The 132151-nt window shown below is 38.6% G+C and overlaps 3 protein-coding genes across 3 annotated transcripts; all 3 read right to left on the bottom strand.

Moving 5' to 3' along the window:
* Positions 1-26466: 26466 nt before the first annotated feature.
* Positions 26467-97345, bottom strand: LOC128515911 (Fc receptor-like protein 3; the record flags this gene model as incomplete). The annotated part of the gene is made up of 10 exons (XM_053490200.1): positions 26467-26639; positions 26723-26971; positions 27303-27578; positions 27772-28089; positions 33954-34247; positions 41931-42038; positions 42304-42552; positions 42935-43210; positions 43473-43799; positions 97315-97345. Coding segments are annotated over 10 exons (2301 nt in total), but the record flags the coding sequence as incomplete, so codon positions are not given.
* On the bottom strand, positions 66224-93450 carry LOC128528240 (butyrophilin subfamily 1 member A1-like). Its single transcript, XM_053500998.1, has 10 exons — positions 93299-93450; positions 93160-93219; positions 88475-88822; positions 81765-82043; positions 81461-81562; positions 80564-80590; positions 78156-78182; positions 76908-76934; positions 75326-75349; positions 66224-68772 (listed from the first exon to the last, which is right to left on the bottom strand). The coding sequence occupies exons 1-10, from the start codon at positions 93312-93314 to the stop codon at positions 68249-68251; spliced, it is 1434 nt and encodes a 477-aa protein (XP_053356973.1). The 5' UTR covers positions 93315-93450; the 3' UTR covers positions 66224-68248.
* A 448-nt stretch (positions 97346-97793) lies between the features above and the next one.
* LOC128515831 (low affinity immunoglobulin gamma Fc region receptor II-like) lies at positions 97794-109553 on the bottom strand. The gene is made up of 6 exons (XM_053490084.1): positions 109433-109553; positions 104830-105147; positions 104258-104542; positions 100085-100333; positions 98298-98414; positions 97794-97840 (listed from the first exon to the last, which is right to left on the bottom strand). Exons 1-6 carry the CDS (start codon positions 109551-109553, stop codon positions 97794-97796), a joined length of 1137 nt encoding a protein of 378 aa, XP_053346059.1.
* Positions 109554-132151: the final 22598 nt, after the last annotated feature.

Below are 132151 nucleotides of genomic sequence, written 5' to 3'. Positions count from 1 at the left end.
TTCGCAATCTACGACTTCACTCTTACCATGAATTCTGTGCAGCGCATACCAGTCGTGCTGATCGGTTTCACGCTCTTCATCCTTTGTGCACGATCGCACTTCTACATTCCTTCCAATAAAGTAATTTAGCTGCCTTTTATATTCGCGGCGCTTAGTTTTAAAATCATTCAAATTACAAGCATTGTCCATAAACACCTCTAGTCCGTTGTATAATACAGTCAACTGACTCCACTTGCCTTCTCTGGCGTTCTTCAGTTTGTGAAGCTTTTGTGCAGAATCGTTTTTGTCGAGCACAGGGATAGGGATAGCTCAGTGGTTAAGGCATTGCACTACTGTTCAGAAGATTCCAGGTTCAAATCCCACAACCATCAAGTTGCCAATGTTGGGCCCTTGAGCAAGGCCCTTAACCCTTAACTGCTCAGATGTGTAATGAGATAAAAATGTAAGTCGCTCTGGATAAGAGCGTCTGCCAAATGCCTAAATGTAAGTCCTCTTATCGATGATAATAATAATAATGCATTGAAATATATATATATATATATATATTTTTTTTTCCCCAAGCTTTCAATGCATTATTATTATAATGCATGTACATGAAAAAGTACAGCAGGAAGTCAAAAGCTTTTTCCTCTGCAAAATGAAGATAAGTGAATTAAGAGTGTGAACGTGGAGTGAAGAGCGCGCGTGCGATCTAAAAAAACGCACATCGACAAGCAATCGAAACCGAAATCGATAAGAGGACTTACATTTAGGCATTTGGCAGACGCTCTTATCCAGAGCGACTTACATTTTTTATAAATATATATATATATTTTATATATATATATATATTTTTTTTTTTTCTCCCCAAGCTTTTAATGCATTATCCCCTGCAGGATGTCACCCTTCACCGTAAGTCTCAACCCCAATTCCTGTTCCCTATATATATGACTGTAGACTGATGACATAAATAATAAACTGATAATTTGCATATTCAGTTTTCTATCACTCATTCTCACGTCACATTATTTCTGTGACAGAGTGAGTCAATTATTCATATTTCTAGTTTGTGAGTCTCACAGGGTACAGACTGTAAAGGTCTCTTACTCAGAAGTATGATATGAGGAGGGAGCTAGTGGACATCACCTCAGGTCTTCCCAGCAGGAACAAATGTACACATCTAACTTTCTACAGAAATACAGTTCATTTATAGTACTGTGAATATGCACTGTATGTTTTATGTAAAATTGTTACAAATAATCTATAACCACCAAATTGTTGTTTAAGATAAAGTTTTAAGATGAATTAAAAGAGGAAGAATGATTACTTAATGCAGCTGACGCAAGGCAATATGCTTACTGAAATAAGGAAAAGGGACAGTTCTGTGTTTATTCAGTTGTTTTGGTCAGGTTTCCTGTGTCACATAAAAGAAAGAAGGAAAATCATTAATGTTCAAGTCATTTGGAGAACCAGAAACAAAGGATAGATGATTGGAAATGCATTAGGATTTTCTGGTTAGAGAAAAGCGTTTAGCGATGTAGGCTATAAGGAGTGTTACATAATAATGAAAGAGGACGTTCAATCAGGAGGTTGCTTAATGGACATAAAGTCATAGGAATGTTCACACAATATCAGAAAACCTTACATGGGATTTTTAAATGATGGTCTTAAAGTATTTAGTGATAGTTACCTCAAAGTTTTAAACGTGTGGTCTATGGATGCCATTGATTTACAAATTGTAGAATATTTTTATTTTATTATTGCTATTAATATTTTACCTTTCTTCATTCTTCATTTCTAATTTAACCACAAAACACTTCACGTAAAACATACTTTGCATAGCTAGTGTTAGCAGTTGGCTAATATTTCCAGCTAACACCGCTATCGGTACATCTTCCACCAGTATACCGTTCTCTGGCACACACCTGGTGCCATGTCGGGGAGACAGAGTCTTCACACCAGCCTTAGGGGACATGAATGTGACATGTGTGCGCGTGAGGAAGTGTGTGTGCGCATGAGGAGGAGAGAACAGAGCAGGAGCTCAGCTGTGCTGCTCCCCACCGAAACGATCTATTGTTTTACCCTTTTCTTTACTTTTACTGTATGTTTTGTATTATAATTTTGTGACGCTGAAAAGGCTAAAAAAGGTTTTGTGCTAACCGCTATTGTTGGCTCTGAGCTCTTTCTTCCCGGCTATCCAAAGCGGCAAAGTTTGTGTGCATGTAAATGTATTGTAATCCTATTTCATACATGTTCTGAAACCACGCCCCCTTTCAATTTAAATTAACAGAGGGAGAGATATGGATCATTTCTCGATACAGCAAAGAATGAATAATTGCTATGGATGAAAATGAAAAAAAAAAAGAAAAAGTGGAGCTGAAAATTTATGCCACAAGAAGAAAAGGCTTCAAAAGCAGATGCTGTGAAATTCTTTAAATTAACAGATTCTGCCTTTGGCGTGAGGGGAAATGACAGTTCCACAGGCTCTGACAGCTCTAACATTACGGTCAGGGACAGCGAGTCTGGATCCAGCAGCCTCAGGGTCAGTGATGATATTGACCAGCACCTCTCCCCTTCTGTACCCGAGCCAAGTGAAAATCAACTGAACAGATAAACTGGAATAAAATCAGAGGCAGCATTAGCTCGGGCTAGTAAACTTACCCATTTTAATTAATAATGTAGACAATATAAATTTAAAATAAGGCTGAGAAAATATTATTTTGAAATAATATTGACGACAATAATAATTTCTAGCATGAGCTGATGCTGCTACTGATTTAATTCGAGATGACCTGTTCAGTTTGATTGACATCATTTTCACTCTGGTAGAGAAGGAGAGAGGTGTAGGTCATCATCAGCAGGCACTGGTTCATCATCACTGACCTGCTGCACTTGCAGCTTACACTGATTGGTGTATACTTGCTTGCTGATACACTGGGTGGTGTATCTTACACTGACTGCATTAAGATGAGCCTCCTTGACCTGCTAAAATATTGTCCTTATAGTTTATGTTGTTTGTCCTAATGTTCTTTCCTATGTTTAACAAATATGACCCAATATACACTACCGTTCAAAAGTTTGGGGTCACTTGCAAATTTCTTTGTTTTTGTTTAGTGATTTTTCTACATTCTACAACAATACTGGGGATTTCAAAACTATAAAATAACACATATGGAATTAGGTAATTATGTAACAATAACAAAAACAACAGTTAGATGTTATTATAAGACACAGAGGTCAGCCTTTCTGGAATAGTTTTTGCAAGAACAGTATTGTCAAGGGCATTTGCAAAATCCGTCAAGCACCATAATGAAACTGGCTCTCATGAAGACCATCCCAGGAGGGCGAGACCAAAACCTACCTCTGTCTCAGACGAGAAGTTCATTTAGAGTTATCAGCCTGAAACATGACCAATTAACAGCACCTCAGATTAGAGGCGTTATGAAGTCTTTACAGAGAAGAAGTAGCAGAAACATCTCACCATTAACTGTTCAAAGGAGATTAATGCATTTTTGGACGCCTTTACAATGTAGAGAGAAATAAAAATCAAAAATAGTTATGGAGTAAGAAAGTGACCCCAAACTTTTAAATGGTTGTGTATGTTCAGTGATACTTTAAATAATATACTTAAAAAGCATTTATTTCTGTATTGCGTTATATTTTTATACTAGTAAGTTGTGTTGTGTCCTTGAGACTTTTGACTCAAGTCAAAAGTCACGGATGATGGCGGACTGGTGTGAACTTCAGGCAGTTTTGCTAATTTTAGCAGATCAGATAGAGAGGGATAATTTACCAGTAGTCACTGTACTGCCACCTACTGCATGGGACACGTATTGCATTAGACCTAACTCCATACTTCATGCGCTATTACTCACGTCTAAATAAAGGAGCAACCAATCACACAGCTGGGTCCGCCCTATCGCTCTCGATTGAAGTCACCTTATGAAATAAATAGGCCATCATGAAAAACAGGATTTTGAAATAAAAACTGACTTTAAAAAAATGACATTTTGAAATAAAAAAGCATGAATTAAATAAAATGCCTCTGCAATAATCTCTGTTATTAAGAAAAAATATTTGCAAAGGGCAATATATTTCATAATAATAAGCTTTTTTATTTCAAAATATGTTCCATTATTTCACAATATCATTCTCATATTACATTTATGTGTCTTATTTATTCATAGAGTTATTTATTTCATCACTTTGGAGTTCCATAATACATGAGGTGGTAGAATTACTTAACAAAGTATTATACAAGACAATATAATAAATGTACGATGAGGTTGTTTATCACAACCTGACATTTCAGGTGTATAAGCTCTCAGGCAATGTTTCAGTATGTTTTCTCATTTCTCATCGCTGTGTGTGTGTGTTGGGGGGTGGGTATTGATACTAATGACACCCTGTGTTAGATTGAGGCATGAGAAAAGAGGTGGGCGGTAATTTTTTTGTGGTTTTGCTTGTTTTTCTTGTTCAAGTGTCATGAACTGTAAATAAAAACTAAGTATGAATGTGTGGTTACTGACTGGAAACTGTTGTGGATAAATATAACTTTACTGGTACTCAATGTTTTGCTCATGTGGTACCTATTATTATATTTATGTAAATAGGTATTTATTCTTTATTTTCTTCTTTCCTTTGTTATGGAATGTGCTAATGTTTCAAGTTGTCCCAGCTCACTATAGGAGATGTATTGTGTGAAGCTAAAAATGTTTTAGATATTAAAGGAACGACGGAGTCCTAAGAAGATGCGCAAAGTTTTGGCGAGAGAAAGTGCTGCATCATCGGTGGAGAAAGAATCGGTTGACATTTGCAAGCCTGCAGGCAGCAATGCTGATGTTATCAGCGATGTTCTTCACACCTAAGATGTTCTATGTGATGTAATGTCCGGCAGTCAGCAAGACACAAGACAAGAATATGTATTCTGTTAAATCTATTTAGGAGCAGTAGAGAGCAGCTTACATCATCAGTGTTTGCCTTATAAGGTTAGAACCTGCTAAGTGGTTAATAAAGTAAGGCTGTTAGAACATGAGTCACAGGACCAGGGTATAAAGGAGTTCTGTTGTACTACTATAACGTTCTTAGGCAGTGGTACCATGCATTGTTAATTTAAGTTCACAAGACTTTGTGTTCTGTTATTTTCCTTTGAACCCTTTGCTTAGTTATTCTTATTTACCGTATATTGCTTTTCTTTGCTGAAGTTGTAGTTGATTGCAATATAAAATAATAAAAGGACTGCCTCCCATTGCGAGGTTAGTACCCCCAGTACTGTGCAGAAGCTGTGAGTTATTTGTGTTCGGGAACAGACGATTTCGGGAACTACATTTACAAGGACACTTTCTAAGGTGAGTCTTGTGCTGACCTTTACAGAATTTAACACCGGTAATGGTTCGTCCTGTGCAGATAGATATTTTCTATTTGGGAAAGTGATTAGGGAATGTTTATCAATGCGACAATACAATACCTTCAATGATGATTTTTCTTTTACTGCGCTTTCTGCATTCAAAAATGATAACGAAATCGGCCAAGTTTACTATTTATTGAAATATCAATTTCTAAACCAATAAGATCAAATAACACCAAGTTCAAAACAGATAAAATACACGTGCTTTTGTTATAACAGACTTACTTAGTCACTTATCTAGAGCTTTCCTTGCAAAGAAGTCGAGTGGCTTATTAACGTGACTGGGGTGTGTTGTCTCTAAGTGTCTTCCTACTTTGTTTGGTTTCATGCTGTCTGCTGCCAGCCGTTTAAGACAGAAAACACACACGGGTCTCTCATCTGCCCCCACCATCCCCACCATGAATCCAAGCGCAACATAGGCTTCATCATGTTTTCCTTTTGGCAGGCTTTTTGGTTGATTGGGCTGATAGTGCTAAATCACCTGATTTTTTTGTGGTCCATGTAACAAATGTATCCATTGACGTTATTATGCCCACTACATACAGTACGGTACTGACCCGGTTTGTGACGGTGGTAAAGTTAGTTTGATATTTGCATATTTGCATCTCCAAATTCAATAGCTGCGTAAATAAACCCAAAAATAAGATATATTTCCTTACATATATTTCCTCTCTACATTGTCTTTAAGCTACATCCGCCTTAAATTATACATGTTTAAAAGCATAAACACTATTATTCTCTACGGCGCGACGAATGATTTAGGGATCATCGCAAAATGCCGCACACCAACAAAAAGTGTAGAACGATATTGATCTTCCCTTCTGTTCAGCGCCTGAAGGATCAAAAAGCAACTTTGTTACCGCACTGAAAAGTAGAAATGCCAGACTAGTACTGCCTGATAAAATATAAATTTTTAACAAAAATACAGAAACATCAGCATACACAGTGGAATAAATGAAATGACATATATAATACAAAATGTTTCCTTATATATTGATCCTCTGCAATTAACAATGCCGACGTTAAACCGTTATTGTTGCACTATGGTTCCACTTATTCTCTAATGTTATTTTAATTTACTTGTATTAATTATCCATTTATTTGCATGTGATTGTTTGTTTTTGAGTGTCCGATCTTTATTGTCAATAAATCAGAATCAGAATTAGAATCAGAAAGAGTTTTATTGCCAAGTACGCTTGCACGTACAAGAAATTTGTTTTAGTGACAGAGCTTCCAGAACAGAAAACAAATGACAAGACAAAACAGCACGACACAAAAAAAAAAAAAAGTTTGACATCAAATGGAGTAGGGTGTGAGATACTTTTTTTAAAATAAGTTATATAAATATCTAAAATCTGTGGTATTATACAGTATATTGCACTGTGATACTGTACACAATATTGCACATATATTTATTGACAGTTGATGTTTAACTGTTCACGAGGGAGATTGCCTGGGGGAAAAAACTGTTTTTGTGCCTGACTGTCCTAGTGTTAGGTGCTCTGTAGCGTCGACCCGACGGCAAAAGTTCAAATAAAAGGTGGTCTGGATGTGAGGGGTCCAAAGTGATATTCCAAGCCCTTTTCCTCACTCTGGATGTATACGGTTCTTGTGGCGTGGGCAGGGCAGTGCCAATAATTCTTTCAGCAGTCCGAACCGTCCTTTGTAGTCTTCTGATGTCTGTTTTCATAGCTGAGCCAAACCAGACAGTTATTGAAGTGCACAGGACGGATTCAATGGCGGCTGAGTAGAACTGTGTGAGCAGCTCCTGTGGAAAAGCATGAATTAGTGTAAGGATTTCTTGAATTTTAGTAGACCCCGTTTGGTCTACTCAGTGCTCCGCCTGTATTCTGCTGTCCTGCCTGAGCTCAGGGAACCCCACAATGAAACACACAAGTCAGTGTTCAGTGAGACGTTCAAAGTTTATTGTGGAAGACAGGAGTATATATATATATATATATATATATATATATATATATATATATATACACACACACACACACACACACACACACACACACACACACACAAAAAAAACCCCAAAGAAAAGGTGGGTGCAGGAGTGTTTACATCTGGTCTGGAATGTTTATAAAACATTATAAACAGTGTTTGGGGCTTAGACACAGTTTCCCAGTTTAAAAGTAGACTCAAAACACATCTCTTTAATCTGGCATATGCGTAACTCATCCCATAACTTCATACTTCAGTACATCTATCCTGAATGGCAACTACGCTAATTCTCTCCATCTGTTCTGTATTTTTCTACCCATCCCGAGGCATCTGGAGATTGTACCAGCTTCAGTAAACAAAGGCCAACCCTGCGAGGTTCCTGAGGCATCCAGAGAAGGACCAGCTCCAGCTGGATTCTGCTTTATGATGGTTGGAGCTACACATTCTGCTCCTGTGCTCCCAGTGATCCAGACCCCATCTGCCCTCTGCACCTGCTGACTCCCTGTGCTGAACTGGACTTCATGTTAATTTAAAGAATTTCTGTTATATTATACTTTTAGCTGCATAACACACGATGTTATATCATCTCTATCTGTTATCACTCAAATGAGGATGGGATCTCCTTCATACATCTCTCACTTACCTGGATACTCGGAGGGGGAATTATGTGAAAATGCTCTTCATCGACTACAGCTCTGCATTTAATACCATAATTCCCTCCACACTCACCACCAAGCTGGAGCACCTGGGACTCAGCTCATCAGGGGCATCAGGTACAGCACATCAGGTGCATCAGGTGCAGCTCAAGCAGGTGAGGAACTACCAGACCCCCGTCATCAACAGGAGGCCAGTGGAGAGAGTGGAAAGCTTCAGATACCTCGGTGTTCACATCACGCAGGAACTGGCATGGTCCTGTCACATCAACACCGTGGTAAAAAAGGCCCGACAGCATCTGTACCACCTCAGATGCTTGAGAGACTTTAGACTGCCCTCCAAGGTGCTTAGGAATTTCTACTCCTGCACCATAGAGAGCATCCTGACGGGAAATATCACAACCTGGTTCAGGAACAGCACCATGCAGGACAGGCGAGCTCTACAGAGGGTGGTGCAATCAGCTGAGCGCATCATCTGCACCGAGCTCCCTGACCTGCACTCAATCTACACCAAGCGGTGCTGGACCAAGGCCAGGAAGATCGTGAAGCACCTCAGCCACCCCAACAATGGACTGTTCACTCTGTTGCAGTCTGGGAAGCGATTCCGCTCCCTGAAGGCCAACACAGAGAGACTGAGGAGGAGCTTCTTCCCGCAGGCGATAAGGTCTCTCAACCACACCACTATGCAGAACTAACACAATCTTTTCACAATCAATCAATCAATCTTTTTACATCCGTGGACACTATGGACAATTCCACGCACATCTACCTTCACATCTACACTACATGTTTACGTTTACATCTGGACCATTGCACAAAGACACTTTAATAACCATTGCACAAAGTCAGTTTTTTTTCTATGCATATTTGCACACTCCATCTTTCTCCCAAAAATATCAAAATTTCACAATTTTTTAAATGTTCTTGTACAGTATATTTCCATTTTTCGTACAGAATATACCTATTTCTATTTTTAGTTCTATTTTTCTTAGTTCAATTTTATTTTTATTTCTTATTCAATTTTTCTACCATATTTCTTTTATTCATATTTATTTTTTATTATAAGCTTTAATTCTCTTTTTAAGGTCACTGGCGGTCGTATAAGCATTACACTACATTTCGTACTGTGTATGACTGTGTATGTGACAAATAAAATTTGAATTTGAATTTGGTTCCCTGTTGGGTCTGGTTCCTCTCAAGGTTTATTCCTATTGCCATCTCAGGGAGTTTTTCCTTGCCACTATCGCCATTAGCCTCGGCTTGCTCATCAGAGACATTTCATTAATTCATCTCATTATTATCTAGACACATTTTTTTCACGCATACACAATTTATTATTATTATTATTATTATTTATAATTTTTTAATGAATTTCTTTCATTTTTGTGAAGCTGCTTTGAGACACTGACCATTGTTAAAAGTGCTATATAAATTAAATTAAAATTTAATTTAAAGATAAGGTGAAGAAGAACATTAATTTGGGAGTAGTGTCACGGGGGGGGGACTATTAAAACTCAGAGCTTTTAAGAAGTCGCCGGCAGATAATAGGTCATCGGACACGGCGCAGGAACATAACCTAAAACATACTCATACAAAAGATTTTGCACACAACAAAAAAAAAACACAGAAATATAACAGGTCGAGTGTAAACTCGTGTGTGTGAAAAATCTTGTTCACAATGTCAAACTAATAAATTACTACTAGTGGTAAACTATTGCCTTTCTTGACGCCCAATCTGCACTCGTTCCACCTCACGAGGCGCTAAGACACCACCAGGAATGGTACACTAATGGCAGAAGTGAAATCGTCGCGTGGCAATCCAAGGCGATACCTCTGTGTCAAGTCACTCCATCAAGGTCACGTCATGGGTTGGACATCACTGAAGCATGTCTTTAGTCTAGGAAACAAAAATTACAGAGACAGAAAAATAATAATACACACGCATTTATTCATCTTTTGGTCTCACGCCGACAGGACATCTCTTCAGCCTAGTAGCATGGATCCACTGTGGAAAAAGATCAGTTAGGACAGCAGTATGAGTAATTGAGATTATTTCTGCTGGTCCATCATATTTACAATCTCCCAGTTTTCTGGGGGTCAAAGATTTTACCAGAACAGTATCTCCCACATTAAAAGGATGTGTGGGTTTTGTTTAGGGGATTTGAAGTCATACCAGCAATTTGTTCATAATGTTTAGTTAGAGTATCTATTAGAGCAGCAAAATATTCAGCAATATGTACATCAAGATCAGTTGTTCCTATCGCGAGTTTACCTTTCCTCCATGGCACGGGAATGGGTCTGCCAAATATAATTTCATGTGGTGACATGTGCGCGCCTTTTCTTGGTGTCATTCTCATTTCAGCTAGAACAGCAGGTAACAGATCAACCCAGTTTTTACTTCCCATGGTTTGCATTGCTTTAGTCAAATTTTCTTTCATTGTCTTATTTGTTCTTTCTACTATACCTGATGACTGTGGATGATAAGGAATGTGAAACTACCAGGACAGTAAAAGATATTTCTCACTAAGTCAATAGCATGAGGCACGCCATAACGAGTTATTATTTCTTTCGCTAAGACTTGGGTCACCACCTTTGCATTCTCTCGAGCACACGGGAAAGCTTCCACCCACCTAGAAAACTTGTCAACCAAAACCATAAGATATTTGAACCTATTCTGTGCACACACTAAGCATCTAGATATTATTGAATCAATTGGTCCAAGCATGTTGGCTATGCAAAAGAGTTTTTAATATCTTCCTTAACCCCCCTTCGTGCGTGATGTGTAACACCATGAAACTCGCGCACGAGGAACGGAAGACAATAAGACGGCAGGCACAAACGACTATCAGCACACTACCATAAACCATCAGAAGCAATGTAGGCACGCTTCTTTAACAACAATCAGCTAGCAAATTTCCTCACACTTCCATAGAGTTGTTATTGATGAGGAGTGGACAAATTTTGAGCAGCAGTCATAATCTGTTTCTACTAGCGTGTCGTCCTGTGCATTGATCAAGCATGCCAGAGCATATCCAAGAGTGTCAAAAGAAGAGGTGGATTTTATCTCCAAGTTTCTTGTAGGACAAAGAATAATCTTATACCCAGACCTAAGCCTTCATATGTTGTGTTTGAAGGTTCTGTAGCACTTCTTTAACCTGATGTGGAGAATACAAAATTAAAGGATGAGAGATCAATCTTCTCAGCATCTTGTACCATCACCGCAGAGGTGGCCACAGCCCTGAGACAGGCGGGCAAATCTTGTGCCACAGCATCTAAAGTTTTAGATAAGAAAGCACATGGTCTCATCCCTCCCCCATGCTCCTGTGCCAATACAGCAGAAGCGGTGCCCCGTGCTCACACGCCTATAGATGGAAGTTCAGCGAGTCCATGTCAGAGGCTGTTGGAGCGGATCGTTGTGTGAGATGGCTCTCCTGATGCATTTATCGTAGAATGAGCAGTCAGGAATCCACTGACGACAGTAGTTGACCAGTGCCAGGAAAGCCTGTCAGAGGCTTTTGGAGCGGATCATTGTGTAAGATGGCTCTCCTGATGCATTTATCATAAAATGAGCAGTCAGGAATCCACTGACGACAGTAGTTGACCAGTGCCAGGAAAGCCATGTTTAGTGCTGGGATGTTAAGTGTCGAGGATAACCTGGATTCGTTCCTTTGAGAGCTTTCTTTGGCCTTGGGAGAGTTCAAAACCCAGGTATTTTACAGTGTCTCAGCAAAACTGTAATTTAGTCTTAGATACCTTAAAACCCTTCTGTGCCAGGTGTTTCAGGAGACAAGTGGTGGCTTCTTCGCAGACAGCAGGTGAAGCAGCGGACACCAGTAAAACATCTGCGTGCAATAGGACAACAGAATCAGTGGGGAGAGTTAGATCACCAAGTGCATCTCTTACTACAGCCGAAAAAACAGCAGATGAGTCAATAAACCCTGCAGAAGATGAGACCAGGTGAACTGACGCCCCCTGTGGGTGAAGGCGAACAATGGCTGTGTCTGCCCTTCCACAGGAACACTGAAGAAGGCAGAACAAAGGTCAATAACAGAAAAATGCGAATGATGACAAGGTATAATGAAAACAATAGACAGCACATCAGGCACAACAGGTGCAACAGGGATAATTTCATCATTTATTTTTCTCAGATCTTTTTGTAAATCCACGTACCATCAGGTTTCGGTACGGGATTAACAGGTCTGTTACTGTATACGAACTTACACATGTTTAACAACACCCTGCTCGAGCAGTGAGCTTAAAATTTCATCTATTCCTGAGGTGACTTGAAAGTACGAAGTAACATTGCGGGGCTGGAACTCTAAGGGCATCCCTATGCATCATATGCTCCTACCTGCATCCCTGAGAAGGAAAGTGGGTCTATATTGCTGTTGTTGTTGTTGTTGTACTTGCTGTGGCGGCTGCTGGGAAGGATTAGGAGAAAACATCTCATTAGCATCATGCCACTCATGCCACTTGATTATAATCATTTAATCGATTATACACATTTTGTCCACTACGTTCCTCATCTCGGTCCTTCGTGCGACATTCACAAGCCCAATGACCTTCTTTATGACAGTAATAACAATTACCAGACCTACGGGGTGCACTCTGACCCTGCAGACCTCCTCTACCTCTGTATCCTTCACTCTCCACAAACAAACATGCGACTTGTTTATTTTCTAAAATACCATCTCCTTCCAGTGTTCTCACATGCTCACCTAATTTTTAATAGATATTGTAGAATGATCTGACAATTGAAACTTAAAAATTTTCAAGATTTTTGGTCGACAATTATTCAAGAAGGTGGTAAGGAAAAGTGAGTTAGGGTTTGCTTCAGGTAGGGGCATACCACCCAAAAGGGTCCAGGTCTTTCGAAACCTCTCAAGAAACTTGGACGTAGTCACACTCTTGTCTTGTCTACAATTAGTTACCTGTGACAGATTTTGACTAGCTTGCTAACATGCAAGAAGATAAGTAGTTAGCTCATCTTTTTAAAGTTTCATAGCCTCATTAGAATTACCTCAAAGAAAGTCATATTCCTTCTTTTTCCACTACAGCCAATTTGTCTGTTTTAGAGTCTAAGCATTTTACCGTTTTTATCAATTCAGCCTCATCGTACCCATCTCCCAAAACCGATTGCAAAATAAAGTGATAATCCACACCCATGAGCTGACAGTAGAAGAAGGGAGCATCTTAACACTAGAAGCGCCGAGCAGCGGTCATTTGACCGCAAGGGGGTAAAAAAAAAATAATACTTCACACTCTATCAATTTCCAGGACCCTCCTTTCATGACTTTTCCTAGTTCTGTGAGCTTAATCACCCTGTATGCTTAAATTTTTAAAATCGCACCAGTAAAAGCCAGTATAAAGCTATTTTGCTCTTATTTACGTGAAATCGCTGACAGCTGCGCGGCGGCGTGACGTTTCCTGTCTTTTCCAACCTGCGATTCTCATTTCTCTCAGCAGATGGCGCAAGGAATCGCGCTTACTATCTATGCGTCATTCAGTGCGTATGTGTAACTATCACAGGTTTCATTCCATATATGCAGTTTATATATACACATATATATATATATATATATATATATATATATATATATATATATATATATGCTTCCGTAAAATATCAACAATTCGCCATTCGTTCTGGCGTTGATAATCAGCGATATTTTATAAGGACATTTAGGGAATTTCGCTTTACTTAATTTTATAAGGTTTTGAGAAAATTAATTAGTTTGTTCGTTCTGTTAGAAGCTTCCGTGAAATTATCTCTAAAACAATATTGTTTTACATATTACATATGTAATGACCCCTCCTGAGGATATAAAGCCTCATTATTGAATGTAAATAAATCAGATCTACCACAGCAGATAATAAACTATGCTATGTCATAACCGAAGCAAACACCACGATTATGCCTCGTTTCGTTCAATGTTGCTAGGTAACGGACCACGCGCCTAATCGGCGAGAACGTGGTTCACTTGGCCGCGGTGTATTATAAACCTGCGAATTGTTTCACTGCTTATGCATAAAAGCGAGGGAAATGTGAAAGTGATGTGTGGCCACTGAATGAGAACTAAATCAAAGATTTCGGTAACTACACTGAGTGTAACATCTGCATAGTGACACTAAACAGCTGAACAACTTCACTTTCCCGTTTACCTCTGAGAAAAAAAAGCTGTATGTTGTTTGTTTATATGTAGAATGTTTATAAAAGTACAAGAAGTAGGCGCGCGCGCGCGCACAGACACACACACACACACACACCTCCCCTGAGCCCTCGGTCAACATCTAATGACCGTCGATATGCAAATGAGTCAAGACGTAGCCTAACGTGGTGTCGTGTCGGATTTCAGCGGTCAAAGAAAGTGGAAAGACTTTGAAGCAGTTTCAGCGTTTTTTCAGTTACAACAAGCACAGCGATGAGTCCATGTTGTTTTACTGGTTATGACATAGTGACACTAAACAGCTGAACAACTTCACTTTTCCGTTTACCTCTGAGAAAAAAAAGCTGTATTTAGTTTGTTTATATTCAGAGTAACACCTTCCAACCACCTCTCATAGTCTATTGTTAGTTTTAATGATTTGGCTGAAACTAATTATCACTACATAAGTACCCCAACACCCCTGATCATGAGTTTCAGCTGAAACTAATTCTATACATGCAACAGAAAATGTAGATGCAGATTCCAAATGTATAAAGATACATGCTATATATATATATATATTCCGCTTCAGCGTGTTTCTTAATCTTTCCCTATATATATATATATATATACTTTTCAAATAAAATCGCTATTACTTGACCCTGAAGTTTAGTTTAGCACACAAAAACTGAAAAGTCCTTTCTGGTAAATCAACTGCATATGTAGTTTATTCACAGCAATTAATTAATAAAATGAATATATATTGTACAGTACAAGGTAAACACGAGAAAGATTACAAAATAAAAAACAAAGAGTGTCTTCTTTATAAACAGCTTCTACTGTGCGTCGAGATGCTGAAATCCCTTGCATGTTGCCCCTCAATTTTGTGCTTCCATTTCAAGTGGAGAGATATTTGACCGACAGCTTAGAACAAAAGAACTGTAGGTGTGATCACAACCCCCTCAGAACGACCGTGCCATCAATCACTGACCACCTCAGAAGTTCCCTCCAATGTATGCTGATGTTTTGCAAGTATTTTTGCAAAACTATGGCACTCTTTTGAGAGGTGGTTGGAATGTGTTATTCATTCATTTATTCTATTCTGTAGGGCACTAACTACACAGACCAAACTGATACCTTATTTTATTCTTATACTCATCGATGTGCTTGTTGTAACTGAAAAACGCCGCAACTGCTTCAGGGGAGGTGCGTGTGTGTGAGCGCGCGCGCGCGCTGCAGCCTGTGAATGAATACGCACAGCAGAGGGACAGAGACATGAGGGACATCTAATACCTTATTGTGTAGTGTCCCTTTTTCAGCGGATTTCTCTGCTACCGCGGATCAGTTTATCAACTTGTAATATATTAATTTTAGGAATATATTAACATGTGCAGACATTTAGTTGATGGGGCGCTGCCCCTATTGCCCCTGAATAGAGCCAGCCTCGATTACACACACATACACACATATATATAGCATGCATCGAATACACACACATATATATATATATATATATATATATATATATATATATATATATATATATATATATAGCATGTATCTTTATATATTTGGAATCTGCATCTACATTTTCTGTTGCATGTATAGAATTAGTTTCAGCTGAAACTCATGATCAGGGGTGTTGGGGTACTTATGTAGTGATAATTAGTTTCAGCCAAATCAATAAAACTAACAATAGACTATGAGAGGTGGTTGGAAGGTGTTACTCTGAATATAAACAAACTAAATACAGCTTTTTTTTCTCAGAGGTTAACAGAAAAGTGAAGTTGTTCAGCTGTTTAGTGTCACTATGTCATAACCAGTGAAACAATGTGGACTTATCGCTGTGCTTGTTGTAACTGAAAAAAACGCTGCAACTGTTTCAAAGTCTTTCCACTTTCTTTGACCGCTGAAATCCGACACGACACCACGTTAGGCTACGTCTTGACTCATTTGCATATCGACGGTCATTAGATGTTGACCGAGGGCTCAGGGGAGGTGTGTGTGTGTGTGTGTGTGTGCGCGCGCGTGCGCGCGCCTACTTCGTGTACTTTTATAAACAAACAACATACAGCTTTTTTTTCTCAGAGGTAAACGGGAAAGTGAATGTGTTCAGCTGTTTAGTGTCACTATGCAGATGTTACCGAAATCTTTGATTTAGTTCTCATTGAGTGGCCACACATCACTTCCACATTTCCCTCGCTTTTATTACATGAACATAAGCAGTGGAACATCCCGCAGGTTTATAATACACCGCGGCCAAGTGAACCGATTAGGCGCGTGGTCCGTTGCCTAGCAACACTGAACGAAACGAGGCATATTCGTTGTGACATAGCATAGTTTATTATTTGCTGTAGTAGATCAGATTTATTCAAATTTAATATTGTTTTAGCGATAATTTCACGGAAGCGAGTTCAGAACTAAATCGCTGCTCCGAGACGTTCAGAAGCTTCAAATAGAATGAACAAACTAATAACATTTTCTCCATACGATATAAAATTAAGTAGAGCTTTTCTTTTTGTTATAGTACAAAGCCCCTAGATGGACAAAAGAGGAGAAAAAACGGCAGAAAAAAGTCAAAAACTTTGGGTTATAATTCCAAACATGACTTGTTTTTTCCCTCTGACTTGTTTTTTCCCTCTTCCTTTGTCCCCTTAGAGACTCTGTAGTAGGTTTTCTCAGTTAAATATGAAAAAAAGATACCGCTTATTATCAACGCGGGAATGAATGGCGCATTGTCCAAGTGCAAGTTGATCTTGGAGCTAAACTATTTGCTTTGGGTAAAAGCGCCATCTAGCGATCATTGTGTGTCAGCAGCAGCTTCCCATTCAAAACAATAGGCGGTCAAATGACCGCTGAACCGCGCTTTTAGTAGGTGACACTGGCGCGGCGCTTCTAGTGTTAATAATATCCTTCAGCATGCTTACGGATGGTGGAAGGATTTTTGGACCCTTTGGTCCCATGGAGAAAACAAACGCAGTGCTTTGTTGTCGAAGTTTGGGGCGAGACCTCTCATCCGGACCTTCATCGTCCGAGTTATGATCATCCCCACCATTAGTATCCTCGGGATCATCCGAAAGAGGGCTGTCAGGAATTCGTCCCAACACATTCTTGTGAGTCTTTCCCTTTCCTGAGGCACACCCTTCCGGCGAAGGTTTTGTGGGTACGGGGGAGACAGGCACAGATGAGCAGCTCACAAAAGGATTTCGGATAAATACTTGTGGTCTTATTACCCATTTTATAAAAGTGAATTAACCCGCGACAGAAATAACCAATATCTTCAACAAACAAAACACAAAGACAAGTAGCGGGCAACAGAATACAGCTTTCACACTTATGCTTAAGTTTAAGGAAGCTTTCAGAAGCGAGCGCGCGCTAAACAGGCGTAAAAGCCATAAGACAATCCTCCCCCGTACTGTATATGGTCCAGATACCAAAAAACAGGAAGAGGGCTTGCTCTATCCTTATAGAGAAAAATAAAAAAGTAGGACTCACCTGATTAGAGGTATCCCGGGCGAGCCCCCAAATTGTAAGGATTTCTTGAATTTTGGTAGACCCTGTTTGGTCTATTCAGTGCTCTGTCTGTATTCTGCTGTCCTGCCTGAGCTCAGGGAACCCCTCAATGAAACACTCAAGTCAATGCTCAGTAAGACGTTCAAAGTTTATTGTGGGAGACAGGAGTATATATATATATACACACACACACAAAACCAAAGAAAAGGTTGGTGCAGGAGTGTTTACATCTGGTCTGGAATGTTTATAAAAGATAAGGTGAAGAAGAACATAAATTTGGGAGTAGCTCTGCATTTATGAGCGTTCAACAGTTTTATGACCTGTGTTTAGTGAAAGTGCAGCTTGTGTCATGGAAAAAGAAGGAAAAACACTCTGTTCTCACGGACACAGAATATCATGAAACACACAAAGTATTAAATATTCCCTACAATTAGAATAGGTACTTTCCTATTATTTTCCACTAATTCCCTCCCGTTCATTGCGCCCCACCTGTCATGTCCGTATTCCCCACTAGTGGGGCGCGCCCAACACTTTGAGAATTACGGAACTAGAGACACTTATCTGGTTTATCACAGGAATGTTTTGAGCATGTTCTTTAATTGTATTATTACCAGAAACCAGCAACCGAATGTAAGTTTAGTTTCTCTCACCAGCTGCATCAGTTACAGTAGAGGAGATAAGATACTGAATGAGGCTGTAATGCAACTTTTCACAACTTTAGTTTTATACTCCCTATCCAAATAGTTTACATCCACTTTAACACTATTAAACACAGAAACCATAATGAGTCTTACAAGGTCATTAAATAGATTTTGTTCAGAAAGTGTAAGCTTTGCAGTTTTTCATCACTTTTGGTTTTAAACAGTTATTACTGTCTTTCAGACGTGGGTTTTCAGTGTGCTCCAAAATTGAGAGCTCCCAACAAACAACCTAATATTTATCCACAAGTAACATATTTTAACTATAGGGCAACTGGACAATATTAATGATTTTACAAAATATACAGTTTTTGAACTACAGTCTTATGCTAAAGTTTAGGCACCCCATGATAAATAACATATTTTGATGATTTTTTTCAACAATCATTGATGCATAGTTACTTCTTATGCCCTAAATTGAGCAACCAAAAAAAAATAAATTAATAAAAACATTATTATGGCACTGTGCAGAGTTTCAGAGTCTCTTATTAACTTATAATTATTTTTACAAAGTTTCAGACCTTAATCATCTCGTTAGATCTGGGGGGTATTCCAAAAAGTTCGGTTAACTTACCATTTGGTTAATCATAACCTCTGGGTTGATTAACCCCAAACCTGCATACCGTAGGTATGTCGGTTCCAAAAACCCTGATAAGGATAAGTTTAATCAACCTCCTACTGGTTACACAGAGTTAATGCGCGTGCACGGTGCGTACATAAAGACATTTTCAATCGCGGATTTCATGAGTCAAAAGTGAAAAAAAGAGAGCGCATACTTCACAGAGATTTTAATGCATGCATATGAGGAATTTAAGCCAATAATACTAAAAAAAGCAATACGGCTGCACTGGCTAAAGAAAGACAGAGTAAATGCATGAGTGAAACATTGACTCCCCTGTTATTATAATGCAAAACAATTAAACATCGCTTCTGTGTCCTTTTGACTATAAAATGAAAGCATTTACTTTTCCTGCCATTAATTTCTTTAGGTTAAAATACAAATGTATACTGACTAGGAATATATGGTTTCTTATTTAATAAAGTGTAATCCATCTGGAGCCAGAAGCCAAGTGAATGAAACACAAAAACGTTCTGCAAAAAGGTAATATTTGATTTCACGATCACTGAACTATTTATTTAACACGGTTAAGTATATTCTATCTCTCATAGTAATAGAAAGAAGGCTGAAGCCCGTCTAACTGGCGGGGGCCCATCACCACCTCCCCTCACCCCATCTGAGGAGCTGGCTCTGTCCCTTAATAAAAGGCGACCAGTGACACTAACATGGTAAAATGTAAGTTTACCATTATGATTTTTTTTTTTAATTATACAACTTAATAAATGACTATCTCTGTCACTTAAAGGCTTTTGAACATGCTTTATGTTTTTTATGCAGGCTTACTTTATTTAACTGCATATGATGTATAGGCTACTGTGATCTTAGTTGTATTACTTTGACATGTTTTTTCCTGCATTATTGTTTTTTTCTTTGATAATATTGACAATTTAATGGGGGCATTTTCTTATAGATACTGATAGAGGGATTGTATTATTGGACCCTACAGAAAGAACACAGTCTGTTACAGTTGTAAGTGTCTTGTTATCAGGTACCTTTAGTTGCTTTTAGGTATTTTTTTCTTTTTGCCAGATAACGTATACTTGAATATTTCCACTGAAGGATGAAGATGTAGAGACCACATCTGCTGTGACAGAAGTGAACAATGCTGGGAGATCCACTGAGGTAGGATGCATACTATTATAATGCAGCGCCCCCTTTTTACATTGGAGTAACAAACTGTCATTGTTCTTTTACAGTACATACCTGGGGATTTCTCCACAGATGAAAGTCCATCAACCTCAATGCACAATCTAATCAATGTAAGAATTTGTGTGCAGTTGTCCATATTAAAATTTAATTGTCTGACAGAATCTCATTTATATAGTTATTTTTGATAATAATTCCTAGTTTTCTTCCTAGTTGCCAGCATAGGAGCTGTATAAGGTACATTTTTAAAAACAAATAAGAAAAAGTGACGTGGAGATGGACCTTATACAGCTTCAAATGGAAGAGAAAAGGCTATCCATTAAAAAAGCTACTCTAGAAATTGAATTACTGGAGCATCGCCTTAAGGTGAGAACGTGTGCGTATATTAATTTGTTGCATGTTAAAAGTGTTGTGTATATAAAGCAATGTCATTAAAAAAACATTTTATTTCATTTTACTCTAATTGTTTGTCAGGAAATAAAGAAATGAACTACACAGCAGACCAGTGCAAACTATTTAATGAAAGTACTTTTGACAAATCCTGTCTCTCAAAAGTCTTCCATCTCTGTTGTGTGCAAAAATCTGTAGAAGTTCCTCTGGGCCATCTTTTTCAATACAAGGAGGGTGGCTCTCTCCTCTTATAGTGCCAATGTTGTGAAGCACAACCCAAGCCACTTTGATGTTGCATGCCCTCTCTGGACTGACCCAGAGCCCACGCAGACACTGAAACCTAGACTTGAAGATCCCTATGGTCATCTCCACCTTGGCCAGTGTTCGGCTGTGAGCCAGGTTAAAGCATGTCTGTGGTCCAGGATCAGGTTCAGGGTAGGGTGTCATTAAATAGGGCAGACAAGGGTGTCCTCTGTCCCCCAGCAAATAACCATTGTATTGTCCTGTAATGATTCAAGTGTACAATACTAATATCATTAAAAAAAACATTGTATGAATCAAAACACACCCTGCTGAAATGTCTGGCATAATGATGACTCGTGGAAAATTCTGGCATCATGCACAGATCCTGGCCATTTTGCCTTATCATTAGTAATGATGTGAGTTACCTATAGTTAGTGGAAAAAAGTTATGAGTTTAATGATTTTAACAAGGCAAAAAATTAAGGACACAAAGTCCAGTTGTTACCTGTACATTGATGCTATGAATAGATTTCCTATTAACATAGTCTCCGTTTTTTATTGAAGGAGCTTTAAAAGGAATGTGGGTGCCATCAATGGACCCAATTACATTTGGAAACCTCGAAATAGCAAGTCATATATGAAAGGATCAAGTGTGCGTGTGCAGGATGAATACATGTATATAAATAGTATGACTACATATTAAATATGTGTCATCGATTTTACTACAAAGGACAAACCTGCCACTCCTGTAATAACATGCAGAGGTTTATGACCAGGGAAGTGTACACATGTGTGTGAGAAGTGTTTAAGTGCCAAACATACAGTTGCCTTTCCCCCATGCTCTACATTGTACAAAAAATGCCCTGATGCTAAAAAACAAAGTGCTACAGTATGTACAGAATGTTTTCTGTTCTAAGCACAGACCCTACCGAGCAGGTAATCTTCAGAGAGTAAGTTGCTATGGTTACATACATACCCAGAAAGTTACCTCCGTTTTTGGAACCAAAAAATAAGGGTATCCACTAACTTACTCTTAAACTTACTTGCGTATGTCACATAACCTGCTTTCTGGAATACGCCCCCTTGAACTGATACCTGTGTGTAGGCCAGTAACGTTCACTATCCAGTGTAGTAAGGGTGTGTTTTTTTGTCTCTTCTCCTTTCACATTTATTGAATAATTTCTCAGTTTTATACATAATAAAAATAAAAGAACATCTCCAAAGAACAACCACCTTTAAATTTATTATTATTTTTTACCTCCTTTTGTTTCTCTTTTGTTTTTTGAAAGTGTGCGCATACAACATTATGACCACTAGATGGCGATATAGGACCACATGTCAAGATTCCAAATTCATTATTTGAAGGTGCTTTATAGCTCTGTCTCTGTGTTATTGAGCATGCACGTCTGGCACAGTCTCTTCTCTCAGGGCAGCAGGTCAGTCTGTGTCTCCCCGTCTCTACGCCCAGACGCTGCTCACTGAGTCTGTACTCCTGAGGGTGTCTCTACGCTTTTGGTCCGTCACCGTGCTCAGATAGTCTGCCATGCTGTAGTGTGTGTTTAGGCCCATTTACTACTGTGTCTTACTCTGCAGTTTAGTCTGTGATTCCCAAACAATTATCAGTAACGAATATCAGCCTCATTCTGCCCTGCATGCATAATTCGTGGTGTTTCTGTGGTAAAGAGTACTGTATAATAAAAAAGAAAAAGACTTATGAATCATGAGTAACTTATATTCATTGTTTATTTTGAACAGGTCAAGGGCCCGACAGTGGCAGTTTGGCAAATAAGTAACTGGAAGCATTACCCATGTAAACCTCTACCCCCAAAGAAACACATCAAAACACACTGAAATTTTTAGTTCGGATTGTTTTATTCACAGGCCAGAGTCCTTACAGTTCCATTACACCCCAGGACCATTACATTACTTTACATTAGCAACATTTGCCAGCTTTAGCTAAACAAACTCATTCAGAAAAACAAAGCTGTCTATAAAAGACTATATTATTAACCCTCATGCTGTGTTCTGGTCAAATCTTCCGGTTTTCTCTCTAAAAAGTGCAGTAAATTTGATCAATTTCTCATGAGGTTCATTGACTTTGTTCGCACATGGCATTTAAACACATAAAATACAATTTTAATACATTTTTAAAATAAAACTTTTGTGTGTTTTATAGAGTGTTTATACACTCATTGTGTTAAGACCAAAAAAATGACCAGCTATTGGGAATGAACAGGTAAGACTACAAGTAGTGTAAAAAATATACTTCAAGCAAATTTCTACACTCCTATCCCACACCTTAGCATGAAGGTGTCTTTAAGAGCTGATACAAACACATGCATGGGTGCACACACACACACACACACAAGCATGGGCGCACACGCACACACACACACACACACACACATCACTGTTGATGGGCATCTCGTCGGTTTTAGGGGACAGTGCCCATTTAAGCAGTATATGCCAAACAAACCATCTAAGTATAGTATAAAGATATGGATAGCATGTGATGTGCAGACATGTTGTTATACCTGGAACATGCAAGTGTTCACAGGCAAACCGGCTGATGGTGAGAAAATCAGGGGAAGTGGGAGGGAAGTAGAAATGAGATGGGTCAATATAGTAATATAGTAATTTTATTTTAATTATATTATTAATATTCCCTCTGTATATTTGGGTTTTTCTTTTCAATAAATATACCAGTCAGTTTTGACCAGGAACACAAAAGTTATTTTTCTGCCACAGTTTAAAAAATTTTGCTTGTTTCAAAAAAGTGAACATTTCAGTGAAGTATTCCGTAATAAACAGAAAATAAGGTTTCATATAATGTTTTTTCCTCTCAAAAAAACGAGTGGTATGAGCGCATGAGGCCTGCAGGGTGTACACAGCAAAAACAAGTTCAAAACTTGTAATGATCACAAGAGCTAAAGTTGATAAAAAAAAGATAAAATACAACATTATATGAGAATATATGTAGTATTGAGGATTTATAATGAAATTAATTGCTCCTGTCAAAAGTGACTGGGAACATTATGAGTGTGAGCCCAAAACGAACACAACATGAGGGTTAAGAGCATGGTACGGTATTAAAACAATAAGTCAGTATTATTCCTCAATAATCCCACAAGTACTCTTAAAAAACAGATTGCATCCACTTTTTATTCAGGGATTTTGCTCAATCCTCTATAACTGCATCCTCAATTCTCTCTTAATTAGCATGAGCTGTTAAAGAGAGAGAGAGAGAGAGAGAGAGAGAGAGGTTATTTTAATTGCAAGTTTATTTCAGATGTTCATACCATAAAATAGCCACCTACAATTGATTTCATTCTTAACAAAAGGAAAACAATCTAATACTCATTAATATTATGGATAAGAATAATGATCATATGCACTGCCTGGCCAAAAATGTTACAATATGGATTCCAGTAAGCAAATACTTATAAGCCTCCCTTTAATTGGAACATTACTGCTGGTATTAATATGGTTAAGCTGAAAAAAGTTCCATCTAACTGCTTATTTGAAAACAAGTTGCGGGGTAGCAGTACTATCCGGGAAACCCCAAACTTCCCTTTCCCTGGGCATCTCAGCCAACTCTGACTTACATTTACATTTAGGCATTTGGCAGACGCTCTTATCCAGAGCGACTTACATTTTTTTTTTTTAATCTCATTACACATCTGAGCAGTTGAGGGTTAAAATTTGCCCCCTTCCTGATTTCTTATTCTTTTGCATGTTTGTCACACTTAAATGTTTCTGATCATCAAACACATTTAACTATTAGTCAAAGATAACACAAGTAAACACAAAATGCAGTTTTTAAATTATGGTTTTTATTATTTAGGGAGAAAAAAAATCCAAACCTACATGGCCCTGTGTAAAAAAGTAATTGCCCCCTGAACCTAATAACTGGTTGGGCCACCCTTAGCAGCAATAACTGCAATCAAGCGTTTGCGATAACTTGCAACGAGTCTTTTACAGTGCTCTGGAGGAATTTTGGCCCACTCATCTTTGCAAAATTGTTGTAATTCAGCTTTATTTGAGGGTTTTCTAGCATGAACCGCCTTTTTAAGGTCATTCTGTTCTGGCACCTAGGTGGTAGAATGAACTTCCTCTAGATGTCTGTATAGCAGAGACTTTGACTATCTTTAAACAACGACTCAAAACGCATGTTTCTCCAGTACTTGAACTAACCCCCCCCCCTCCCTCAAAAAAAAAAAAAAAAACTCTTCCCAATTGTGTTAGACTAATGGCACTTAGTTATTAACCTAGTTAACCCAGTGTAATTATGTATCCAATGATGTAAACTTTAAAGTACTTTTTGTAAGTCGTTCTGGATAAAAGCGTCTGCCAAATGCCTAAATGTAAATGTAATGCCACAACATCTTAATAGGATTCAGGTCAGGACTTTGACTAGGCCACTCCAAAGTCTTCATTTTGTTTTTCTTCAGCCATTCAAAGGTGGATTTGCTGGTGTGTTTTGGGTCATTGTCCTGCTGCAGCACCCAAGATCGCTTCAGCTTGAGTTGACGAACAGATGGCCGGACATTCTCCTTCAGGATTTTTTGGTAGACAGTAGAATTCATGGTTCCATCTATCACAGCAAGCCTTCCAGGTCCTAAAGCAGCAAAACAACCCCAGACCATCACACTACCACCGCCATATTTTACTGTTGGTATGATGTTCTTTTTCTGAAATGCTGTGTTACTTTTATGCTAGATGTAACGGGACACGCACCTTCCAAAAAGTTCAACTTTTGTCTCGTCGGCCCACAAGGTATTTCCCCAAAAGTCTTGGCAATCATTGAGATGTTTTTTATCAAAATTGAGACGAGCCTTAATGTTCTTTTTGCTTAAGTGGTTTGCGCCTTGGAAATCTGCCATGCAGGCCATTTTTGCCCAGTCTCTTTCTTATGGTGGAGTCGTGAACACTGACCTTAATTGAGGCAAGTGAGGCCTGCAGTTCTTTAGTTGTTGTCCTGGGGTCTTTTGTGGCGTCTCGCACGAGTTGTCTCTTGGATAATCTTTGGGTAATTTTGGTCGGCCGGCCACTCCTGGGAAGGTTCACCACTGTTCCATGTTTTTGCCATTTGTGGATAATGGCTCTCACTGTGGTTCGCTGGAGTCCCAAAGCTTTAGAAATGGCTTTATAACCTTTACCAGACTGATAGATCTCAATTACTTTTGTTCTCATTTGTTCCTGAATTTCTTTGGATCTTGGCATGATGTCTAGCTTTTGAGGTGCTTTTGGTCTACTTCTCTGTGTCAGGTAGCTCCTATTTAAGTGATTTCTTGATTGAAACAGGTGTGGCAGTAATCAGGCCTGGGGGTGACTACAGAAATTGAACTCAGGTGTGATAAAGCACAGTTAAGTTATTTTTTAACAAGGGGGGCAATCACTTTTTCACACAGGGCCATGTAGGTTTGGATTTTTTTCTCCCTTAATAACGTAAACCTTCATTTAAAAACTGCATTTTGTGTTCAATTATGTTATCTTTGACTATTAGTTAACGGTTTTTGATGAGCAGAAACATTTAAGTGTGACAAACATGCAAAAGAATAAGAAATTAGGACACAATATTGCACACCACTGTATATGTATATACAGTATGTATATCATATTATACGAACATTTATATCTTACCTTAAATGCATTATAGAAACCATTCAACATTGATTAATTTTATTAAATGGTACTATTATAACAAATTATTTATACCTTTTCTAAAGAGATGTGTTATCAAAATTATTATGCTCCTGAGAGTTCTCACCTCGAGCTCTGTAACATTTGATCAGGAGAATGAAAGTCACCAGTAGATACGGAGATGCCGTCACTACACTACTGATCAGCATGAGCACTGAGAATGGAGCTACATCTACATCTGTTGGACCTGATACTAAAAAAAAAAATTACAATGACATTTTATTCATTATATATTAAATTGTGTAAAGTTACTAAATCAGTTGTGTTTAAATGAACCTCTGACTGAGACCCAGCTTTTCTGTGATGCTCCTCTATCTTGGCTTTTACAGTGGTAGAAACCTTCATCTGATTTTGAGAAGTTATGTAAGGGCATCTCTTCTGTAGTCTGTGTCTGGAGAACTGATCCATCCTTATAGAAATAGGCTCGGAGTTTTGAGGAATTTGTATTGCGATATAAACAGCATAAAGTCAGAGCATGTCCCTCAGTCACAGGATGGACAGGACTCTCCAGGATCACATTACCAACTAGAAAACGAAAATAAATTATACTAATACTTGATGTCACTGTGAAACTTATTAATCTGATTGTGTTTCGTGCTGTGAAATTAGAATGAGTAATAAGTATAAAACTAGTGTTGTGAAGAGCTGATTCAGCTCCTGGAGGAAACCTGATTGTAGTGTTCTGTTGATATATTCAGGAATTTTTTAGAAATTACAGAACATTTCTGAGATAAACCAGTTAACTGTCTCTCGTTAAACCACCATTAAAAACTCTTCTGAATATTCTATAATAAAACATTTCCATTTTTCTTTAACAATAAACACTACACTACATAAACACTACATGAAGACTCACCATGTGCTGTGATGTTGACAGGATTACTGTTTTCTCCAGATTCAGACTCACACCAGTAAACTCCAGTGTGGGATTTGAAGAGGGAGCCGATATTACACTTAGATCCTGTAACTGATCCCCACCGTGAACAATCTAACACTCCCTCACTGTGTGTGTATCGTCTCACTGTCCATCCAGTAGAGTGTCTTTGGTCCTCACAGCTCAGTGTGAGAGAGTCACCAGTAAAGTGTTGAGTTCTGCTGGGATTGATGATCAGAAAGACTGGAGGAGATTCACCTTAAACACAGAAACATTATAATTCAGGTATTTGTACTATCATGTTTCATGGCTTAACCTCACTGAATACATTTAAACATCATTTAATTTAACACCCCCATATGAACAAGAATTATTCTCTAATTTTTAGATTTTATTTAAAATCCATATTTAACTTATCTTAAGTGTTTTTATTTTTTATTTTTGTCCTCACCAGTTATATATAGAGCGTGTGGATTGCTGTACTGTGTTTGAAAGGCTGGTTCTCCTCTCTCTCCTCTGGACACATAAACACCTGAGTGTTTAAAAGCAGCAGGACTGAGGATGTAAGCGCCTCCAGATCCCCTGCTGCTGTCTGAGAGGAGTACTATGTCATACCTGATATGGCCATTATTGTCTCTGTATGGAATTAATTTGTACCACCTGAATGTCCAGTTTGTAGAAGAGTCTGTAACCTCACAGTTTAGAGTCACTGAGTCTCCTTCAGTCACCCAGCTCTGTGGAGATACACTCAGTACTGGCCGTGGTCTCTCTGTTACACAGGAAATAGAACAATATCAATCTGAACATTTACTTTATACACAACAATTGAGTTAAACACATGTATGGAGTAAGGAATAGTAACAAATACTGAATATTGATGTTAAACTAATTACACACAGTCAAACTATAATGTAGCATAATTTTTGTTAATAACAATTTTAAAGCATTTGGGCACTTTTGGATAGGGATTGTTATGGACCCTGTGTGTTAGAATGTGAAGCACAAACCAGTAATACTGCATGCTATACATTTTAGTAAGGTCATGTGACCAAGGGCTCCATTTATTTTAGTAGATCAGCAGCACTACATGATCCAGCTAGCCTGCTGATAAATGTGTCCCTAATGCATATGTGACAGCCTTAAAAAGCATTGCTAAAAAGTTTCCATTTTATTATGTGTGATGATAATTTGTACTTTGTAACTAGTGATAATTTATACTGCTATGCTATTGCTGGGTTATTATAAGTTACTGTGTACTACTGTCTGGGTACTTGTAGGACCTTCATAGTTCAGAGACAATCTTTGTTTACTCCAATTTCAGTTTCACACATTAAAATTACATTATTTAAGTGACCAACTTAAATATACAACAGGAAAGTAAAGTAAAGCCCATCTTCATGAAAAGCTATGAGCAGAGTCATTATTCAGTCTCCTACACCTCAGCAGTCCCCAGTCTTCCCTACTTTCCTACTTTTAATGGTGTTTAGCTATTCATCAGCAGGGGTATAGAGACATGCACTTTGCATGATGGAATAATGCAAGATCAGCATCACGGCATGTGGCTTGAGCATACTGTACTGGGAAAGCACCTTCTTTCTTACCTTCAAGCTTCCAATACATATAAGAATGTTCTTTGGAAGTCCTTAGATAGAGCATGCCAATGTCGACATGAAATAGGAAGCCAAGTGTCGGCTTTACCAACTTCGGCTCATCAGTCACACAAAACACGCTCAGCTGGCTCTCTTACCTCAAAACCTCATCATTCGTGAGCCTTCATAAAGTTCTTCAAACACTTTAACCCCCAGACTACCGACACCCCTTATACTTTTTGCAAATGTGCTGGAGTTATGGAAACATCTTGCAAAAAGCAACACGATTTCTAATGCAACCATTTAGCACCAGCCTACTGTATATACAGTATGCCGCTTTCTACTTCTATTAAGTGTAATTACATGCCAAATAATGGATTTGAGATACCCACTCCTGACGCCACATTACATCGCTCTTACCTAAGGCTTGATCACACACCTCATTCCTCTGCTGGACCACACATACCAAATTCTTCTCTTTCTGGTATTTGAAATTCTTTAAGTATATAAAATAATATGTCTGTATGTGTTTGACAATGGCCCTTCATCAGCTGTGACTATCTATGGGCTCATCACTAGGGGAAGCAGAGTTTGGCACAGATGCAAAGCAGTTCATTCAAAAAGACATTTATGTTGATGACGAGCCAAAGTTCCTTCCTGTTCGAAGCTATTTTACTTTACAAAAAAATGCTTGTCCTGTCCAACTGTCAACTTCATAAAATAGCCTCCAACAGTCCAACAGTCATGGGAGCATTTCTTTCAGCATTATCTTTAAAGAATATCTAAAAGGATCTTAAAAAAGTTGCAAATATGCTTCCAGTACAATACAGTCTAGGCCTAACTAGTTAACCCTTAACTGGAAAATGACACTTTCACACATGATACATTCACCTTCTGCGTAGCCGTCACCAAAAAAAACATTTATCTCATGGAGGGTACTCGCAAAAGTGACTAGCCTGTTTGACCTCCTCGGCCTGGTGGCTCCCATAACGATTCGTGGAAAGCTTTTCCTTTAAAAACTTACCAGTCAAGCTGTTGACTGGAATAAACTGCTGGTGAAAAAGGAGAGAGAGTGGAATGCCTGGAGGTAGTCCCTAGAAGGTCTCAGTCTTTTTGAAGCTCCAAGACTGCTTTTACATCCCTTTCCACTGTGGTAAGAAGAGAAATCCACATATTGTCTGATGCATCTTTAGAGGCCATTGCCACAGACTATGTGGCAAGTCTCATCTTGGGTTTATCATGGAAAAGGCAAAGCTTGCTTCCCTAACAGTGCAGACCAGCCCCAGACTCGAGTTGTGTGCTGTGCTAGTGGTTGAAATTTATTCTTTGAAAGATGGACATTCAACCAGATTCCTTAGGATCCAAGATGGCGGCGTGGCAGTAGCACGCAGCAGCCGCTCAGCAGTCAAAAATGGTGCTACTTTGTTTACTTCGTATTTGTAGCGCATTTATTTTACTCAGTATATGGACATCAGCACAAACAGTGTTCGTATTTACCATCGGCAGACACTTTTACCACTCAATAACTCAGTAAAATCCATTCAAGATGAGCTGCGTGAAAAGCTATGCGACCTCGGCTTGCTTTGGGAACCAGGCCTCCAATCCTCGTCATTGCTTGATGCCAGTGGCCGGAGGAGGGGATATTGTAAGCGATGCGCAAGGAAGCGGAAATGCAGCAAGCGGGGGGGAGTCTGTGCTAGGCTAAAAACAAACCCTAGCCGGCCGGCTTTTCCGTCCATCATCTTGTCAAATGTCTGTTCCCTGGACAATAAACTGGATTATATCCGACTCCAACAGACTACACAGCGTGAGTTTAGGGACTGCTGCGTCTTTGTTTTCACGGAGACATGGCTCAGCGACAGAGTTCCAGACGCCGCCATTCAACTAGACAGGCTAGCCTCGTTTCACCCCGACAGAAACACAGCTCTGTGCGGTAAGACTCGCGGCGATAGCTTGTGTGTTTACATCAACACAAAATGATATAAGAACTAAGTTTCCTACTTTTGCTCATCGTTGCTGGGAATTGTGACTGTTAGATGCACAACTGTTTTCATTGTCGGAGGTTACATTCCACCTAGAGCTAATGCTAAGGGACACCCTGTGAACTGTATGCAAAGATCAGCAATCTGCAGAACACACACCCCGATGGACTGTTTATTGTTACTGGAGATTTCAACCATGCAAATCTGAAGTCAGTGTTCCTTAAATTCCATCAGTATGTGAACTTTGCAACGAGAGGGGTTTACACAAACATCCCCCGCGCATATCGGGCAGAGCCCCGCCCCCACCTCGGCTACTCAGACCACATCTTTGTTATGCTAATTCCAGCATACAGACCACTCGTCAGGCGTTCAAAACCGGTTCTGGAGCAGGTGAAAACCTGGCCAGCAGAAATGTTTAGCGAAGACTGACTGGAAAATGTTTAGAGAGGCTGCAACCTACGGCGACTTCAGAGTGCTCAAAGAATGTGCTAAACAGCTGGCAGATGTTCTCACCGACATCTTGAACATTTCTCTGAGCATCATTCCCACATGCTTCAAGTTTACCACCATTTTTCCCATGCTGAAGAAGTCTTCTGTGTCCTGTCTCAAGGACTACCACCCTGAGGCACTCACACCCATCATCATGAAGTGCTTCGAGCGGCTCGTCTTCTGACACATCAAGACCCTGCTGCCCTCCTCACTGGACCCTCTGCAGTTTGCATATCGTTTAAACCGTTCGACGGACAACCCATCTCCACCACACTCCACCTGGCACTGACACACCTCAACAAGAAGGACACTTACGTCAGAATGCTGTACATAGATTTCAGTTCAGCATTGAATACAATCATCCCTTAGCACCTAATCGGGAAGCTAAGCCTATTGCTCAGCTTCCCGATTAGGTGCTGGGGGATGATTGTACACCTCCCTCTGTAACTGGTTTCAGTGCGGATTGGGAACTGCACTTCTAGCACCACCACACTGAGCACTGGGGCCCCCCAGGGCTGTGTGCTCAGTCCACTGCTGTTTATGCTGTTGACTCATGATTGTGTAGCAACACACAGCTCCAATCATATCATCAAGTTTGCTGGTGATGCTGGTGGGTCTCATCAGCAAGAACGATGAGTCAGCCTACAGAGAGGAAGTGCAGAGGCTAACGGACTAGTGTAAAGACAATAACCTGTCTCTGAACGTTGGTAAGACAAAAGAGATAGTTGTCGACTTCAGGAGGACACGGAGTGATCACTTCCTGCTCAGCATCGAATCTTCTCTGTAGATTAGCCAGAGCGCAAAATTCCTGGGTGTTCACCTGGAGGAGAACATCATCTGGTCCCTCAACACCAGCTCTCTGCACAAGAAAGCCCAAAAATGTCTTTTCTTCTTGAGAAGGCTGAATGAGGCCCAGCTTCCACCACCAATACTCACCACCTTCTATAGAGGAACTATCGAGAGCATCCTGGGCAGCTGCATCACTGTCTGGTTTGGGAATTGTGCCATTTTAGGCCGCAAGACCCTACAGCGGATAGTGAGGACAGCTGAGAAGATCATCGGGGTCTATCTCCACTCTAACGAAGACATCTGCAAAGCAACCAGCATTGTGGCTGACCGGACACACCCCTTACACACACTCTTCACCCTCCTGCCAACTGGAAAAAGGTACTGAAGCATTCGGGCACTCCCACCAGAACTGTGCAACTGGACTGGCCTGGACAGGACTGTGCAACTGGGACTGGACTAGTAAACAAACACACACACACACACACACACACACACACACACACACACCTTAACATTGGGACTGAATTGTTAAACACACATGCACAAACACACTGATCAACAACCATCTAACAATTGTACATACCAACCTGAAATTGCTCTTTTCTGCTGCTATCTACAGGTAAATGTTTACTGCTTTTTATTCCACTACCTCAAATTACTACCACAGAGCATTGAAACATATGTTGTTATGTTGTGATGTTATGTTTTTACTTTTGTCTGCACATTTGCATGTGCACTTTGTTGTCTTTGTCTTTTTCTATATAGGACTTTAGATAAGTTTCTGCTAATTTATAAAAAATTATAATGTTAATCTGGTTTGTCTCAGCTAGCCAATTGTTTGTCTCAAATAGCCAACTAGCCAGCTAATTAGATTTTTTAGTTAGTTAGCTAGTCAGTTTCTGTTAATTTATGTTGTAACTTTGTCGTATGTAGCACCTTGGTCCTGGAGGAATGTTGTTTCGTTTCATCTTGTACTAAACTGTATATGGTTGAAATGACAATAAAGGCCTACTTGACTTGATTTAGAGCCATTTTAGGATACATACTGTATATATAATAAAACTTGCACATTTTATGTTTATGTGAGCAACAGAATGAAGCGCATTAGGAAGTCCTGTAGTCCTGAGCAATGGCACTACATTCCAATGCCTCTACCCTCTCATGCTACCCTCTCAGAAACCAGCTGGCTCGCTAGTCTTACTTTACTCCTACAAGTGCTTCCCGAACAATCAACTGAACAGGTGCTATTTGACCATCTCCACCACCACTAAAAGGAACACCGGCCTCGGGTCCGCTCACTTCAAGAGATTCTCTGCCACCACCACCCCAGACTTTGTCATTAGGGGCAAACTGATCATTTTAATTTCCATGAATTTCCTTAAACATTATAAAAAGTTAATTTTCATAATAAATAAATTGTGAAAAGCTTATTTGTGACAATGACCATTGTTAAATGTTATGCAAATAAAACTGAATTACTTTGAATTTTTGTGAGTCTCTACTTGCCTTATGTAAAATCTGACACCCAATCTGAGACACTATACCTGCCTTGTTGACGCTGCGTTTCTGAATATGGGGAAGCTATTTGCACTACCAGTTAGTGTTTTTGCCTTAAAATGTTCCTTCAGCCACCTATAATTGGCCCAGTGCCATACAAAACTTGCAATAAACTGTAAATGAAGTAAATAGATAATGATGATGCAGGTCTACAAAGCAAAGCAGGGTACACTGACATCACAATTTTACTTTAAATGTAAAAAATGTAAATTCAGAAACTGACTCACCTGATATAGTTAGTGTAACAGGATCACTGATCTCCAAACTCTGATTTTCATTTCTCAATCTGCAGGTGTAGACACCACTGTCAGAGTCTCTAACAGACCTGATACTGATCTTCTGCATTGTGCTGTCTGTATAGACTCTGTCTTCTCCTTCTGTGTGAAGACTCTTATTATTCTTATACCAGCTGCTTGTCCACATAATGGATTCTCCAACTTGTATGTTACATTTGAAAGTAACTCTCTCTCCACTGTACACATGCTCATCAGGTTTTATGGTTACAACAGGTTTAAGACTTTCTACAAAAAAAGTTTATTATAGTTATAGTTAATTATAATTATAGTTAATAATTTATCTATAGAGAAGTATGATGGTACTGCAAAAAATGTTAAGGATACATGAGGTGGCAAAGAGATTTCTGCCTACAGTTATGGAGCACAATAAACACAATCTTGGTGTTACGTGGTGTGGTATGGAGAGCTGCACCACGAGTTGTTATAATGTGTAGGAGCCCTAATGAGGGCTTTAGAGGGAGTCAATAAAATAGGAGTTGGTGAGAGTGCACCTTTCCATTTAGAGATTGAGTGGGATTATTAATTTGAAAATTTAAAGAAAATAAAGAACTAAAAACATAAAATAAACAGATCTCCACCATCTACGTGAGAATGGGGCTCTGGAAGCTAAATAAATAAAGTGTCTTAATTTGTGCTTTGCACTATAACTAAGTACGCACACTGAACTGATGTGAGTCACTCACTCTTTCGCCGGCGATTTAAGGAGACAGAGGCTAGGTCTTTGCTTCTCCCTCTCTAAAACATACTCGTCTGTTCGTCTTTCTTTCTTTAAATCTTTTTTTTTTTGGCCCTGATACCTTACTGGTGCTACATAAATAATTGCACAAAGTGCAGAGCAGTGGCGGCTGCTAGCTTTTAAAACAGGGGAAGCTCATATTAGCCACAAGCTACTTTAATTATATGAACAAACTAACTTTACAATGCTGAAACAAGGAGCAAAGTCAAGAACGCTATAATATGTTTTTTTTTATTATTTAAAGAATGATTTGTACAAACAAAAAATGGTTTATATCAACAGCAAACAATACAGAGTGCAGCAATTCGTCGTACCACTTCACCTGCAAATCCGCAAGGGACTGAACTCGAATCTCTGTGGCGCTGATGTATACTTAAGACATGCTGTCAATCAAAAAAAGGGTTCCGCCCCTTAAACAGCTCCTCCAATCATTATGCAGCAGCCCAGCGTCCTGGCCTGCCCACTGCTCCATTCACTCCCAGAGAAGCTGAGCTTCCCTGGAAGTGAGGATTTTGGTGCATTTATCCAATTACCGTCCAGCTTTTCTGCAGTGAAAAAAGCTCCTCTGTGCTTCCCCATAGTGCTCCAGTGAAGCTGGGCGTTAGGAGGGTTTAACGCGCTGTGCTTCACGGAAATGTATGACAAGAAAATCGCGTCAAACAATCTACAATAAATACCTAATTCTGAACGAGCTAGTCATGAAGTTGAACGCGTTCTAGCGCACTTTTATTAAAACCAATATAAATACGACAGTGCATATATAAACATTTATTTTCTAAAATAGTAGAGGAAGCGGAGCTTTCCTTGTCTTAGAGCAGCCGCCACTGGTGCAGAGGTATCAGTGGCACCTTATGGCGGCACTGCGTGGCACCTGTATCTATCTGGCCTGCCTCTGCCTGTCCAGAACTCCGCAGGGTAGCAGCCTGCAGATTTGCCCCTGTTCTAAATAGTGTAGAGTATTTATGCATATAAATACTCCTCCCTTACTTGAGCATTGGATAGTCTGTGGTTTTCTTTAGAATTTCTTAAAGTTTAAATGTTATATTCAAATTTTCGTTACTTTGTGCCAATACCTATTGTTAAAGCACTGTAAAAATCAGTCACATAAATTGAAAAGTTCCTAATTGTGGTAAAATAAGTTTTTACAATTTACAAACACAACCTTCACAGTCATGCACACACAAATAATTAAAAAAATATATAACTATATACATATGACTACCTTGAACATGTGGCACTGGTAGGAGTGAAAGCACTAAAACAGAACAAAAATGGAGATGATTTAAAGATAAAGTTTTGGCATATGTTTATATGTTTTGGCATATCTGTGTCACAGGTTCTGTGTGTGGGCTTTAGAAACGATATATATGCAGAGGTGAATTAACTAAGAAGTTTTTTAATAAGGAGAACAGAATATGAAAACTTCCGAACAGGAGTAAACATAAGAGCTACTATAAAAAAGGAGCTAAACCTAACTAGAGCTAAACTAAACCAGGAACTAAACATACCATGAAGCGAGACATAACATGGAGCCAAACATAGCATGAAGCAAGACATAACATGGAGCTAACAAGCTAACCATGACATGCAGCTAAACATAACTACAGGCACTGCACATTAACACAACAGATACCAGACAAAGAAACTGAACTAAAACAGACTATTTATAACAAACTTAATTAGCTACCTCGGTTCAGGTGTGCTCCCATCACCTGACCGAGGTGCACTCTGGGAAATGAAGTCACATACAAAAAACTCAAAAAACACAACTGAAAACAAAATGGAGTCCAAGAGCATGGCCCCCTATGGTGTTTACCCGTGACAATCTGGAGTCTTCCATTGTACTCAATATAATTGTACTTGTAATTGTACCATTGTACTTGTAATTAATATAGTTCAGCTGGCAACAAGTTATTTAACCCTAACTGATGCAGTAAGGAGGTCAGGTCTAGGTTCAGCAATGTTATGTGCCCAAAAATGAGACTATCTGAATATATTGAGTGACCAAGTTTTTCCATCAATACCTTTTTTTTTTCCCCTGATGGCAGATTATCAAAGAGCATGAGACATCATTTTTACACATGGATTGGCCAGATGTTAACCCAATTGAGAATCTTTGGGATGTGATAAAGAAGGCTTTATGCAGTGGTTTGACTCTCCCATCATCAATACAAGATCTTGGACAAAAAGTAAATGTACAAAGAAAAGGTTGTGACAATGCATAAGCGTATTAAAATGATCCTGCAGTGGACGTGTGCTGTAATCAAACCAAAAGACTGTCCAACAAAATATTAGAGCTTATTTTGGCTAGGCAGTGTATTTGATAAATTGAACTCATATGTAAGTAATACAATTTTACTGAGCTAAGTTAAATCTGTAAAAAATTTTCAAAGCATGTATGAGATCAGTTAATAGATTCCAGGTTACACAAGCATTACATAAAGCATTACATGATCTATGGACCACTTTAAAATGCATTATTTTAAAACAGAGAAAAAAATGTAAGCACAGAACATAAGCCTGAACACATTATCCCACAGGACAGCTGAAGATAAACAATTATTTTGTTTTTAGCTAACAACAATCCAAGTTAACAAAGTCAAATATTTCTGAATGGTCCAATTAAATCCAAATTGCATCAAAAATCCTATTAAAAACATTATTAAAAGAGAATGTACATGCAGACTCCGGTGACATTGACAATGTTGCTTAAACATAAAAAATATATATTTAACATGTTTGGACTGACAATAATGATTTACAAGGGGTATTTGAGTCAAACTAAGACTGGGACAGTGCTTCGTCTCATGACTAGAGGAAAAAATCTGAATGCATCTCGTTATTTGCGTCGGTAGGTTGCACGTCTCCTATTACCATTAGCACTAACTAGGCTACATATATGGCATGTAAAGCAAAATGGCATGCAACTATATTAGTGGAAGAAGGAAACAGCATGTTGTGATAAAATGTCTGATGAATGAAGGTTGAAGTGACTGAGCCGACTCGGAGTCCACTGCAGTTGTCCCATGAGAGACGTTTTACTCCAAAAGTACTGGTTTGACCTGAACACCTTCATATTTAGCGTAGATTGTGAATAAAATCGATAATCTGCTTGGACTTCATTGAGGTTAAAGCATAATTAAGCTGTATTGAGTTTTTACTTCATTAAACCATCATAATGAACAAATATTTTACAGAAAGTCAAGGTTAAACCACACATAAATGACAAATAAATACACATTAAGTAAGTGAATAAAACAAGTATTGCATAAGGAAAACAATAAGTAGCACTTAAGTTATATTTATCCACCATAGTTATGAGTCAGTAGCCACACATTCACACCTCCTCCCCTTCTTCCTAGTTAACATCAGTTATAAAGAACTAAAAGCAAAACCACAACAGCCAACTACCTGCTTTCTGGCTAACTAAATGTATAAAATGTTTCTCTGCACAGACCATAAAAGCAACACAAATGGTATATAAGGGAAATATATATATATATATATATATATATATATATATATATATATATATATATTTTTTTTTTTTTTTTTTTTTTTTTTCCCTGTGCACAATGACGTTTTGACAAAAACATCTTAGCATTAAGTAGACTAAAATGTTTTAAAACCATGTCTACAGTACCATTTGTGTTGCTTTTATGGTCTGTGCAAAGAAACATTTTATACATTTAGTTAGCCAGAAAGCAGGTTGGTGGCTGTTGTGGTTTTGTTTTTAGTTCTTTATAACTGATGTTATAAATATATATATATATATATATATATATATATATATATATATATATATATATATATATAAAACAGATGATAATGGCCGCTAAATTTCAGGTAGTCACAACTACAGTATGGCCACCATTGGTGAAAGTACAAACACTCACCAGTCATTTTCTTTAACCAAATCAAATGATGATGAGAGTTTGTCACTGAGCAGCAGATGACAGCAGGACACAGAAGATCAGGTACAGATTTCAACAATACAGACTTATTTACACTCATTAGATCATTTAAACCCTGTGTGTTAAACTCGTTTTACTTGTACTCTTACCTGTTGAACTATCATAGTTACTGAGAGTAGTAACACATCAAACTAAACCCTTCTCATAACAGATATGGATCCACTGATCCACCTGAGCAGTAATGCTGAAGTACACACAATGTCCTAATCACACAATAAGCTCATCACTCAGGACATTCAGACTGTAGATGAACAACTTTATACCCCACACTCACTCTAATGAAGACACAAAGAGAACATTTACTCACAGAACATCACAGGGAGAGGACTGAGCTCCATCCTGGCTGATTGACTGACTGACAAAGCATAGGTGTATGTTAATCTGTTGACACTTCCTGTGGGTTCTTACTGAGGTGCATTTATTGGTTTGTGTCTATGTATGTATGTGTGTGTGTGTGTTTGTGTGTATGTTGTGTGTTTGTTTTTTTCTTTTGAGTAAAGTTTTTTTATGAGTAATGTTATTGTTCACACTATCACTAATATAAGTTACTGCTATAATAAAGGTGTATAATTAGATTTAGAGTGTGTGCGAAGTGCCTCAAAGTTAGACAGTAGCAATGGCCTTGGAAGTCACAGACAGGGAGTGTAAGCAAGAGCTTTGAATATGTTAAAATGGCTGATTAGCACTGTCATACTGTGAATGAGGTATAGATAAAATACATTCTGAATCTGAATTGTAACAAATAAAAAAAAAGAAGGAAAAAATGTAGGAAAGTGAATAGCAGTGAGGGCAGGACTTTTCTTTGTAAAAAAACTGCTACCCCCTTCTTTTGATGCCATTTGCCTTCGAACTTTTCCAAAACGCCTGTGTCATCACCAAGTTAGATTTGAGAAATGTCTACCACCTTGTCAGGATATGGGAGGGCAATGAGTGGAGGACCGCCTTTAACACACCCACCAGCTATTACGAGTACCTTGAGACTCAAATAGTGAAACCATGGTTATGGGAGCATGAGAAAACATTTTCACAAATAATCTGAACACTGAAATAAAAGTGATTGGATGAAATCTTTGAATGTGAAAAAAATTACAACATAAAATGATGATATTAAATTGGGAATTGCAGACACAATTACATTTCAAACACTGCTAAATCATTTTTCCTCTTCCTCACTTAATCAAATTTTTTAATAATATTTTATTTGTTTGTTTCCAGTACTTTGCATTAGCAACATTTGGAGGCTTTAGATAATCAAACTTAGTCAGAACAGCAAAGTTGACATTAAATCAATAAATTAAAAAAGTAACCTTAAAGAAAAACAGAATTGCATCCTTTTTTTAAACAGGGACTTCTCACTTATAACTGTGTTCTTGTGTTACTGTGGTCTTCATCAGTGTGAGCTGTTAAAGAAAACAAGTTTATGGAAACAAGCACCCAACTTCACTTGATTCCATTTTAAACATCGTTATTTACAGCTACAGTATAATTATAGTTATCTATTAATCTAGTCTAGTCTATTAATTTAGTAAAAAACATTTTTTTACTTTTACATTTACAGTAGGTATTTGGCAGATGCTCTTATCCAGAGCGACTTAAAAAAACAACTAGTTTGTAGTTTCCATCATTGAATAGATTCTTACATTGTGTTACTAAGTTACTAAGTATCATCAGTCAAACACTGTTTGGAAAGTTTCTTTTTGGGGTGGGGTAAGGGTTGGATGGAGTGATTTATTAATATTTGGTCTCTATTCACCACCACAAGGGAATTTAAATTAAAGACTTAACCAGTGAGCGAAGTCAGGACTTTCAGCTTCAATTCAAAGAGTTTGACAAATATGTAGCATTAACCTTTAAAGAATTACAGCCATTTATATATATATATATATATATATATATATATATATATATATATGAAACAAAACAACTGGCCATTTTAGTGTTGGAGGATTCATGGCTAAATTTGACCAGCCTGGTGGACAGTCTTCATTGATTGCACATTCCCCCATTAAGAGCAAAGTGTCAAGGTTTAATTAGGAGAGTAAGAGCACTATTTTGCTTAAAATATTGCAAAGCACACAACATTGTGGGTGACATACCAAAGTTCAAAAGAGGACAAATTGTTGGTGTGCGTTTCGCAGGCGCATCTGTGACCAAGATAGCAAATCTTTGTGATGTATCAAGAGTCACGGTATCAAGGGTAATGTCAGCATACCACCAAGAAGGACGAACCACATGCAACAGGGATAACTATAGACGCAAGAGGAAGCTGTCTGAAAGGGAGGTCTGGGTGCTAACCCGGATTGTATTTAAAAAACATAAAACCACAGCTGCCCAACTCACTGCATAATTAAATGTGCACCTCAACTCTCCTGTTTCGTCGGGAGCTCATGGCTGGGCTGGGCTCATGGCTGGGCTGCTATAGGCAAACCTTTGGTCACTCGTGTTAATGCCAAACATCGATTTTAATAGTGCCAGCAGGAAAAATCTTGGGCTGTGGACAATGTGAAACATGTATTCTTCTCTGATGAGACCACCTTCACTGTCTTTTCCACATTGGGGAGAGTTACGGTGTAAAAAAGGCCCCAAAAACGCGTAAAGCATGGGGGTGGATCAGTGATGGTTAGGGCTGCAATATCATGGCATTCCCTAGACCCAATACTTGTGCTAGACAGGCTGCCAAGGACTACCGAACCATTCTGGACGACTAGTGGTTGAACCTACTGGTTCAAACACTCTATCCTGAAGGTGGTGCCAGGTATCAGGATGATAATGCACCAATACACACAGCAAGACTGGTGACAGAGTGATTTGATGAACATGAAAGTGAAGTTGAACATCTCCCATGGCCTGCACAGTCACCAGATCTAAATGTTACTGAGCCACTTTGGCGTGTTGTGGAAGAACGAGTCAGGAAACATTTTCCTCCATCAGCATCACGTAGTGACCTGGCCACTATTCTGCAAGAAGAATGGCTCAAAATTCCTCTGGCCACTGTGCAGGACTTTTATCTGTCATTCCCAAGACGAATTGATGCTGTATTGGTTGCAAAAGGAGGCCCTGCACCATACGAATGAATTATTTTGGTCTATAACCAGGCATTTCAGTTTCCTTGTCTAACCCCCTGTATATATAATTAATTCATAAACAGATATGGTATGGTATGCTTGTAACATTGAAACGTACTAAAAATATTCTTACCTTGAGCTCTGTAACATTTGAGCAACAGAATGATGGTCACCAGCAGATACGGGAAGGCCGTCATTAAACTACTGACCAGCATGAGCACTGAGAATGGAACTTTAACACCTGATGAACCAGACACATAATAAAATAATATTTTTATATGATTACATTTATTTTAAACTGTCTAAATGCTTTAGCTCAATTTGCAATACAAATACATCCATTTTAGTACTACACATAGTCACATAACAGAATGTGAACATAATTTATGTTGCACAAAGACTTATTATACATAAAGTGACCACTATATATTTTATTATGGGAAGATACTGAGTTCAACTCATTAAGTCATAGGTGCATTTAAATTAATATTGAAATGATTTCTCACATCTGACTGAGACCCAGCTTTTTGGGGACTCTCCTTTCTCTGGGTGTTTACAGTGGTAGAAACCTTCATTTGAGTTTGAGACCTTATGGATGATCATCTCTCCTGTAGTCTGCTTCTGAAGAACTGATCCATCTTTGTAAAAATCAGCTTGGAGGTTTGCGGACTTTGTGTTGTGATCCAAACAGCGTAGAGTCAGAGGATGTCCCTCAGTCACAGGATGGACAGGACTGTCCAGCATCACATCACCATCTACAACAGAAAATTTACACTACTGCTTAATTTGACTGTGAAACTCATTAGTTTGATTGTGTTATGTAGTATTTAATTAGATGAAAATACTTGAAATAAGGAGTCTAAAACTTGAGATGTATAGAGCTGTTTCATATTTTCATTCAGACTCGCAATTTGCAAATAAATTGATTCGCCTAATGTGGATGTATAAAGGGACAGGGACAACATCAGCTATAACCCTAGCTTAAATTTACTGTGCATGTAAACATAGACAACTGTTTTACCTGCTCTACTAAAGCTGATACATTTCATGAGAGAAATTTGACTTTGTTACTGTTTTTAGGTAATATTAAAATTACAAACTGTTCTGAATATTTTGTCAAAAAGTTTAAAGACTCACCATGCACTGTGATATTGACGGGATTACTGTTTTCTCCAGATTCAGACTCACACCAGTAAACTCCAGTGTCAGATGTGGAAAGGGGGCTGATATTACACCTAGATCCCGTAACTGATCCCCACTGTGAACAAAATAACAGTCCCCGATTCTGGGTGTAATGTCTCACTGTCCATCCAGTAGAGTTACTCTGGTCCTCACAGCTCAGTGAGAGAGAGTCACCAGTAAAGTGTTGAGTTCTGTTGGGATTGATGATCAGAGAGACTGGAAGAGATTCACCTTAAACACACAACATTAGAATTCACATTATTATGATTGTTTTAATAACATACAGTACTTTGCACTGACCACATTTACATATAGCATTCTTCACTCAGGAGAGTAAAAACTAAGAATCAATATAAAGATAATAAACTTTTTTTTTTTTAAAAAAAAGCTGATTTTCCAAATTTATAATACTAGCTGTGTGTGTTTTTTTTATATTTAATTAAACATCTATATTTTATATTCCTACACTCCAGTGTTGCTTATTTCCCCTCACCTGTTATCCAGAGTGGTTGTGGAAAGCTGTACTGTATGTGTAAGGCTGGTTCTCCTCTCTCTCCTCTGCACATATAAACCGCTGTGTGTTTAAGAGCAGCAGGATCGAGAGTGTAGGAGCCTCCAGATCCTCTGCTGCTGTCTGAGAGAAGCACTACTTTATGCTTGATATTACCATTAATGTCTCTTGAGAGAACAACCCTGTACCAGCTGAATGTCCAGTCTGTAGAGGAGTCTGTAACCTCACAGCTTAGAGTCACTGAGTCTCCTTCAGTCAGCCAGTTCTGTGGAGATACACTCAGTACTGCCAGGGGTCTCTCTGTTACACAGGAAATTATAAATCTGTGCTGTTCCTTTAATCATTACAATCTTGCCTTGTCTACAAGTTCATCTAAACTGCAAGTATAAGTAATACATACTAAATATGAACACAAAACTAATTACACTAAGCCATGTCATTTTTGATTAGAAATGCAGCCAAGAGGCCCATGGTGACTCTGGACAAGCTGCAGAGATCTACAGCTCAGGTGGGGGAATCTGTACATAAGACAACTATTAGTCGTGCACTGCACAAAGTTGTCCTTTATGGAAGAGTGTCAAGAAGAAAGCCATTATTAACAGAAAACCATAAGAAGTGTCATTTGCAGTTTGCCGCAAGCCATGTGGGGGACAGAACAATATATTTAGGCATTTGGCAGTTACAGTTATGCCCATTTTTTCCATGAAGTCCTTTCACACCTATGAAGTAAATTGTGGGCTCCTTAGACATTTAGGTATTTCAAAATAACAAAAAGAAATTGTCAGTTTTTAAACCTTATTTTGGCAGTTTGGAAGGCTGTTGGAAGATTAGGCAGGGGAATCAGATGCAATAATTTTGAAAAGTGATCAGTTACCACCATAATCCCAGTACTTCCCTCTGATTTGGGTTGGTCCATGATAAAATCCAGTGACAGATGTGACCATGGTCTTCGAGGTAAGGGTAGGGGCATAGGCTAGAACTTTTGGAGGGATTGAGGCAATTTCACTTAAGCACAAACTGAACAAGAAACAACATATTGATTGATGTCAGACTGCATGCTGGACCACCAATATCTTTCCTGAATAAGGCAGTGATGCCAGGTGACCAATTTACTGCCCAGGTGTTCAATCTACTATGCAGCTCAGGTAGGAAATATTACTAAGACATCCGTAGATCTTAGAGTCCATGTGGCTGGAAGACTTTTGACAAATTTGTTTGTCCAGATTCCCATTAGTGCTCCTACAGTCTGGTTCTCAGGTGTTATATTATATTATCATTCTCTTTTCAGACTTAATATATTCCAGGTTCTTGTTGTCTGTGTAGATTTAGCCAGTGAAGCTATTCCTTAAGTACTAATTTCATGGTTAATCATTCCTCTCATCATAATTGCATTCATAAATTCATACCTAAATGAATTAGGTGTTAATTTCCAGGACACATAGACTACAGGGTGCAGCTTCGATATTTGTGATATTTAAGGGTTCCCCTCAGCAGCGCATAGGCTTTGTTAAATAATTAATACTATTTATTTAATGCGAGCTGCTTTTGAAAGAAAATTTAGAAGAATATCAGCTACACAATGTATGAATATTAACAACAAAAAAAAGGTCAACTTGGGACAAACTTATATGAAAAGAAAGACTGAAAATAACTGAGTTGAGTTATTACTCATCAAATTATTTGTCATCAAATTACATGAACATGATTTTAATTTTAAAAATGCATTTTTTTAAACTCCAAATCAAATTATACATGCAGAAACATACAAACAAACAAACAAACAAACAAACAAACATATATAAAAGTCAATCTCTATGCAATTACCTTGAAAATATGACACTGGGAGAAGTGAAATCAGTACTAAAACAGAACAGAAAAAGAGAACATGATGAAAATATGTTTTGGTGTATGATTGCACTCAACATACAACGAAGTGATTGGTGCAGACTTCAATGGACATGTCGGGGAAGGGAACAGAGGTGATGAAAATGTGATGGGCAGGTTTGGTCTTCAGGACAGGAATGTAGAAGGACAGATGGTGGTGGACTTTGCAAAGAGGATGGAAATGGCAGTAGTAAATACTTTTTTCCAGAAGAGGCAGGAACATAGGGTGACATATAAGAGTGGAGGTAGAAGCACTCAGGTCGACTACATCTTGTGTCGACGTTGTAACCTGAAAGAGATCAGTGACTGCAAAGTGTTGGTAGGGGAGAGTGTAGCCAGACAACACAGAATGGTGGTGTGTAGAATAACCCTGGTGGTGAGGAAGGCGAAGAGGACAAAGGCAGAGCAGAGGACAAAGTGGTGGAAGCTGAGAAAGGAAGAATGTTGTGAAGTCTTTAGGGAGGAGTTGAGACAGGCTATGGGTGGTCAGGAGGGGCTTTCAGTTGACTGGACAACTACAGCCAATGTGATCAGGGAGACAGGTAGGAGGGTACTTGGTGTATCATCAGGTAAGGGGAAAGTGGACAAGGAGACTTGGTGGTGGAATGAGGAAGTCCAGGAGTGTATACAGGGAAAGAGGCTAGCTAAGAAGAAGTGGGACACTGAGAGGACTGAAGAGAGTAGACAGGAGTACAGGGAGATGCAGAGTAAGGTAAAGGTAGAGGTGGCAAAGGCCAAACAAAGAGCATATAAGGACTTGTATGCTAGGCTAGACAGTAAGGAGGGAGAGGTGGATCTGTACAGGTTGGCAAGGCAGAGAGATAGAGATGGGAAGGATGTGCAGCAGGTTAGAGTGATTAAAGATAGAGATGGAAATGTACTGACAGATGCCAGGAGGGTGATGGGAAGATGGAAGGAGTACTTTAAGGAGTTGATGAATGAGGAAAACGAAAGAGAACAAAGAGTAGAAGAGGTGACTGTTGTGGAACAGAAAGTAGCTAATATTAGTAAAAGTGAGGTGAGAAGGGCGTTGAAGAAGATGAAGAGTGGAAAGGCTGTTGGTCCTGATGACATACCTGTGGAGGTATGGAAGTGCTTAGGAGAGGTGGCAGTAGAGTTTCTGACAAGTTTGTTTAACAAGATCTTGGAAAGTGAGAGGATTCCAGAGGAATGGAGGAGAAGTGTATTGGTGCCAATTTTTAAGAACAAGGGAGATGTGCAAAGCTGTGGCAATTATAGAGGTATAAAGCTAATGAGCCAGACAATGAAGCTGTGGGAAAGAGTAGTGGAAGCTAGGTTAAGGGCAGAGGTGAGCATTTGTGAGCAGCAATATGGTTTTATGCCTAGAAAGAGTACATCAGATGCAGTATTTGCTTTGAGGATGATGGCGGAGAAGTACAGAGAAGGTAACAGGGAGTTGCATTGTGTCTTTTTAGATTTAGAGAAAGCGTATGACAGGGTGCCAAGAGAGGAGCTGTGGTACTGTATGAGGAAGTCTGGAGTGGCAGAGAAGTATGTTAGAGTGGTGCAGGACATGTATGAGAGCTGTAGGACAGTGGTAAGATGTGCTGTAGGTGTGACAGAAGAGTTCAAGGTGGAGGTGGGTCTGCATCAAGGATCGGCTCTAAGCCCCTTTTTGTTTGCTCTGGTGATGGACAGGATGACAGATGAGGTAAGACAGGAGTCCCCCTGGACTATAATGTTTGCAGATGACATTGTACTCTGTAGCGAGAGCAGGGAACAGGTGGAGGAAAATTTGGAGAGGTGGAGGTATGCTCTGGAAAGCAGAGGAATGAAGGTTAGCCGCAGCAAGACGGAATACATGTGTGTAAATGAGAGGGACCCAGGAGGATCGGTGAGGCTACAGGGAGCAGAGGTAAAGAAGGTGCAGGATTTTAAGTACTTAGGGTCAACGGTCCAGAGCAACGGAGAGTGTTCAAAGGAGGTGAAGAGGCAGGTACAGGCAGGTTGGAATGGGTGGAGAAAAGTGTCAGGTGTGTTGTGCGATAAAAGAGTATCAGCGAGAATGAAAGGAAAGGTGTACAGGACAGTGGTGAGACCAGCAATGCTCTACGGCTTAGAGACAGTGGCGCTGAAGAAAAGACAGGAGGCAGAGTTGGAGGTAGCAGAGCTGAAGATGTTGAGGTTTTCTTTGGGAGTGACAAGGATGGATAGGATCAAGAATGAGTTTATCAGAGGGACAACCCACATTAGATGTTTTGGAGATAAAGTCAGAGAGGCCAGATTGAGGTGGTTTGGACATGTTCAGAGGAGAGATGGTGAGTATATCGGTAGAAGGATGCTGAGGTTGGAACTGCCAGGCAGGAGGTCTAGAGGAAGGCCAAAGAGGAGATTTATTGATGCAGTGAGAGAGGACATGAAGTTAGTTGGTGTGAGAGAAGAGGATGCAGAGGATAGGGTTAGATGGAGGCAAATGATTCGCTGTGGCGACCCCTGAAAGGGAACAGCCGAAAGACAAAGAAGAAGAAGATTGAACTCAACATACACATATTAGTAGTAGTGGGATAAGTGCATAAATACTGCCCTTGATTAAAAGTAATGATACCCTAAGTAAAATATCACTCAAGTAAAAGCAGAAGTCTTCCTTCATTTACATTATTACTTAATTAAAGGTACAAAAGCACTGTACAAAGTTAAGTATCAAAAATACTAAGCTAATACTAATATATTAGCTCACTGTAGCCTTTAATCTCTCTCTCTCTTCTTTCTGTTAACATGCTATTTTTGTCGCTGTCTGCAACCATTTCCTTTTCTGATTACAAGCATGAAGGCAAGGCAATCCATGCAAACAGGTTGTGATACTACTACTTCCAATAATACACCCTCGTTCATGATCTGTGAAATATGTATTTAAGTACAGACAACATTATCCTTTTGGGCTGCTTTCCTTAAGTGGGATGGATAGCAGGGATTATGGCGAGATCCAACAACCCATATTCTGGCCCAAAAATCTGCAGGCTTCTTTTGGACAATTGAGGATTAGGAAATTGTTTACTTTCCAACACAATCAAAATGTAAGTCAATAAAGTATTGGAAAGAAAATAAGTGTTTAAGAATGGCCAAGTCATATCTAGATCCTGCATATAGGGCCTAAATGCACAGTAGAATAGACATTACTGTTAGTTCAACACCTGGTATGATAGTGGATTGATGTCATTCCACACACTCAAAAAAAATGAACCTGGCTACCTGTTACATGTACTAAAATGTAATATGTGTTTTGTACATGATAATTTCATGTTTCCAAGATAAACATGAATAAATTATGTTGTATTTGCATGAAATTCAACAACTTAACATGTATTAGATTTAATCATGTAGAGATAAACCAAAGATCTTGTCACTATGAAAACCGGAAATATCAGAGCAAACATTGCGAGAAGATATCACGAGAAAAGAACACTGTGTTAAGAAGACAAACATTTGGTGGGCGTGTGGAAAAGGAAAGCAGGAATTAATTCCCATCTTTCTAAATAGAAACGAAAGACCAAACATAAATGTCACCTGCTTGTGCATGTTTACCTATGTTTAGTCACGTTATTTTGGTTTAAGCTATTTCTTGTATTTTTAATCACACTTAAAATACCGACAGTTATATGCGCGTGCTTAATCTACGGTTCGGTTCTGGTTTCGGTCTGTTCTCATGAGTTGTGAAACGAGAGGAACAAAGTATAAATATTGTTCATTTGCTAAATTAAGAATCATGAATTTTAATTGAATCTATCTCTGTATTTTTTCACAGGAGTTTGTGACTGAAAAGTGACCTGTCTGCATCTGACTTTAAGAGTTTCCTGACCAACCGTATTTGTCATATTTAAAAGTCATAACATACAGTTATAAAGTACAAAACGTTTCTGCTGGTGTTTAATTTTTTTTCTATGATTAATACTTATTTGTGGTGTTTTATGTTTTGTACATCTTTTCAAATTGAGACCTCATTTGTAAGTTGCTGCTGGTGTAAAATAAAAATCTCTGTTTTATCCCGTTTGTCTTATGCTTCCTTCCTTCACAGAATTCTATTGACCAGGGCTTGAAATTTAAATTTACTTGAGTTGGATCCACTTAATTTACAACTGAAAATTTGTTGTACCAACCCTATTTATTTATTTTAACAGTATTAAATTATGTTGGACGCAGCTGTAGTAAATAAGTTAAATGAACCTGATAAAATAAATTTGACTGAACCTAAGAACATTAAGTTGGGCCAACAAAATTGCTTAATGCTGAAAGAAAGCCATTAAATCAGGTGGAAAATTCTTTCCATAATTTAATTATGTTCATTCAACGAGTTTTTTTTTTTGAGTGTATAGGAAGGACAAAATAAAAATGAAAAAGGTGAAAGAGAAAAAAACCCACAAAAGTGAAAAGAAAGAACAAAAAAGGGACCTTGCAATTAAAACTATTTTTATTGTAAATATAAATAAAGGTTTTATGTAACTTGTCAAATGTGCTTTTATTGTAAATAGAATTTAATGAAATTTGATGTATAAATATTATAATACATCAATAATATAAAAAATATCAAAAGAAATTTTACTCTTTACTTAAATTGAAATTTGTCATTAGATTTTATGTTGAAATTAACAGAAATTATCAAAGAACATTTAGATAAAAAACATTTTTATTGTGCATTAGACTTTTAATATATCTTTCAATTTTGTTTAATCTTTACAACTCTCCTTACAATATCACTTCTGTCACTAAAATATTTTTTTTAATATGGGAATCTTTGGCCGCTAAATGATTCTGAACAGGTAAGGAGTGTAATGAAAACAGACTCCACACGATAGTGAGTAATAATACGAATGAGTTTATTTGAATTCTGAAGCTATGATGGCATGTAGGAGCAGGAACTTGAAGGAAACTAACAGAGGGGTAAGAATAAACAATATGTTTTACTTTCTGCGGATGATGAGGAGATGGAGTGTCGGGAACCCAAACTGACGAGACTTGAAGAGAAGTACACAATGTGCCACAATGGTAAGAAACCACTCAGAGCTGGAACCAGGTACTGCTTCTGGAAACGAGAGTACTCTCTCTCAGAGTGCTCTCTGCAGATGGTGATGTGCTTCTTCTCAGACTCTCTTAGTTTCCCGGAACCAGTAATCGACAGTTGGGAGGTCAGACGGCTCCCCATTCCAGGGAAATAATGGTGGCTGGTAGCCCAGAATACACTAAAAGGGGGTGAGACAGTCTGGTGGAGTAGTCGATGCCGGTTCTGAGATAGATGTGGGGTGTTGCCATTGGATGGATTTGACAAAGATTTCTTCTGGAAGGATGGATACAGGTTCTTCTTCTAACTCACTGGTTGCATGTAATCTAGACAGAGCGTCCACTTTGGTGTTCTTGTTAACCGGTAGGTAGGATATTTTGAAATTAAAGCGGGTAAAAAACATGGCCCACCTTGCCTGTCGCAGATTGAGTCTTTTTGCTCCTCTTAAATATTGTAAATTCTTGTGATCGGTTAGTACCAGGAAAGAGCGAGCGCCTCCCTCCAGCCAGTGTCTCCACTCCTCTAATGCCATCTTAATTGCCAGTAACTCACAATCTCCAATGTCATAGTTTCTTTTCACCTGGCTGAATTTTCGCGAGAAGAAGGCGCATGGGTGTATAGCAGGGGTTTTTCCTTGTTCTTGGGAGAGAATGGCGCCTACTCTAGTTGTCGAAGCGTCCACTTCCACCACAAAAGGTATTTCAGGATTTGGGTGAATAAAGACCGGTGCAGACATAAAGGTTTGTTTCAATCTCTGAAAATCGGAGGAAGCTACGGGGGGCTCTACTGTAATGACTTTAATTTCCCGCGGAGTAGTGACGTTAGTGGGCTTGCTGTAGTTTCTTATGAATCTTCTGTAAAAGTTGGAGAAACCCAGGAATCGTTGTAGTTCCTTGATGGTCGTGGGTTCGGGCCAGTTGGTAATGGTTGACACTTTTCCTTCGTCCATTTTTACTCCCTTGTGATTAAGAATGTAACCAAGAAAGTGAACCGACGGTTGGTGAAACAAACATTTTTCTGCCTTAATGAATAGTTGGAATTCCCGTAACTTTGTGAGTACTTTCGTGACGTAATGGAAATGTTTTGTCTCTGACCCGAAAAAGATTAGGATGTCGTCGATGTACACAATGACGAAAAGATAAAGGAAGTCTCGAAATACCTCATGCATGAAATTCTAGAAGACGGCAGGGGCGTTGACCAGACCGTAGGGCATCACTCGATATTCATAATAGCCAGTAGGTGTCACGAATGCAAATCAGGTTGTAGGCACTTCTGAGGTCGAGCTTTGTGAAGAATTTGGCCCTGCTGAGACATTCTAATGCTGCGGGGCCAGGGGTAAGGGGTAGTGAAATTTAATCGTAGCTTGGTTTAGAGTATGGAAGTCTATGCAGGGCCTTAGTCCACCATCTTTCTTGGCCACAAAGAAAAATCTGGACGCTGCTGGAGAAGTAGATGGGCGAATGTAGCCCTGTTGTATAGCCTCAGCAATGTACATGTCCATGGCTTTTTTTTCTGGGAGCGAAAGGGGACAAATCCGTCCATGACCCAACAGTTCACCTGGGAGCAGGTTGATCGCACAATCTCATGGCTTATGTGGTGGCAATTGGGCGGCCCTTTTGGAGCAGAAGATGTCCGCAAAGGAGGAGTACTGAGGAGGGATCTTGACTGATTGTTTTTCAACTGGCCTCTCGATTGAGGTAGTTTGGAGTTTCAACAGGTGAATTTTTAATGGTAGTGTAGGGAAGCAGGTAGGGGAGCAGTTCTTTCCCCACTTAAGTACTTCTCCAGTGGTCCAAGAGAGGGTTGGGTTGTGTTTGACTAACCATGGACGTCCCAGGATGATGTCCGAAGTTGATTCTTCTAATACCAATAATTTGGTTTCTTCCTGATGAAACAGACCAATCTGGAGGGTGACAGGACCAGCGAGCTGATGAACTGATCTTCAGGACAAGGGTTTTCAGTTATGGAATAGATCTGGTAGTACTTTTGTGTTGGGACTGTCTTGATCTTAAGGTGTTGGCAAAGGTCTTCGGAGATAAAATTACCGGCTGACCCCGAGTCAGGAGAGCTGCCACTGTAACAGATGAGCTGCAGTAAGGCTTACATTTGTAGTAAGTGGTCGTAAATTGTCTATATTATTTAAAAATGCACTCACCACGGGACAAAGAGGACGAATGGGGCACTCAGCCTTGAGATGCCCCACGTTACCGCAGTACAGGCAGAGACCCTAGGTCAGCCGTCTTTGTCTTTCCACTGAGGTGATCCTACCCCTGTCCACGTGCATAGGTTCCTCCTGAGGTTCTGGATTTTTAAACATCATAGGTGGGTGAGGAAGAGGGACGGTCGTGTTTTCAGTTCTGGTACGATATGCAGCAAGGCGGGCTGAACAGTGGGTGGAGAGTTGCATAAATCGTTCTATCCCAATATCGTCATCGTAAGTGGCTAGTATGTGCCGAACCTTGGGTTCCAATGCCTGACAGTATGCAGTTATGAGGGCCTATTTGTTCCATCCACTTGCTGCTGCTAGAGTACGGAACTGTAGGGTATAATCTTGAACAGATCGGTTACCTTGTTTAAGCTGGTATAACTGTTCTCCTGCGGAGGCCTCGCTGTCAGTTCGTTCGAAAACTTCCTTGAAATGGTCTATGAAGCGGTCATAGGATTGTTTCAATGGTCCACCATGTGACCAAAAGGATTCAGCCCATTGTAGTGCTTGTCCTGACAGGAGAGAGATAATAAAAGCAATTTTTGCCTCATCTGTGGGAAAGGATGCCGGTTGCATGGAGAACGCTAGGGAGCACTGTAGTAAAATACCCTTGCAGTTCCCCTAAGCTCCAGAGAAGGGCGCTGGTCGCGCCATAGGGCTGGAAATTGGGAGCATCGGCGCATTACAGATGCTCCGGTGGCGGGGTTCTGTAATGGCGTCTGTGTTACAGTGAGCAGTGCTTGCCGAAGTGTTTTCACCAGCTCCAGAACTGGGTCTGGCTCACTCATCTTTAGGTTTTATGTAAGGTCCGGGCTTCTGTGAGTAATAATATGAATTAGTTTATTTTAATTCTGAAGCTATGAGGGCACGTAGGAGCAGGAATTTAAAGGAAGCTAATGGAGGAGTAAGGATAAACGGTATGTTTTACTTTCTGCGGATGACAAGGAGATGGAGTGTCAGGAACCCAGACTGATGAGACTTGGAGAGGAGTACACAATGTGCCACAATGGTAAGAAACCAATTGGAGCTGGAACCAGGGCCTGCTTTTGGAAACGAGAGTACAAGATAAGTCACTTTACACTATTTATTCTTCTTACTTCGTAGATACGAGCCTGGACACCTGAGTGTGGTTTTATGCGTTGCTGTTGATTGGTGACAGGTGATATTGATTAAAATTCTGGAAATATAGGGTGTGGTGTCTAATTGCTTTCGGAGCCTGGCCTGACTGTGACAAGGAGTTCATACCAATGCTTAAGAAGTAATAACAGCACTATATTGAGGCATTACCAAATGTTAGTTGGAAAGTGCAAACCAAAATTTGTAAAAATGCTCCAATTTCCCCCCCAATGCTAATGTGGCAACCGTAAAATCCCTGCACACTTGCACTCGGTCAACCACACACCGCAAAAGTATGCAGCCAGCCTTCCCTGTCCTGCAGCGTGCCTGGCTCCTGACCAAAACAATAAGGAAAGAAAAAGAACACAACAACAACACGCACACAAAAATAAAACAAAGTCTACACTATCCACACTGAACAATAATCACATCAAAAACAAGAAAAAAAATATAAACAAACAGACTCAATAGTATATGGGCCAAGGCACCAAGTCGTCTCCCAGTCCTATATACAACCGAGACCGGTGCCTAAATGCACCAAATTAACATAACCAAAAAGAGACAAGAACAACATAAACACTCGCACAGTCACAACATAATACACAAAGCAGACATGCAAAACAATCGGCCAATAAGGACACTTCCATCCACACAAAACAAAAACTAAACATAAAAACAAATAAAATTTAAAAAAAATAGAAAAAAAAGAGACTTAATCAGCACGCCCACACCGTAGCTACCAGCCCAACAGCTATGACTAAAAGCGTGCTCTCCCATGGATATTCCACACGGCCATGCCACCAATTCCATGAGCATTAAACTTAACAACCAGGAACCAGGAATGAAAAATAACCCGCCAGGTTGAAGAGGACCCAGACACCACAAACACGTCCCCACCAGTCAAAATAAGGGTCCTTAAATAGACTGCGTTCCCCTCGTTAATCAGATAACCACACCCCAACCAAATCACAAATCAAAACAATCGCTTATCCTGCCACATTCTACCCCCTATTTTTTTTTTATCTGTGTTCCAACGATGACTAAATAAAACATACCCTTAGACTACTCCATATCCATGTCCCATGGCCTAAACTAAACAGAAATCTTATTTGAGACAGGGCTTGGTGTTATAACAGTCCTCATGCCTTCGGCTGCAGCACGTGGTAACTGATACAGATTTGAATGATGGCCCGCAGTTATCCGCCCTGTTCTTCGCAAAGAAGTACTCTGACCACCTAATTGACTCCCTGACAAGTGCACAGGCCCTGGTAATGCACTTAATACAGAATTAGGAGCCTCAAGGTCTCAATAACTGTGATCCCCTTGTTAGCATTTACAGGCCTACTTGGTGACCTAATAGTATCCAGGAAAACCTGTATCTGGGGGGCTTGTACCGGAGGAAATTCTGGCACCACCATAAACAGATCAGTTTCTTCCCCTAAAACTTCTGCTGTCGGCGCCTTGTTTTCCAAAGTGGGGGGACGGTTGGGGACTGAAACTGCACCATCCTTCCGGATCCAGGCCTTCAAGGCAGACCGATGGACACATCTAACCTTCCCCAAATCATCCACTGGTGCGATGGCATATACTGCTCCACCCACCTTGGGGGCCCTTACCACCTGACACACCACAGGGCTCCACAAATCCTGAATCTTATGATGACCTCTGGCGCCATATTCATGCAGGTAAACCAACTGAACCTCCCACAGTGGTATATCATGGGCATCATATTGTGCCTTACGGGGGCCCGCTGCAGCTTCCAGTCTGCCACCTCCATGCTCCTTCAAATACCACCTTAAGCCTAGCCTGGTGCTCCCTCATCCACTCATGCATACCACAAACTCAAATCTCCTGGGCTTTACCCAAGAGGAAGTCCACAAGGAGACTTTGTTCTTGCTCAAACATTAAAAAGAATGGGAAGTCACCAGTCGTCTGATGAGGGGTATTGTTATAATAAAACGGTACTTGTGGAAATCATGAGGCCCAGTCCCTTTTTCTGGCAGGGCAAAGATTGTGCAACATCCCATTAAAACACTCGCACTGCCCATCCCCTGTTAGATGGTAAGGAGTGGTACATGATTTTTTCACCTTATACAGTGCACAAAGCTGCTATACCAAGGAGGACTCAAAATTATGGCCCTGATCAAAATAGACACCAAACTTGTGGAACCACTCTCCCACATAAACCTGGGCCACTGTCTCTGCCCGTTGGTTTTGTGTAGACACAGCCAAAGTATACTTTGTAAAAACATCCGATATTACCAGCACGTTTTCCAATCCTGACCGGGTGGGTTCTAACACAATGCAATCAAGGGCCAATATTTCATTCGGCCTCAAGGCCAACAGATGGCCCATAAAGCTTTTGGAAAGAGGTTCTGTATCCTTTGAAGACTGACACCTCCCGCACTCTCGACACCATTGTACCACATCGGCTATCAGGCCGGGCCAAAAACAACGCTGTCGTGGTTGTTTGAGCACCAACTCAGTGGTGCGTTCCACCCCCTGGTGTAATAGTGCTGATAACACCACTTGCAACACCTCTTCTCCACCATCCGAACGAAACACTCGACGGTACAATACCCCATCCTTCTCACACAGCGCACCCCATTGTCGCAAGAGAGTCACCACAACCTTGGGTAACTGTCAACATTCCCCTAAGTTAAGTGGGGCTCCCCGCCTCCAAAACCTTAACACCTCACCTATAACAGGGTCCTCATCCTGTAATGACCGCATATCCACAGCCAAACCAGGCAGCACCGTGACTGCTGCTTCAGAACCCATCCCCATCTCACCAGCCTGCCTTACCACAGTAGGAAGTGCTGTACCAGGTAGTACCTCCAGCAACTCGCCCTAAATAGAAGGACCCTGTTGTGAAAGAGCATCTGTATTCCGGTTGCTCCTCCCAGAACGATACCTTAGTTCAAAATCAAAAGAGGCCAACTGCGCAGCCCACTGCTGCTCACTCACTGTAGCCAGGTGGCTGAGGGGGTTATTATCAGTAAAGACCACACACCTCTGCCCCAGCAAATATTCTCTTAACTTCTTAGTCATGGCCCACTTAAGGGCCAAAAATTCCAACTTCATAAAACTATAGTTTATTATAATGCGCTCAGTGGGCCTAAGGCTGCGACTAGCATAAGCTATAGGCTGCACCTTTCCTCCCTGTTCCTGGGACAGAACTGCTCCCAAACCTCCATGACTACCATCCACTTCCAAGATAAAGGGTAGGGAGAAATCAGCATAAGCCAATACAGGGGCAGAAGTGAGCCTGCTCTTCAGTTTATCAAAGCTCGCCTGGCACTGCTCTGTACAAGCCACCCCAAACCTTAACCCTGCGCGAACCCTGGACTTAAGACCCGCCAATTTAGCTACCAGACGGTGTAGAGGGGCCGCCAACTTGGCAAAACCCTCTACAAACTGCCTATAATAACTTCCAAACCCAAGGAATGACCGAAGCTCTGCCACCCCCGTTGGGCGTTGCCATTGTTTCACTGCCTCTATTTTACTTAGGTCTGCCAACATCCCTTTGGCAGAGATTATATGTCCCAAATAACTTACCTCCTGTTGGAAAAACACACACTTAGCTAACTTCGCCGTTAGCCTTTAGCCCCTTTCGCTCCAGCCGACTCCAACCTATCTACGTAGATGTTGTGTCACAGAAGAGGAAAACATTACTATATTGTCTAAGTACAAAAGGAGGGACTGGCACTGCTGATCCTCAAACAAACTCTCCATCAACCTCTGAAAGGTGCCTGGGGCAATTGCGATTCCATTTAAACAGACCGAAGGGTGTACAAAAAGCAGTCTTATGTATATCGTCCTCAGTAACAGAAACCTGACTGTAGCCACTGGCAAGGTCCGTGGTGGAAAACCACCGGGCCCCTGTCAGTGAATCCAAAGTTTCTTCTATCCGGGTAAGGCGGAAGGGGAAGGCGTCTTTTTAAGTTTTTGCATTAAACTGATGGTAATCTACGCACATGCGCAGCGTACCATCCTTCTTTTTGACCAACACAATGGGAGAGGCATATGGATTACAACTTCCTGTGATAATGTTAATTTCTAGTAGCTGGTTTATGTGTGTTTTTACCACCTCATACTCTGACGGCGGTATTTCGCCGGTACTGTTGACAAACTGGGACCAAATCTGTCAAAAGGATGTCACGAGAAAGGAGCTGGGTACATCCCAAATCACCTTCGTGCGCAGGAAAAAACTGTATGAAATTTTGACATCAGGGATCTTACCTGGTTCTGTTTAGACTCAACACAGACAGATTGAGACTTTTAATTTGTTTCACTACTGAAGGAAGAACAACAGATGTCTGTAAATTCATGGACACAGAAACTGAATTACATTCTGTCCCACCACGGGGCAAGCTCACAATAAATGCATGGTGCAAGGTGCCAAAAACTGAGTTCTGGAAAAGCATTACGTCAGTCTTACCTACATTGAAGACAGGTACATAGGCCGTGCCCCGGGTCACTCGCATTAAGGCGGCAGATGCCAAAAGTCCGACTGACAGCCGGAAAAAGCACAGTTTCCCACAGTTTGTAATTGACCAGAAGTATAACAACATGCTACTGCTGCAATAAGAATATACTTATAGTATATTAATCATGTATTTGTAACACAGTAAAAATAGCTGTAATGTACTTATAATACATTAAATATTTACTTAAATTGTATTAATTACTGTCAGGTATGTATGTTAGTACACACACAGCCATATACTTTAAGCGTACTAAGTATACTTAAAGTTGTTCCACTTTAGCACACAAAAGTATACTTAATAGACTTAAAATTGTGCTTTTATACAATTTAATTACAACTTAAATACACACCAGAATTAGTTGTTTTAAAATAGCAAACTTCAAGTATGCTAATCATTAGTCTGCTGCAAGCATACTTAAATAATTTGGGACTTTTTTGAGCTACTTGTTTTTTATGTAAATTTTGTTTCTCTTTTTTATTTAAGAACTTTGAGATGTCTCTACAAATTTAGTGCAGAGCTTTAAATGCATTAAAAGCTCTTCACTAAATTTTGTGGAAACATCTCAAAGTTTTCTGGCATGTGATTTTTACAGACAATAAGTACCACACAATTCAATTCAATTTGTATAGCGCATTTTATTTATACTAAAATCAATGCAAAATTTCACTGGGAGCTAATGCAGTGTGAATAAGATAGGGGTGATGTGCTTGTATCTTCTGGTACTAGTGAGGACTAGCTGGAGCTTATTTATGTATCTAGTTGAACATCCAGACAGTAAGGTATTACAATATTCCAACCTAGAGGTGAAAAAAGCATGAAAAAGTTCTTCTTCAAATCATTCCTTATCTGGGCAACAATTTTTGAGATTAAAAATGCTATCCTGGTAATATTACCTACATGAGCTTCAAATGAAAGATTGGAATCTATAATCACACCAAGGTATTTTACTGTTGTACACAATAAAACAGAAAGGCCATCCAGAGTGTGATTAGAGCTACATTTGGCCCTAATGCCAGTAAGTCTGTTTTGTCGGGATTAAGCAGAAGGAAGTTAATTAGCATCCAGTATCTAAGGTCCTTCACACATTGGTCAACTTTATTAAGATGGGTTTTCTCATCTGGCTTTGCTGAGACATACAACTGTATTCTCAAATTAATTGCAATTTTAGTTTATGGTTTGGATCAGTACCAACTGCCAAATTAGTTGATTCAGCCACTCTCGCTCACTCATTCTCTATACCATTAATCCTTTACAGGGTCGCGGGATAGTCACCAGGGGACTCGGAGTACTAGGTGGGGATATACCTAGGATTGTGTGCCAATCCAGCAAATGGCACAAGCACACACACCTACTCACACACTATGGGCAATTTGGAAAAGCTAATTAACCAAATTTGCAATGCCTTTGGACTGAGGGGGAAACTGGGATACCTGCCTTACCTGATCTAAACACCCCTGCAGCTGGCACCCCTAAAGGCCTAGCTAATTTCACATGCCTCAATTTCACAAATCTCCTATAACCAGGGCTCTTTCAGGTTTCTCAGTGGGTATCCCTCAGAGTCGTCGCCCACTCGCCCCACTGTGAGGTCTCTAATGCCGGAGTCTGGGGCTGGATATTTCTGCCTGCGGCACCCAGACTTTTCACTGCTAATAATGCTACTCTCATGCTTTCTAACTATCTCTAAAGCCTGGATCTGCTCCTCTAATGCTCCTCTAATGCTGTCTAATCTTCTCCTTTAAAGTGCTAACTAATACTCACATATCACAAATAAAGTTATTAGTAACCACAAAGGAAGAATTTCTAAACATCCTGCACTCTACACATTGAACAAGCTAAACATTAGCCATGATAATATATTTAAGTCAGGGTTTTGTTGTTAGTGGATACTCAGATCTGGCATGGATGGATTCCGCTTGTTGTTTTTAGATAAAGAAACTAGAACCAAAAAATGGAAAAAAGGCAAAAGTGGAAGGTGCAATAAAAATGAAATTAAAAAAAATGTTAATTTATTAATATAAATGGTGGAAAATAATAAACGTAAAGAAGCAATATAATTTAGAATTTAATACAAATGGGGAACTTTTACACCCCTAAGTAAATAAAACACATCAGTAAACACCACATCAATAAGTAAAATCAAAACAATAAGTATCATTACATAAGAAAGACAATAAATAGTGAAGTTATATTTATCCACAATAGTTTTGCTTCAGTAACCACACATTCACACCTCCTTCCTTTCTTCACAGTTCACACCAGTTATGTAGAAAAAAATCATAACCACAACAGCCTTTATCTGTTTCAGCCTCAACCTAACTAATTATTAAATATTGATAACTTCTTTTAAAACAACATTACTGTGCATTAGTTTGGTATTAGTGTGCATTGCAGTTACTTTGCTTTTCTGAGATTTTTCATTGCACAGATCATCATAGCAACTAAAATGGTTGTGTAGGTTTAAAGGTTTTAAGGCACAGACATTAATTGGAAGGCAAAGGCCTGTCACTAACAGTTTGTTAGGTTTTGACAAACCTTTCTGATTACTCACCTCACAATTATTTAAACTCTGTGTTTCAGTATTCCTTAGCTCCCGCAGTACTATACAATAATCTCAGATGAGCAACTTTATACCACACTACTCACGCTAATAAAGACACAAAGAGAACTCACAGAGCATCATAGGTTGTGGTTTTAGCTCCATCCTGTCTCTCCAATGACTGACTGACAGAGAACTTATGTAGAAGATAAAGCCTTGACACTTCCTGTGGTCTTAGAGGGAGAGAGAGAGAGAGAGCATCAGGCTTTGTCCACTTCAACATTCAGCCCTGTTCATAATTGTTGGTTCTGTTCTTTGTTGCATAAAAATATTATGATGTTTGGTAAAGTGATATTGTACCTGGATAGAATAAAGGTTGTGTGAGGTTAGATGAAAAAATCTTGTGTAATAATTTGTTGGAGCAAATCAGATTTTACCCTTTCTGCACACTAAAAAAAACGCTGGGTTGTTTTTTCTACCCAAGCGCTGGGTTGCCTCTGTTGGGTCATTTTTCTGGGTTATTTACAGAGAGTTGAGTAGTTTTTGTGTAACCCAGCTGCTGGGTTGAAGTTTGGTGGCCCTTCCCCCAACGTTCACCGGTGGATTCAGCGGCTGTCAGTCAGAGCTTCGTGTCTCTCTTGAGCTCCCACACCGCTGATGACGGTTCATTTAAGGGAAAATTAGTTAAATACAAGGTCTGTATACACATGTTCACTCACCTAAGTCACATATGACTGAAAAATTATTACTATATATAACATTTATTACTGTTACCGTGTTAAGGTTACACTCAAACTTTCAGGCTGGTCTGAGGTAAGATAATTTAGCTGACAATAGCTGCTATACAGTAGTTAGCCAAAGAACCCCACCTGTGTGTGAAGGAAACGGATAAGATTTCTGAGCTTTTTATCTTTCTCTGTAGAATGTTTGCAGGGTGACGAAACTGTAACTGTAGTATTAGCATGACGCTAACATTTAGTTAGGTTGCTAGCGTTAGCAACCACATTAACATTAGAACTTTATTAATCTCATTGTTTGAGACAATAAAATGCTGTGGTGTTACAAAACACTGACCTCTCACAAATATACACACCTTCTAACCCTCCTGTTTTTCTCTAGCTAGTAATTTAATCCGCGGTCAAAATTCTCCCGCGTTTCTCCCAAGTTATAACAATATTTTACACCTTTCCCCCTTTGGCAAGTATGCAAATATGACTGCTGCATGTAGGCTAACCAGGTAGCCCTCTTTAACCAAAGTTGCTTGTGACTCAGACTTAATTAACTATCAGTCAGCTGTACAGATAACTACTAGATGGAAGTATTAATATTTGGGTGATTGTAATGTGCCAGTATGACCCCAGCTATGACAATGCATTTCCTCGGTAATTAGCTTAAAATCAACGCAGACCACAAGATTAACTAGTCTGACAAAAAATAAATAAATAAATAAATAAATAAATAATATATATATATGAATATATATGAGCTGTATCCCAAAAGCCATGCTTATTTTGCTGTTTTATTTTTGGTAGTAGCTGTCTCCATGTTTTTGTTTCAGGTTACCTATACCCTAGCTTTGTAATTTTTTTATTTAGTATAAATCCCATTACACATTAAATTGATAGTCTTATTCAGTTTAATCTTTGTTATTAAACACATTTTTAACTTTCTTTCATTTTTTTCTAAGGTTGGCACCAACATGGTGGAGTACCTCCAGCAGGCTGAAGTGTCAAGGCCGTACCTCTACTGTACATCCTGACGTTGGGAGATAATGACCAGCGCTGCTCTCAGGCATTCGTCATTCTGGTGGGACAGGCTCTGGAGCAATGCACACTACTTGGGGCGGTTGATGTGTGCTTCAAGGTTTTTTATATTTTTGACATTAACTATTCAAAGCAGTGTGCTCCTGTATAGGACTTTTTGTAATGTTGCTATGAAATAGCGAGGCCTACTTGAAAAGACATAGACAGTGTTTATATGTTAAAACGAGACCAGGGCTGGATAGTTTTGTACTGCAGAAAAGATATCTTATGTCACAGAGAGATCCTGCTCTGTAGAAGCTGCCTCAGCCTATTTGTGTTATTACTCCATTCTGCCCTTGTGAGTAATAGTATAGTAATGATGTCGCTGTTGATTATCTGTTCTTGTGCTTTTGAAAAATATACGTTTTTTTCTATGAACATTTAATAGGATGTTGTTTATTGCATATATGTATGGTTTGCAAAACTTTTAAGTTTTTGTTTTGTAATAAACCAGTATATCAAAGGAGTTTAGCTGTTTAATAGACGTGGGTAGTTTTTTTTTTTCTTTTTACAGATTTACTGTAAAACATGAAAATAATAATAACCAATTTATGTGGTAGAATTAACCCAGCATTATAGTTAAATATGAGCCAGCATTTGGGTTGAATATTTAACCCATTTTGCTGGGTTAAAAAAATAACCCATTTTGCTGGGTTAAATTAACCCAGCATGTAGTTAGTCCAATAGTTACCCAGCAGCTGGGTTAAAAACAACTCAGATTGGGTTGTTTTTAACCCAGCATTTTTTAGGGTGTGATAAGGTTCTGCTATTGTTTTGATGTCCAAACCTTAGATGTGTTACATAAGTTATGTCTCATCTTATTTCATAAAGCATTAACTAAAGATCCAGAGAGGCAGATGTACACACAGTTAATACAGATATTAGTACAAACAAACAGCAATCACAGTCTGGAGTCTTCAAACACATTTTGTTGGTAGTAGAACTGTTGAAATGTGACACTCTAGTTTGTGGGTATTGTATATAATTATGAAAGCTTAAGTCCTATTTAGTGAGAAAAGTACACTAAATACTAAATAGACGTTAATGGGGACAGTGCCATGGGGGTGCAGGAGTCAGGTCACTTCCAAAGTCTATAAACTCATGGCTTTTCTGAATTTCTGCAGTGATTTTTCTCGTCTTATCACTGGGATCAGACTCATTTGGTAATTTTTGCCACTTTGATTCTAAAGTTATTACTACACCTAGCGGTCAACAAGCACCATGCAGGGTTTCATTTTACTATTATTATAAATATATATATATATTTTTTTGTTTTTCTTCTTTAATGACTGAGTGGCCAGATGTAGAAAGTGACCAGGCTGGTTTGCATTTCTACATTAGAATTTTCATGACAAAACTTCTCACATTAAAAAAAATAGTATCCAATGACCAGTGAATACTTTTGGTTTTAATAACTAGGTGAAAAATATGAGATTGCTATATAAATTATGTACCATGATTGAAGCTTGTAAGTAATCTATATAAATAAAAGAAAACTTATGTACATTGGTCAGAACTCGCTCTTTCAAACGAATCTTTACTTTTAATGCACAGACCAGACATTGGTTTTGGGTCCTCCAATGTGTGTCAGTATGTCTGTATCTCTGAATGTTTGTCACAGCATCACACAAAACTGGCTCGACAGAAATTAATGAAATTTTGCCAGTCCTTTGGTATTCGCTTGAAGTTAAATCTGCACCATAAAGTAAATCAAAATGTTCAATAGGAGGGAAGTTATGAGCAGTTTTGTGCCCGATTACCTCACAGTAGCCATTGCTTTTTCAGACGAATACTGCTCTTTTGCCTTCAAAGTAGACGTGGCCATATGAGTCACTCAACAGAGCCAATCAACGCGATAGTTTACCATAAATACACAGAGTATGGGAAAGACACAAAAGACTGTAATGCCCCTATAAAGTGCCCAAATCCTCACGGAACACAAACAAATGTGCAACACAGCATGGCTTACTCCAAAATTATGTAAACTGAATCTTCAAAGATGTATGGACAGATCATTCTTTCTGCAGGAAGTTTAAAACCATTTTGTCCCATGGTGCTAATTAATGCAGTGATGTGGAATGCGGCAATGAGATAAAACGCGGATCATTAGAGCATACATATCCGCAGCAGTCTGAGGTGTGGGAGTGTAAAATATCTGAACTGAGAGTCTTAGCTGCCAAATTAAAATGTTGAGTAAAAGTTATGACGTTATGATGAACAGTCATGTGCCAGATATAATAATCTACTTGTAATAATCTACCTTTAACGTTGTTTCGTTCCAGACGTATATTCTTTTTGTTGCCTACCCTCTTAGGTGTGTCTCTCTCTATCAATTAGGTTCGATTTGCCTCTACTTTGGAGAGAGGTGCTGATTGGAGGGGTCGGTGATGTGTGCCTTACTCCTGCCTCTTGTGTCACTATTAGACTAGCGATCGCTGAATCTGTGTGCCCTACTTCCACCATTGGACAAGCACTTCCAGAACCTGTATTTAAACAATGTCAACTGCTTGGATTGTTATTGTGTTTTGCTATCTTGTATCTAACTTTCTGTGTATTGACTTATGCTGCCCATTTAGATCTTGACTCTGTTATTACCCCAGTTTGTATAATTTGTTAATATTGTCTAGTACATAGTCGTACAGCAATGATGACTCCTCAGGGCTAGTGGTGTCGTATACCACCTCGGCCCAATGTTTTTATCCCACCTGAGATAGCTAGATCACCACCAGGAACTCTTGCGGCAGTAAAGGAGACATTGTGAGCGGAGGTGGAAGAGAGGCAAGTGGGCATGCGTGAAGGCTAGGCTAAGGATATTGTATCAGGTATATACTAATGTAGCAGATGATTAACTGGTGGAGGTCTTCACCACCATCTTTAATCTGTCACTCACCATTATGGGTGCCATCATGCTTCAAAAAATCTTTAATAGTTCCCATCCTCAAAAAAATCAAACAATACCATACCACCCACACTGGACCATTACAGTGGCTATTGTACTCCATTTTATGTTGGAACATCTGGAACACAAAAATATGTTCGCATGGCCTTACTTTCTTGACTTTAGTTCATCCATTTTGCCAAACAAGCTCCAAATTGAGCTCTGTACTGTAAGTGCAGTATTTTGTAACTGGACTTTCTAACAAATTGTTTACAGTGTGTGCGATTAGACAAACGCACATCATCTACAATGCGTATTAACACCAGCGTCCCCAGGGATGTGTACTTAGTCCTTTACTCTACACACATGACCGCTGCTTCTCCCTTCCTTTAAATTACATCATAAAATTCCCCGATAACATTGTGGTGTTAGGCCTCATCACTAACAATGATGAGTCCTTATATAAAAGCGAGTTGGAACAGCTTGGTGTGATACCCACATCCTGGCCCTCAATATCAAGAAGACCATGGAGATGATTGTGGATTTTCATAAAGGCACAAGGACCATCCACTTACTATCGGAAATAGAACGTTAAAGAGGGTTACCAGTTTTAAATTTATGTGACAGAGGGCCTAAAGTGTGGCAATAATATCACATCTGCAATAGAAAAGTTTTAATTAAATACAAGATTATGAGAATCAGTATTTAAAAAAGAAAAAATATCAGCCAATTTAAAAAGATAGCAACAGCTGGAAGTTTTATCTAAAAATAAATAACATATGCAATCAGTATCAGCTAAATGAAGAGAATAACATTGAACTTCACAAGCTACAGCCTTATGATCTTTACACAGAAAGAGGTAAGGGCACATTTATCAATTCAAGAGCAAGATGGATTGAAGATGGGGAAAATAGTAATTGATAATATTGGTAATTGTTTAAGTGAGGATCAGGAAAAAATTGATAATCATATTTTTATTTTTTATAAAAAATTGTCTGTTAACTGCAGTCATTAGGGCAGAATCCCTTCTGAACTTAATTTAAGTGCATCTCAAAAAAAAGATGTAAATTTCAAAGATATAGCAGAAGCTGAAATTTCTGTAGCTGAACTGGATGTTATTTCTCAAATGCTCAATGAAAAGTCCCCAGGGTCAAAAGGGATCATATCAGAGTTCTATAAATCTTTTGGTCTTAAATTAAATATTTGATATACAATAATTTTAAGGAGTGCAATGATAATTCTGTTTTATCACCAACAATAAAGCAAAGTATACTTGACACTAATACCCAAACCGTACAAAGATATAATATCCTTGGGCAACTGGAGGCCCATTACACTTCACTTTTTATAAGATTAGATTTTTTTAAATAATTGATGCATTAATAAACGGAAGATACATTCATAATCATATTACAGTAGCTTCGTTTTATATATACTTGATTAGAATTCATTGATCATGCAAGATAGCTTTATTTTATTCCTAGACTTTTTTTAAGCCTTTGATTCTTTAAAGAACCCCTTTTTGTTTAAAACTTTTTGGTTTTGAAACAAAATTTTGCAATATCATTCAAATGCGTTATAATTATATTCATAGCAGTGTATCTCTCAGAAATGGCATTTCAAGAAGCTTCTCAGTTAAATGGGGTATTTGCATGAGATGTCCAATCAGCCCTCTTTTTTTCATCTTTATACTTTATCAAAAGCAATAAATTCATTAAACTTCAAAATCTTGAAATTTATATGGAAGAACAAAACTCATTACCTTCACGAATCTCAGTTAGTAAAGGATTATAAAAATGATCTGATGGAGATAGGTTGTCTGAGTGTACGTTAAATAGGAAATGGTGATGATGATAAATTGGTAACAGGTGAGCTTGGAGTGATAAGTAAAGTGGCAAAACAAAAGGAGTGGAATGGAGTATAGAATGGGAGTGCTCAGGTGATCATGGCTTTGCTTGAGACGAACATGTGACCTGGCATGCCATATCAGTTGCAGTCAGTTTGTGCAGATCACAGCTTAAGCAAACACACAGATACACACACACATACACTGTTTATATTTTGATTGAGTGAAAATCCAGGATATTTCATTACTGAGACTCTTTTCAGTACAGAAATGGTTATAAACCGGGATTCTGTTTTTGATTGATTATCGCACAGACTAATAATAACTGTACTAATATCCTAGTAACAAAATATATTGTATTTTCACATAATCATACATAAAAATTATATCATATATATAGCGTATAGAAATATACATTTCTAACACATCTTCACATCCAATCGCAGAACTAAAATAATGTTCAGGAGAAAACAAACAGCATTACACAGTATGTCAAACTGTAAAATAACCTCATTAGTAACTACCACACACACCAATAATAAGTTTTGATTCTTAGTGCTGGAGAAAATGTTATTGATATTCAAGTAAATGAATGCAAGTTAAATACACACAGGTGACAGAGATGGTTGCTATTTCCAAGATGGCATTACAGAGTACAGAAACCGGATTAACAGCATAAACGCTGAATGATTTAGTAACTGAACTACATAGCTGTGTCTTTCTTTAGAATCTAGTCTTTAGAATTTCTATAAATCTAATAATGACTTTAATCTGATTGGAACTGTGAAAATCTGATGATGATGGGATTATTAGAGTTCATGCAAACACTTCATTATACTGTAGACTATGTTTCAACTGTTTACAGAGTTTATAGTTTATTTTATACACAACAAAAAATCATATTTTACACAAATTATTTTGATTTTAGAATTAAGTGATGAAGATAGCCAGCTGTAAAGAATACAGTTTAAAATGATATCAGATATTTATTCAGTAACAGGAGTGATGATCAGTGGTTCATTGTCCCGAGAATAGAAGACTGGAAAGAGTTTCTCAGTGAAAGACTGACCCGTGTAAGAGTAGATATGAGATCTGGAATCCACATCATAAAAGGAGACCAGACCCTCCTCATAATCAACGAACACCCCCACCTTCTCCACCTCTTGTGTCAGTGTGAGGGGGATAGCGGGATCGGCATTAGCACTGTATTTATCTATCCTCATTTCCATAGTCCAGACTCCATACTGAGGTCTCCATGTAATCCACTCCTTCCTGTTAATGTGCTCTCTGAACACTCCTAATCTCCACACAGTTTTCCCTTTCACCAGCACCTCATAATAAACTCTCCCCGAGGAGAAACCCTGCTTTCCTGCAACGCAGTAATAATAACTAAACCTCTTTGGTGTGTCAGTGAGATTCTCCTGTTCCTTGTCCTCATATGTCACTTGTTTTCCATCAGTAGACACTCTGAGACGAGGATGAGCTGTTTCAGGATCCAGAGTCACATCCACTGAGAGAAAAACACACACACATAAATCATTCAGACAAACTCAACTACTTCAATAATATCGGACCTGAACTAATAAATGCACACACACACAAAAACACACTGATTAACAACCACCTAAAAATTGTTCATACCAACCTATTATTGCACAATATTTATTACTCGTCACTGCTGCTACTTTCAGGAATGTTTAGTGTTCACGGTTTCTGCCCCCACTACCTCAACTCATTACCACATCACCACGAAAGTATTGGAACGCATTATGTCATGTTGTCACTCTGTACTGTAGCTCTTGTTTGCACATTTGCACGTGCACGTTATGTTGTATATAGGACTAGTTAGTTTTTGGTTAATTTAAAAATGTCAATCTGTCATGTCCGAGCTAGTCAGTTAATTAGGTCTCCTAGTTAGCTAGCTGTTCTGTTAATTTATGTTGTTGCATGTATGTAGCACCTTGGTCCTGGAGGGACGTTAATTTGTTTCACTGTGTCCTGAACTGTATATGGTTGAAATGACAATAAAAGTCTTCTTGACAACTTGACTTGAAGTACTGGCTCTCTTTCGCTCTCTCTCTCTCTCTCTCTCTCTCTATCTATCTCTTTGAAAATTCAATATTAAAAATTCACAATTGCTTTATTAACATGACAAATATAGACACTCATATTGGCAAATTTCAGAACTAAGTCAGGAGAAAGTAAGAGGGATAGATAAAAAAAATAAAACGTAGTAAATAAGTAATTTAAATAAGAGAAATTTTATGAAATAGAATAATAATAAATAAATATGTTTAAAATAAAAGAGTACATACATTTGGGTTTGCAGTCAAAGAAACGTGACACTCGTTAAAATTATTGAACATAGGGATAAAGCAAGGGTAAAATAATAATAATAATAATAATAATAATAATAATAATAGATTAGATTCAACTTTATTGTCACTGCACATGTAGGTAAAAGGCAACAAAATACACTTCCAACCAGAAGTGCATTTTCACAGAGCAGAATGATTTGCATATATAAATAGTATATAGTGAGGAAGATTAATTACAATGGTGCAAATGATTATAGGTGGTACAGTAAGGAAGGTATTGTATACCATGATAAAGAATATTGCATATGTAAATATTATAGAGTGGGGAAGGTAATACCTGTATAATGAGTGCAAATGAGCAAATTAATTATAAGTGACTGCAATAAGAAGGTATTGTATACGATAAATAATTTGCATGTAAACATTATATACAGTGGAAGAGGTATGTACAAAGAGTGCAATGATTTTTGATGTATGCAGTGTAAAGACATTGTATACTTATAATAAATAGCTTGTATATGTATACTGTATGCATCACTAAGAATTCCAGTAGACATGACTCAACTTGGGTTCCCCAAATGGTCTGATCCATTTAGCAAGCAGGGCAGCATCCTTCCAACCAACATTTGTGTAAAAATAATATAGCATTATTTCCATTTGAAAAATACCTGGCATTGTAAAGCACACACAATACCACTAAAACAACAACAACCAAGAACAAATAGCGAATTAGGAGGCCCTTATTATATTGCAGAAATATTATTTGGTACAACAAAATTCCTGAAAAAAAAAAAAAATCCATGAAAAATTTACACAAATGATAATTAGTTTTTTGAGTCATTGTAATTTTCTATTCTGAAAGTCTTATTTTTAGTTATTTCGATATTTAAAGTTTAAATGTAACATTTTTCATGCATAACAACAATAAACAGTACAATAAACTGGGAACAGTTCATTCTTTGTACAAATACAGTTGTCAGCTAGTGAACTTGATCTGTCTAAACAACAGTGTTGTACAGTAAATGTCAATTGCTCTGGTTCAGATTTTTCATGTTTGTTGTATAAAGTACTCGGAGGTGGAAATTACCATCACTGTGGTATTTCTTTGATACAACATATTGTTATGACTTTTCATGACTTTTGTGATGAACAGGCCACTCCAAGTGAATCATGAATCCAGCAGGTCCCAAGAAAGTCCACAGAGCTCCCCTTCTTGTCCTAAAAGTCATAAAATCGGATCATGCTGGAACTTAGGTGCCAAAATGGCTGTTATCTCTTCCTGAAATCATGCTGCAATGAGTCTCTCGACCCTATCAACAGGGAAAACCTCTTTGATGCCTGGAGTCATACATGGAACCATTACTAACATTAACCCTGACTGACAACTTGTAAATCAGGAATCTGATTACCAAAGGAAGCCTCACTTCGAGGTGGCAGGGAACCACAGCCCAACACTGACCTCCTGCCTGACCCCAAGACACGGAAATATTTTCCTACTTTAAAATGATAAATCAGTTTAATTAAATAAATCAGTTTAATTAAATCAGCCCAAATAGTTTGATTTGATTCCCTAAAAGGAGCTGAACACTTTCTACTTACAATTCAAAACCGCTGCAATTGCAGCAGTTTAGCAAAATCTCCCTTTATGCCACCTGGCGGTCATTTTACAAATTACTTTGAAACATGACTTGTGCATGATTTATTTTGGCCGCTGTCATTTTGGCATGGCAGTGAGAGTGGCAGTAATAGTCGCTTTGTTTATTAGGATCAGATGGTTCAACTCGGCTCATATGACTGGGAAATAGTTTATCTGCTGTTGAGACATTGAAATGATAGTGATGAGTCTCCATCCATGCTCCATACCCAGGGAATTCTTGCCCCATTGTTGTATGTGTTTAGATCCCACAACAAGCAGACACAGACAATGCATATGATGTAATTCACACCACTATACCAAGACTGCAAGCACAACACGCTGATACCTGTTTCATGCTATCTGGAGACTTCAATCACATGACCCTGGATTCTATGCTACTTACTTTCCATCAGTTTGTCCCTCTAGAAAAAAAAAAAGAAAAAAAAAAAGAATAGACCTGCTGTACAGTATAAGCTTACAGTGTGAATGAAGCTTACAGTTGCATGCCACAGGCAGAGGTTCTCTGATGACACTGCCATTGTGGGAATGGGAGTGAAGCTTGCAGTGTCACCGCCCACTGTTTCCACTGGGGAAATCTGACCATAATCTTCATTGCCCAAAGTCCCACTATCAGCCTCATGTCTTGAAACAGCCAACAAGAACAGGCACATTCAGAAAATGGTCTCTTGAGGCTGAGGAAATTTTGATGTACAGTACTGTTTTAATTGTACTTTTCGGAGTATGTTGCAAGAGCATCATAAGAGTAACACAGACGGAATCACACAATGCACAACTGACTATCGTAATTTCTGTATGGACATCATTGTGTCTGTCAGAACTGCTTCCCTAACAACACGCAAAGTCAAGCTTTTACTTAACCTGAAAAAGAATGCTTTTAAAGATGGTGACAAGGCTGAGCTCTACTGCTTTCAGAAGGAACTCAAGTTCAGTCTAAAGCAAACCAAGAAGACATACAGATGGAAGATGGAGATAAAGTTGAAAACAGCACCATAGAGTCTAAGAATGCTGAGAGCCTACGCCAAAGACCTAAGTGAGCCATTCCAGTATATTTTTAGGAGTTACAGCTGTGGTGTCTGGATTCCCGACAAACAGGACCCATTTTCAGAGATACTTCTTTCGCCTGACTTTGGTGAGCTGTCTGATCCCCTGCTGAAGATCTGCATGATCTTGTACAGAGTGAGCAGTCAGTCACTATACAGGCACTGTTAACAGGAGCAATCTGGCCAGATACTGTGTGCAACTGTTTAACATGGACAAACTGTACCTGTGTGGAGAGTGCTGTACAAAGCTCCACTAAAAAATAAAAAAAAAGCATACTGCCCATCTCCAGTGGATGATTTTACATGGAGCCATTGTAGTTATCGCTGTTCTGAACCCTGTAGCCTTGAACAAATGTCCATTATGCTCCTTCACTGAACCTGAAAACATATTTTACTGTTTTATAAGATGTACATTTAGGCATTTGGCAGATGTAATAGACTAACTAAATTTCAGTATTGGGATATGAGAAAATAGGAGGAATATTGAGAATTTTCTTTTGGGTGAACTTAAACTTGCCATTTATGTGAACAAGAAAAACAAAATCGAGGCCATAGCAGATCAGGAGGTCAGTGCACTGTGTTGCTGCAGATGTCAGGTCCAGACTGTGGCTTTGTGGTTTTACAAAGCAATGGGAAATCTCTTTCCAGCAGAGGTGTTACTTGCACTGCAGAGGTTTGGTCCTTTATACATAAGTGTACTGAGAGATTTTTTTTATATTCTTTTGCTCTATTCTATTCTATTTATTTACATCTATAGAACTTTAAAGTGATTTGAAATTATCTCAATTGAAAAATCACAACCAGAGCTATTCATATTTGTATGAGGAATTAACTGTTATATAGTCTACAGATGTGGCCATTAAGAAAGTTTTTTTTCCAGCGAAAGGCCGCAATTCGTCTCACGCAGTGCTGTAAGAAGCACCATTTTAGAATTTAAATAAATGTATTGTGCTTCACAAAATATTTGCCAGATGGTGCATGGAAGGAATTACAATACTGTACAATAATAAGAATTATTTGTATGAAGAATTAACTGTTATATAGTCTACAGATGTGATAAATAAGCCCAACACTATAGTACGAAAAGCATCCCCATATCATGATGCTTGTGCCTCCATGCTTCACTGTCTTCACAGTGTACTGTGGCTTGAATTCAGTGTTTGGGGGCCTGACAAACTGTCTGCGGCCTTTAGACCCAAAAAGGACAATCTTGCTTTCATCAGTCCACAAAATATTGCACCATTACTCTTTAGGCCAGTCAATGTGTTCTTCGGCAAACTGTAACCTCTTCAGCACATGTCTTTTTTCCAACAATGGGACTTTGCGGGGGCTTCTTGCTGATAGCTTGGCTTCACAAAGCCGTCTTCTAATAGTAACAGTACTAACTGATAACGTTAGGTGTTCTTTGAGTCAATTTTGTGATTCTTGGATCCATTCGAATGGTAGCTTTCCGTTTTCTTCCAAATCGTTCTGATTTTGGTCTCCATTTTAAAGCTTAATAATGATTTGGTATCATTTTAGCAGAGCAGCCTATCTTTTTCTGCACTTCTTTGTATGTTTTCCCATCTCTAATCAACTTTTGAATCAAAGTATGCTGTTCTTCTGAACAATGTCTGGACAACCCATTTTGCTCTGATTTTCAAAGAGAAATGCACAGGACAACCTTTTCTGCATTTATCCTTAAATAAGAAAATCTTGTTTGTCACCTGTTTTTTACAGAATAATTTTACCTCTCTAATTGAACTCCACACTGCTATTTTTTTGAACAGGCTAATGTATTTTTTTTTCACTTACATTGAACTGATAATACATTTAGAACATTTTTCTTCATGTTGTGATTCAGAATAGAATGTGTGTCCAATGCATTTATTTCATTTAAATGAAAAGTTATTACATGGATATGGAGCTTTACTCACTTTTTTCAACACACTGCTATTATTTTGAACACCACTGTATATATGGACAGGGAATATAAGGAGAAAGTGACTAAATTACACAAAAGAAAAGGGCAGTGAATTCGAATAGTAAATGCAACTAGTATAGCTCAAACAAAGAAAAATCAAATTGGCAAAAATGAAGGAGCCTGTTGAAAAGGTGACCTAATATTCATCCTCTATATTTGATATTCTATACTCTATATAATATTAATATAATATTAATACTCTGACTTTAGCCTCACTAAAAACTTACTTTACGAGAAAAAATGGCCTATACATTCAAGCAAATACAACAGGACACTAAACACGCATAAAAAAAGCATAAAAAGCAAAAGACTTTTTTGTCAATTAAAAAAGGAACAAATTAAGTTACGGTCACTTTGGCAACAGACATGCCTTTTGATTTCTACACTAGGCTGTACCTATGTAGTGATGTTGCTGTGCACAGTATGAAAGTATAGTATGTTAAAAAATAATAACTAACGACATTAAGTTCTTGTATTTTCTGCAAAACTGGGAAACAGCCTCTTGAGTTTGGAAGGTAATGTCTGTTTATGTAATAGGTAATGTCTATTGTAAATAAAGTCAGCATTCAACCTTTGCTAACATTACCTACGAGATTATACATATATCATCACAGATCACACAACATTTCATAATATCAGCCAAGTCAGTATATCGACAATGTGCTATGTCTTATATACAGGGTTTAAATGTACATTTACATTACGGCATTTGGCAGACGCCCTTATTCAGAGTGAGTTACATTTTTATCTTAAGAACCCAACAGTGGCAACTTGGTGGTCGGGGGTTTGGACCTGGGACCTTCCGAACTTCAGTTCAATGCTTTTATGGTTATGTGCAAGTAATGTTTTGTCTTCTAACAGCCTTTTGTTTTCTTATCCAACACTCATACAAACTTTATTTCCTTCTCCCTTCTTTCCTCTGTCTCTCAAAGTAAACAAAAGCACATAAAAAAATGTTTTTACACATGTAGATGCTAGAAGACACACACACACACACACTCACACATAGTGAGAGACAGAGAGAAATCTACATTACAGCATCTCCTTTACCTGTGCTGTAGATAAAAAAGTGAACTTGTTCTTACCTGTAAGCAGCTTCTTTATGAACCCTTATAAACATAACAATTAAAAAATAATTAATATCTAATAAATAAAACACTGAATACAAGTTTATTGTTCTTTTTTCCCCCTTTATAACAAAGTCAGACAAAAATACTATATTGCTATACCTTATATATTGATATATGATAATATTATAATCATATGATGATATTACTGTATTATTATTATTAATAATATATAATATAATATACATCATAGTATTTATCTACATATTTAGACCGACTCTGTATACACGCACGCACTCACGGGTATAGAATAGAATCACTCCCCTTTAAAACAATTAATGTTTTTTGCTTTGCGGCCTGAAATGAAGACAGAGGCAGTTTGCGTTAGTGCATCTTTTAACATCCAAGTAAAAGATATACCTTCAACATGTCAGACAAATAAATAAATAAATAAATAAATAAATAAAAAGCAGAATCACTGATTTGGAAAAGGATCACCCCCTGGTGTCAGTATTCTTTTTCTCCTTCACCCACTGTGTAGTCAGCTTTGCTGGGTGCTTTGATTCATTGTGATCCTGGAAGGTAAACCTTCTTCCACTTGACAACTTTCTGGCAGAGGGCAGCTGATTTTTATTATTCTTGAGGAGCGTTGTTTTTTTTTGCAACCTTTCCATACAAGCCACATTTGTTAAGAATTTGTTATACTGTTTTCAAATGCACACAATGACCACACTTTCTTATAAATTCCTGCAACTGCTTCAATGTTGCTGAAGGAGGCCTCTTGGTATTTGATCAGTTTTCTGCTGGCTTTTTTGTTCCAGTTTGGAGCAACCTGATCAAGGGAGGGTCTTTATTGTAGACTTTCCTGTGCTCCTAGTGAAGGCCTTTAAAGTTTTTTGTATCCATCTCCTGACTTGTGCACAACTTTATCCCTGGGATTCTTTAGGCGTTCCTTTTCTAACTCAGTGATTCTGTTTTCTGACATGTTGATGTAATATCTTTCACTTGTGGGTATGTTAAAAGTTGCACGGAGTAAATACAGCTGGATAAAATTATAACTTATGTCTGTCTTTATTTTAGTATACAATACAAATCAGCAAAATGTGATTATTTTAAGGAGGGGGGGTTCTTTTCTATACCTACTGTATATATAAAGGGGAGGAATACATAATTTTTTTCCTTTTTATTAATAATTGACAGTGTGAATTAAAAAATTAGTTTTAACTTTACCTAATTTAACATTTCTTAATTTTGAAAGATTTACATCACATTTAATGTGTAAAACTTAAATTTTTCCTTTCTCTTAAAAGGCTCTGCTGATTTTGATTTCTCTCCAAAAGCCTCCTTCTTGTTCTTAAATCTACGTTCATGACCTATGCTGACTCTTATTTTGTAGCATTCGTTTAAATAAATTAGTAACTTCAGCCTTGTCTGCACCTTCTTGTAAATTTCAACATGTTGATGTCTTTAAGCCAAAGAGCCTGAACCAGTCTAACAAGCTTCAGGTTTCTCTATGATTACATCTGATCAGAGTGATATTGTTTAGTGAATCAGTCAATTTAATTAGTGGGATTTTAAAAGACAAAAACATCATTCTTACCTATGTATTGCTTCTGTCTCTGAAACTCTGAGGATAAAACATTTATTTATTCATTTAGTTTGTTATGTAATTAGTTAGAAATTGACAACAATACACATAACATACTATAAAGTAATCAAATGACAACGTAGTTAAACAGGTTATAATCAATAAAATATAATTGATAAGTACAAAATTTTATCTCTTTTAGAATATTTTTTTGTTTTACTTTACTAATAAACTAATAAAAGAAATGAAACTCTTTAAATTTTCTGGTAGGGCATTCCACTAAGTTGTAGTCACGTAGTGGAGGAGGAGCCAACCATTTAGAATGTTATACACAAAACACAAATTTGAATATGATGTGAAATTCTCAAATCTGAGAAGATGATGTTTCTCCAATACCCTACCACAATGATACCTCGTTTCTTTTTTTTAATTTAACATTTTTAAGGTTTGTTTATAGAAGGAATTAAATGAGTTTAATGACAGTTTCTCAAGCTTGACGTTAACAGGTTATACAATAAAACTTGAGAGAAAGAATCATGGCATGCATTAAACTCTTCACTGCATCCACAGACAGACAGTTTTTAATTTGTTGAAAATTTGCCAATTTATATTTTATGGTTTTTACCATTTTAAACATGCTTTCTAAAAGTAAGATTCGAATCCAATGTAATGTCAAGATATTTTAAATTCAGTAACTATTATCCTGTAATTATTTTACCTCTGATGAGGAAATCTATATCAGGAGGCTCATATGAAAAGGTTTGATTAACCATTAAAACGTCAGTGGGGTCAAAACTTTAAAGAGTCATAGGAGGGTATAATTCTTCTTCTTTTCCTGAATTTATGACTTCTTGAATTACATCCTTTGTTTAAACTTGTTCCTTTTACATAATATTTTTTATTAACAAACTTTTAAAAAATTCACATTACATTTACTGTGTAAAACTTTCATTTTCCTTTCTCTAATCAGGCTCTCCAAAAGTCCTCCATAAGCCTCCATCCTATTTTTAAATCTATATGCATGGCCTAAATTAACTTTTATTTTGTACCATGAGTTGAAATAAATAAAATGCAATTTCTGCCTCCTTCTACACCTTCTGAAGAACTTTCAACATTTTCAATTGTGTCTTTAATTCAACGAGCCCCAACCAGTCTAACAAGCTCCCAGTTTCTATAAGATTACCTTCAATTAGAGAGATATTATTTAATTAATCAACTTAATCAACCAGTATGATTTTAAAAGAAAAAAACTCATCATACCTGTGCTGTGCCTCTGTATCTGAAGCTCTAAGGATAAATCAGATGAATGAATGGATTTATTTATGTACAGTAGCAAGAAAAAGTAGCAAGAAAAGAAAGATGGTTTTCTGCATTAATTTGTTATAAAACGTGATCTGATCTTCATCTAAGGCAAGGGTATTGACAAATATAAAGTGCCTAAATAATAACAAAAAGAAATTCTCTATTTCATGTCTTCATGGGACACACTCATTCAACATTCAAAATGGTAGTGAAAAAAGTATGTGAATACTTGGAATTAATAACTGCTTGGCTGGTTAAATAATCAGATGCTTCCTGTAGCTGTGGATTAGACCTGCACATCGTTCAGGACGAATTTTGCCCCATTCTTCCTGGCAGAACAGTTTTAGATCTGACATATTCTTTGGACATCTCATGTATGACTTTCTTCAAATCAATTCACAGCATCTCTATTGGGTTGAGGTCTAAGTTCTGACTTGGCTACAAGTGAACCTGGTGTTTGTCCTTCCCATTGTCTTGTTGCATCAACCAACATCCACAGAGTTTCAGCTGACATGAAGACATTCTCGAATTATCCTGAATTTTTTTTATACGCTTGGGAATCAAAGCGTATCAAACTCATCTTCCCCTTAATGACTTTAAGATGGCCAGGCCCTGATTCAGCAAAGCAGCTTCCTTTGCAGATCTTTGACAGTCACTAAGGGTTGTTTCTTTACCTCAGAACCTTTACCTCTTTGTTGTGCCTTTCATGTCATTTTGACTGGGCGCCCACTTTTTTGGTAGACTAGTCACAGTCCCAAAGTGTCTCCATATTGCTTAACTATAGACAGGTGAATTTTTAAAGTCTTTGTAACCATTTCTAGCTTTAGGTAAATCAACAATTCGTGATCTTAGATATTCTGAAAGCTATTTTTAAATCATTAGGGTAATCTCTTTTTGTGCAGAGCTCAAAAGTCTAAGTGGTTTTTAATATTTTAAAGTAGCTCTTATTTTATTAACAAGAACCTCAAGTTCCTTATAGACTTCAATTAAGATTTGGATCCAATATAATGTCAAGATGTCTAAATTCACTAATTATATATCTTTTTATATCTTGAGAATATCCACATCAGGGGAGCTTTTCATTGTCACTCCAATTAGCTTTTTTGAGGCCAATAACTCAAGGTTCTCAACAACGATCAGAATTATTTTTTTTATTATTATTTTAGGCACATTATATTTGTCAATAGTCTTGACTTAGATGAAGATCAGATAACATTTTTTCACAAATTAATGCAGATAACATACTTAAAATAATCAAATTCATTTTACTTTTATAAAATGTAATTGATGATTACAAAGTTGAGTCTCTTAGAAGATTTAAATATTTGACTGTGGAATGAGAAACATAATTCCTTATACTGTATTTCTTCTAGTAGGGTATTCCACTGTGTTGTAGTTTTCACAGAAAAAGGTGACTGTAAATATTGTGAAATTCTCAAAGCTGAGAATGTTTCTCCAATATCCTACAATGAGAATGCGTTTTTTACATTTTTAGGGTTTGTTTATGCAAGGACTCTAGAGGCTTAATGACAGATTCCCCAGCGTTACCTCCACAGGTAATATAATAAGACGTGAGAAAGGATCACAGCACGTGTATACGTCTTCGCTACATCCACAGACAGTTTCTAATTTCTCAAAATTTTGCTGAATTATATATAATAATTTTACCAATTTTAACATGCTTTCTTAAATTAAGATTTTGATCCAATATAATGTTAAGATGTCTAAACTCACTAATTATATATCTTTTTATATCTTGAGGATATCCACATCAGGGGAGCTTTTCATTGTTTTTAGAAAAGGACATACATTTTGTGATGTTGTTGTTAAAACTAAGATATGATAGATAAAGCCACTGTATGATCCTTAAATTTTTCTTCTGCTGGCTCAGATGTTTTTGCATTTGTGTTTTCCCACATATATCTGAAAATTTATGTCATAAAACTGTTGTGGAATAGCATTACTATATAACGTAAACAGCAGGGGGCCCAGCACTCATCCTTGATCAACACCCATCGTACACTTACTGAAATATTAAATACAAGTTTACTGTCATGGATAGAGGTTTTTTTCCCTAAATATAGACAAATGTAAAAAAATATAAATAAAAGTTGGCCCAGGAACCTGAGCCTTAGCATTCGTTTCAATAAATGAGATGTAATTTCTACCCCCATTTAAATAAACAAGATGTCATTTTGGCACCTTCTTGTGAACTTTCTGTTTTTAAGTCAAAGACTCCCAACCAGTTTAACAAGCTTCCAGTTGTCTCCCAGTTGTGATTACATTTGATCAGAGTGATATTATTTAATCAAACTGTCAAATTAGTTAATTAGTATGGTTTTAAAAAAGCAAAACCTAATTCCTACCTGTGTGTTGCTTCTGCTTCTGAAGTGCTGAGGATAAAACAGACTTATTTATTTATTTCATTTTTTATTTGAAAAGGACCACGTATACTATTAAACATACATGTTGCTATTTGACATATAGTATTGCATTAGCTTAAAGCTAATGCTTATTTGCAGTCCCTTGGCAGCTTACAATAAACGGCAGCCACAACATTAGAACAACTAGAATGTTTGTCATTTATAGTTATATAAAAGACTGTCGTGTATAGAAGTAGTGGAGCACAAATATATTTGCAAGATATTTCAATAATACAACAAAATACATTTTTATTTTAACTATATTTGTCATTTTATGCAGTCTACTTGTCATACACATCCTATTTTCACAGATCAATATCTGTTTGTCTCATTGGCCTTAAATGTTCAAAAACTGTAAGAAAAAGAATTGTTAAAATGTTTATCTTTGATAAAGCATAGAACATTAATATTATGGTTTGTATAATGTTACAGAGTTGTAAGGTATGTCAAAGTTTTAACATAAAACTTAAAGATATAACTAATCAAAGAGTTTTTTTTTCTTTTTAGTTACTTTTTTTGTAAAATAAACTGTTAAGCTAAGTGGAAATTCATGTTTAATTGCAAAGAAAATGTTTAATTAATTACACAGTCTCATAATCTGAATCTGAATATCAACAGATATGGCTGAATTAAATCTTCCTCTTCACAGAAAGCAGAGCCAACTGGTGTTCTGTGGACTACTGACTAAAGCACAGGTGGAAAGTACCCACAGCATTACATGCATTAATGTTTCCTGTGCTCTAAGTACATGATCCATGTAAATCAACTGATTTACAGCCCTTCCTGAGATAAAGCGAGTGTTTGAATGTACTTGACCTTTTATAAAAGTATAGCAGTTACCTTTTCTGTAACAGATAACTGAAGTTGCTATCACTCCGACAGCTAAAAGACATGTTGAAACCGAAATGCCGACATCCCACTTCCAAGCATTAAAGACTTTACCTAAAATGAAACCAAGCCTGTTACCAATATTTTCAGAAAACTGTGCAGGAATTATTTATACTCATATTGTATATCACAATCTTACAGAAAAAACTGTTCAAGTTTCATCTTAAGTCACCTTATCTATAATTATTACAATTAATACAATACTTTAAATAAAATTTTAGTAAATTTTTACAAATACTGCTTTTAAGACACTTACTATTAATGATGACCTCTGCTTCCATCATATGATGTTTTTGTTGAAGGCGGCAATAAAATCTGTTGGAGTCACTATAATCATAAACAGTGATGCGACGTTTCACAGTGAAGCCCTCAGTGTCTTTGTGTATCTGTGTATTTTCAGCAGGCAGGGTGGTTCCTTCTCTGTTCAGCCACAAAACCTCAGGTTCAGGGTTCCAGCCTCTAGATTCACACACTAGATCAATCCCTCCCGTGTTATCATAACGCTCCATCCTGATCACCGGGTGGCTTCCCTGTGCTATATACATAAAAGCAAAAGGATTGATTTAAATATTGTGAGATCATATAAAGCCTTTAAATATGGTGGAATCATATCAAACCTTCAACTCCACCGTCTGGCCAAAACGTCGCAAATTTTGGAATTAAAACATGGAATTTAAAAGCCTTTGTTTCAGCTGGAACCAATTATTTTAAACCCTGCAGTAAGTAGCTTCTCATTTCTTACAGTGTAAGAAGACATATCACTTATTTATGGTAAAAGATGTTACAGTATTCCAGAAAGGTCAAATTATTGGCCTGCAAAACAAACAAAAAAAAAAAACTAAGAAAACTGGTAAAATTAGGTTAGGAAATGTCAGGTGCATGATTAAAACCTGGAAGGACTGAAAAACAACATGGTTGTCTTCCACTGTCCCTCAGTTCTCTCTTTTGGAATAGTTTCAACCATTTTCCAAATGAATATTTGAGCTGTAGTATTTTTTCCTTAATTCTAAGGATGTAATGGAAAACATCAATCATTATATTGTGACGGTGGGCCTACAGCGCCGGCTCTGTATGGCTCTGTATGACTCCTGAGTCAAAACATGACTCACATTCAGCACCATGGCCAGCTCTGTTACCGGTAAGAGAGGGGCCTTACCTCTCCATGGCCACTCATAGTCACTAGACCGTCCTGGAGACATCTGAAGACTCCCCAAACCAGGAAAAGCAGCCTAGCAGGAGCTCACGACGAAGCTGGGATCCAAAGACTTCACAACCTTCACCTACACAGCTAAACCCCCTTTTCTGTACTTCCCTTCACTCAGCTTTCTCCTTGACAAACTCCCTGATCATACATAAAAGAAAGACACCTGTTCACTAACATCTGCAGTCTCCATGTCTGTGTTCGTCCTGCCATAGTGCTTTAAATTAGTGGAGAATATGTACACTTACTGGAAGCAAGGATCCAGCTACAATCGCTCCTGAAGCAGATAGCACAGGGGCTGCAAACCACAACAGCAGAGCTCTCTTGGCTCCAGCAGCATGGAAGAGTAAGTGTCCCTCTGCCTGAACCTTGCAGAGAAGCTCAGCTCCTTCTCACTAAGCTTACAGCTTACACTACACAAAGATGTAGAGATGCAGCTAAAGATGTTAGCTGCATAGAGTCGTCACTCAGGGTTCACTCTATTGAGACTGTGTCTGTTCCCCGAGCTAAAAACAAATTTAGAAAGACTCAGAAAGTCTGTTTTAGTAATTTAATTAGCATAAAGACCACAAACTTGGATTAGACTGAATGCGCAGCCGGCACCTCTGATCTGAAGCTAGGACTGTTAAATATTAGATCTCTCGCATCTAAAGCAGTTATAGTTAATGAAATTATCACAGATCAGGAGTTTGATATACTCTGTTTAACAGAAACCTGGATTAAACAGGACGAGTATGTAGCTCTAAATGAAGCTAGTCCTCCTGGATACAGCTACATACACCAGCCTCGGTTAACTGGTAGAGGAGGAGGCGTCGCAGTTATTCACAATGATAATTTGACTATTGTACAAAAACACGGACACAAATTTAATTCATTTGAAATTCTTTATAGTAACATAAGTGTATTTAACTATATTAAGTCAGCTCAGTCGATCCCGCTAATTGTCATTTACAGACCTCCAGGGCCGTACTCGGAATTTCTTAGTGAATTTGCAGATTTCCTCTCAAACCTAGTCGTTTCTGTAGACAAAGTGTTAATTGCTGGAGATTTTAATATTCATTTTGAAAACCCAGAAGACCCTCTGAGAACTGCATTTATGTCTATACTGGACTCGGTAGGAGTAAATCAGTGTGTAGTAGGACCCACTCATAAAGCAGGTCACACTTTAGATTTAATAATATTATTTGGATTAAGTATAAGAAATTTATTCACAATACCACTATCTGAAGTTATCTCAGATCACTATCTTGTCTCAATTCAAGTGTGTCACAATAATAATGTACACACAGCGCCGCGCTACCGTATGAAACGTACATTCACATCAACTACCAAACAGAGTTTTATCAGTAATCTCCCAGAGTTCCCAACTTCGATTAGATCACCGTCTGACCCCACAGAACTCGATCAGGCGACTGAATATTTAGAGTCGACATTTCGCTATACCCTGGATAATGTAGCTCCAGTCAAAAGAAAAATTATTGGAGATAAAAAACTTGCTCCCTGGTATAACGATCACACGCGCACTTTAAAACAGACCGCTCGGAAATTAGAACGTAAATGGCGTCAAACTAAATTACTAGTATTTCAAATAGCATGGAAGGAGAGCATCCTGAACTATAGAAAAGCTCTTAGTGTAGCTAGATCAACATATCTCTCCACTCTTATAGAAAATAACAAAAATAATCCTAGATTCTTATTTAATGCTGTAGCCAAATTAACCAGAAATAAGACCACTGCAGAAATCTCCACAACAACATCATGCAATAGTGAGGACTTCATGAACTTTTTTAATAATAAAATTGTAAATATTAGGCATAAAATTGAGGTTTTGAAACCGAACAATGTAATTGATGCAGATGTTAATCTAGCCATGTCAGACCAGAACCTAGAATACTTTACTCCCCTTGAAGCGAGTGAACTAATTTCACTCATCTCTTCTTCAAATTCATCAACCTGTATATTAGATCCTGTACCGACACATTTTCTTAAACAGATAGTACCAGCAATAATAGAACCCCTGTTGAGAATAATTAATTCTTCACTCAGCATTGGATATGTTCCAAAATCTTTTAAATTAGCAGTTATCAAACCAATAATTAAGAAACCTGACCTCGACCCCTGTCAGCTGTCCAGTTACAGACCAATATCAAACCTCCCCTTTATCTCTAAGATCCTGGAAAAGATAGTAGCAGGGCAGCTATGCTCATATATACATAGAAATGGCATACATGAACTGTATCAGTCAGGATTTGGGCCTCATCACAGTACAGAGACAGCGCTCGTTAAAGTAGTAAATGACATTCTATTGGCCTCTGATCAGGGTTGTGTAACTATGCTTGTATTACTTGACCTCAGTGCAGCTTTTGACACTGTTGATCACGCTATTCTTCTTCACAGATTAGAAAATGTAGTGGGAATTAAGGGTACAGCCCTCTCCTGGCTCAGATCCTATCTGACCCATCGTTATCAGTATGTAGACTTAAATGGTGATTATTCTGCATGTTCTCTAGTGGAGTTTGGCGTTCTGCAGGGTTCAGTTTTAGGTCCACTGCTTTTTTCCCTTTACATGCTTCCTCTGGGCAACATAATCCGTAAGCATGGTATTAGTTTTCATTGGTATGCTGACGATACTCAGTTATATGTCTCAGCAAAACCTGATGAGAAAAAACAGCTTACTAAAATTGAGCAATGTGAGCAGGACATAAGAAATTGGATGCTAATTAACTTCCTTCTGCTAAATCCGGATAAGACAGAAGTTCTAGTCATAGGACCGCATACAGCTAGGAGTAAAATTTTAGATCACACCGTAACTTTAGATGGCCTTTCTGTTCCATCAAATGCAACAGCGAAAGACCTTGGTGTGATTATTGATTCCAGCCTTTCATTTGAAGCACATGTAGATAATATTACCAGGATAGCATTCTTTCACCTCAGAAATATTGCCAGAATAAGAAATTTATTGTCGCTAAACGACGCAGAAAAACTAGTTCATGCTTTTATCACCTCTAGGTTGGACTATTGTAATGCCTTACTGTCTGGTTGTTCAGCTAGATGCATAAATAAGCTTCAGCTAGTCCAGAATGCAGCAGCGAGAGTCCTCACCAGAACCAGAAGATATGAGCACATCACCCCTATCTTATCTTCACTCCATTGGCTCCCTGTGAAATTTCGCATTGATTTTAAAATACTACTCTTGACATATAAAGCATTAAATGGTCTCGCGCCGCAGTACCTGACCGAACTGCTAGTGTCTTACGATCCGCCACGCCTACTTCGATCAAAGGATGCAGGCTGCTTGTCAGTACCGCGTATTATGAAAAATACAGCTGGGGGCAGAGCTTTTTCTTACAAAGCCCCAAAGTTATGGAATAGTCTTCCAAATAGTGTTCGGGACTCAGACACAGTCTCAGTGTTTAAGTCCAGGCTAAAAACCTATTTATTTAGCCAAGCATTTTTATAAATAGATTTGCCATAGGTAAAGGAGCAGATCTGGGGGACTCATGGACGTAGAGTATTATGGTGAACTGGTATGTTTGGATGCTGTCTTCCTCACTCTCATTGATCACTCAGGTTTGCTGACAGTGAGGTGATTGTTTGCTTTACATGTCAGGAAGCCCTCATGTTTGTGTTTCCTTCTGGCTCTCCCTTTTAGTTATGCTGTCATAGTTAGTCCTGCCGGAGTCTCTGCTTGCACTCTACAGTTAATATACATTCACATTATACATTGTGTGAGTGTGACCATACCTAACTGCCATCTCTCCTCTTCTTCTCTTTCCCCCCCTCTTTCTTTTTCCTCTCTCCTCCTGTCCACCCCTTTCACTCTTTCTCTCTCTCTGTCGAGCTACACATGTCGTTCCTGAGCTGCCAGTGATCCAGACTCCCTCTGCCCTCCGGACCTGTCTGACCCATCCTGGTGCCCCGCTTCTGGCTGAAGATCTCGTCACATGGATGCCCCGTGTGTCTCTCTGGGATGCGTCTGGTGTCTGGGAATGATTCTCTCTACCTAGAAAATGGTTCTGGCCTTGACTAGTGTTGGCAACTGTTTCTCTGGGGACTTGACAGTTCGATAGTTCATGACTGGAACTTCTTACAAGTCTACCTGGGTCTTCAATAACTACCTGGACTCCATATTAACATCAATTAACATCAGCTATTATAGCTGAACTGCCTCCCACCCTACACACTGTATAAATGCTGATCATTTACTGCTTTCTGTTTCACCCAAATGAGGATGGGTTCCCTGTTGAGTCTGGTTCCTCTCAAGGTTTCTTCCTATTACCATCTCAGGGAGTTTTTCCTTGCCACTGTCGCCCTCGGCTTGCTCACCAGGGACAAACTGACCATTTTGATTCATACAAATTCACATTTCATACAAACTTAAATAATTCTTTTGACTATGTAAAGCTGCTTTGCGGCAATGAAAATTGCTAAAAGCGCTATACAAATAAAATTGAATTGAATTGAATTGAAGATGGGTCTGCCAACATTTGAGCTGACGTCAGAGCAAAGAATGGCTGCAGTGGGAGTGTAGCATGATTCTCTGAATGGAAAATCTCCAGAGTGAAGCCCACCATGCTACCTCACAGCTCTGTGGAAAGAAAACAAACAATGCCTGCCATGACTGGAACCTCTCCACAATGAACCCATGCCCACTGAACAAGAGTCTGTGAAACCAGTGTAGAAACTGGCCGGGGCTGCACTCTACCCGAGGGCGTGTGAAAAATTAAAACCTCCCCACGCGGTGGATGAGGAATAAGAGCCACTTTATGAGAGCATCGTTGCAAAGGCCGAAGGTGGGCTGAACTCTTCCTGTCTCAGCAGGTTGTGTGTTACGGAAACTTCGCACAGCAACAAAAAGAGGACAGAAGCATAAAGCACTGATGGGGCTAAGTGCGTGAAATCGAGGGAGAGGCCAAGGATGGCGGGCAAACCTGGCCAACATCCTACTTTCTCATGTGCATAGGACTACTGTACTACCACACAGAGAAAAGAGCCCTGCGACCTCCTAGTCATGCCACAGAGCAAAGTCGATACAGTGATGCACCTGGCGTACTCACCATCAAGAAGATTTGCAACTATTTTCTCTGGCTAGGACTCAATGCTGGCGTGAAAAAACTTCTGCTGGAGGTGACCAGGGTGAACCGTGTTATCCCTTTGCTTATTTTTGGTGTACCATTCGAGCAGAGAGGCATGCCATGGGTCATTTTATTTCCAAAGTCAGCACGAGGACATGATTACATCCTCGAAGAAGCTGCTCGCAGATCAATGTACACCATTTATGTCAAAATTTATGACTGATACATGTCGGCTGTTGCAAGTCAAGCAGATCCGCACTTCAGTATATCACCCTTGTGTCACCTATGGCAACATGCAGTGTGTGTGTGTATCTGTAAATCTGTAAACACATTTCCTCCAATATGCAGCTTTGAGCATGACATAGACTTTCAGGAACTGAAAGCTGTTGGTATGGGGAGGATTCCCCAAATAGCGAAATTCAAGCACCATGCCTATGCTCTGTATGCTATTTGTTTAATTATTCTTGTCTAAATATTTGAAAGTACGGTTTTCTTTAGCTTGAAAAAAATAAAGGTTTGATGACTATGCATGTGTCTACTGCTTTGTGTCATGCCAGATTAGGCTATAAACAATAAAACTATTGGTCGAAAATCATGCGACTATTCAATAGCCCTTGTTTTAGCATTATTATAAGAAAAAAATTTTTTTAGGATCTTTATATTAGGCTTCATTGTAGAACTAGATCTTACCCGCAACAATGACTTGGATAATTATATCATCAGACCAGGATTTATCCTCGATGAGACACTTATATCGTCCTTCATCAGAGAGTCGGACAGCTGAGAGTTTGAGTGAAGCGTTGCCTTTCTTCAGCTCCTCTTTAAACAGTGATGTTCTTCCTCTGTACAACCGAGCCTGATTTTCATTTTTGTCTTCAAGATCCTTGTAGAGATGCACTTCTGAGTTTACTGATAAATCTAGTCTGAACCACTCCACTGTCATGTCCACAGCACTGGTGTTGACGAAACAGGGCAGAACAAGATCTTCACCCACGACAGCATCAACCACAGATTCTGGACCAAACAGCTTTAATTTGTCTGTTTAAAGGAGAAGAAAAAAAGAAGAAAAGAATCAAATTTAAGGTCCCATAAATAATAGTTCATTTTTGTCCATAAAAAAAAAAAATGTTTCCTAAACCACTAGTCCAAAATTATTTCATTTACAGTTGAAACCAGATATCTACCTACACATCAGGAAAAAAAAAAAAAAAAAAAAAAAAACGAAAAAACTTTTTGTCTTTACTGTCAAACATAAAATCAGAGTAAACTTTCTGTTTTAGATCGATAAATATTAACATATTTTTTGCATAATTTAAATGTCAGAATCGAGCGAGGGTGAATTTTTAAGCATTTATCACTTTTATTAAAGTCAGAAGTATACGTAATATACTTAGTTTATTGTCTTTAAACACCAGATGATTCCATTCTGAGCTTAAGAAGCTTCTGATGGGTTAATTGATTCTATTTAAGTTAATTGGTGGCACATCCAATGCATATAAAGGCTCACCTCAAACACAGAGCCTCTTTCTTTGACATTATGGCAAAATCAAGAGAAATCAACCAAGACATCAGAAAAGGAATTGTGGAACACCACAAATGTGGCTCATCCCTGGGTGCAATTCCCAGATGCCTGAAGGTCCCACGTCCATCCGTTCAGACAATAATACACAGAAATAATAAACATGGGAATGTACAACCATCATACTATAACGCTCAGGAAGGAGGCGGATTGTGAATACCAGAGAGGAACGTTCTTTGGTGCAACAGCAAAAGACCTTTTAAAGATGCTGACTGAAACTGGTAAGTGTCATTAAGCACAGTAAAACAAGTCCTGTACCACCATGAGCTAAAGGTTACTCTGGCAGAAGAGGCAATTACTTTAAAACCACCATAAAAAAACAGACTACAGTTTGTAACTGCACATGGGAACAAATATCTTAATTTCTGGAGACATGTCCTGTGGTCTGATGAAACAAAACTTTCTTATTGGAAAATATCTGTTCGGCCATAATGATAAAAGGTTTATTTGGAGGAAAAAGGGCAACGCTTTGAAGCCTCAGAACACTATCCCTCAGAACACCATCCCAACCCAACATCTGAAGATGCGTCTGTACGTGGTGGCTCTTGAAACACTGACTCCAGCTGCAGTCCGCTTCTTGTGAATCTCCCCTGAATACTTAAATGGGCTTTGTTTCACAATCCTCTCAAGGCTGCGGTTATCACTGTTGCTTGTGCACCTTTTTCTACCACATTTCTTTCTTTCATTCAACTTTTCTTTAATGTGCTTGGAAACAGCACTCTGTGAACAGCCAGCTTCTTTAGCAATGACTTTTTGTTGCTTACCCTCAATGTGCAATGGTGTCAATGATCGTCTTCTGGACAACTGTGAACTTAGTATTCATTTCAGTTAATTAGCTGATTAGAGTGTGACACCATAAGTCTAAAATATTTAATTGTTTTGCAATATTATAATTTTTTGAAATACTGAGGTTCAAGCACCATTTAATTTATTAGCTGAGATCATCAAAATTAAACGAAAGAAACATTTAAAATGCCCTGCGATGGATTGGCACCCTGTCCAGGGAGTATGTACCCTGCCTCATGCCCCAAGTCTCCTCGGATAGGCTCCAGCCCCCCCCCCCCCCCCCCCACAACCCTCAATATAACAGTATAAACCATGAGTGAGTTAGTAGGTAAGTAAACATTTTAAATACAGTGAAACCTGAGATGTGATTAACGAGGTTTGCGAGCAAAGATTTTTTTTCTGTATTCACACCGTAACTTTAGATGGCCTTTCTGTTCCATCAAGTGCAACAGTGAAAGACCTTGGTGTGATTATTGATTCCAGCCTTTCATTTGAAGCTCATGTAGATAATATTACCAGGATAGCATTCTTTCACCTCAGAAATATTGCCAAGATAAGAAATATATTGTCGCTAAACAATGCAGAAAAACTAGTTCATGCTTTTATCACCTCTAGGTTAGACTATTGTAATGCCTTACTGTCTGGTTGTTCAGTTAGATGCATAAATAAGCTTCAGCTAGTCCAGAATGCAGCAGCGAGAGTCCTCACTAGAACCAGAAGATATGAGCACATCACCCCTATCTTATCTTCACTGCATTGACACCATGCATTTTCACACACACACCAAACCCCTCCCCCCCACAAGGTCGCCTTCACACAACCCTGTCGCCTTTACCCACACAGACACACACACACTCTGCTCTACACAGAAACACTGCTCTTTCACAATTATTTTCAAAGGTAAAGTGCTGGTTTATTTGTTTTATTTTTACCTTACAGCAGTGATTCCGTTAGTCCGCGCTCAGTTAAGTGTCATTAGATTTATTATAGTGTCATTTATTTATTTTTTTTTCCCTTTAAAACCGTGTTTCCGTTATGTGTGTGTGTGTGTGTGTGTTGTAAAACCTTAAAAAGCTGGCGGGAGGGATGAAGGAGTTTTACTGTGTAAGACGAGAAGAGGGAGAGGGGAGGGGCTAATTCCACACAAACCCGCACAGCGCCTGTGCGCACAAACGAAACACTTATCTGACAAGATTTATTTTTACTTTTTTTTTTTTTAAGTAAAGGGCAGGTTACTTTGTTTTATGTGTGTTTTGATATACGAGCCTGCTTCGGAAACAAATTAGATTCATAATCCAAGATTCCACTGTATATATCAATCTCTGTGTAATGAATCTATATAATGTACGAGTTTTACTTTTTGAGTTATAAATAAATAAAATTTACAATGATATTTGAACTTACTGATCTGCACCTGTATATTATAGTGTTGAATGGGCACAACAACAAAAAAAAAACCTTTTCTGGGATAACAACTGCAACTACAATGTAATACAATGTAGGTGGAATGCAATACAATGTAGTTATATTAAGATATACTTCTGTAACTTAATATGATTCTGTCCTTGCAAAAAATAACTGCAGTTTCTGGGATAAGGGCCTTGCTCAAGGGCCCAACGACTGAGCCAGTGAGCTACCCCTGACCCCAGGAGAGGGTTTGTATGTGATCGGGTGGAGGCAGAGTTCAGCAAAGAAACAGCTTTAGGGAAAAGCTACTTGTCTTTGTCTGTAGGCTTCTGTAGCACCTCCCAGAAGGCAGGCGGGCAAAGAGCCTATGAGCAGTGTGAGAGAAGTCCTTTGTGATATTGGGTACTCTGCTGAGACAACCGTTCTGGTAAACGTCCTCGATTATAGGAAGAGAAACTCCTACGGTGCAATTTTCACCACCCCCAGAAATTTAAAGCTAGTTGCAGTTCCAGATTCAATTTAAACTTTTGATGTTTGTTTTTAGTGCGATTAATCGTCTGGCACCTTCCTACTTGTGTAAGTCTAGGTGCAAACAATGGGGTGATCGATCCTTTGCAATGGCTGGTCTTAACCTCTGGAACACCATTCCACATGAGCTACGTTACATTACTGACCTCCCTCTGTTTAAAGCAAAACTTAAGACTCACTTATTTAGAATGGCTTTTGATATTTTATAATTTCATGTTATTTTGATAATTTTATGTTTTATTTATTATAATTAACATATATTTTAATTATTTATTTATTTATAATTGTGTGTTTTATTTTGTTTCGCATTTTTTTATTTCTACCTTATTGCCATTTTATTGTAATTTTTTAATGCTGTGAAGCACTTTGGTTCAACTTGAGTTGCTGTAAGATGATATATAAATAAATGTTGATAAATGTTGATGTTAACTGCAGTATTGCAGCATTTCTGCAGTATTACTGCATTATATTGCATTGTTACTGCAGTAAGAAATCACTGTGTTTCCTGCATATGTACTGTATGTGTAAAAAATGCTGCAGTTTTGACACTTGAAGTGTCGATGTGAAATCACATTTAAAAATGCAGTATGCTTGATATGCTGATAAGTAAACTTCTGTAATCTTGGTCGAATCTTAAACGGTTGTCTAGGACATGCAATTTTTACACAGCCCTTTAGTTTAACTGGGGAAAAGATAGGAAAATATATTCAGCTTCACTAGGTTCTCTGTCCAGTCCAGAGTACGAGGATACGTGTGTTGACATTTTTGAGTGTTTATTTCTTTAGAAACACAAGAGGGAATCTCAAATTTCCAGTATAAAACCAACTTTACTGCGATGCGGTGCACATTCAAGGACGAATCGATGAGTAGTGTACACTTATAGATTTCTGGGCCACCTTGCCACGCCAACTGGACCCGACTTGTGCTGACTACAGTCATGTACAGTTGCATCAGCATTAAGACCATCTGCTTAACTGCAGGACCAGAAATAAGTTATTTTAAAACCAACGTATAGATGCCAACAAACTTACAGAATGACATGAGCTTAGGATTCATTAACACACACATTTCATACCTGATTGAGTTTCCATAAAGTGGTGGAGAATCAGGAGAGTCACACCAACACACATCATTCCTGGAAAACACATACCTGATTTAGCACAAGTCTATATAAAAATATCTTCTATATAAAAAAAGAATATATAATTACTTACTCATTTTAGGAGTCATAGTTTCTCAATAAGAAGCTAATGAAAAACGCTTTGTGTTTTAGGCTCCCCCTTTCAGTTGGTGTGCTTTCGTTATCGGTTTGAAGAAACATGAAAGGAAGTGTGGTGGTGTGGGTACGGTGGCCCACACCTGTAAGTGTGTGTGTGTGTGCCCCCCCCCCCCTCCTTGTAAATGTATGCTTTTTCCCCGATTGTGCGTTTTATATTTTAGTGATTCAAAGAACCGAGTCACTAAAATGATTCAAACTTCCCATCACTACTGCGTAGCGTCTTTGGGAGTCACGTGACAAAAGAACGAGCGACTTCGGGACTTGGAGAGTCATTGAGAAAGAATCGTTCAGTTCTGTTTCCGGTACATAACCTACGGGGCTTTGGCGATGATTTGCGCATGCGCGCGCAGTAGACCATGAACGACTCACTCTCCGAGACGACTCGTTCATCTGAGTCACGTTAAAGATTCGTTTAAAAAGAACGAATCCGTTCATGAACGACCCATCACTAGACTGAGGTCAAAACCATCACTAGACTGAGGTCAAAACACAACTGAACACGGAACCTTACCGGGGGTCCGTTCGTACGTCGCTAAGCCAGTTAGCTGGATTTGATTGTTGTGGATTTGTCCTGATCTCGGATTGTTTCGTTCGATGCGCTTCCTGCATTTGCTGTCATGCCCGTAAGCTTAAACCTGCTCGAGAGCAGGTTTATTTTATGTAAACAGGACTTGGGCTCCTGGCGGGTTATGATTGGTTGAAATGGCGAGGTCACATCTGATTGGTTAAAGAGCACGACTGACGCGGACTGACTTACGTGGGGAAGAAAAGTATATATATAAACATACGTACAGTATATGTATACATGTGTGTCTGTGTTCATCGTTTGCATATCGCCCTGTGTGTCTAATAATATGTAACATTCTATTATATCATTATCAAATATGATGTTACTATTATAATAAACCCTAGACTGGCATCAAGAGCATTAATACAAATTCTTGTATAATGTTTATTTTGTAACACATTTATTTTTTAGGGGTTTGTCATGAATATGCAAATAAATATTTATAAAAAATATTTATTTTTATTATATATAATGAAAAATTGGGCGAAACTAATTTTATAAAAAAATAATATAAAAGTATACATGTTGTCTATTTTAACATATACAACATATTTATTTTTATATTGCTTATTTTATTTTATTGCCTTATGTAATTTGTGTGAATACAATAAATAAATTTATGTTCTAATATAATATTTGATAGTGATTATGTAGGGGTGGAATCCATAATCCCCCCCCCGCTCCATTGTCATTTCGTCAACCAATCAAAGGGATTGTGATCAGTGTTTCTACTGTCGATGCATATCCCCTTTTAAACCAGCCAATAATCCTAGACAACTCAATCCAGCTATACTCATCATCAACAACAGGTGTGCTCGAAGAACCAACTTAGCCGGATCGTAATTAGCACGATGATCTCATCTTAGACATGTCGGTTCATCTCGGATGTATCAAGTGTCAATCTGTGCTGTTCCTTTAATCATTACAATCTTGCCGTGTCTACAAGTTCATCTAAATTGGCAGTATTAGTAATACATACTAAATATTAACGCAAAACTAATTACATTAAGCCATTATGCTAATTTTTCTTCTCATTATCAGTGTCAAAGTCAATTTTGTATATTAAGCGCATTTAAAATCCACGCAGTTGACCAAAGTGCTGCACAGTTCTAAAATAGCTGGAAACACAATAAACCAACAGACCATTAATAAGAAACCGAAGTAAATCAATCGATATCTGGACAATAACATTACAGTGATGCCCATTTTTCCATGAAGTCCTTTCACCCTATGAAGTAAACTGCGGGCTCCTGTTTTCAGAAAGACATTTCACTTACTTACCTCACCTACACTTTAATTCTAGAGTTGTTACTACACCTAGCGGCACCATGCAGGGTTTAATTTTTGTCGTTGTTCTTCTTCTTCTTTAATGAATGAGTGGCCAGATGTAAGGAAGGCTGCTTTGCAGTTCTACACTAGAATTTTTATGACAAAACTTCTCTCATTATAAATACAATAAAATACATATACAATGACGCACTGAATGTTAAAACTTTCGAAAATAGTATTTTTATCTTAGTATATACAACAATTGAATAGCCAGAGGCGGCACGGTGGTGTAGTGGTTAGCACTGTCACCTTGCACCTCCAGGGTCCAGTTCCATTCCCAGCCAGGCTCGATTCTCCCCGTGCTTGGTGGGTTTCTTTCGGGTACTCCGGTTTCCTCCCACAGTCCAAAGACATGCAGATTAGGCTAACTGGCGTTCCCAATTTGCCCATAGTGTGTGAATGAGTGTGTGTATGTGTGTGCCCTGTGATGGATTTGTACCCTGCCTTGTGCCCTAAGTCTCCTAGGATAGGCTCCAGGATCCTCGTGACCCTGAATACAGGATTAAGTGGTATAGAAGATGAGTGAGTGAGTGAGTAGCCAGGAGGCAAGTTGAACACCATACCTCAACTCATGCCTGTGTGATAGCTGGAAACCTTTCCTAAAGCTTGTCTCACTTTTATTTTTACATGTTTTGCATAATTTCTTGCTTCATAGTTGCAGGGTTTGACCAAGACTGGTTTAAATTTCTACAGTGGGTTTTTTATGACAATATTTCCTTCTAAAAAAATGTAGTATACAATTACATACAGAAAATTCACTCTGCCCAAAATAATAATTTTACCTAAATATATCCAACAATTAACAGGACCAGGAGGCATGTTGAACACCAGACCTGAACACCAGACTGGTTCACTATCCACTATCCATTTTTTTTTTTTGCATTATTCCTTAGTTTTATACATAATACAAATAAGAGAACATCTCCAAAGGGCAACCATCTTTTGCCTTCTAGTTCTTGTTGCTGATATTTTGTGCATATAAGTGCATGCTTGCCAAATCCTTATCACTAGGTGTCTGTATTGTATGAACCATAAACACTTTAGTCTCACCAACTCTCACTGCAGACTTTGAAATCCATCACACTGGCAATTTGGGTTTGTAATAAAATGACTGGAGTACACTGGATCTCATTTATTTTAATTATAAAAGTTCTGGAAATCTTTGATCTGAGAATTATTCTGAAGAAAATGAACAAAACAATATGTAATGATGATAAGCTCCAGGCCCGAGGCCTATGTATACAGGATAAAGGGTCATAGACGATGAGTGAGTGTGTTGTGATGTTAAGTGATGTTAAGAATAAAATTATTTAAAATGCATAAACAGTGAAAACATTGTGGGAAAACCACTTGTTAATCAGCAGTAATAAAGAACGATAATGTGGAATGTGCTGATTAATTCCTGAATATTAATTCCCATGTTGATTAAAATAAATACTGGCCTGATAAAACTCAAATCCTGACTGCCTTAATCTCTTTGAAAGAAATGCTCTGATGATGAAGTTTATCTACAATGGTTTAACAGTGAAACCTTATAATTCACTTTTGATTGTCTGAATCCCTCCCACTGCTGTAATGTTAATTTCCTGTGTTGTGTTTTGGACATTTTTAGCGTGATGTTAGTGTAATAACACTTCTCATTGATTCCTCATTTACTCCTGAACTTTACTGCACTGAGATCCTCTACTTACGCTAATTAATACTGCAGGATCCAATTATTTGATGGTAGCAAAAATTAGATTGGAAATTAGAAACACCTTAATTTGACTTAATAAATGTTTAGTATGAATACATGACTATATAAAAATACAAAATGAAAATGCTGGTACTGTATATTAAAATAAACAGAAGGAGATGTTGGGGTTTACTTGAACTTCAGATGATACGTTATTGCAACTAGCAAAAAATCTTCAACTAAAAAAATCTCACGCAACTTTACAGCTGAAAAGAAAAATCAATCAAAATATAAAAATAACACACACTTGGGGCTGACCTCACCAGTAAAATACAAAATGTTGTTGGAATTAAATGGTGGGGTTTGATGATGATGATGATGATGATGATGATATTACTACTACTGCTACTTCTACTACTAATAATTAATTAATAAATAAATAAAAATATTAATACTTTTATTTAAATTTTGTATATTATTTTTCTGTTTTTGAGTGACATTTCAAGGGCCCAACAGTTTCAGCTTGACAGATAGGTCACCCAGAGCGATAACCATTTGAACCTCGGCCCCCAAAGAAACACATCAAAGCACATTGAAATTTAAATTCAGATAATTGGATTCAAAAACCAATGGTGCTAACCATTACAGCCCTAAACCACTACTTTTACTGTACATTAGTTTGCATTAGCAACATTTGCCTACTTTACTTAACCAACCCTGTCAAAACAAGTCAAAGCTCTATATAAGATACTATGCTATTAAGATCATCACATTAAAACAATAAATCGGTATTATACTAAAATCCCCCAAATAACTTTGAAAACTGCATTGCATCCTCTTCTTATACTGGGACTTTGCTTATTCCACTATTACTGCATTCTCGATTCTGTCTTCATCAGTGTGAGCTATTAAGAAAAATAACAAAGTCAGTTGCAAACTTCAATGTGTTTATACCAGAAAAAAAAAATTACCATAATTCATTCACTTAACTTCAATAACTGCATAATGTAGGTCAGAGACACTTTATTATTATACTTTATTATATTACTTTATTACTCTGGATGTAAATAAATGTTGTGACCTGGCATCAGCTTCTCAAAATGATACCAAGGCGAAAGTGATTTAAAAAAAAAATGCTTATGGCTAAATTTTATTTAAGATGCTTAGTACTGTACTTCTAAATTCACCCTTAGAACTCAGCAGAAACAAATCTATATCTTAGCATACACACATATACTGTATTTGTTACTGTACATTGTGGAAAACATTTACCCCTTTTGTAAAGAGAAAATGTTTTTTTTTTCTGATCAATGTTAGTGAGCTTGTTATGTGAAACAAAAAGGTATATGAGAGTGTTCTTACCACGAGCTCTGTGACATTTGACCAGCAGAATGATTGTCACCAGTAGATACGGAGAGGCCGCCACTACACTACTGATCAGCCTGAGCACTGAGAATGGAGCTTCTACACGTGAAGAACCTGACAAAAATAAAATAATATTTTATTTATGCTGAAATATTGGTATGTTTTAGCTTAATCCCATAGCCCTGACCTTAGCCTTGAAGTGCTTTAAAAGGATGGTCATAGACTTCATCATCTCCTTACTACCTGACACACTTGAACCATTACAATTTGCTTACCATCCAAACCAATCGACTGATGATGCCTTCAGAGATCACTCAGTTACCTGGACACTAGGACGGGGAATTATGTTAAAATACTATTGACTACAGTTGATTGTTTAATACTATAATTCTCTCCACACTGGAGCACCTGGGACTAATCTCTGTGTCAGTGAATCTCCAATTTCCTAACTGACAGACCACAGGCAATACGGGTAGACGGACATGTTTCAGCCTCCCTCACCTACAGCACAAAGTGTTCTGAGACCTTTGCTGTACTCATTGTACATGCATGACTGCGTGGCCACTACCAGCTCCATGATCATCATCAAGTTTGCTAATGACATTGTTCTAATGGGTCTGATCTCTGACAACAATGAGACGGCCCACCTGGAGAAGATTATAAATCTAGAGAACTGGTGCCAGAGGAACAACTTCCTTCTAAATGTCAGCCAGACAAAGGAGCCGATAGTGGACTTCAGTTCAAAACAGGAGAAAAACTTCCAGACCCCCATCATAAACAAGAGCCCAGTAAAGTGAGTAGACAGCTTCCTGAACCTCAACGTTCACATCACGCAGAACCACTCATGGTCCTGTGACATCAACACTGTGGTGAAAAAGACCCGGCAACGCCTCTACTATCTCTTCCTAGAGAGACTTTAGACAGTCCACCAAGGTGATGAAATTTTTTTTCTCCTATACCATAGAGAGCATCCTGATGGGAAATATCACAACCTGGTTTGGGAAAAACACCATGCAGGACAAAGGGTGGTGCAATCAGGTGAGCGCACCATCTGCACCGAGGTCAGGGTCAGGGTCAGGGGTGCAGTCACTTTACAGCAAGCGGTGCTGGACCAAGGTCAGGAAGATCATGCAGGAGCTCAACCACCCCAACAATGGACTGTTCGCTCTGTTGCGGTCAGGAAAGTGCTTTTTCTCCTTGAAGGGCAACACAGAGAGACCCAGGAGAAAGTTTTTCCTGCAGGCTATCCAAGCCCTCAGGATGTAGCACACCACTCATCAATTTTCACATTGCTTATTTTCCACACAAATGAGGACTAACTGCACCCAGTTGTGATTTTATTTATCCTGTATAATTTACATAGTTAATACCTCATACTATACACTTCTATTCTAATTATTTTATGTAGCAACCTTGCACATATTGTAAATTTTCAGCTAAATTTTTTATTTTTTTGCATTTGTATATTTGTTTATTTCATATTTTTATTTCTTTATTTAAATATTCTATTTTTAAATTTAATTGTTCTCTAGTGCAATTTATTTCTCGCAAATAAACCCTTCCTTCTTTTAGATCACGGGCAGTCGTATAAGCATTTCACTGCATATCATACTGTGTATGGTTGTGTATTGTATGTGACAAATAAAATATTTCTTTGAAATAAATTATATTTTACACAATATTAAACTATGCATTATATGTTACATTTTGAAAATAGATGTAGTTCAGCACATTAAGTCAAAGTTCTATTAAAATAAATATTAAAGTTTTATGTGAGTGCTCACCTCTGACTGAGACCCAGCTCTTTGGTGACTCTCCTCTCTCTGAGTATTTACAGTGATAGAAACCTTCATCTGACTTTGAGACCTTATGGATGATCATCTCTCCTGTAGTCTGTGTTTGGAGAACTGATCTTTCTTTATAGAAATCAGCTCTGAGTTTTGAGGAATTTGTGTTGCGATATAAACAGCGTAGAGTCAGAGGACGTCCCTCAGTCACAGGATGGACAGGACTCTCCAGGATCACATCACCAACTAGAACAGAGTTTACATTTACAAGTGCTCGATTTCACTGTGAAACCCATTAGTGTGATTGTGTTGGAGCCTAATTCAGCTCATATGAGAAACTTGATTTACCATTTTCTCGCAGTCTTCAGGTAATATTAACATTAGGCATGATGTGTTTACTTTTGTTATCTTTGCAAACATGCGAAAAATAAAAAATCAGTAAGGGGCAAGCACTTTTTCACATCACTGTAAGTGTAATGCATCATTTGAATCTGCAAGGGGTCTACTTTTATTTATGTACACTCTCAATATCCACAAAACCTCGTGCTATTGTAAAATAAAGAAAAAACAGGGTGCACTTTCAGCCATCTCAGTCTCAATATCTTTCTGGAACATGCACAGAAATGAACTGAAACTCCGCGAATACTTCACACTGACATAAGAAATATCTAGAGAAAGCTTAAAGGGTCTTATTTTAAATGAAGCAAGTTTATAAAATCACAGTTTATATAATTCGTACGAATCCAAGGAGAGGTACAGTCTTTTCACCACACTTTATTATCTGATATCCAAGATGAAATCGAGCTCCCTCAAGCAATAGTGGCTTTTTGTGTCTAATTCTATTTTAATTTTATTTTCTTTCTAGTAACACATTATGTCTTTTTGTCTATGATCGCCAAACCTTACTGGATATAAGAGCAGGACTTTCTCACTTTTTTCCGGAGTTCAAGTTTTGGAACACAGATCCTCCATTTATGAACCCCCCATTTATCTCATCTGAGACGCCTTTGTCCTGGATCCCTGGAACCTGCAAACACCGGCGTAGAGGCAGAAGATCCGGCGTTTTGGTTTGACTGAGACAGCACACTAACAGACCACCGTTTCCCAGCTTATTACTGGCTAACGTGCAGTCACTGGAGAACAAGCTTTGCAAACTTCGGGCATAAATCTCGTTCCAGCGAAAGATGCGGGACTGCTACTTAATATGCCTTACGGAAACCTGGTTGTCGGACAAGATACCGGACTCCGCGATTCAGCTACCAGGATTCTCCTCCTTGTGTGATTATGCAAACGTGCACCCAAAGTTTCTGGTGCTTATGTGTCGGCCATTCTGGCTACTGAGGGAATTTTCAGCAGTCATTATTATGGTTGTTTATATTCCCCCCCACGACACTGACCAAGCACACGGGGAACTGTACAGCGCGATCAGCAGTCAGGAAACCGCGCACCCAGAGGCAGTATTTATCACGACTGGAAACTTTAACGAAGACAACTTGAGGAACGTTTTACCAAAACTCCATCAAGACATTCAGTTCAACACATGAGGAGAGCGGCTGCTCGACCACTGTTACACTTCCTTCCAGAATTCGTACAAAGCACTCCCCCGCGCCCCATTCGGTCAATCAGATCATCGCTCCATTCTGCTTCTGCCTGTCTATAGGCAAAAGCTAAAACAGGAAGCTCTAACCCTAAGGGGTTGGTCGGACCAATCAGATTTCATGTTACAGGACTGCTTTAATAACGTGGACTGGGAAATGTTTCGTATGGCTGCGCACAACATTGATGAATACGTAGACTCATTCTGCGGATGTTTAGAAAATGCGTAGATGATGTTGTCCCATCCAAAACAGTGACAATTTACCCAAATCAAAAACCATGGATAAACAGTGATCTTCGCATGGCATATGCGACACGGAACTAACTCCGGAAGACTATTAAGTCCGCGAAGCATGAGTACAGGGACAGAGTGGAACAACAGTTTGAGGATCCTCGAAGAATGTGGCAGGGACTGAATACAATCGCGGATTTTAGAGGGAAAACCGGCACACCGCAGACCACGGCCTCTCTGTCTGAGGATCTAAACATATTTTACACTAGATTCGACACAGATAACAACACGAGACTGGACAGCAAACGCATCATAGATGACATCAGTGCGTACACTGTGTCTGAAGAGGATGTACGGAAATGCTTCAGAAGGGTGAACGCACACAAAGCCGCTGGTCCTGACGGAATCCCCAGTCGTGTCCTTAAATCATGCACAACATCTTTAACCTCTCCCTCTCTCTGTCTGTAGTCCCAGTCTGCTTCAAAATGGCCACCATCGTCCCCGTACCCAAATCCTCCACCATCACATCTCTGAACAACTGGCGACTAGTAGCCCTGACCCCCATCGTGAGCAAATGCTTAGAGAGGCTTGTCAGAAACTTCATCTGCTCTGCGCTGCCAGAATCACTGGACCTGCTTTTATTCACATATCGCCACAACAGGTTCACTGATGAGGCCATAGCCCTGACTCTACATACTGCCGTCACCCACCTGAAAAAGATAGATATTTATGTGAGAATGCTGCTTGTAGATTATAGCTCAGCATTCAACACCATCTTTCCCTCGAACCTAGACAGGAAACTACAAGATCTAGGATTGAGCAGCTCTCTCAGCAGCTGGATTATCAACTTCCTGTCCAACAGACACCAGATGGTCAGACTGGGCAGTAGCACCTCATCCTCCGTCATAATGAACACTAGTGCTCCACAGGGGTGTGTACTGAGCCCTCTACTGTACTCACTATACACATATGACTGCATGGCCACTAGCAGCTCTTACATCGTTGTGAAGTTTGCAGACGACAAAACAGTGGTGGGTCTTATCACCAACGGTGATGAGACGACATAAAGGCAGGAGGTCAAAACCCTCACACATTAGTGCCAGGAGAATCATCTCTCCCTCAATGTCGGAAAAACCAAAGAGCTGATAGTGGACTTCTAGCGGTGTAGAGGTGCACATTCCCCCATCATCATCAGCGGCGCTGCTGTGGAGAGAATGAGCAGCTTCTGTTTCCTGGGTGTTCATATAGTAGAGGATCTCACATGGTCAATTCATACTGACAAAACAGTGAAGAAGGCGCAGCAATGACTTTTCTTTCTCAGGAGACTGAAGAGATTTGACATGAGCCCTCGCATCCTCAGGACCTTTCACTGCTGTGCCATCGAGGGCATCCCTACTGGATCCATCATGACCGAACTGACTACAACTGCAAAGCTCTGCAGAGAGTGGAGCGGTGTTCCGAAAGGATAATTGAAGGTGAGCTTCCCTCCCTCCCTCCAGGACATCTACAGGAAGCGGTGCCTGAGGAAAGCGAGTAAGATCATCAAAGACCCCAGTCACCCCAGTCACAACCTATTAAAACTACTTCCGTCAGGCAGGAGATACGGCAGTATCCAATCCTGAACCAGCAACCTGCTGAACACTGACCAATAAGTCTTTACAGACACTACTCTATCACTTTCACACTGTCACTTTTACAAACCTAACACCCTTTTTTTTCATTGTATCTTGCCTGGCTATATTTATTCTATAAATGTGGCCCTAGTTGTAGTGAGTATTTTGCCTGTCAGTTTACTATAATCTAATATATATATATATATATATATATATATATATATATATATATATATATATATATATATATATGTTTCTTTTGTCCTCAATTTATTTTCTTGTAGCACTTCCCTCTGTCACATACTTGACTGAAAGGCTCATTATGCAGCTCATTATGCGGCATATGGCCTTTTCAAACAAAAAGTGTCTTCTTATTTTGGTGACTTATTTTTTTGTTGTTTTTAAAAATCATGCATAACTGTCATTTTCTCCAAAATACAAACCTGTACATACATGCTGCTCACATATTACTGTAGTCCAGTTTGTGCTGAATGCAGTGCAATTAGACTTTAGACATTTATATGTTTATAAGCAACTAAAAAATGCTCAAATGTCAGGACATGTCAGAACTTTTGAAGGGTCCCAAAACATCTGCAGACTCCTAAGGGTTAAACTAATGGAACATTCAGAACGTTCACAACGGGTTTATGGAGATAAATAAGTTAAGTAGTATGTGACAAACAGTTCTGAAATTAAACATTTTCTTTTCTTTAACAGTAAACACACTACGTGAAGACTCACCATGCACTGTGATGTTGACAGGATTACTGTTTTCCCCAGATTCAGACTCACACCAGTAAACTCCAGTGTAGTATGTGGAGAGGGAGCTGATATTACATGTAGATCCTGTAACTGCTGCCCATGAACAATGCGAAAGTTTATTACTGTGTGTGTGTCGTCTCACTGTCCATCCAGTAGAGTGTCTCTGGTCCTCACAGCTCAGTGAGAGAGATTGACCAGTAAAGTGTTGAGTTCTGCTGGGATTGATGATCAGAGAGACTGGAGGAGATTCACCTTAAACATTATAATTTACTTGTGTTATTATAATTGCTTTTCATGTCATGACTTGCACTCATTTATACATCATTTAATCAAACATGCTATTTAAATAAATATTCCTCTACCAGTGCTTAGAGCTATTCAACTACCTTAAACATTTTTCACTCAGGAGGGTAAATATAAGGATTTTTACACCAAACAGTAGCACAGCTGTAATTTTTCACATTACCATAAAAAAGTTAATTTCATATTTAATTTACATATTTGTAGTAAACACTCCCACAGTGATTTTTCTTCCTCACCAGTGATCCACAGTGGCTGTAGAAAACTATAATGTGTGATTAAGGACCTTTTTCTTTTCCTTCCTCTGCACACATAAACTCCTGTGTGTTCAATAGCAGTAGAACTGAGAGTGTAGGAACCTCTGGATCCTTCGCTGCTGTCTGAAAGAAGCCTGGGTTTATAGCTTATTTCACTATTATTATCTCTGTAGGGAGCAGTAACGTGCCAGCTGAATGTCCAGTCTGTAGAGGAGTCTGTAACCTCACAGATTAGAGTCACTGAGTCTCCTTCAGTCACCCAGCTCTGTGGAGATACACTCAGTACTGGGCGTGGTCTCTCTGTTACACAAAACGTACAAAATCTGTACATTTACATAATAAAGCAATAATGGCAAATAATACACACTGATATAAGTTAAGCCTTAGTTAAGCCTTTTATTTGTCACATATACATTATGGAGAAATTCTTTCTTCGCTTATCCCAGTGTAACTGGAGTCAGAGCGCAGGGTCAGCCATGATATAATAAAATAAATTACAGTACAATAGTAAGATGAAGTGTATTTGCATTTCTGAAATGCACAACCTAAAGTCATATGTACAACTAAATTAAATTAGTTTCTTAAAATTACAGTCAGGATAATACATGTCTTAGATTTTAATGTTTTTGTTTAAGTGTGACAGGACTAGAAAAGAGACAGAAGGTCGCAGTAATGCAACATTATGGACTCCAAGAAGAAAAAGAATAAAGTGGCAAGAAAGATCATGTGAACCTTTTGAAATGTCATGGTTTTCTGCATTGTTATAAAATGTGATCTGATCTTCATATGAGTCGAGAGTATTAACAAATATAATGTGCCCAAAATAATACCACAAAATCTGATCTTTTATGACTTTATTGAGAACAACCCAAAAAAAAAAACCTCATAGTCTTAGCTTGCAATCATAAAGTTGAAGATAAATACCCAAGTGTATTAAAAAAAAAATCTTTAGGATAATGTGAGAATGTCTGTAGAAACATTCAGCTGAAACTCTGTAGAAATAGGTGATGCAACAGGACATTCAATACCAATTTGAATGTTAAATTAGTGTGTTCAATAAAGACATGAAAGATCAGATTTTTTGTGTTATTATAGGCATAGATTTGTCAATACACTTACATTTAGGCATTTGGCAGATGCTCTTATCCAGAGCGACTTACATTTTTATCTCATTATACATCTGAGCAGTTGAGGGTTAAGGGCCACGCTCAAGGGCCCAACAGTGGCAACTTGGTGGTTGTGGGGTTTGAACCTGGGATCTTCCGAACCGTAGTCCAATGCCTTAACCACTGAGCTACCCCCTACCCTTGACTTAGAAGTAAATCAAATCATGTTTTATGTTCATCTGACACTTAAACTGCTCGTTACCACAAATATCTAATCAGCCAATCACATGACAGCAACTCTGCTAAATTACAAACATCAGAATGGGAAAGGAAAGTGATTTGACTTTGAACATGGTAGGTTGTTGGAGCCAGCCGGGCTGGTCTGAGCATTTACAAAACTGCTGATCTACTCTGATTTACATGACGGTGGCACGCATAGACGCAGCAGCCTGGAGCTCTCTGCGCTGGCACAGCTTTCTCATTCTTTTTATCTTGTTAGCACTATTAAGTGTGTCTGTACATTGTTACCACATCGAGTACAGCCGTGCTGAACTCCTTAGCTTCAGCAGTACCATATACTATCTCAGCCCTTATGTTATTATCCCTCCTGAGATCGTTAGATCATCACCAGTGACTCCTGCAGCGGGAAACTGGAAAAGGAGATGCTGTCAGCAGAGGCAAAAGGGAGGCAGGTAGGCAGGTGTGAAGGCTAGACTAAAAGCTAAACCCTCAAACCATTGATTCCATCCATCTTTCTTTCTAATGCCCGGTCGATATGCTACAAGATGGATGAGATACGATTGGGATTAGCGACGTGAAGGTTTTTGACAAACTGCTGAAACACCAAGACCTGGCTGGATAGCACTGTCCCAGATGTGGCTATTGGGCTGACTGGCTTCACCGCGCACCAAGCTGATAGGACAGCAGACTCGGGTAAGAAGACTGGCGGGGGACTCTGCATCAATATTTACAGTTTATGGTGCACATAGACCATGGTAATGTATAGACTTTGTTGTCCTGACGTGGAACTCATGCTGCTAAATTTTAGACCGTTTTATTTTTCCCGTGAATTTGGTATATAAATAACATCTGTGTTATTTATATACCACAGGATGCTAATGCTAAGTTGATGCTGGCACAGCTGCACAACAGTGTTAATAACAACCTGGCTGCGCATCCAGACCATCTGTCACTTATGCTACATCTGAGGTACACCCCAAGAAATAAAACTGCTGTAAAGACTATAAGATCATGGCCTGATAATGCTATCCCTAGGCTCCAGGACTGCTTCTCCTCCACAGACTGGGATGTACTCAGGTACCATGGACCCCTCACATGAGAATCTTTGGACACATACAGTGGTGTGAAAAACTATTTGCCCCCTTCCTGATTTCTTATTCTTTTGCATGTTTGTCACACAAAATGTTTCTGATCATCAAACACATTTAACTATTAGTCAAAGATAACAGAAGTAAACACAAAATGCAGTTTTTAAATGATGGTTTTTATTATTTAGGGAGAAAAAAAATCCAAACCTACATGGCCCTGTGTGAAAAAGTAATTGCCCCCTGAACCTAATAACTGGTTGGGCCACCCTTAGCAGCAATAACTGCAATCAAGCGTTTGCGATAACTTGCAACGAGTCTTTTACAGCGCTCTGGAGGAATTTTGGCCCACTCATCTTTGCAGAATTGTTGTAATTCAGCTTTATTTGAGGGTTTTCTAGCTGAACCGCCTTTTTAAGGTCATGCCACAACATCTCAATAGGATTCAGGTCAGGACTTTGACTAGGCCACTCCAAAGTCTTCATTTTGTTTTTCTTCAGCCATTCAGAGGGGGATTTGCTGGTGTGTTTTGGGTCATTGTCCTGCTGCAGCACCCAAGATCGCTTCAGCTTGAGTTGACGAACAGATGGCCGGACATTCTCCTTCAGGATTTTTTGGTAGACAGTAGAATTGATGGTTCCATCTATCACAGCAAGCCTTCCAGGTCCTGAAGCAGCAAAACAACCCCAGACCATCACACTACCACCACCATATTTTACTGTTGGTATGATGTTCTTTTTCTGAAATGCTGTGTCACTTTTACGCCAGATGTAACGGGACACGCACAAAAAAGTGCAAAGTTCAACTTTTGTCTCGTCGGTCCACAAGGTATTTTCCCAAAAGTCTTGGCAATCATTAAGATGTTTTTTAGCAAAATTGAGACGAGCCTTAATGTTCTTTTTGCTTAAAAGTGGTTTGCACCTTGGAAATCTGCCATGCAGGCCGTTTTTGCCCAGTCTCTTTCTTATGGTGGAGTCGTGAACACTGACCTTAATTGAGGCAAGTGAGGCCTGCAGTTCTTTAGATGTTGTCCTGGGGTCTTTTGTGGCCTCTCGGATGAGTCGTCTCTGCGCTGTTGGGGTAATTTTGGTCTGCCGGCCACTCCTGGGAAGGTTCACCACTGTTCCATGTTTTTGCCATTTGTGGATAATGGCTCTCACTGTGGTTCGCTGGAGTCCCAAAGCTTTAGAAATGGCTTTATAACCTTTACCAGACTGATAGATCTCAATTACTTTTGTTCTCATTTGTTCCTGAATTTCTTTGGATCTTGGCATGATGTCTAGCTTTTGAGGTGCTTTTGGTCTACTTCTCTGTGTCAGGTAGCTCCTATTTAAGTGATTTCTTGATTGAAACAGGTGTGGCAGTAATCAGGCCTGGGGGTGACTACAGAAATTGAACTCAGGTGTGATAAACCACAGTTAAGTTATTTTTTAACAGGGGGGGCAATCACTTTTTCACACAGGGCCATGTAGATTTGGAGTTTTTTTTTTTCCTTAATAACGTAAACCTTCATTTAAAAACTGCATTTTGTGTTCAATTATGTTATCTTTGACTAATAGTTAACGGTTTTTGATGAGCAGAAACATTTAAGTGTGACAAACATGCAAAAGAATAAGAAATCAGGAAGGGGGCAAATAGTTTTTCACACCACTGTACACCTCATCAGTTTTTGGATTACATCAATTACTGTGTGGATAATGAGACATTCTGGAAGCAGGTACTTTATGTGTGTCTCCTAACAGGAAACCTTGGATGACACACAAGGTCCAGCTGTTAGTCAGAGCCAGGGGCATAGCATTTAAATCTAGGGACAGGACAGTATATAACAACCGCCAGGACTGCACTCAGAAGGTGCATAAAATTGGCCAAGATGGAATATAAACAGCGTATTGAGGCCCATTTTAACAACCCCACCAACTGCCAGCAGGTGTGGGAGGGAATGAGGGTCACAACAGACTATAAAAAAACAACATCTTTATTTTAACAGTTGTGACACCTTAGCGGAAGAGCTAAATAACTTTTATGCCAGCTTTGATAGGGGTAGCAGAAAGACACCACTGCTCTGCCCTCCCTTTAGTGATACTGCCCCAGTACTAAGCAGCCATGCACTAAGGCAGTGCCTCCGCAACATTAAGCCCAGGAAGGCTGCCAGACCTGATGGAGTGCCTGGCCGGGTGCCCAAGGACTGTGCAGCTGAACTGGCTAAGGTCTTCGCCACTATCTTCAATTTGTCTTCGTCCACATCATGGGTGCCAGCATGCTTTAAAAAATCCATTATAGTTCCAATTCCCAAAAGATAATGTATCTGCTGTCTAAACGATTACAGACCAGTTGCACTTACATCTATATCTGCAAAATGTCCGGAGAGGTTGGTGATCAAGCACATTAAGGATGTCATACCATGCACACTGGACAGTTTGCATATAGACCACACAGATTGACAGAGAATGCAGTGGCCATTGTGCTCCATACTGTGTTAGAACATCTAGAATGCAAAAATACATATGCTAGGCTGCTCTTTTTTTTCAAAGAAATGTGTACTAAGTCCCTTACTTCATACACTATACACACATGACTGCTGTGTCACCCTTTCTTTTAACTACAGTACATCATAAAATTTGCAGATGACAATACGTTTTTTTAGGCCTCATCACTAATAATGATAAGTCCGCATACAGAAAGGAGGTGGAATATCTGGCAGCTTGGTGTGATACCCACAACCTGACTTTAAATATCAAGAAGACCAGGAAGATTATTGTGGATTTTCATAGGAGCACAAGGACCACTCACTTACCACTCAATATTGGACGGTAGAGAGGGTCACCAGCTTCATGTTTCTTGGCCTAACTTTCATGGCCTAACATGGAGTAATAATAACACCTCTGTCATAGAAAAGGCCCAGCAGCGGTTCTTTTATCTGAGGAAATTGAGAAAGGCCAACCCTTTGGCTGTTGTGCCATAGAGAGTGTGCTGACGTATTGACTTTTGGTGTGATTTTCCAGCTGCACTAAGGTGGAACATCAGGAACTGCAGCGGGTGGTGAAAGCAGTGGAAAAAATTGGGGGGAGGGGAGGGGGGGGGGCTAGTCTCCTGGAGGTTAGCACCATTTACACCATACACTTTTTTGGAAGAGTTCACAGCATTCTACGAGATCAGCATTACCCTGCACATCACCTGTTCCAGTTGAAGATATTCCAGTTACTGCTCTCAGGCAGAAGGAAAAGGTTCATACATGCCAGAACCACAAGACTGTCCTACAACCTGTTTCCAGCTCCTGTAAGACTGTTGAACGAGCAGTTACCTCCCTCTCTGCCCTTGCCCCCACCTACTCCTACATATCTTACGTCACTCTTACAATAACTGTGAACTGGACTTGCATTGCTGCAGCACGCACACACAATAGATGCACTTTATTACATCAAATGCTATGAAGATAATGCTGTAACAATATCTCATTATTATTTATACTCTGTTATTTGTAACAATGACAATAAAATTAAATGTTGAGTTGATCCATCTCTAGGGATAACAGGGAATTGTCTAATCGAATAAAGTACCTTTAGGATGTGGTGGAACAGGAGATTTGTATTTTGTGGCCGACAAATCTGCAGGAACTGTTTAATTCTATTGTATCAATATGGACTAAAATCTCTAAAAGAAAGTTTCCAGCACCTTGTTGAATCTAAGCCATGAAGAATAAAAGCAGCTCTGAAAGCAAGACTCTTCTTAAGTTTCAACCAAGCCCAAGTCAAAGCAGATGACTGAGCTTTCATTGATTTGGTGTACTGGGGTGTTTGAATGCATAATACATGTGCGTTAATGAGAGGAACCTAAGTGAAACAGTAAGGCTACAGGGAGCAGAGGTAAAGAAGGTGCAGGGACTTAAGTGCTTAGGGTGAATAGTCCAGAGCAATGGAGAGAATAGGTGGAGAACAGTGTCAGGTGTGTTATATGACAAAAGAGTATCAGCGAGAGTAAAAGGAAAGGTGTTCAAGGTGTGATAAGACCAGCCGTGCTCTATGGCTTAGAGACAGTGGCACTAAAGAAAAGACAAAAGACAGAGTTGGAGGTAGCCGAGGTGAAGATGTTGAGGTTCTCTTTGGGAGTGACAAGGATAGATAGGATCAAGAATGAGCTCATCAGAGAGACAACCCATTTAGATGTTTTGGAGGTAATTGAGGTGGTTTGGACATGTTCAGAGGAGAGATGGTGAATATATCGGTAGAAGGATGCTGAGGTTGGAACTGCCAGGCAGGAGGTCTAAAGAAAGACCAAAAAGGAGATTTATGGATGTAGTGAGAGAGGACATGAAGTTAGTTGGTGTGAGAGAAGAGGAAGCAGAGGATAGGGTTAGATGGAGGCAGATGATTCGCTGTATTGACCCCTAAAAGGGAACAGCTCAAAGACAAAGAAGAAAAATAAGATCAAGCACCATAATGAAACTCTTTACTAATGAGGCTCTCAGAAAGACCAAAACTTACCTCTGTTGGAGAAGAGAAGTTTATTTCAAGTTATTGGCATTATAAATCATTAATTACTGTAACAGCGCCTCAGATTGGAGCCGTTATGAAGGCTTTATAGAGCATAAGTGGCAGACAAATCTCAATATCAACTGCTCAAAAGAATTTATTGCATATTTTGGACGCTTTCAGTATTGTTTTTCGATGTAGAATGACATACAAATCAGGAAAGACCGTGGAATTATAAGGTGTGTCTAAACGTTTGATTGTATACTTATACTTTAAATGTATAATTAGAAATAAACTGACGTTAACTGAAGTTTCAATTTATTTCATGTGAACTACTTTTTAAGAACGGTAGAAAAGTAGCAGCCACACAATGTATAAGATTCCAGCCTGAGTTCCAAGTAATTACATAAGAAATTCATTTGAAAAGAAAGACTTAAAATAACTGAAGTAACATGCTTTCTTTACACTAATAAAAATAGACAGGAAACACAGTTTTCTCAGCTATGTACACACACATGTAAGCAATCCCCTCTGGGATTGATAAAGTTTTTTTGAATTGAATCTTGAATCAACTGAAAAGAAATTATAAATAAATAGATATGATTACCTTGAGCATGTGGCACTGGTAGGAGTGAAACCACTAAAAAAAGTAAAGAAATTGAGACCACAACTTAAATGTTTTGGTGTATAATGGAAACCATGTAGCATTTGTCTAAAAAAGTAAACTACTGTAAGTAATACAATTTACTGAGCTGCATTTATAAGTAACATTGTCAAAAAAATTACAAACTGTGTATAAGATTATAGAGTGAATAATTTTCAATTAGTGGGGTACAATAAATCACCATTAAATAAGCAGTAGACCACTTTAAAACCAATTACTTAAAACAGAGAAAATATTTCACCACAGTGACATTACATAACATCTTTCCAAAATTGATGAAATTATAAAAAGCAAACTTTACTTGCATGTAAAAACATTCTCTTCTATTTATATTATACAGTAAGTGGTAGGGTAGCTTTATGGAAGCCCTCACTCACTCACTCACTTACAAACAAACAAATGAGAAAACAGGGTCCAAAAAAAAAACTAATACTCTAGACTCTACGCAGAGTCAACCCACGTAAAGCTGCCGGACCAGACAACATCCCAGGCAGAGTGCTCAGAGAATGTGCTGAACAGCTGGCAGATGTTCTCACCAACATCTTCAACATCTCTCTGAGCAGCGCCGTCGTTCCCACATGCTTCTAGGCCACCACCATTGTCCCCGTGCCCAAAAAGTCTACTGTGTCCTGTCTCAATGACTACCGTCCCGTTGCACTCACACCCACCATCATGAAGTGCTTTGAGCAACTCGTCATGAGACGCATTAAGACCCTGCTGCCCTCCTCACTGGACCCACTTCAATTTGCGTACCGTCCTAACCGCTCAACGGACGACGCCATCTCCACTACACTACATTTTGCCCTCACACACTTGGACAAGAAGGACACATATGTTTGAATGCTGTACATAGATTTCAGCTCAGCATTTAACACTATCATCCCCCAACAACTGATTGGGAAGCTGAACCTGTTGGGCCTGAACACCTCCCTCTGCAACTGGATCCTGGACTTTCTGACTGGTAGGCCTCAGTCATTACGGATCGGGAACTGCACCTCCAGCACCACCACACTGAGCACTGGGGCCCCACAAGGCTGTGTGCTCAGTCCCCTGATGTTCACACTGCTGACTCACGACTGTGTAGCAACACACAGTTCGAACCACATCATTAAGCTCGCTGATGACACGACCATGGTGGGTCTCATTAGCAAGAACGATGAGTCAGCGTACAGAGAGGAAGTGCAGAGGCTAACGGACTGGTGTAAAGACAACAACCTGTCTCTAAATGTTGACAAGACAAAGGAGATGGTTGTTGACTTTAGGAGGACACGAGGCGACTATTCTCCGCTGAGCATCAATGGCTCCTCTGTGGGAATCATCGAAAGCACCAAATTCCTGGGTGTCCACCTAGAGAAGGACCTCAGCTGGTCCCTCAACACCAGCTCCCTACACAAGTAAGCGCAACAGCGTCTTTTCTTTCTGAGGTGACTGAGGAAGGCCCAGCTTTCACCACCGATCCTGACCATCTTCTATAGAGGAACTATCGAGAGCATCCTGAGCGGCTGAATCACTGTCTGGTTTGGGAATTGTGCCATATCGCAAAACCCTACAGCGGATAGTGAGGACAGCGGAGAAAATCATCGGGGTCTCTCTCCCCTCTATTGAAGACATCTACACCCACGATGTTTTAAGAAATGTTTATGTTTACCCACTACCTCAACACCATATTTTATGTTCTGTTATGTCGTGGTTGCGCACTGTCACTTTGTTGTTGCTCTTGTTTGCACATTTGCACGTACACTTTATGTTGTCTATAAAAATGTTATACTTAGCTAGTTAGTTTTTGTTAATTTATGTTGTAATTTATGTTAGGTCTCTCTGTCCTGTCTCTGCTAGCCAGCTAACTAGGCCTCTTGGTTAGCTAGTTTAGTGTCTCTGTTATTTTATGTTGTAAATTTATGTTGCATGTAGCACCTTGGTCCTGGAGGAACGTTATTTCGTTTCACTGTGTACTAACTGTATATGGTTGTAATGACAATAAAGCCTACTTGAACTTAAACTTAATCTTTAACACTCTCTGCTACACAGACTATGTCATTAGTTTTTAATTAATGCTTAAATATGAGCTGTCAGATGTGATTATGACCAACATTACAAACAATGTAAACACCACATAAACACAATAATTACCACATAAGAAAAACAGAAACTGTCTGTGAAGTTCTATTTACCCACATAGTTTCGAGACAGTAACCACACATTCACAACTTCTTCATAGTTCATACCAGTTTTAACACCTCTATACTGTATATCTATTTAATAAATAATAAGTAATCATTAAAAACAATTAAAAGCATTACAAATGATACTGTAGGTAGCAAAACATTTCTTCCTAAGTCTAGGTAATGCTAGCATGCTTTTTTTCAAAATGTCATTATTTAAACCCTGTGTTTTAAACTTGCTCTACTTGTTCTCTTATAATGGCTCAAATAATGGCTATAGTAAGGGGCCCCCTAAGGTGCACAGATCTGGAGTGGTTAATGGGCTTTGATTGCTTTGGTGCAGTGGAGTGTTTGCATGCAGTGTCCCCTAATTGCCCATTCTCCAGATTCTCCCTAATCGCCAGATCCTGGACTGGATTTTTTTTTTTTCACCAGGCGGGGACACTGGGGTGGTGCTCAAAGCTTAGATCATTCAATTAATGAACATCCAATCAGGGTCTGTGAGGGAGAATCTTGTGTCCGCTATAGAGACTGCTGCTATATATGTGTACATAAATGATTTATTAATGGCTGGTATAATCCCAACTTCTGCCTCTCCTGTGAGTACTATTTTTTTCTTTGCTTACAAGAAAGATGGGGATCTTAATCTTTACATAAAATGCTGCAGGTTCTTTGCTGTCACGTCAAAAATGATATCCCCTGATGTCCACTAGATGTCCATCATGCCTACTAACTAGATTACATCAGAGAAGAGGATGAGTGGAAAGCTGTGTTCAACACACCCATTGGTCACTAGAAGTACATGGTAATGCACATTATGGGTTGATGCACTATGGGCCATTATGGTGCTTATTAACAACCTACGTACCTGACTTGGTCAATGGGGCTATTTTTGTTTACGTACATAAGGCATGTGCTTCAGTGCCTTCTTAAATGGTAAAACATATTTTTGTCGAATTCTGAGAAGTGATTTAAAAAAAAAAACTGGCAAATTTTGCTAGTTAATTTACAAACACAAATTTCTCAGCAATGCACACACAAATGAAAAAAACAAACAAACAAACAAACTTATAAATAAAGATATGATTACCTATCTATACTAGGAGTGAAATCACTAAAACAGAAGAGAAATGGAGACCATAATTTAAACAAAGAGAAGTGTTGGTGTGTAATGTAATATACTGTATATCTAAAATGATTAACCTTTTAAGCAATACAATGTACTGAGCTGCATTTATAAGTAACAACCTTAAAGAACTTACAAAGGAGCAAAAGACAAGAGAAAATAATTCACCATAGTGCATAACAGGCTTTATTAATTTCTTTGTGGGCTTCGTTGTCCAAACAAGGACAGAAGAGGACCATGTGCTGAGCCTTGTGAGACACCACAAGGCTATGAAGTGTCACTTCATACGACCGATCTTCATAGGACTATCCATTGTTACTTAAATAAACAATGGGTAACAAAAGACATTAAGAACATTTTAAACTGCACAAACATCTGGTAACAAGCAGTATGTTCTGAAAATATCAGAACAGATCTGAAGCCACAGATCAGGTAGACCAAGGAGAAATACAGGAGAAAGCTGGTATGGAAACTTCATCAAAGCAACAAGAGAAAAATTTGGAGTGGCATGAAAACCATCACAGGTTTTAAAAATGGCTGGGAATGGCACCAAAGGAGAAGTGTATAATGAAATGGCTGCTTCCCCACCTGAAAAGTGGGGTACTCAGACCCAGTGTGTAACGCCTTCCTGTCTGGTTGTTCAACTTGAACAGGGGTTGGCAACCTGTGGCTTCAGAACTGCATATGGCTCTTTCATCCCTCTGTGACTTACACATATCTGTAAGACAATCTGTCTTGTCTCCGCTAGCCAGCTAACTAGGCCTCTTAGTTAGCTAGTTTTAGCTGCTCTGTTAATTTATGTTGTTAATTTATGTTGGATGTATGTAGCACCTTGGTCCTGGAGGAACGTTGTTTCGTTTTACTGTGTAACTGTATATGGTTGAAGTGACAATAAAGCCTACTTGAACTTGAACTTGAACATAACCATTGTTAAAAGCACTATACAAATTAAATTTGAATAAAATAAAATCAAATTGATTCGAATTGAATCATGGCTCCAGCCTGCTGTAAAAATATTTTACCTTGATGGTATCCGAGAACTAGTCAAAAACTTGGATACATGCATTAGTGTAACAGGAGATTATATAGAGAAGTAAAGTAAGTTTTTAACTGTGTCCTGTTATTCTGCACAGTTAAAGGTCTCTCTCTCACTTATATACCGGATTGTATTTGGTGCAAATTTCAAACAATTCCCATGTGAATCTCTATGACTCCTAAAAGTGTGACTTTTGGTGTTCATGAGCCTGCCTCCTTTGTAATTAATGTAATTATTATTATTATTATTATTATTATTATTATTGTTTTTCTATAAATCATTAAACAGAAGCATGCATCAATGCAGATGCTTTACCTACAATTTATTTATCACTCAATCACTCATCGTCTATCTTGCTTTATCCTGTATATAGGGTCACAGTAGGCCTGTAGCCTATCCCAGGACACAAGGCACAAGGCAAGTTACACCCTGATTGGGGTACCAATCCATTGCAGGGCACACACAAGTACACACACCTTTTCAATTTAGGAATGCCAGTTAGCCTAATTTGCATGAGGAAACTGGAGGGCCTGAAGAAAATCCACCAATAATGGAGAGAACATGCAAACTTCATGTACTGAACACAGACCTTAGGCGGGAATCAAACCAGGATCCTAGTGGTGGTCGTTAATTTTTTTATTGATGCTTGAATATGGGCTGTCTGGCCTACAGTACCAATCACACAAGTAAACGTCACATAAATACACAATAATTACCACATAAATAAAACAAAGTATCAGTGAAGTTATATTTAGCCACCATAGCCCCCACTTTAGAGTCAGTAACCACAAATTCACACCTCCTTCTCTCCTTCACATATCATACCAGGTAAGTGAATTAAAAAAAGAAAGTAAACCACAACAGCTAATATCTCATATCCCTGTTTAAGTGCCTCTGTCTAACCTTCTAATTATTGAATAATTAATTCATGTTTCAGTGCTGTAGATTGTGAAACATTTTTCCTAGGAAAAAAAACATATCAGTGGCTCATAACAGAAAGTAAAATCCTTTCAGTTAGTAACAACCATGACTTCCTTTAACGAAAGTACAAGCTCCATCCAGTCATTTTTTTACCAGATGAAATGATGATGAGAGGTTGTTACTGAGCAGCAGATAACAGCAGGACACAGAAGATCAGGTACAGATTCCAACAATACAGACTCATTTACACTCATTAGATTATTTAAACCCTGTGTGTTAAACTCGCACTCACACAATGTCCTAATCACACAATAAGCTCATCACTCAGGACATTCAGACTGCAGATGAACAACTTTATACCCAACACTCACTCTAATGAAGACACAAAGAGAACATTTACTCACAGAGCATCACAGCGAAAGGACTGAGATCCATCCTGTCTCTATAATGACTGACTGACTGAGCAGAAGGTGTGTGTTAAAGTTTTAACACTTCCTGTGGTCTCTCATACACATGTTTGTGCATGTCAGAGGGGACATATTCTACTTCCTCGGTGGTATTTTTAGTTGTTTTAATTTCAAATGTATTATACAGTATATGTATTGGGTTATCATGACGTTACAGAAAACTAGAAGTCTGATGAGCAGTAGCTTTATAAGTGAAATTGTTTTAAACCCTCACCTGTGTATGTCCTATAAAGCATGAAGCCAGAAAACAGACTTTTTATAAGACTTAAGGAATTTTAAAACACATGTTACTGAAATGCAACCACAATTCATATTGAACCAGATATATACTGTTGTGTCAATGGGATGCACATAGTTTACATAAAGATTTATGTCACCACATAAAGACCATAACTGTATTATTTGGCCTAGAGTGTCAAGGAAGTGCCAAAGAGGCCAGTTGCAAAACCGAGATAGGGTAGAAATGGCTTAACCTCACAGCAATGCTGTAAATAAGGTAACATGTACTGTAGGAAAGAAAAACGGCAGTCAAAACTCAGATTTCTTGGTGGATGTAGGAAATCAATATAATAGGGGAACATATAACCAACAGGAAAAGCAAAAATGTAAAATAATGATGGTGTTTGCTGAGCCAGATATTATGTTTTTCTCACCCAATAAGATTGTGAAGGGCAAGCATGTGTGAGATTGGAAAAGTAGAAGTGTCATGGATCAGCTCAGTCAAGCCAGATTTGCGATATCCTAATCAGTACTTCTCCCTGCCTTTTCCTTGCAGCTCTCTAGTCTCTAGCCCTATTGTCTCCTGCCCACCTGAAGACACTAATCAGGTAATCAGCCAATGACTTCATTAAAACAGTGTAATCTTGGCCCTGTGCTAGAGTATCTCATTTGAGTTCTTCAAGCCAGTCCTAATAACCTTTTCTCATGTTTCTAGCCTGTGGATTATTGGATTTGCTTTACATCAAAGGTCTTTGATTTCAGTCTAATTTTTGGATTATTGACCTTTGGAAAATGGTAACAAATTTTGATCTTGATTCTTTTGTATTTTGCTTTCTGCCTCAAATTTTTGGCTTTAAAAGAGCTTTGTGACTTTAAATGACTCGTTTGAAATGCATCTAAGGACTCCAGTCCATTGTTTTTGGTTGAATTAATTATGTCATCGAATGCTGACTTTTATTGTGACTTTTCATTGTACTTTATTAAAAAGTTCAGATTTTTGCCTCTTGCCTTGGACGTATTTTCCCCTGGAAATAATTTTTTTTTTTGCTTAACCCATATGTTACACACATGGATTTGGTATGTCTTCCCAGTGCTTGTCAATATATTCTGAATTCAGTCTTATGCTTTGAATTTAACATCTCTGGAAACGCTCCTGTCATCACTCATAACCCACACATTGATTGGACTAATAACACCATTCTCAGATAAAGTCCCTCTTATGTCATCCTGCCTTTTCTATCATATGATGCCAATTTGCCAAAGATAAATTTTCTAATCTCTCTGGAGTGCCCTCCAATTAGCTTGGCCTCAAATTAGTATTCAGCAAATTCTCCTCTGTCTCATTGACCGTTCATGTGTGCATCTTACCTCAAACAGGTTAACTGTACATCCTTTCTCCACTGGAAAGAGATGAAATCAAGTGGTACGTTATTTAATCACTGGCAGCCGAGTCATCTGTTCCTCTGTTGTCTTTAACGGTTAAACTCGCATCAAGTTAGGTAGCCTCTGTTTCTCCAAGTTCAACTTCACACTGCCAGATGCTCCATCACATTATGACTTCTCTGTTAAAGACCCTGTCTCATTTGAAAACATATATCTGACACAATATCAATACAACACGATATTGTTGAAACGCCCCTGTTAACCATCATGACCATAAAGGATGACTTCTAAAAGTAAATCTAGGGGATAGTTTGAGAAAAGTGGCTTTTAATCAGGATGTCTTTAAGCCCCAGGGATTACTAGTCCTTTCACAAGCATTCATGAGCTCATAAAAACCTGTGCTGTAATAGAGGTAAAGTAACATGCCTTATTCCTGGCATTACAGATGCAGCGAGGGAGCCAGATTCTCTATTTGCATCTACCACTGTAAATTTTAGATTTTTGAAGGAAGTAAGCCAGCAAGAGTACACCTTGGAACTTCTATGCATCACAGTAGAAACTAAGAGCATTTCCATATGCACAAAGTGAAGAGAACTCTCAGGATTGGGACTAAATACCTGTGTCTTTCCAAGAAAACCCGAGACTCATTAGAAAAAAAAATATTTGCAAGGGGGCATAAACCTGGATTTTCAAGTAGTGGAGCATTTGGTCTGATAAGTCAAGATTAAGCCTTTTCTAGAGTGAGGAAGTGAGGCAACCAACATGCATAGTGTCTACTGTACAAGCCTCTGGAGGCAGGGGTTATGATCTGGGGTTGCTTCAGTTGCTCAGGTCAAATCCCTTTAAAACAATCCTGAGTATAACTGACTAAATACTAGTTGTGGCATTACTTTGGGATTCTAAAGTGGGCAATTTCAAAGAATGTGTTAATTTCTTTTTAGTTCAGACCCAATTTGACTTTAAAATTACCAATAAAAGATGGAACAGAACTAGACTCAACACCACTTGACGTCAGAAGTCTATCAGAATTAGCCCAGAACATTCAAGTGCACTAAAGAAGAAAATATTTTCTGCAGCTAAAAACACCAGTTTTGGTTTTGAATTAAAATCAGAATCAGGTTTATTGACTGAGTATGTTGACAGACACGTGTAATTTTGGTTTTGCTTGTTGGTGACTTTTAAAAGTATGTACATAAATAACAATACTGAACATATTACTTAGACAAAACACTATTGACAGGAAGTACACAACATTTAAACTACACAGAATAAATAAAGACCATACTATAAATGTATATAAGTATATTTATATAATGAGTATATAACACATTATAAATGCAAATAAAGGGGACACATACAGTGGGGAAAAACATTTGATCTCCTGCAGATTTTGTCAGGCACCAATTAAAGGTAAAATAGATGCACTCACCCATAATACACTTCACTGTAGGCCTAGTCCTGTATTAATATCATAATAAAATTGTACTTTTATTGCAAGAAAATGTTGTTGATTATTAATTAGGAACTAAAAAGGAAATAAAAGAAAACACAAAAAAAGTTTTATGCGACATATAGAAGTAGGTTGATGGGGAACAGGGGTGTGGGGGGAGCAGGGGTCAGGTTAGTTACAAACTCTTGGCCTTTCTAGGCTTCTGTAGTGGTTTTCTGGTCTCCTCACTGGTATGAGTTTGTATAAGCCTTATTATTGCACCTGGTCTGGTGTAGTGGTGCAGTGGTTAACACTGTCACTGTAAGGTTTTATAATATTGTAAGACAATGTAATCTAATAAGAAGATTCCCGTGCCTTGAGAATAGACCCCTCACTGTGCTTCCTCATGCCTTCTGTGGTAACACCTTCTATATCCTGTATCCAGACGAGGATACATCCAAATGGCTTTTGTCTGCTAGAACCCTTTTGTTTAATCAGGAGAATGCAAATGTATCTCCTCTCTCCTGTCTGTCTCCGGGTCCCTCTATGACTGACATGTTAATGACTGGTTCTTTTGATGTTCGGGACGTAGCACCGTTTAAATGTGCTCTCTTTGCTGAGAATGAACAGACACCATCTCCAGACATCATGCCTGCATGTGTGTTTGTTTGTCTCTCCCTGTCGATTGGGTCCAGACTAGTAAGTGTATCAAGGTACAGCGCACACAACAAGAAATAACTCTTCTTCTCTTAGCTTAAAACTTAGCTCAGACACACTTCTTCTTCATTTAAACCTAACAGTTACCTTGTACCTTAGGGTCTGGGTTCGATTCCCGTCTCTGTGTACATGGAGTTTGCTTGTTTTCCCAGTGATGGGTGGGTTTCCTTTGGGTTCTCTGGTTTCCTCTCACAGTCCAAAGACTTTCAAATTAGGGTAATTGGTGTTCCCAAACTGCCCATAATGTGGAAATAAGTATGTGTATGTGCCCTGCAATGGATTGGCAGGGTATACCCCGCCTCATACCCCAAGTCTTCTGGCATACAGTAGGCTCAAGGCCCTCCATAACCCTGAATACAGAATAAAGCGGTATAGATGATGTGAGCAAGAGTGAGTAAGAGGGAGTAATACTGCTCCTAGTGGTTAAAATGCTAATTGCATTACTCTGTGGCAGCACCATGTAGGTATTATTGTTATTGTTGATGGTGTTTAATGATTTGGTTGACAGATTGAAGGTTAAAGGCTGGAATTTTCATTACATTGTTTCTCATATTAAAAAAAAAATAGTATGCAATTACATAGAGAAAGTTGAAACTGCCAAAAATATAATTTTAGCTAAATTAATTCAACACATAACAGGACCCGAAAACAAGTTGTACACCAAGTAGCTGGTAACTTTTACTATCCAGTGGAGTAGGGTCATTCTTGTCTCTTTTTCTACTCTGGGCAGACTTAATTCTACTAAGTTCAGTATTAATGATAAGGTGGCACAGTGGCTTAGTGGTTAGCACTGTTGCCTTGCAACTCCAGGGTCTGGGTTCGATTTCCACCTTGGGTCTGCGTGTGCGGAGTTTGCATGTTTTTTCCATGCTTAGGTTTCCTCTAAATACTTCGGTTTCCTTCTACAGTCTAAATACATGCATTTGAAGCCAAATAGAGGTCCCTTAGTGTGTGAATGAGTGTGTGTATATGTGTGTGCTCCATGAAGGATTGGCACCCCATCCAGGGTGTGCCCCGCCTCGTGCTCAGTCTGCTCGGATAGGATTCAAGCCTTCTGCAACCCTGTACACAGGATAAAGTGGTATAGACAATCAATGATGTTTTTTTTTTTTTTGCTGTTGTTGTTGTTAAGGAGGTTTTCCTAAGTTGAAACAGTAAATTTTTTATGAAAATGTATGTATAATGTGTTGTATGATGATCAAGGGCACCTTGGTAAAATGATGACAGAAAAAAATAATGATAATTAATATATAAAAAAAAATATATATAAAATAGTGTATTAGTAGTATTATTACCTTCTAGTTTTTGTTTGTTATTTGAAAGTGCTTACTTGCAACATTCGTGCCACTGGGTGGCGATATAAGACCAGACATCTCTATCATAGCCTTTTCTACAAATCCTACCAGTTTCTGTACAGCCCCATTCAATACTAGCATAACATTAAAAGATTTAGAATCAAAATAGACTTGACTCAGGAGTAACTTATATTTGACAAAGTGGAACAAAACTTAACTATTTATGTTTGTTTCTGCTATTTGACTAAAATATCCAACATTGTACAATGTACAGTATGGTCATCTTTTGAGAATTTTCCAATAATAGTAACAAAACAATATGTAATAGTCAAGACATGCTGGCTGACTGTGTGTGTTCTTTATTGATCAGATGTTATTGATGTTAAGTGCAAAAATATTTAAACTGCATTAACACTGAAGGCATTATGGAAAAAGCACTTATTGTTCAGAAGTAACGAAGAACGGTAATGTGAAATGTGCTGATTAATTCCTGCATGATCCACTTTTCTTATGGTGTCAATTAAAAATAGAAACAATGATAATTAGGCCCAATAAATGTTTTCTTTGAACACATTACTAAATAAAAATACAAAATGAAAATGCTAGTATATTCAAATGAACAGAAGGAGATGGTGGGGTTTACATGTACATCAAATGATGCAACAAGCTTAACATCTCGAACCATAAATAACCTCACACAGCTATGGTTAAAGTCAGCTGCAAAAAACACATTAAAACATTGAAATTTTAATTCAGATTTTTGGATTCAAAGTCCACCAGGACACTTTTACATTAGTTTGCATTAGTAACATTTGCCTACTTTAGCTGAACAAACCCAGTCGAAACACCAAAGCTATATATAAGATACTGCTCTATTAAGATCATCACATTAAAACCATCATAACCATCATCATAACCTAAAAGAAAACTGCACTGCATCTTCTTTTAATATAGGATGCTTACTCCTCTATTACCGCATTCTTGATTCTGTCTTGATCTGTGTGAGCTGTTAACGAAAATAACAAAGTCATTTTAATTGCAAAGTTCATTCAATGTATTTATAACAGAAAAACAACCAAACTGCATTTAATGTCTTCCTGCTTTAGGAAAACATGACCATAATTTATTCATTTAACTTAAATAGCTGGAAAATGTAAGTCAGATATATTTTATATGTATTGACGTTTATTAAAAGTAAGATTCTAAATATGATTGTGATCAGTTAAACTTTTGGTAACCTATTATCATTAAAACCAAACAAATGAACAATCACAGAAAAAAAAAAAACGCAACTATTATTGCAATGTTTGTAAAGGTACTGTAAAAGCATCAAGGGATTGGGTCTAAACAGCTGTGTAACCTTAAGAAAACCACTTATCAGTGAGGCTTATTGAAAAAAGGCCTCAGTTTGCTAGGGAGCATAAAGAATGTTGTGAAAAGGTCATGTGGTCTGATGAGTCCAGATTTAACCTGTTTCAGAATGATGCATCAGGGTAAGAAAAGAGGCGGACGAAGTGATGTATCCATCATGTCTAGTGCTCACTGTACAAGCCTCTGGAGGCAGTGTTATGATTTACGGTTGCTCAGGTCTGCTTTTGCTTAGGTCTGGGTTTTTTTTTTCCGTGATGGCATGGGCATGCAGTATTAAAAGATGACAACCCGGGCTCGAATTATTCATCAGGCTCGAATTAGGGAGCATTTTCCCACATGGCCGTCACAGAGTCCAAACCTAAACCTCACTTTTGGGATGTGCTGGAGATGACTTTAGCAGTAGTTTGACTTTCCTATCATCAATAAAACATCATTTATCAAAATGATGAGTATCATAATCAAAGCAAAAGGCAGTCCAACAAAATATTCTAAGAATTTTTTTAAAGGCTATTTTTTATAGAACTAATGTGAAAAGTGTGTAAAGTAAAATGCAACCACGGGGGGGCGCAAGCTAGTGTTTTCTTGTGCCAGTCCCAAGTCTGATAAATGCAGAGGGTTGTGTCAGGAAGGGCATCCGACGTAAAACATTTGTCAAATCAATGATGCGAATCACGAATATAATTCCCATACTGGATCGGTCATGGCCCGGGTTAACAACGACCGCCACTGGTGTTGTTGACCTACAGGGTGCTGGTGGAAATTGGGCTACTGTTGGTCGAAGAAGGAGAGGAGGAAGGCGTGTTCGAAAGCAGAAAGAGAAGAGGAAAGGCAAGAGTTTATGAGTGATAGTAGGGACTTTGAATGTTGGGACTATGACAGGGAAGAGAAGAGAGTTAGTTGATATGATGCAGAAAAGGAAGGTGGATATACTGTGTGTCCAGGAGACCAGGTGGAAAGGTAGCAAGGCGAGAAGCTTAGAATCAGGGTTCAAATTGTTTTACCATGGTGTGGATAGGAAAAGAAATGGAGTAGGAGTTATCCTAAAAGAGGAGTTTGTAAGGAATGTTCTAGAGGTGGAGAGAGTATCAGATAGGGTGATGAGTCTGAAGCTGGAAATTGAAGGGATAATGTTCAATGTTGTTAGTGGTTATGCCCCACAGGTAGGATGTGAGTTAAAAGAGAAGGAGAAATTCTGGAGTGAGTTAGATGAAGTGATGCAGAGCATCCCCAGAGGTGAAAGAGTGGTGATTGGTGCAGACTTCAATGGACATGTTGGGGAAGGGAACAGAGGTGATGAAAATGTGATGGGCAGGTTTGGTCTTCAGGACAGAAATGTAGAAGGACAGATGGTGGTGGACTTTGCAAAGAGGATGGAAATGGCAGTGGTAAATACTTTCTTCCAGAAGAGGCAGGAACATAGGGTGACATATAAGAGTGGAGGCAGAAGCACTCAGGTCGACTACATCTTGTGTCGACGTTGTAACCTGAAAGAGATCAGTGACTGTAAAGTGTTGGTAGGGGAGAGTGTAGCCAGACAACACAGAATTGTGGTGTGTAAAATAACCCTGGTGGTGAGGAAGGCGAAGAGGACAAAGGCAGAGCAGAGGACAAAGTGGTGGAAGCTGAGAAAGGAAGAATGTTGTGAAGTCTTTAGGGAGGAGTTGAGACAGGCTATGGGTGGTCAGGAGGTGCTTTCAGTTGACTGGACAACTACAGCCAATGTGATCAGGGAGACAGGTAGGAGGGTACTTGGTGTATCATCAGGTAAAGGGAAAGTGGACAAGGAGACTTGGTGGTGGAATGAGAAAGTCCAGGAGTGTATACAGGGAAAGAGGCTAGCTAAGAAGAAGTGGGACACTGAGAGGACTGAAGAGAGTAGACAGGAGTACAGGAAGATGCAGAGTAAGGTGAAGGTAGAGGTGGCAAAGGCCAAACAAAGAGCATATGAGGACTTGTATGCTAGGCTAGAGAGCAAGGAGGGAGAGGGGGATCTCTACAGGTTGGCAAGGCAGAGAGATAGAGATGGGAAGGATGTGCAGCAGGTTAAAATGATTAAAGATAGAGATGGAAATGTACTGACAGATGCCAGGAGGGTGATGGGCCGATGGAAGGAGTACTTTGAGGAGTTATTGAATGAGGAAAACGAAAGAGAACAAAGAGTAGAAGAGGTGACTGTTGTGGAACAGAAAGTAGCAAATATTAGTAAAAGTGAGGTGAGAAGGGCGTTGAAGAGCATGAAGAGTGGAAAGGCTGTTGGTTCTGATGACATACCTGTGGAGGTCTGGAAGTGCTTAGGAGAGGTGGCAGTAGGGTTTCTGACAAGTTTGTTTAACAAGATCTTTGAGAGTGAGAGAATTCCAGAGGAATGGAGGAGAAGTGTATTGGTGCCAATTTTTAAGAACAAGGGAGATGTGCAAAGCTGTGGCAATTATAGAGGTATAAAGCTAATGAGCCAGACAATGAAGCTGTGGGAAAGAGTAGTGGAAGCTAGGTTAAGGGCAGAGGTGAGCATTTGTGAGCAGCAATATGGTTTTATGCCTAGAAAGAGTACATCAGATGCAGTATTTGCTTTGAGGATGCTGGCGGAGAAGTACAGAGAAGGTAACAGGGAGTTGCATTGTGTCTTTTTAGATTTAGAGAAAGCGTATGACAGGGTGCCAAGAGAGGAGCTGTGGTATTGTATGAAAAGGTCTGGAGTGGCAGAGAAGTATGTTAGAGTGGTGCAGGACATGTATGAGAGCTGTAAGACAGTGGTAAGATGTGGTGTAGGTGTGACAGAAGAGTTTAAGGTGGGTCTGCATCAAGGATCGGCTCTAAGCCCCTTTTAGTTTGCTCTGGTGATGGACAGGACGACAGGTGAGGTAAGACAGGAGTCCCCATGGACTATGATGTTTGCAGATGACATTGTGCTCTGTAGCGAGAGCAGGGAAAAAATGGAGGAAAATTTGGAGAGGTGGAGGTATGCTCTGGAAAGCAGAGGAATGAAGGTTAGCCGCAGCAAGACGGAATACATGTGTGTAAATGAGAGGGACCCAGGAGGATCGGTGAGGCTACAGGGAGCAGAGGTAAAGAAGGTGCAGGATTTTAAGTACTTAGGGTCAACGGTACAGAGCAACGGAGAGTGTTCAAAGGCGTTGAAGAGGCGGGTACAGGCAGGTTGGAATGGGTGGAGAAAAGTGTCAGAGGTGTTGTGTGATAAAAGAGTATCAGCAAGAATGAAGGGAAAGGTGTACAGGACAGTGGTGAGACCAGCGATGCTCTACGGCTTAGAGACAGTGGCGCTGAAGGAAAGACAGTAGGCAGAGTTGGAGGTAGCAGAGCTGAAGATGTTGAGGTTCTCCTTGGGAGTGACAAGGATGGATAGGATCAAGAATGAGTTTATCAGAGGGACAACCCATGTTAGATGTTTTGGAGTCAGAGAGGCCAGATTGAGGTGGTTTGGACATGTTCAGAGGAGAGATTGTGAATATATCGTTAGAAGGATGCTGAGGTTGGAACTGCCAGGCAGGATGTCTAGAGGAAGACCAAAGAGGAGATTTATGGATGCAGTGAGAGAGGACATAAGTTAGTTGGTGTGAGAGAAGAGGATGCAGAGGATAGGGTTAGATGGACGCAGATGATTCGCTGTGGCGACCCCTGATAGGGAACAGCCGAAAGACAAAGAAGAAGAATGTGAAAAGTGTGTAAGCTTTTAAAAGGCTTAGGATTAAATTTTAATTTAGATGCTTTATACCTCTAAACTAAGAACTGAGCAGAAATACATCTATATTAAAGCATACACACAATTATATGTTACTGTAAGTGATTTTAGAAAACATTCAACTGTGCATATTTTTATTTAATAGTGATACTATGTCAATTTTTTTTTTACATATTTTCTAAAAGAGGAATGCTTATAGTGTATTTGTTATGTAAAACAAAAAGACATTTTAAAAGAGTTCTTACTTTGAGCTCTGTAACATTTGATCAGGAGAATGATGTTCACCAGCAGGTACGGAACAGGCGTCACTAAACTACTGATCAGCATGAGCACTGAGGATGAAGCTGATGGACCTGACATAGAAATAGACATTATAGATATTATTTTCACTTTTCTACAGACATAGAAAAGTAAAAATAATAGTTATAATAAAACTTTATTAATGCTGAAATGTTAGTATGTTTTAGATTAATCTACAGAACAAAATTAGTCCACTTAGACAAACAGAACAGCTTGTAAACATGTATGTACCTTAAACACTGCAAACTTTACACAGACTTGCTTAAATTATGCATTATAGATGCATACTGTAGTTCATCACATTAAGTCATAATTAAATTTAAATAAATATCTGTTCTTCATCACCTCTGACTGAGACCCAGCTTTTTGGTGACTCTCCTCTCTCTGAGTATTTACAGTGGTAGAAACCTTCATCTGACTTTGAGACCTTATGGATGATCATCTCTCCTGTAGTCTGTGTCTGGAGAACTGATCCATCTTTATAGAAATCAGCTCGGAGGATTGAGGAATTTGTGTAGCGATATAAACAGCGTAGGGTCAGAGGATGTCCCTCAGTCACAGGATGGACAGGACTCTCCAGGATCACATCACCAACTAGAACCAAATTTACATTCACATTTACAAGTATTTGATTTCACAGAGGAACGTATTAGTGTGATTGTATTTTGTGGTGTAGAGCTGGGTAAAAACTCTTTAGATAATGAGTGTAAAACCGAAGCTAGGTAAGTCTAATTCAGCTTATGTGAGAAACTTGACAGTGCTGTTCTGTTGCTGTCTTCAGGTAATATTACGATTATAGAAAATTCAGAACTTTACTGAGATAAACCAGTTGTATGTGGTACCTCAGAGTTCAGTATATTCTGTAATAAAACATTCACCTTTCCCTTTTTTCCCAGTAAACACAATACATGAAGACTCGCCATACACTGTGATGTTGACAGGATTACTGTTTTCTCCAGATTCAGACTCACACCAGTAAACTCCAGTGTGATACGTGGAGAGGGAGCTGATTTTACATGTAGGTACTGTAACTGATCCCCACCATGAATAATTTAATACACTCTCATTGTGTGTGTATTGTAGCACTGTCCATTCAGTATAGTGACGCTGGTCCTCACAGCTCAATGAGAGAGAGTCACCAGTAAAGTGTTGAGTTCTGTTGGGATTGATGATCAGAGAGACTGGAGAAGATTCACCTTAAACATACAACATTTTAATTCACATCTTATTATGCGGACCCTGCAGAACCTTGTGCAGTCACTTGTGGTGTCTAGGTCAAACTGCATATGTGAGATAGGGGTGCATCCTTTTAAATACTGTAGATTCATCACTTGCACTACTACAGCCTTTTAAACTTTTTTTTTATTTATGAGGGCATCACTGCAGCACAGTTACTAAAGAACAGCTACTACATTTTGACGCAAAAAATACACACAAGTAGTGATACACACATGCACACAAGTAGTCATAACGTTATAGTAAACAGTACATGTTTGCACAGTTGTTGACAACACAAGTGAGTGCATCAAAGAAGACTATCCATAATCCCGCAGTGTGAAAAAGTGTAGAACTACTGGCTCAGTTGTGAGCACAAGAAACTTGGTGTGTACTACACGTATTTCAAGACCTTGCTCGTTTATCAAGTTTTTTTAAAAGTTTTTGCTCGTCTTGCAAAACACTTACAAACTAAGTAACTTGCAATCCATATATATATATATATATATATATATATATATATATATATATATATATATATATATATATATAGTACATACTCCCACCTCTCCCAACACTCTCACCAGTGATCCACAGTGGCTGTAGAAAACTGTAACGTGTGAAAGAGGCTGGTGTTCCTCTCTCTCCTCTGCACACATAAACTCCTGTGTGATTAGGAGCAACAGGACTGAGAGTGTAGGAGCCTCTGGTGACTGAGAGGAGCTCTCCTTTATAGTTGATTTGACCAGTATTGTTTATATAGGGAAAAATCCTGTACCAGCTGAATGCCCAGTCTGTAGAGGAGTCTGTAACCTCACAGATTAGAGTCTCCTTCAGTCAGCCAGCTCTGTGGAGATACACTCAGTACTGGACGTGGTGACTCTGAAAACAAACAAAAAAAAAACAAAATCTGTGCATACAATGTATATACAATAGCTACTGTATCTTGCGAAAAATATCTAATCCTAGAACTTATAAAAATAATAAAGGGGTAACTAATATGCAATTTAATCTGCAAATAATACACACTGATATAATAAAATGAATTACACAAAATAGTTAGATGAATCATACAGTATGTGCTCTTCGGCATTGCACAACCTCAATAGATTGGGATGGATTTTCCATGATTGACTGGAGTTTGTTTAGTGATCTTTAACCTGTCCAGTTTGTGTCCAATGATGTATTCATCCTTTCAGATGATTTTATTGCCTGCTCCCCCAGTGCATAGACAGATTGATAAAACAGATTGATAAAACATTTCCATCATCGTAACGGGTTTAATAACACTTTCTACAAGTCCACTACTATCTTTTTGGTGTTCATGAACCATCCTTTCCATCCATGCTTAATTCATCCCACTACTGCAGAGTGACACTGTTCTAACTCTGGGTTTGGTAAGATTCTGTGTCACGTTCTTGGACAGTCTTTTAAAACATTGTTTATTAGTTTACATTAATTTACATCCATTTAATTTCCACTTCAACAGATAAATATTATACAGGGTGAGATGATCTATTATACATCATCTTTTCTGAGTAAAAAGAGGGTAGGAAATTATCTCACTGACTATTAAGCCATGTGTGTTGGCTTTATAGTCAGTGGGGTCATTTCCTACCCTGCTTATCTTATTTCAGCTCTTGGAAGGGCTGTGATATTTAGCGTGAAGCACAGGGAGTTACTTTATAATATTTAATAATAATAATAATAATAATAATAATAATAATAATAATTAAATAATTAAATAACTAAATAATTATTATAATAATTATAATAATTAAATAACTTAATAATAATTATAATAATTATAATAATTATAATAATTATAATAATTATAAAAATATAAAAATTATAAAAATAAATGAGTATATGTATTTGTTTACCTTGAGCATGTGGCACTGATAGGAATAAAAGCACTAAAAATAGAACAGAAATAAAGACCACAATTTAAACATTGTGTGTAATGGAAAGTATATAAAGTACTGTAAGTCCCCTACATACAAATGAGTTCCATTCCGAGATCTCGTTTGTAAGTCACATTACTTCATAAGTCCAACAACCAGTGTCTAGTCCAGGTACTAGGGTACTAACACAATTGGCTATACACAGTATACTACATTCGAGCATTCTTTAGAAATGTGGTTGAACAATTCATGATAAAAGAATGAGCAAAGTGTGCTATCTTTTCATCTTGCTCGATTTTTAGGGGATTATATAAACAAATAAAGGTTGTTTACTTTCACAATTGTGTTGCACAATCAAAAGTCCCGGTTTGACTTAAACACTCATTATATTTGGTGTAAATTGCTCACAATGCCCATGTAAAGCTGTATGGACCATAAAAGTGTGACCCTTAATGTAAATGTAATTCTAAGAGCATGCTTCCTTTTCTGTAATTA

The sequence above is a fragment of the Clarias gariepinus genome, chromosome 1, assembly GCF_024256425.1.
Source record: "Clarias gariepinus isolate MV-2021 ecotype Netherlands chromosome 1, CGAR_prim_01v2, whole genome shotgun sequence".
Classification (NCBI taxonomy): Eukaryota; Metazoa; Chordata; class Actinopteri; order Siluriformes; family Clariidae; genus Clarias; species Clarias gariepinus.
The sequence above is the reverse complement of the archived record's forward strand: the minus strand, read 5'-3'. Positions and strand labels throughout refer to the sequence as shown.

What these genes read in the sequence shown, in the direction of transcription:
- LOC128528240 (XM_053500998.1), bottom strand. An exon ending in CTTTATGGAAACTCAATCAG is followed by an intron (nt 88,823 to 93,159) that starts GTATGAAATGTG and finishes TCCTTTAAACAG; the next exon opens with ACAAATTAAAGCTGTTTGGT. An exon ending in GAAGCAGAAGCAACACACAG is followed by an intron (nt 78,183 to 80,563) that starts GTAGGAATTAGG and finishes ATTTATCCTTAG; the next exon opens with AGCTTCAGATACAGAGGCAC.
- LOC128515831 (XM_053490084.1), bottom strand. Translation starts at nt 109,553, where the DNA reads ATGGATTTTTTAAAGCATGCTGGCACCCATGATGTGGACGAAGACAAA. An exon ending in CCGGCCAGGCACTCCATCAG is followed by an intron (nt 105,148 to 109,432) that starts GTCTGGCAGCCT and finishes TTTGTGTAACAG; the next exon opens with AGAGACCACGCCCAGTACTG. An exon ending in ACAGCCACTGTGGATCACTG is followed by an intron (nt 104,543 to 104,829) that starts GTGAGGAAGAAA and finishes ATAATGTTTAAG; the next exon opens with GTGAATCTCCTCCAGTCTCT.